We start from the raw sequence: 144,179 nt of genomic DNA on the forward strand, positions 1-144,179 counted from the left end.
CTTCACATGTTTTAATAATGTTTTCATTGTAATACAAATTGTATTCTATTTGACTTCCAAAGTTTTGTGGGATATTCACAACCTGTTCTGTTTCCTGACCACATGATGCACATCTCAATGCGGATTAGTAAAGCAAAAACTAATCTGGATTATGTCATCAGAATCATGAGATTAAGTTATTTTTAATTGGATCACTGCAGCTTCTAGTTCATCACCCTGTTGGCAGTGAACAACCCCAGAAGACAATGTCGCAAATCTCCTCCTGAAATCACTCAGAGACACATTTGGCCACACTAGGGTCACATTTTAATGTCCTGTAAAGATTGTTCATCACTCTTGATTTGAAGCTTTCGTGACTGCAGGAATCCATACTCTTTGGTTCTTTCGGTAAAGTCACGTAGGTAGAAATAAAATAAAACAAATCACGTTTCGATCGCAACACAAGCAATCTTCATCAGGTGGTCTAACAGATGTGTGGAAACCCTCCCCATAGAGGTGGTTCAATCTACGTGACTTTACTGAAAGAGCCAGAGTATTGTTCATCACGTCACTGAAAGTGAAGTGTCCTAGAGATGGGATTTCGTGAAAGAACAAATTAATTGTGTTTTTTTTGTGTGTGCTATCAGTGACCAGACTGAGACCGCCAACTCTCCACACATGAGAACCTGGTTTAATCATGGTTGGCTACCCGGATTTGAACTCGGTTATTCAGAGTAGTGACAGTTCAGTGCTCTGACCCCTGAGCCATCTGGCTAATTCAATACAATTTTAATAATGGTGTCGTGGGCCTTTCACCCGCCCAGGTAACTCAACGTCACCTGAGCTTTCTCTGTCCTAACCGTTAGGCCTGCACCTTTTGTCACCCGTATTTAGAATCCGTTTTGTACGTTGCATAACACCCCAGTGCAAGAAGGTTTATCCATTACTGTCGTCTTGTTTATTTAAAAAAAAAATATGTTCCACTCGGTGACGTTGGCAGAAAACACGGGTTGGATGAAACCCATGTTGCCGTGAAAATGTCTAATGTAAACACTGTCAGATCGAGGGGACATTGCGCACACACGGTCACGTGACGCCACCTGGCAGGCTCAACGTCTCACGCCGCCACATCCCAAGTCCCACGGACAGCGGTTTGAGTAGATGCAGCTGTCCATTGAATAGCAGCTTGGAACTACAAAATGTATAATAGCAAGAAAATTAATTCCCAGCACTTGCATCCTTAAAATTCCTACGAATGTCAAAACGGTATCTGGCATTACAAGGCAAACTCCTATAGCAAACTAATTTTGCACCATCGCTACCCACCCAATGTAATTTGGTGTTATGGCACGTTTGACAAATTTATCATAACAGTTTAGTGTGTGCGTCCAGGCAATAACATTTACGCCATAGTATAAGAGCTTCCAAAAGAGTATGATGGAAAATACCTGAGGCCGATATTTCCAAAGCAGGAATATCATATAAAGCTCTCGGTCACGGGATGGGCATATGTGTGCTAACCATTCGACCATGTTAACCTACATTATGTCAAAACTTTGATATTGATATTGCTCAGCTATATTGGGCCAGTAATGTAGACTGAAACAAACAAAAATACCAAGATATCCTGTGAGCCTACAAAAAGTTCGTGATCACCAATTTAGGTCTATACGGTACATGAGGGTGTAGTGTGGCCAGCACCATGCCTCGTCAGTGCTTACGTTTTACATACCAAATACTCGTCTAAGCCCAATTCAGGGCAAGTTCTGATATTACTCAGCACTAATATTATTCGTGGCCAGGAATTGAACACAGATAACCAGGTTAGTAGTAGTGCATTAACCAATGCGCCACCACTTATTGAAACAAGAACACACAGAATCTAGGATAGATTAAAAATACTCCATCATCATTAATACTGCCCTATAATAATAAAAAAATAGAGAATGACTGCTTCCTCAGAGGTGAGATTATTTTCGTCTATGCTTAAACATATCAGCCAAGTTGACATAAAACACAAGTGTGGTTAGATTGAGGCCGATAGTTACATACAGTGAGGGAAAAAAGTATTTGATCCCCTGCTGATTTTGTACGTTTGCCTACTGACAAAGAAATTATCAGTCTATAAATTTATTGGTAGGTTTATTTGAACAGTGAGAGACAGAATAACAACAAGAAAATCCAGAAAAACGCATGTCAAAAATGTTATAAATTGATTTGCATTTTAATGAGGGAAATAAGTATTTGACCCCTCTGCAAAACATGACTTAGTACTTGGTGGCAAAACCCTTGTTGGCAATCACAGAGGTCAGACGTTTCTTGTAGTTGGCCACCAGGTTTGCACACATCTCAGGAGGGATTTTGTCCCACTCCTCTTTGCAGATCTTCTCCAAGTCATTAATGTTTCGAGGCTGACGTTTGGCAACTCGAACCTTCAGCTCCCTCCACAGATTTTCTACGGGATTAAGGTCTGGAGACTGGCTAGGCCATTCCAGGACCTTAATGTGCTTCTTCTTGAGCCACTCCTTTGTTGCCTTGGCCGTGTGTTTTGGGTCATTGTCATGCTGGAATACCCATCCACGACCCATTTTCAATGCCCTGGCTGAGGGAAGGAGGTTCTCACCCAAGATTTGACGGTACATGGCCCCGTCCATCGTCCCTTTGATGCAGTGAAGTTGTCCTGTCCCCTTAGCAGAAAAACACCCCCAAAGCATAATAATGACGGTGGGGATGGTGTTCTTGGGGTCATAGGCAGCATTCCTCCTCCTCCAAACACGGTGAGTTGAGTTGATGCCAAAGAGCTCCATTTTGGTCTCATCTGACCTCAACACTTTCACCCAGTTGTCCTCTGAATCATTCAGATGTTCATTGGCAAACTTCAGACGGGCATGTATATGTGCTTTCTTGAGCAGGGGGACCTTGCGGGCACTGCAGGATTTCAGTCCTTCACGGCGTAGTGTTACCAATTGTTTTCTTGGTGACTATGGTCCCAGCTGCCTTGAGATCATTGACAAGATCCTCCCGTGTAGTTCTGGGCTGATTCCTCACCGTTCTCATGATCATTACAACTCCACGAGGTGAGATCTTGCATGGAGCCCCAGGCCGAGGGAGATTGACAGTTCTTTTGAGTTTCTTCCATTTGTGAATAATCGCACCAACTGTGGTCACCTTCTCACCAAGGTGCTTGGCAATGGACTTGTAGCCCATTCCAGCCTTGTGTAGGTCTACAATCTTGTCCCTGACATCCTTGGAGAGCTCTTTGGTCTTGGCCATGATGGAGAGTTTGGAATATGATTGATTGCTTCTGTGGACAGGTGTCTTTTATACAGGTAACAAGCGGATATTAGGAGCACTCCCTTTAAGAGCGTGCTCCTAATATCAGCTCGTTACCTGTATAAAAGACACCTGGGAGCCAGAAATCTTTCTGATTGAGAGGTCAAATACTTATTTCCCTCATTAAAATGCAAATCAATTTATAACATTTTTGACATGCGTTTTTCTGGATTTTTTTGTTGTTATTCTGTCTCTCACTGTTCAAATAAACCTACCATTAAAATTATAGACTGATAATTTCTTTGTCAGTGGGCAAACGTACAAAATCAGCAGGGGATCAAATACTTTTTTTCCCTCACTGTAACAGGTTATGTGCCAGAGGCAAGACCTACGTCTCAGAACAGACAAGCCAATGACATTTTGAAATTCCTCAAGCGTCTTTATTTTTTGCTGTAAGGTCATCATCGTCACCACTCTCACCATAACAATTATATCCCATTAATTTCAACGTTTGCTGTAAAGCTGTATTAAAAATATTTCAGCAAGATGCATACTTTGGGGACATCACATGATAACTTATTGTGAAGGTTATTATATCCGTTTTCTTTAGCATTATTAGTTTAAAATAAATGCATTGACAGTATAATAATCACCACTGCTAACAATGCAAATAATTGTGCACATTTTGTATCCTGCATATATAACTCTCTTAATATAGAATATAAGTTTTTCATGTTGCTGAAATGTATTTTTCTGACAATGTACATTTTTTTTCTGCAGTATATTTTGCAATGAGCTCATTTCATTACTTATTTAAACCTCATGACCGCACGTCTTATAATATACTTTTTGAATCGCAAAATACATGTATTTCTGTATGCAGCGCCAAAGGTAACCAGAAGATTTCACCGTTTTCCTCATAAAATAAACACTTTACACGAAAGAAAAGTATACATCTTTGGAAAGAAATTTTATTCAAAGGAAAACTGCACAAAAAAACAACAAAAACAAGGCCCTATAGTGTGCTGAAATCCTCTAAAACATGCACACGTAAGTAAAAGGTATGTTGTGGTTTATTGTTAACGCCCTTATATATATTTGTTTGCATACAATGTCGGCTTCAGATCTTAAGCAATGGTATGCATTTTCCCCATATATGTCAGCTCAATAAAGCCTGGTACACCATTCAAGTATTAAAATATCATATATCCAAGAAAAGCAACTGCATAGCTTTCACTACCATACATGGCTAAAATACAGTAAATTATAAAAATATTGACAATCAGACATGAGGGTCAATTTTTCTAATTAAAGATATTTTCCTATACAGTAGAATAACAATACAACAGTGATATCATTGCAAGTTAAACAGCATTTCCATACATTTCCATTGTGTGGCATCTCAAAAAAACTCACGCAAACCCTTCTTAAACAGATTATCTGGATAAAACACGAACTTTCCGTATGAGATTCGTTTAATGTTTGTTTTAAATACAAAGTGTCGTAAAGGAAACACAGCATTTCATAAGCCTCACCACGCTGATTTTCACGCATATTTCACTTGTGGTCATGAGCTTCTTTGACATCATCACCGCTCAAAAAACCTGAACATGCATCTTTGGAAGAAAAAAAATCTCCAAATAGTGTTTTTATTTTCAAGACAATATTTGTATTGAATGATTGTAATTTTAATATGTACTCCATAACATGTTCGTCATCACTGCTGCTACTCACTCTCGCCTTGATCTCCGAGGTGTATGTTGCTCTTGTGCCTCAATAGTCAACTAGTGACAAAATTAGTTGTGAAAGCTCATATTAATAATGATGACAGATGCGCAAGATGTTTCAGGCAAGTCAACAACTCACGAGGTGCGGAGACAAGTTCAGGGCTGCTCGAAAGCCTCACCAAACAGATAGAGGCCTTTAGTTCCACATCGAGGGGACGAAAGCAGAGAACCGACCTGAGGCTGTAACAGTTTGAGACCGTGGTGTCCAAATCTGATTTTGAGTGACGCAGCGTAGGGTTCTCCCATGAGCTTCAGTGCAAGGCGAGAGTAGTGAGGCGAGGTATTGTGGGGGACCGGTGGTGAAGGTGCGATGACAAAGGCAGGCGATTTTAGAATTTGTCCTGGCTGGCGAAAGGGAGCCAGTGAAGAGTACGGAGGGTGGTGGCTGCGGTGTTGGGCACGGAAGTGAATAGGTGAAGCTGATCTCAGTTGTCTATGCTTCTTCAGCACGAAGAACCCCAGTGTTGAGTGCTAATTTCAAGTCAAGAGAAACTCACCAAGACCTTAGCAGTTACAGTATCTGATTTTAAAAAAATCTATTTTGAGTGTAAAAAAGAAACGGCCTGTGGGAGATTAGGATCCCAGATCACTGGAAGTGGCACGTACCCTAATCACCACACCACTGCCTCCTCCAATGTCACTATAAGCTCATGCTGTGTGTCTATGATGTTTTAAATGTATATCTTTACATTAAAGAATTCTGCTATCTTTAAACGACTTACAACTGAAGTCATATGAGGTACAGCTGTTAAACCTTTCCCAGGCCTACATAATGTCATCTCTATTTCAATCCGATACGTACATACACTTAGCAAGCTTTTTTACATATTGGCTAAATAGATAGAGGGCACTTTGTGTTCCATTATAAAGAAATGTATTTGCAGATAAATGCTTTAGGAAACGGCCAATTATACCATTATGGCAATTTTATTAACTTTCACCACAATAACCATTAAAGCATATCATATTTGGCAAAGCTCTCATACTTCTCATGTTTCCATTTTGTTTTCATGAAGATCGCACATGTAGATTGACAGGCAAAGCCGGAACATTCACAGCTGAACAATAACACCACAGGGTGTCTGCCACCAAAAATAGAGAACTTTGCATTATTGCCTCTGAAACAATCAAAATAGTGTGTCGACTCTGCACCATGGGATAAGCAAAATGGCATTCACTGCGCTGCTTGTTGTAAATATTATTTACACAAACACATTGGGACAACATTAACTTATTTCGTTGATTATTTTTCCTGAAATTAAGGCCAGTGTTGAGATTGTACTGGTGAAAAACAATTGAATCTTCATATTCAAAAACGTACTTTAAATAAAAAGTTGGGAAGGGAGAATATTATAATTAAGATGAATATGTAATTTAAATAAAATTGGGGTAAAGGAGAACATTAAAATAACAAACAAAAATGTACGGCAAAAGCATGTGTGGTATTCGCCACCGATTGAACCGACGCCATGCACACGTTACGCGCAGGAATGCCAACCAGGATTAATAACGCGTTGGTATCTCTGTGTGACCTATGTATATTTACTGCTGCAAATGTAGCAGCACCAGCATGCATTTGATCCTTCTGGGGCTGTCTACAATGTACCATGAAATGTCTGCCATATGCATTAGTTCTGTCGCTTTACTTTGAGGATTTGCATCCCCCACTTCACAAATACTCAGTTTGACTTGTCGCCTAGAATCAGTTTCACAAACGTAGCAACATCTGTATCCTTGGCGTTGTGTATTCCAAAAAAAGTGTTGTCCTGCAAAAGAAAAAAATCAAAAGGACAGTTACAAATATGCTGAATATTTGCATACGTCATAACTGATGTCCATATAACATATTGCTGGGTGGAGCAGTGGAAATGGTTTGGTGCATTGCAGGATGATCCCCGCAATTGGTAAGTGGTGACATCTGCAGTGGTGCTGGGCCTCTCTCTCTCTTCACCAACCCACACCGACCTAGCTGGGTTGTATGGCCAAACAGTCCTCATGACCACCACGATGTGGGGGATACCTTCATCCAGCAGTAGATTGAATAGAGGCTGTAACTCTTTTAGCATAACCCATTTCTACCACATCACTAGTTTTGGCCATGATGACATCTCGATCTTGATTCTAACACAAGACGAACTTGAACCATTTTGAAAATGTAATGACGGATAATGGCACGTCATTGCCTTACAGTTGTCTTCATGGTACAGTGAGGGAAAAAAGTATTTAAACCCCTGCTGATTTTGTACGTTTGCCCACTGACAAAGAAATTATCAGTCTATAATTTTAATGGTAGGTTTAATTGAACAGTGAAAGACAGAATAAGAATAACAACAACAAAAATCCAGAAGAACACATATCAAAAATGTGATAAATTGATTTGCATTTTAATGAGGGAAATAAGTATTTGACCCCCTCTCACTCAGAAAGATTTCTGGCTCCCAGGTGACTTTTATACAGGTAACGAGCTGAGATTAGGAGCACACTCTTAAAGGGAGTGCTTCTAATCTCAGCTTGTTACCTGTATAAAAGACACCTGTCCACAGAAGAACTCAATCAATCAGATTCCAAACTCTCCACCATGGCCTAGACCAAAGAGCTCTCCAAGGATGTCAGGGACAAGATTGTAGACCTACACAAGGCTGGAATGGGCTACAAGACCATTGCCAAGCGGCTTGTTGAGAAGGTGACAACAGTTGGTGCGATTATTCGCAAATGGAAGAAACACAAAAGAACTGTCATTCTCCCTCGGCCTGGGGCTCCATGCAAGATCTCACCTCGTGGAGTTGCAGTGATCATGAGAACGGTGAGGAATCAGCCCAGAACTACACGGGAGGATCTTGTCAATGATCTCAAGGCAGCTGGGACCATAGTCACCATGAAAACAATTGGTAACACACTACGCCGTGAAGGACTGAAATCCTGCAGCGCCCGCAAGGTCCCCCTGCTCAAGAAAGCACATATACATGCCCGTCTGAAGTTTGCCAATGAACATCTGAATGATTCAGAGGACAACTGGGTGAAAGTGTTGTGGTCAGATGAGACCAAAATGGAGCTCTTTGGCATCAACTCAACTCGCCGTGTTTGGAGGAGGAGGAATGCTGCCTATGACCCCAAGAACACCATCCCCACCGTCAAACATGGAGGTGGAAACATTATGCTTTGGGGGTGTTTTTCTGCTAAGGGGACAGGACAACTTCACCGCATCAAAGGGACGATGGACAGGGCCATGTACCGTCAAATCTTGGGTGAGAACCTCCTTCCCTCAGCCAGGGCATAAAAAATTGGGTCGTGGATGGGTATTCCAGCATGACAATGACCCAAAACACACGGCCAAGGCAACAAAGGAGTGGCTCAAGAAGAAGCACATTAAGCTCCTGGAGTGGCCTAGCCAGTCTCCAGACCTTAATCCCATAGAAAATCTGTGGAGGGAGCTGAAGGTTCGAGTTGCCAAACGTCAGCCTCGAAACCTTAATGACTTGGAGAAGATCTGCAAAGAGGAGTGGGACAAAATCCCTCCTGAGATGTGTGCAAACCTGGTGGCCAACTACAAGAAACGTCTGACCTCTGTGATTTGATTACCAAGAAGGGTTTTGCCACCAAGAACTAAGTCATGTTTTGCAGAGGGGTCAAATACTTATTTCTCTCATTAAAATTTATAACATTTTTAACATGCGTTTTTCTGGATTGTTTTTGTTGTTATTCTGTCTCTCACTGTTCAAATAAACCTACCATTAGCATTATAGACTGATCATTTATTTGTCAGTGGGCAAACGTACAAAATCAGCAGGGGATCAAATACTTTTTTTCCCTCACTGTAAGCTGTGCATTAATGCATTTTCACACATCCCACACGTCCCTTTTAACGTATGTTACCTACGATTTTTTTTAAAGCACATGCATTTATTCATAAGTCTAAACTCATTTATTTGCCTTATTCAACTGCCAACTTTCCAAAGCCAAATGTCCTCTGTAACCGTTGTTTTTCCCATCTTCGCATTTGGCTTGAGCAAAAGCTGAGGATGCGAGTATTTGGTAGCAATAGGCCACCCACAGCACGAATATACTCACGTGCACACAACCAGAACCACCATTTTTGGGTGTTTAAGGCAGCAGTGGAGTCGTATCTTTTGTCCGTGGGAATAAGCGCTATGACATTCTCTCACTCATTCGTATACTTGCCCAGTTTTAATTTTGGATAAATCTCAAGCTGTCACCACTCACTGTGTACATCTCGTAGCGTATTTGTTTACTTGCTCTTCATTCACACACAACTTTTTCGAAAGGGATAAAAAAGAATTTGCATTTATTTACTTCTTATTTGGTTTAGTGATTGTAAGCGCTTCTCATGACAGAGTTTGGAAGCAACTCCAGCCTGTGCTTGTCTTTTTGTGGTGAATGATCCTACAATCATACCGATGAAAAAGTGGCTAAAATATCAGAATTCATCCCAACACTCGGCTGCGAGCAGCAAATTACAGGTGTGTGTCGCTGTGCCCAATGAGAATATTGACCTTTGTGCCCCTTCAAGCAAGCTAACATCATCCATCCCCCTTGCATTGCTCTGCCTTGCAGAGAAGTTACGTTAACCATCATCAGACCCGACTGCTCCCAAACCCCTGGAATACTGATGGTGCTTATTTCATGTTGAGATGACCTGGAACAAGAGCTCAGTGGCTACACAAGCCAATTATAAGACCGTGATAACAGACTAAAGCTTAGGGTGTCGGGTTGCTATCTCTGAGCTACAAAAAAAACAAGGATATATCTTTGGCAGAATGATATCTCACTATAGGAAGAGGGGATAACTACATGTAAATGTGTTGCCTTGAGTGGTGTATTATTAATAGGCAACCGACAAAAACGGGGACTTTTAATGTTACAGGAAGATGTACAGATTTCCCAGAACAGCAGCTATCTCAAAAAAATAGGACAACCCTTATTGGCAACCCCAAAAGGGTGGGCGAGAGACTTGGAAACCCCTCTCCAGCATAACCATATTGCAACACACCAATGTCTTGTTCTGTGCCTGTGCATTGACGCCCCCTTCTGTGCAATAATATAATGCACTAGCTCCCCCCACCCCCGTGGCTATTTTCTGTTATGCCGCAGAGTCAATACATGTCGTAGGTTTGATTTGGAGGTTGAGCTGTATACGCGACTGTCCACCCGATTTTTGGCCCCCATCGCCTAATTAAAGCCCATTCGTGCCGGTGCCCTTGCTGTTGTAGAAATGTCTCACTTTGAATTAAATGAAAGGATGGTGTGTCCCCGCAATTTGTTCTTGTGAGAAACACACACAGTGTTTAAGTCTCTTATTTGTTTAGATTCAAAATAGGCTGACGTAACATTTAGTAGAATATAGGTTGCTATTATTTTACTCGGATGGAGATGGTCAATGTTGCAAGGGAGACTGGGTAAAATATGTCCCATGTAAAACTTGTGATGCCACCAAATATCTACAATGCAGAGCTATAACTGTTACCCATTCTTGACTTAAAGCTTTTGTGACTGCAGTAATTCATTTTCTTAGGGTCTTTCGGTAAAGTCACGTAGATAGGTTCAAATAAAATAACAAAAACTACGACGTTTCGATCGCAACACAAGCGGCAGCAGATGGGTACAAATTTAGCAATCATTGGAAGGACGTTATCAACCAGTTTAAATCCTACCTGGCTGTGATGTTCCCATCCTGCCACCTTCCCATGTTAGTTGTTATTTTCGGCTCTCCGATTTTACATTAACAGGTTAAATTTCTCACACCAAAACAGCCACCTTCGCACGCTGACCTCAACGTGCGTTGGCTCTGTAATCTTACATTAACATGTTAATCTCTTACATTAACATGCTAATCTCTCACATTAACATGCTAATCTCTCACATTAACATGCTAATCTCTCACATTACCATAGCCACCTCAGCGCGCTCGCCGTGGAGGCCGCTCACTGATCTTACATTAACATGGAATTTGTTACCTGGCAGCCCTTTCATTGGTGGAAACCTACCACCTTCGTGGTTGCTGCCCATCACTTACATTAACATCAGCAGCCCCGCCCATGCTGCTAACATTTGGGCTACGCCCATTTTAAACCTTTATAAACAATTTGCCTTTAGAAACTAACCCCCTTTTCCTGATGATGACCACTTGTGTTGCCATCAAAACGTGACTTTACCGAAAGACCCTAAAAATATGTAACCCATTCCTCCTAAACCCAGGATTTTCTTCAGCCATTAAAAAAACAAGACTTTTCGAAGCTAAAATCAATAATAATGTATGAGTAATACAAAATAAAATGCATTTTTTTTACTTATAAAGCAACTACGTACAATTGTATCTCAATAAGCTGTAAAAAAAGTGAGACATACGCCACAGGGGGTAAAAAAGGAGATACACATTTTTTTTTTAAATACACAGTTGGTCATCAGCAGAAGAAGATCTTAAGGCTGGACGTGAACAGAGGCAGAGAGTCAACAATGCAGTTGCCATTATTAGAATCACACGAAATATGGTTGTTGTTGTTTATTTAAATGGTTGTAACGAAATGCATCCTTCTTACCATTAGCTCGGCGTATGTTGGTCTCTCATTGGGATTCTTTTTTAGGCTGGGGAAAAAATTAACCATATTAATTGAAATGTCATGCTGCAGTTATGTAATAGAAATTCTCAATTCCAGTTGAGGATACATTCAATAATCTTTTCTGACCAATGTCAGACAAACTTGCTACATCTTTTATAAGCAGAGTAAAGAGGAGACAGGAAAGAAATACAATTTAACTTGGAATTAATTGGCAATTAAATGTAATTGTTTTTTTTATAATAACTAAATCATCGGCATGGGGAAAACCTTCATCCAGTTTTGGATTCATGGCTGTAAATTACTCTCGTATTATTTAAATAATCATAATTGTATTACATTCCGGTTAAAACATCACGATAACACATAGAACAGGCTCGGAACATAATGGAACGTGATGTTACTTGTTGACATACTGATAAATAGTTTCATTATTTACAGGTGAAATTGAATTACAAGATGCCTTTGTTCAATTTGTATACACAATTAACATTCTCTTAAAATGTTTACCTTCTTTCACACTGTACGTATCCGACCATGCTAATCGGAGGTGAAATAGATGTGACTTTTAATTAGAGAATTAATTATACTGGCTTCTGACATTCCTGTCAATTTAGAAATGTTAAAGTGTTGCTATTCTCACCTACCATTTTTTGGTATTATTATTACTGTTACAAGGTTAAAGTGGCATTTATTGACCAGTATTATTATTACTGTTACAAGGTTAAAGTGGCATTTATAGACCAGTATTATTATTACTGTTACAAGGTTAAAGTGGCATTTATAGACCAGTATTATAATTACTGTTACAAGATTAAAGTGGCATTGATAGACCAGTATTATTATTACTGTTACAAGGTTAAAGTGGCATTTATAGACCAGTATTATTATTACTGTTACAAGGTTAAAGTTGCATTTATGGACCAGTAAAAATAGTCATAAGAGAGGCACTTTGCCACTACAATATTTTGCTGGGTTTTTTTCATGGATTTTCTGTTTGCACAGTCACATAGTCACTTTAAGATGTTTTCTTGTTCGTGTTTTTGTTTTTTTGTTTGTTGTGGTTGCACCCGATTCAAGATCCGAATGGCTCACAGGGCTATATCAAAATAAATGAACTGAACTGAACAATATTATCTACGAATATAAAATTTAATGGTCAAATGCGGATTTGTGGTATGAGTGTAAAAAGGCCACTTTTGAAACTATTATACATTTTCAGAAAAACGAATGGCTACGTGGTGCCCATGACTTGTGCTTGAAGTTTATAGCCATATCGGTTTGAAAGTGAAAGCATGATTGTTTAAGTGGACGGAGCAATACTCCCAAGGTACCTAGCTTTGAAAAAAGAATACGTTTAAACATTTGACCAGTTTGTCGGTCACAATGATGAAATACACAGTCCATGCATCCCTTAACTGCCCGTGGTAAGCACTATTTGCATGTGCCCCTCTGTCTACGAGTCCAGGGAGCCTCCTACCAGAGTGTGCTGAAGTCCACAAATTCCGGAGAGAAGTTCTCCGGCGGCAGCTGTGGTGAGGGCTCTTCCACGACCTGCTTGAGCTGCTGGAAGGGCGTCCCCCACGACTCGTACGGGAACTTGAGGATGGCGAGTTCAATCTGCAAATGGACGGCATTACGCAATCGTCACTCGAACTGCAGACGAGGTGCTACACCCCACCAGCCAAGTCGAAGACAAATTGCCAGAATAAGTCTTAACAGACTTTTTTGGGCAAGTGCTGTTAACAAGCACGTATGAAGGCCGCCACAGTACACCAGGTGGTGGATGGCCAGCACCACGCCCCGAATACCTTCTTATTCCCAGTGGCAATGTTTACCCACCACACCAAGTACTCGTTTGAGGCTGAGTCGACCTAGGGGAGGCCCAGGACCAGTTTAAATATTCGTCACCGATGTTAGTTGTGAGCGGGAATCAAACTCTGATTACCGGGTTCGTAGTGCAGTGCACTAACCGCTACACTACCGCTCCCCACAACACACATCACACACACATATACGCCGTGCGCCAAACAATATCACCTTACTCATATAAATATGAATTATTTTTTTTATTAAAAACCACTTAGATTTACAACATCACAAGATATATTTATTTAAATGCTATTTCATTATAAAACGTAACGTGATCAAGTCGCAGGCTGTTACATGGAGCTCTTGTCAAATGCTAAATAAAAGGGTTCTAATCTTACGATGCCCGAAGCCAAAAGAAAAGTGAAAGTGTAAATTTTATTTACACGTTTTAATTATAATTAGTCACTATAGAATATAGTTGAGAATGCTATTAATTACAATTTAGGTATAATGAGGTCAGTTTCTTAAAGTTCATCAATCCACTGCTGGACGCAGGGGTTTCCTCTGCCATGTCAGTCATTGGTATTGTTTGACCATACTTCACCAAGATGGTCAGTGCAGAATGATACAGGTATTACAAACCATGGTTGAGAATCAAATTCGGATTAACAGGTTAATGACCACCGTGCTACAACTCTACCTTGATCAGTTTAGGTCAGTGGTTCTTAACCTGGGGTGCACGCACCCCCTGGAGTTGCGAGATGCCCTTTCTGGGGGTGCTCGACATGGCCAGATTATATTTAGAAGGTAAATAATCGAAACACAAATTAATAACGGGCACGTAGGTACAATTGAGAACCAAAGGTACAATTGAGAACCAAAGGAGTTCAAGGCTGCAGTAAAGGTTAAGAACCACCACTTGTGTAGGTGCACATTAAATTTGCTAAACTTACACAAGACGCTATATGTGGCAAATAAAGCAGAGCAATGTAAAGGTAAATTTCCGCACAAAACAGTGTTTTGTGCGGATAACAGCAGAAGGAAATGTGCTACGGCAGCATTGCAGCAGTGTGTGTCTATCACAAGACCCTTACCATGGTAATGCCCAAACTCCAAATGTCAGACTTGACATTGTAACCCTTCTGATTGATCTCCGGGTTTATTCTCTCTGGCTGTAAAAGTGAAAGAGGGTGGGCGCACATGGGATAGGTATTAGTCATTTCTTTTCTCACGGTTCCTGAACTCCCATGACCAAGTCAACTAGTTCATGTATTTAATGAGAAATAGGCAAACAATAAATGACAAAGTGCCATAATAAGGTAGGGGTGCAGCTCTGCAAATGCTTACTCACGCCACTGCTGGCAAAAGGACCTCCTCTAGAGAGGGCTCTAGAGGGCCCCTCTAGAGGGCATTTGGCCTACTCTTCTACACTGGCCAAACATTCTAAACGTGGTAGTACAGTACATGCTTTAGTCCGCCACAGACAGCTTGCTGATTGACTAACTATTGTGTAGCGCTGGGAGATTGAGCCACGACATCTGGATTTCAAATTCAGCTTGCAAATCTTTGCACCATGGCAACATTCCAGTGTCATAATGGGGAGGTAAAAATGCTAAATTATCATGTTAGGTTGTTAAAACTTGCGCCTGTACAAAACTGAGCCTCATTGCGAAAAATATGGAGAATCTACGCATTCATCTGTTTTATACTATTGGTATACAGTTGTAGGCTTTGACAATTACAGGCTCTACCCAGCTTTAGCATCACACTCCATGGGAGGTGATTGTCGTATTCACTGATGACAGAGATTACATATATATGTGTTCAGTGTAAAGCATTTTGGAAAGTTAGGCTGACCACGTTCTATATACATATGGGCTGTAATATGTAAGGGCCTAGATTATATATAAAATGTTATTTTTTTCATTTCCTATTTATAAGAAAAGACTTGACTACGTTTATTCTAAAATCTTACTTTTTATCCCTTCTGGAGTATAAACAGAATTGACATTATTATCATTGCACACTAGATATATCAATTATATATTTACAGCCATTTTTAGACAATCCACTGCTGAATGAGGGCCTCTACACACCATGTAGGTCATGGGGATTTATTTGACAATACTTGACCATACTGGTCAGTGCGTGTTCATTAAGGCAGAGAGCACTGATGTGTGAGCATAGAATTACAGGACACCAATGGCATTTGCTGTACTACCCTCTGCTGCCTTCAGAGGAGCCACACCATAAGTCATGGGCCGTAATATTCAAATTAATCGGAACACCTACGGCCATATATGGTTTGCAGCCTGCATCCAGGGTTTTGGCGACAGAGTCGACCAAATATCCACTGATGCCAAAATCGCACATCTTGACGTGTCCTTGTGTGTTGATCAGAACATTGGATGGCTTGACATCTGTATGGGAGCGAGCAGAGAAAAGGAAAAACAATTAAAATTTTAGCTTTCCTTCAAAATAAAAAAAACATGAACATTGTTATACCATTTTAAGTTTTATGGGAGTATAACACTAGCACGGAAATAATACACATTTTATATTTTTTTTAAAGAATAGCTGGAATAAATATCTGATTGTATATATTTTTATATTCTTGGTTCTTTCGGTAAAGTCACGTAGAAGGGAAACAATTAAATAATAAAAAATATAAAACAATAACATTCTCACGTTTCGACTGCAACACAAGCAATCATCATCAGGTGTGAAAAACAGCAATAAAATTTGAAAAAAGGGGCTATATATGTATATATTTTGATATATTTTAATAATGTTGTTATATATACATATTTTTTCTAAGGGTTTGGATTTTTTAAAATAAATCAATGGATAAATAAAACCACATGTTCTGTTGGGTATGTCAAAAGATTATTTTTGATATTAAAAATTCCAATCTTGTAGATAGAAAGTTGTAGTTAAACTTTGACAAGATATTAATCTGTCTGCTTGTTTCTGCCATAAATGACATACCGTATTGTGGAATTACCACAATCATGAAAATGGGAACTATCTCACAATCAAAACAATGCTTTTCAACTTTTCATGAGGTACATATTAACGCCCAGGCTCATGGGCGATCACCACGAAAAAAACGTGTTTTTTAGGCTACTGGGCTACACTGTCAGCAGAGGGCGGCGCAGCAATCCATTGTCCCGTGCTGGCTGCTTTCAGCAACCGGCACTGACCAGCGTTAATGAAATATGAAATAACCCTGACAACACGCACGGCGCAGTGAAGCCCTCATTCGGCAGTTGATTGCATAAAGGCATGTATGTGTACTTTATAATTTCATGGTAATTTCCACTGTGTTGTTGGCTGTGAGTGAAAAAGTAAATAATGAAAACTGATTTGTACTGTTCCCCCGTCCAATGACATTGCACCCACACAAGCCTCTTGAGTATCCAGGTGCCATTAAAACGTTCAGCTGCCAGATATTATCATGGACATGTGCCATTTGGGGAGAGTGGTGGCACAGTGGTAAGGACACACCACCTACGAACCCGATGACGTGAGTTCGATTGCCGGCGACTGTCAACATCAAGTGTCAAGTGATAGCTGAACCAGATCTAAGCCTTCTCCATCACCAACCCATAATAAACAAAATGATAAAGTATGGCCGAATAACCCCCATGATCGACACGGTGTAGGAAGGTATTAGCATACGTGTACATTTTTATTATTAGAAAATTATCACAAGTTGTGAGGTTTCAAAATTGACCAATTACTTGTCATGCACACGAGGGAAAACGAGTGATAATTTTATTCAATTTATAGCATCAATTCCCATTGGTATGGAATAAAATTATCCTTACAACTTCCTCTTTTTTCTTTATTACCTGACACCATCATCCTGCATACTGTACGTACTTTTAACTGTGAAATAATTAGCACGTTTTAAAATTACTTTGACAACGTTTTAAGTTACTATTTTTAAAATGATCAAATACAATAGTGATAATTTACAAGTCTAAAGTAGCTTAAATCCCCCCCCCCCCCACCCTCTCTCCACCGAGCAGTATCAGAATCTGTATTGATACTAGAGGACTCTGATGAGCTATAAAGCTCTTTTTCACATATTTCCAGTCGGAGCGGGTTAAGAACGTTACAACAATACAAACACGAAAGCAGTGCAAAGTATAGGAAAGGTAAACAAATCACTTAAAATATACAAATTAAACTCAATTATTTATATCTTACCAGTTAAAGCCCATTGAGGTATTAACTTATTTTTCATAAGCGACTTGGCCACAATTGATAGTGTAAATGCGTACACCAAAGTTTTATCTACAATATTTAATCTTCTTGGTTCTTTCGGTAAAGTCACGTAGAAGGGAAATAATAAAATAATAAAACATAATTAAATAAAATTCTCACGACGTTTCAGCCACAACACAAGTAGTCTTCCTCAGGTGAAGAAACAGAACTGTCAGAAAGACAGCACTCCAATGAACACTAAGCTTGGCAGTGTATTTGAAGCTGGGTGGGAGGAGCAGAGCGCCTTGACAAAGGAGTTTACATATCAACAGAAGAATTTAGCATTGAAGTAGCTGTGTTAATGTGAGAGATTAGAAGGATGTTAAAGTCAGAAATTAGCATGTAACTGGGAGATTAGCATGACGTTAGTGTGAGGGATTAGCATGTAACTGGTCACGGAAGTAGCTATGTTAAAGTCAGAGTTTACATATCAACAGAGGCATTTAGTATATTCATGCTAAAGAACTGCAACTACCCAACTATCATACAATAAACCGATGTGAAAGAACTAAATACAAACTACATCAATATAATCAATGTACTCATATTCTCCAATAAGCTGAGCTATTAACATAAAGTAACTGGGTATACACTACACTTTATAATGAATACCATATAGTAAACTGATAAAAAACTAAAATATAAACTACATCATTATTATCAATAAACTCAATATACTCTCCAATCAGCTGAACTACTAACAATGTCATTATACATTACAATTCTATGTCGAAAAAAGTGGCGGTTGCTTTTTTCTTTTTTCCTCAACGTTAGCACCACGGAAAGCGACGAGCTTTGTTCAGATGGACGAGTCCATCTATGCTCGGAACGGAGGAGAGGGGAGAGAGAGAAACAGCCACGATGCGCTGCTCTGTCCTGTGTTGCCTTACAACTATGCTATAAACTAGACTACTATACATTACAACCATTATACAATATGCTATAAACCATACCATTGACCGTCGTGTGAAAGGTGTTAAGAGGCAGTGCCAGCGAATGGACTGCGGTCTGAAAGTCACCGTAAAATACAATCAATCAAGAACCGAAATGGTTTAGCACGTCTTTCCAATGATTACTAAGCCAGAATCCATCTTCTCGGTTGAAATTGTCTCTATGTTTGTATATGTGGATGGCCTCATGAACGAATCTCTCATGGTAGCCGGGTGGCTTGCAGAGAACCTCTGTCTTGGAGAAGTCAATGTCATGTGAGCCCACTGAATTATAACAGTGATCTGCCACGGCTGAGGTGTTCATCCTACCATGTTTCAAGTCTGCTTTATGTTCACGGATGCGGTCCGAGATATGTCGTTTGGTTTCTCCAATGTAACTGCTACCAGTTACTTTATGTTAATAGCTCAGCTGATTGGAGAGTATATTGCGTTTATTGATAATATTGATGTATATTCTTGGTTCTTTCGGTAAAGTCACGTAAAAGGGAAACAATAAAATAAATAAAAATATAACGCAATAAAAGAATATAAAACAATTATATTGTTTTATATTTTTATTATTTTATTGTTTCCCTTCTACGTGACTTTACCGAAAGAACCAAGAATATGAATCCCTGCAGTCACGAAAGCTTTAAATAAAAAAATATATTGATGTAGTTTATATTTTAGTTTTTATCAGTTTACTATCTGGTATTCATTATATAGTGTAGTGTATACCCAGTTAATTTATGTTAATAGCTCAGCTTATTGGAGAATATATTGAGTACATTGATTATATTGATGTAGTTTATATTCAGTTTTTTCACATCGGTTTATTGTATGATAGTTGGGTAGTTGCAGTTCTTTAGCATGAATATACTAAATGCCTCTGTTGACATGTAAACTCTGACTTTAACATAGCTACTTCCGTGACCAGTTACATGCTAATCCCTTACACTAACATTATGCTAATCTCCCAGTTACATGCTAATTTCTGACTTTAACATCCTGCTAATCCAACACATTAACACAGCTACTTCAATGCTAAATTCTCCTGTTGATATGTAAACTCCTTCGTCTGCTCCTCCCACCCAGCTTAAAAGCCGCTGCCAAGCTCAGCAGTGTTCACTGAAGCGCTGTCGGCCCCGAGAGTTCTGTTCCTTCACCTGAAGAAGACTGCTTGTGTTGTGGCCGAAACGTCGTGAGAATTTTATGTTTTATTTTTATTATTTTATTATTTCCCTTCTACGTGACTTTACCGAAAGAACCAAGAAGATGAATCCCTGCAGTCACTAAAGCTTTAAATCGAAAAATATTTTATCTACAAGATTGTACACCAACTTAGCAGGTTGCATGGAGTGGGGTCAAGTTTGGTTACTCCCATTTCTTCCATGATGACTGTCTAATGCTAATGTGGAAGAGTAGGCCAAATACCACCTAAAGGGGATCTCTAGAGCTCCCTCTAATCAAGGCCCTTCAGCCAGCAGTGGCATATACAAGACATTGCAGGTTTGCACTTTTGCAGGAACCTAAACCAACGTTTGGAAACTTTTAATACCTCCCAATGGACTTTGGATTGAGCTAAAAGGAGAGCTATAAAGTGTGTTATGGTGCACGTCTGTATCCTCCTTACCTCTGTGAATCACAGATAGTTTACTGTGCAAATGTTCCAAAGCTTTCACAATCTGAAAAAGGTCGCTGATATTAGATTTTAGACATCAACACGATCAAATCTGTGCAACGAAATTAATACATCCACTTTCCGTGTGTTGTGGTCGTGTTCAGTTATATTTTAAAGAGTGCTTGAAAATAATACAAAATAACTCTTGGTTATAAATCACATTCTCCTCAGGAGAGGGCGCACCAGTCTATGTTAACCCTTTTTAGTATGGCAGACAATACAAGGTGATCCGTTTATAGACACCCCACTGATGTCGAATTGCCCCCTTATTTCTCAACAGGCGAATTAAGTTGTGAAAGCTATGTTGGACAAAGTGTATCACGAGAGTGTTATAAGATACAATACGCCTATTGAGATTGGGTGGGATACATGTAGTGGCTTTGAATTGAAATGTTGTTTTTGCTGCAATGTCGACCTGTTATTTTAGAGAGGGTATCTGTATATGGATCACAATAACGCATCATTGCCAAATAATGTTTGATTTTGATAGAGTAACAAAGAAACAGTGTAATTTTATAGAAATGCAATAAACATCATTACGTCTGCAATAATAAACATGGACCTTTACGTAAAAAATACCAACACAGTAGTTCAGACTTTTTAAAAACTGTATCATAAGGCCACTAGGCTCCGCTACGATGTGAAGAGATGCCGGGATGTGCTTACAGCGACGGAAATCTTTCCGAGGATGTCCTCAGGGATGGTGAGGCCCTTCTCGATGACCTTCTTGTAGAACTTGTCCAGGGACGTGTCCATCAGTTCCATGCATATCCACACATCGCCCTGGCAAGGGCATGCAAAAAAAAAACACAACGAATCGATCTCTTAAATTTCTAAAATAAATGCCGTACTCGGCGTTCATCCACATCTAGAGGTATAATCATTCGTGTCGTCACTTAACAAACTGCAAAATTCCCACATTTCATTTTGTGCAGCTGGTGCCTACTTACATCTTTTATATGGAACGTAAAGTTTTACAGTCATGGAGATGCAAAAACAGTGATAAGAGATACTGTATTTTTACAGTTTTTTTAATTTTGAGACAAAGTGGTGTTAAAATATTCAGCTTTGCAGTGTGAACAACATGTTTTTTTTTCTCAGCATCCAGCACAAAGCTTTCGTGTGATCAGGTAGAGTGGTGGGAAAAATATCACTGGAGGCTTTTTAATGACTGCCTAATGGATGCCGTATGCAAGAACCACAAACAGATGCTAAACTTGACTGAAACGATATGGCCATTTAATTGTAGGAATCGATTTGCAATTACAATAGGGAAAATAGGCGATGGGGAAATGTGTGGAGGCAAACCCAGGTTCTAGGCAGATAACTATTCACCCTCCATGTGCTTCCATCAATCGCCATCATTCGAGTTCGCATCACGATTGTACTCGATAAACTTTTTCAATCTCATTTTTACTATCTGGTTCATATTCATTATCATTCTTTCTATCTCTTTGGTACAGTTTTGTTCGATCCATTACCATAAATGCACCGTACCACGATCATACAACTGGAATAACATTTCCATAAATCATAATAGATGTGTAGTGGCCTTATTGACGTCGGAGACCGTTCACTTGAGGCAACACGTATTTATTACAGACGCTTCAATTACAGTGGCGAATTTGATACTTGAAGAGGTCACGGCCTCTTCACCCGTACTCTACAGAGGGGACGTTTCCCGAGCCTTAGCCCACGCTAGCTCCCTGGTTCCCTCTATCCTGGTCCTCTCTCAGGAGGCTATCTGACCTGGCCCAGCTTCAGCGCAGGTCCCGATCACCAGCCACACGAGTCCGGCCCTCAGAAGGACATCGGGCCTCGGGGCTCTGGTGTCGCACCCCCTGGCTTGATTTGCCCGGCCCTCAAAAGGACAGCGGGTCAAAGGAAGTTCCAGGGTCTAGCTAGTCGATCTTCTTTCTTCACTGCCTCTTCATCTTGCTTGAGTCGAACTGCCCCTCAGCTCTCCGGGTCCCACCTTTTATACTGTCCCTCTCTGAGGGGTGGGGCTGGGAGGGGTCACAGCGTCCCCCACAGCCCCCCAGGGTGGTGGCCGTAGCGGACGTGGTTGTGACCACCGTTATACAACCGCGTGTCACCCTCCCGTAACACCTCTACAGATGCACAGATGCATAATTTGATGCAATGTCCCCAAGCATGAAATTTGACTGCTGAATCGGTACATTGTTACACGCCGTTCAGATACCAATGGTTCATATTTTAAATGACCAAGAGACGGTGCAAATTATCTTCTTAAACAATTTTGGATTTTCTTTGGGGAAAAACATTAAATTAAGGCCTACCCACTCATGGCAGACGTCTTATTAAGATCCGGAGCAAACTAGCAGCAAGGAGATACAACTGTGTCCAGACATCGTTTTCGACGAATGTACACGCACAGCCAGTGTTCATCAATCCACTGTTAGACAAAGGAAACCACAAACCTTGCAGACCATGAGGGATAGTTGACCATATTTCATCATGCTGGTCAGTGCGGGTTGAAGGTGGGATTGGGGGGGATGCAGAACAATGGATTTTTCTGCACTGCCCTCTACTGAGCACAACACCTATACTACCACCTGTTGTTTGTTTTGCGCATGGTTGTCACCCAGTCAAGCACTATCCAGGCTCAACTCTGCTTATCTTTCGACATCTGAGGAGAACGGGTGCATCCCGGGTGACTTGGTCAGAGGCTCTTGGCTAATACACCAACATAAGATGCAAAGCAGCTCAGCGTTTCTAAGGGCTTTGTAGCTCACCTCACGGAAGAGGGCTCCGTAAAAGGTGACCGTGTAAGGACAGTCGACAGTGCGCATCGAGATGTCCAGGTCCATCAGAAGCCTCTTCTGCTCCTGGCTGTTTACTGTAGCTCGGATCCGCTAAAAAAAGATATTTGGGCAATTGCACTCAATTACATGAAACACATCTGCCTTTATCTGTACAGGAAGTGATGAACGTGAGACTAGTACATATTATAACACTCGTCATTTATCACTCTCTGTTGTGTTTTCAGGTAGTGTCGTGCGTTATTCGGCATGGTGTCCAATGTTTCGCTGCATGTGATGGGAGTTTCTTCAGGGACTGAAACTTCAGGAAATTCGAAATCTTCAAAAATGCAGTTCCTAAAGAAACTCCCAGCACGTAGAGTGAAATGACAACCATGCCCAAAAACACGCGGCTCATCTCGAATAGTAATCGGAGAGTTATACAGCAACAACAATAACACGCGCCATTCACCACGAAGTGGCGGTGATGTCACCATAGCGCCTGTGCCAGGCCAGGTGCACTTTGAGGCCACATGAAATGTCAAAGGCTCGCTGACAGGTCACAGGACAGACCCAGGTGCCATGTGTTGACTGACTGAGATTACTGGCAGATGCACCAGCTGTGCCCCCTACTGTGCCAAGTGAGTTATACAGCACAACCTCAAACACCTATGTTGTAGTAACAGTAGAGGAAATTATGCATCTTTCACACTGGATATGCCTATGGGCATATGCAACTAGATAAGCATATTCTGCAGCATCAGTAAGCATGTGTTGCTACATTCAACATTCCTCATGTATCATTTCATATAAATGAATGCCCTTTTTATATTTGGCCAAAGTAGAAGCCATCCGATTCGGACCATGATACTCAAGAAGTGTGAACACATGGACATTGACGAGGAAAATGGAACTAAAGCAGAAAAGTGTGCAGAGAAACATGGAGAAGTACATGGTTGGGATTACACTGAGACAGATTGCAACGCGTGCAAGTTAGAGATAACATTGGCCATTACAAAAAAGTGGGCTCGGGCACGATACGTCACTGGAAGGGATGATGGCCGGGTGCCAAGATGACGACTGGTACCCAATGGAAGGAGCACCGCCAAAAGTTCGACCATTGTGGTGGTGGAGCAACGAAATCAGCTCGTGTGCGGGTACTCGATGGATTGCTTCATCACGTGACCGTGAGAGATGGGGAGACCGGCTTGGGGAGTCTTCAATCCAGCAGTGGATAATAATGCCATTTTAGATAGCGTCATTCATGCAATTGCATCCCACAACACTGCACATTAATTAGCCAGTCCCTTACGCAGACAATAGAAAAACAAAACCCGCTACATAGCAAATAAAAAAAAAGATGAATGCAGAAATAACGAGAGCAAAAGAATAATGTATGATGATGATTATTGTGAAGTCTTACACACTGGGCTTTTAACTGTGAATGAAGCCACAGCAGAAGATGCACTGCAAATAACAGTCAACGGAGAGACGAGCGATGGTGGCCTCACCTTGACGGCCATGATGGTGCCACTGGGCGTGTGTCGCACCCTCTCGACCACGCCATACGCGCCGCGGCCCAGCTCGCATATCGATTCCAGGTCATCGGCTTTCACCTCAAAGTTCTACGGGGTTCAAAATAGTAAAGGGGAACAGAGGAAATGTACAGCTGCATGAACGTGTGTTGAACTTCTATCGCACCATACGTAGCCAACCGTGCTAATCGGAGGTGCGCAGTCGGTGCTAAGCATCAGCACTAATGAGTCACACAGCCATGCATCGATTAATCGATTTTAAATCCACTCTGACACGATACATGCATTGTATTGAGCACGTGTTAATTAATTACAAAAACTCAACGGATGTATGAAGAAAACAGGAATATATTTTTTTTTAAATGGTAAGGTGGTGAGAAGCAACTTATTCTAGAATGGAATTATGACCCTGAATCGTGACAAATAAAACTACTAGGATTATTACATCCCTAACACTCACCTACAACTCAAATGGTTGCAGTAAAGATGCCTGCCAACAATCGGTAGGTCACGAGTTCAAATCCTTATCAACGGTTGAGTCGGCATATAATAAATGATCTTGTCTTTTTGAATTGACCTGTTAATGTGGTATTTCCACTGTTGGTTCAGAACCACCAGCAGACACGTTTTAAGCATTGGAGCACTTTGACTTTGTACGTGTTCCATCACAACACACGCAACACAAAATGGACAACGCTGGTAGACATTGGACCTCTATGCTGGTGGTGGGCGGTCTCAGTAAAGCAAAGTCTAAACCAGGAACACTGGCACCGTGGAACAGAGACGTGGGTGGGTTCGTTGATAAAGCAAGACTTCCAGCCATTAAACATATGAAGAAACTCAAATGCAAGCGGTAATATTTTATAGTTAGAATTATTTCGTCCATATTCTGCTCTTAATCAAATGGTGTCATGATCATTCAATGGCCTATAAAAAAAATATACACGTTACTTTCATCTCAAGCGTACGTACGCTCTTTGACGATAAAGATTCAAATGTTTGAAGTTCATTCAGTGTGTCCACCCTTGGATCTATGAATATTGTGATTTAAACACTTTAAAACATCCTCTTCAAGCAAGCCGCTGATCATCGCGACGAGGCAAGCCGCTGATCACATCGACGCAAGCCGCTGACATCTAAGAAGAGCTTTCAATAGCCAGTACACCACCATCAAAGATCAAACCTCACTATTTTGCATCCACACGATACGCGTCGATGATAAAGCGCTCGTCGCACACGCAGGGAGAGACAGGAGGCGCCACATTCTCTTTGGAAGGTCGCCGTGAAATGTCGCCTGACAGGTGCACACATCATCACCGACGCCGAACGGTGATATTTTAATCGGCGACGTTTTGCCTATGCCCCGGTGTAGTTTATCTGGGTGAACTTGTACTACATGCCGAATTCCCTCACTTGTAGCACTCGCATTCATAGCTAAACGCGTACATGTTTCATTTGGACAAGCAGAAAATGCGTAGCTGAATGTTATTTCAAGACTCTGTGCAATTGCAGGCACCAGAGAGTTTATTATGCCCTCTGGGTTTAAAGACACAAATTATCGTGATCAGGACCGTTGCACGCAGAGTTAGGATCTTTTTTTAAGCTAGCACAGGGACAACGCTCCGTGGAAGTTATGTTTCACTTTCACAGCGAACATGTTAGCATGAGGATAATGGATCGTCTTAGCAATAAGCAATTACAATACAACTGGTTTCAGGTCATCGTTCCAATGCGTGAAAGTATGTTTTGGCACTGTGCATTAGCCGTGCTCAATAATTGACGTTCTAGTGTCAGCAATGTGCTATCCCTTTCCATTGGTGCAACATCTAGATTTGGCTTCATTGCAATGTGTGAACGTTTACATTTAGCTTTTTGTATTTTGGTAATACCTGTAAAAATAAAAAGGTTATCCTTGTGCATTCACCAGTGTAAGGGAGAGGAGCAGTGGTACTATGATCATTGCCCTATAAACAAGGCGACTCCTGTTGGATTCCCGACCGCGGCTGTTAACATCAGTTGGCGAGAGATATATCTGAACCGGCCCCTCCCCCCACCTTCACAAAACCGCACTGATCAGCATGGTGAAGTATGGTTAGGCAACCCCCAAGACCTACACGTACGCTTTGTGGAGGCCTTCATCAATCAGTAAATTGACAAAGCGTGGTAAATTATTATACATCAGTATACCAATTACCTGCATAAGATAATGCAGGTCCCCGTTGCATATAATTTAAGCACATCTGTTGTGCGATGCTGTCCTTGTGGCCACATGGCAAATAAACAGCACACAGAGGCTTGTGTTGAACAGCCCGGGTGCTTCGTCCACACCTATACACACGTGCTATGCATGTGCACGCATGTGTGCATACACGCATACCTGCTTGAACATGTCTTAAGGATTCTAGTTGCAACTGCAAAAGTGCACGCACAACGAGGAAGCCATTGTCTCCTGGGTGTGTGCCATATCCTTGTTTTAAGTTTGCTCTCAACTGTACACAATGGTGAAAATTCATGATCTGCAATGTTATACTGCATGTGTAAAATATTTTCTACAACGAGTGGAGGATTTCTTTAGTAATGGGTGATTTATGATGCAGTAATATCACACGTTGTCAGTCGACTCCTGGATGAAGGCCTCCCCCCTTAGCTGTGTCAGTTGTGGGGATTTGACCATACTTCACCATGCTGGTCAGTGCGGGTTGGTGAAGGGGGGAGGTGGTGGGCAGAGGGGGGTTGCAAGTCCGGTTCTAATATCACTCGCCACTGACTGGGAATTGAACTCAGGTTGTCATGTCATCACACATCGTGTTAACCTCTGTGCCACCATTCCTACCAATGTATGACACATTGTAGTAGGTATCTAAAGATCACTATCATTTTCCAGCAGTTGGAACCAGAGCTTATCCTGCATCCACGTGGTTGAATGTTTGCATAATGGTCACAATTACAATATACCACTCTTGCACTATGTGTAACAATTTGTATTTGTGCAGAAACGTGTATTAATTATTTTGATTATACAGGGACACTTTTGGTGTTGGTGCATTTATATTTGTGAAGTTAATCACTTCAAACATGTGCACATAAAACTTATATAATGTGCACGGTACGTATTAGGATTCCTCAATATTACTCAATACTCAAAGTGTGCATTTACCAGAAAAAATAAGTTGAGATAATTTTCAGGAAAGCCACGAATTTAATCTGGAAGGCTTGACATTTGCAAAGAGTTACTCAGAGGCATTGGATAAAGCTGAGTAATGCTGCATGTGTTGTGACTTGTGGAAAACATGGTTTATATTTAGTTCTCCCCCACCACTGGCTTGCCACACAGGCATCACTCCCCCAACTCCCACCCTCTTCCTTAACTCCCACCAATCAAGCTCCAAGTACAGCCCTTAAAACAAATGTTAGCTTTGCAAGATATCCAGGCAGTTTTTCTAAGTTTGGCTTGCAATGGCACTTGCCAGGAAACACCCATGCTTGCAGAGCCGATAACACTGCACACATGGGCACTGGGCTGGTCCATTTCACACTTTCTCTTTTAAAATACCTGAGGGTTAAAACAAATGACTGAAAAAATAAACTCGAGCTCAATTACAACCTGGTCCATTTGCCGTTCCACCAGACCTCTAACCTCAACACTGTTTATGCTGAGTGTGTGCCGCCCCAAAATCACCAGTGCCAATGATGAACGTTGAAAGGTTGGAATTTTTGCGTGAAAACAAAAATGGGGACTACGGCTGAATTGACCGTTTAGAAAATGAGCCGGAGAAGGCAGGAATCGGGTGAGGAGAGAAAAGGGGAGGCTGGGAGTCGGGTGACAGAGGGTGGTGGTCTAGAGAGCTTGGTGAGGTGGGGTTGGTTGGTGCTGCAATTACAGCCGGTGTTCAGTACATAGAGGCGAGTAGTGTTTGTGTTGCGTACAAGTTACGAGTGCGTGCATGCATTGCACGCAAGTGCTGAAATAGGATACATAAGCCGTGGCTTTAAAACTGGTATAAAAAACAGAGACCTGTAAGCACTGCCTCTTCCATGCATGTGCCTGGTAATAGACTTGGGGCTTTTTTTTGTTTGCAGAATTCTTTTATGTTTTCATGCCCCAGAAAGGCATATGGGACCAATTAAAATATATTGCCTTTCAATACTATGAGTACCACACATTAAGTACAAAATATATACAAACCGAATGTGTTGTGAATGCACACGGCTAATAACCCTGCACCAATGTAATACACACCCAACATATATGATCACACGACCATCGGTGGTGTATAGCTCCCCATCGGCTAAAGTTACCAACAATAACACTTCATGTTAACAACTATCACATTGCCATTGCATGGTAAAAAAGAAAACAAACAAAAGTGCTTAGACAAATATAAATTATGAAGTGGTGAAAGCGGGCATATAAAACCGTTGACTTGAACAATTTGGACTTAAATTAAAGGCCGTTGCAAAAACATTACAAAAAACATTCACGCACATGCCCCACCTGCAAATTTGCAAGCCACAACACAAAACAGCAGTCCACTAGTGCTCTCCAGCCACGCGAAAACGCACAATCAATGCGTCAACAGCTGTGCCATCCAAAAAAAAACCCACTCCACGTACAAATGTTTAAGCTCGGACTGGAAACGCAGGTTTCCTGGACGGGGAAGTTGGGGTTGAATGGAATCCAACATTTTTTGCAATAACATTGCTATGCCTACTGGCTCTGCTATCGCTGCTGAGACAGGGAGGCAGCGGTGGGGGAGGGAGGACATGGCACAAACACTTTCATGAGGCTCAGTGAAATCACTGCACAGGATGTTATTGATACTTCAAGAAATATAACTGCCCAGGTATTTACAGGTACTGCTGTGTACGATTGTGTGAATGTGAATCTCTAAGGACGTTTGATTTATTGGAATTCCAGCAATAACACGTGTAACATATACACATGTTTTACTGCTTTCTAGTTTACACATAAAAAGCCAATGTCCTTTCATTAAATTACAAAAATGTGCCTATATTGATAAAAGGACATTGTTTGACGGTGGTAGTAGCATGCAATATCCAGGGTTTGGCTGTTTTTGTAGATGTGACGGTAATAAATATTTGGTGGAAACTCAAGCTGTGTTGTATGTAGGGCGCTGTCGGCAAGGGTTGGTGCGTACCTTGTCATCAATAGTTATACACGCCTTTGAGTCAAGATCTCTGGGTGGCCTGAAAAACAGAGATAAGAACGTGTGACCTTTAGCATAAATGCAAAATGCGGTCACAGTAAACATATGTACATGTGTTAGCTTGTAAGTTGCATTTTATTATATTAAACCAAGCAACATTGAAATAACTAAATAATATTAACTATCAGTGTTATTGCAATTATTACAAAAAATGGTGCAAGCTACATGATGCAGATTACTTATATACTGTGCTTTGAAATGCTTATGACAGTGTTAAAAGCGTTACCCCAAAATAGTTTTTAAATTAATTTCAAGTATTGTTTGCATGAGCCAATATTCCTCACTTAATGAAATAGAGTTGACCAGGATTACTAAAACATTTCGCATTACCTTCCATTATGACAAAGTACTGTTAAACTGAATTTGCAATGATCATGCAACCCAGTCTGTTCCCCTATAACGCGTGTAACGTGAATTGGATATAACGCGATAAATGTATTAGAGAACACCTTTTTTATAACGCAGATGCAAATTGGATATAACACGATTGAGTGAACAAAACGATGTCGCGCGACTAGGAATAAGCGGTTGTACAACTGCCTCGGCGTACTATCATACAAGGCGGGATGCTGCTGGATTCTTCCCACGCGCCTCAGTCTTTGTTCAGCCTGCATATGCATCTCATGCGTTATCGCGAAGTCTGCTTTACCCTATATGTATATTATTTATTATAACGCGGTTTTTCCATAACGCGGTGTTCTTCAGGAACTCAGCTACTGCATTATAGAACAGACTGTACGTCTTTTTAAAAAACTTAAATAAATAATATACTATTCATATATTTTAAAAATGGTAGTGTTGAGTGACACAGCACTGCCCACGTTGTTATTTTTTTTCTTTCGAAGAATTAAGTAAATTTACATTACTGCCCTTGCCTAAGCTGGTTTTCCAGCTCTACATTGTCAATACTGTGGATGTTGAGGGCTCTTTCCTTTAGCCTTGGATATGTTATCCGAAGCTGCGCCTTGGGCAAAAAAATACAAAAAAACAACATTGTTTCCCCACTTTAGGATATAACCACTGACCACAGTTACCTTGTAAAAAACACGTATATGGTTTTAAATTATAACATTTCAGTGCTGAACGCTAGGTTTCTCGCCTTTAAACTGCTGATCAGTTCCAAACGTTTCTTGGCAAGTAAAAACATAACAAGTACAACTCTAAGCACAATGTGGCTTGGCTGTTGCACGTTATATGCCTGGCGTGTGTATGATATTAATGAGCTAATCCACACGATGCTTGGGAACCACTGAAACATATGCCGTGAAGCACTTTGCATCATCAAGCACATTTATTCTGTAAATGCTTCTTGCCATTGTATTGCATCAGGCCCCATTGCATTCAGGCTGCGGCTGTCAAGTCTCGCTCTGTCCGTTGCTATGCAGGCAGTAGAAGCACATCAGATAACATTTACTCGTTTGCACAATTGAAAGCATTATTAAGACCTCAAGTTAACACATTTAACTACGCTAATTCTATAACCCATTAGCATTACTCAGTCACTTTCCAATTGCAGTAACGGTTGTGAGCAACATCTATCCCGACTAAGTTGCTCATAAATGAACCATTAAGCCTTTCTATAATGTAATTCAATGTAATTATGACGATGCTGTGTTTCAACACAAGCACTCACTCAAAATCTCTACAAATTTTTATTTTGGAAATGTCTGCCTTGAGTGTTGCCGGGTTGCAATGTTTTGACCAGAGAATCTTGCCTTGAGCACAAACTTGCGTCAATAGCGTGACCTGGGAGTCTATTTATTTTCCCACTTGCAAAGTCACCCGGAAGGAATGTCCCCCCAACTCATTCATGAACACGATTCCCGACACGCAGCTCAGCACAGAAGCCCCTGCTCCCACCCACGTGCGCAAATTGTAAGCGTCTTCAGATTGCAAGCTCTGTAACAACAACTCTGCACATGCAAATCTTCGTAAAAATGTGTTATCCATGGGTCGCGATATAAAGTTTTTTTTAATTTATGCATTATTACTTTATTGCCTGAGAAAAGTCTAATTAGTTTCCCAAAAACAATGGACAGGTGGTTAATACTTGTCTCTTGCTTACAGTTCTGAGCCAGTTGTGAAAATCCATAATTGGTTGCAGTGGCATCACTTCATAATGCAACTACTGTAATTTCCATAAAGTGGTACTTGCTTTTTCAACTTATGTGGGATGAAGGATTTGACGTGAAAATTTAATGGTTGAGGTTTTTTATGTTCGGAAGGGGATATTTTCTAAAAAGGAAAAATAATTTACAGGACCATCCACCGCTGAAGGCCTCCAATTGCCATATCAGCCTTGGTGGTTGTTTAACCATTCTTCATCATTCTGGTAAATTCATGTTGGCAAAATGGTGGAGGAATGGGGTGAAGAAATGGTTCATATCTGACTCGCCATTCATGTTAGCCGTGGCTGGAAATGAAATCCAGGCCACTGGGTTTGCAGTGCAGTGTGCGAACCACTGCACCTTCACTCCACTCGGTTTTTTTTTACCATCCACCAATTACCTTAAAGTCCACATTATACCTATATTGTATAACACCTGTATCATAATCTTCCAGCCGGGTTGGATTTCTTGTTGAGAAAATAGGCCATTTTACTTACCACAAATATCATACTATCAAGATAAAAATATAATTTTCATGACCATCATGCGTATTACACTACACGTGAAAGGTATTCAAATTGCACATGAGAGTCAAGACACCAGAACACAATTACAGTACCTACTATTACAAATAACACATAAGTCTTTAGCAACTACTTGACATGCAATGTTGAACTTCGACAATGTTCTGCATCATTGTGATGATTCCTCTATAGCCACAGTGTTACCTAAACATGAATGATTCCTGCCCACCTTTAACCTTTAATATACCCCAGCAAAGTTACCAATGCATATATAGTGCCGCATTATTCACAATTAACAGCGCATAGCGCATACTGTCATCATGGCAAATGCAAGTGCCCCAAGCCCTCTCTCAAAAATTGAACAATTTTCTTGTTGCACCTCATACGCAGGTGTGTCATATGCACTGTGCATACAAATAATGCAGGTACAGTACATAGGCTAATCACATCTTCCCGCTGAGTAAGCAGCTACACCAGCATAAATGATTGTGCGGAACAATTAATCCATAAACAATCCCCTGTAAACGCTGCACATTTGAACTACGGCTACAGCTATTCCCAAATGCAAACACCCAGAGCAACACCCAAAGAGAACTTGGCCGAAACGTCGTGAGAATTTTATTGTCTTATTTTATTTTACTATTCTCATTCTACGTGACTTTACCGAAAGAACCAAAGAAGATGAATCCTTGCAGTCACGAAAGCTTTAAATCGAAATTTGTCCCAACTGGTTACAGCAGCCGACGAGTAGCTCGTGGCACAGCACCCACTCAGCGTCAGTGTGAGGCCTTTGTGCACCGGTATCCTGGGCAAATGCACCGCCACCTGCTCTGAGTCATATATCACCCTCTTACTTAAAAGGGGCAGCTCTCAACATTAGTGCTGTTAATGAGCTTGCGGCAAATAAACACGGCTCGGCATGACTGCGCCGGCAACTTGGGCTGGGCCACATCAAGCAGGGCCCCCCGGTGCCGTGCCAGGGGGCTGTCGGAGCCCCTCGAGGGGCGCACGGTGCGGCCCAAACGCATTGTCGACACGCAGAGCATTCCGCAGGCGCAGCAGTGTGAACTGGTGCATTTCGGTACTCTTCGGTGAACGGCGCTCAGTCACAGTGTTATCTCCTCATTTGTTATCTGCGAAGGCGACAGTGCGGCGGCTGTGGGTGGCAAGTGATGGCGCCGGCTTGCGGAGGTCATTGTCCGTGCTAGAAAAGAATGCTTTATTCTGTTTTGTTTTAAATTCGCAAAACTTGGATTTTTCTGGAGGTGTGTAAGATCGCCTCAATTTTTTTTTTATTTTAAAGTAACCACTCTGACGATTCTTTTTTAGGTCAAAAGCGTATGTACGTTAATATGACAACAATTTTATAACATGCACCAGTGTGACAGACTTGATACCATTGCACATGGAATTTGCAGGCATGCATGCATAACAAAAACGTAAACCACAAAATAACAGTGCAAACGATCGGCTTTCTCAATTTGCAGAGCCAACAATCATTTTTGCAGACATGCATTACTACTACTACACAAGATTTTGATAAAATATATCATTTGCACGCCTTTGTTGATCCACTGCCAGATGAAGGCCTTCCCACACCACGTTGGTCATGGGAGTAGTTCTTGATTATTATTCACCGTACGAGTTAACTGGTTGGTGAGGGGGCAGGAGAGGGGGTGGAGCGGAGCAGGACCAGTTCAGATATCACTCGCCCGTGGCCGAGAATCAAACTCGGGATGCAAGGTTCATAGCGAAGCACACTGCTCCACCTTGCCATAAAAGATGCATCGCATTGAATGTGTGGCTGGGCTTAATGCCATGGCGGTAGGAAACGAGGCAACAACAGCATTGGCTTATTTGCTTGTAAATTGAGGTTACAGTTGCACGATGAGACACCTCAAAAGTCTTCAGAAGTCAATTTGTTAGGAGACTAACAGAGAGTGCAGCACCACTCGTGGAGATAGCGCGATGGGTTTTGATCAGGGGATGTCAAACTCAATCGGACAGCAGGCCGGTTTGGATTCAAATGCACCTCACGCGGGCCACACAGTTGGACCTATACAAATTTAAAGCACGATAAGACGGTATTAATTTACCGAACATCGGCAGTATGAAACCGGTCGCTAAATTCACGTCAACAACCCACGTAATGTCAAAATAATTTAACCACTCACTGCTGCAGCCGTTTTCTTCCTGATGCCTGACACCTTTGTTTGGACCACTGCATATAAGTTCAGAACAAGTGACTGGGCTGTTGGCTTTCCATTAACCTCCACAATGAAATATTAATTCCTCCACTTGTCTTAAACAACTCTACATTCCATCTCGACGTTCCCTTTATTTAATAACACAATTAGGCTATACGACTCATATCACACTTAAAAAAATTTTTAGCTTTTCCCATGGATTCTAATTTGGAATTTGAACCATAAATTGAAACGGGAGGATTTGCCGCTGGTGTGATCAGGATAGTCGTATCGGTCGGGGGTTGCGTGAATAGAATGAGCGCGAGGAACTTCCACGGATTTCTCGGGTCACACAGAGGTGGTGGTGGGGGGCGGTGGACTTACGCGGATGTCTATCGCCCAGATAAAGTGGCCGTGGGGAGGACGGGGCTCTGTGTGCGGACATTGCAGTGGGTGAACCGGGTGGGGGCGGCGGGCGGGAGAGGAAGGGGTGGGGGTGGATGTCCAGCGAGGGCATCGAAAAGCGCAGAAAAATTGTGGGGTTTTTTTGCAGCAGGGCGCACCAAATGCCCCGTTTCAATATCCGGTTTAAATTCAAGATGAATTTAGGCAGAATATTTAATTTTAAAGATATATTATATATAAATAAATCGTACAAAAAAATGTAGCGGACCGGATGAAGGGGCTTAAGGGGCCGTATGTTGACACCCCCTGGTGTTGATAATTGCCCTTCCATGATTTGGTCAAAATTACAATTGGGGAAAAAGGCCTACGCATTGTATATACAAAGTTTTTGCATTTATTATGTCAGCTATACCTGCCATAGAAAACGAGTAGAACCTGTTTCTGCTCACAGTGAGTGCATCTTTGGAGCCCCTTGAACTAAGCCTAATCTGGGAAATGACGCAGGAGGGTTTGCGTACGAGCAGCACTTCCGCTTGACAGTTATTTTGTGAGAACTGAGAGGAAGGGAACGTAACTGTTTTTCACTCTGCGTTTCTGTTGCCAGCAATGTGAAACAAAAGCTCCTAATTTTCCTGGGTCATCTTTATTACTTCCTGCCAGTAATGTATATTTAGTGTACATTAGTTCCCGCTTTATGTTGGTATATATAGGCAGGTTTGCTTATGAGGCGAGTCTCATGTCTGTCAAAAGGCTAAATTATGACTCATTTTACAGTTACCAGGACCGGTTTCGGCAAGCTTACCTGCTCCACCAGTTCTCATGCGAACACCGCGTCGTAGATATGTCTCACTCGCTGACTGACACTATATTTGGTCAACATAATTCTCATCAGCCATGGTCAACCTACTGCTGAATGAAGGTCTCCCCCAAGCCACCGCCACCTCTCATAATCCTGCACAGTAATAATCTACCTAGCACCCACACACTAATTAATATTATCACTCCATCTCCTTTTGTATTCGTCCACCCATGTGTTCCATTCCTTGGCCGCAACGCTCTTATTACTGTACTGTATTCTTGACCACCGTGCATTACCCCTTCTAGCATATGGATGAGAACACCATGGTGAATCAACGCAAATAATATCAAGGGTACAGAGGTATACATACCACGGTGGCATTAAGCTGCGTATTTTCTCGAATCCGTGTGGTCCTCTTTCCGTCTACTTATTTGTGGACTTTTCAGTATTTCATATTCTTAGCTCTTTCGGTAAAGTCACGTTGAAGGGTGTTATGGTCGAAACGTCGTGAGAATTTGTATTGTTTTATATATTTTATTATTTTATTGTTTCCCTTCAACGTGACTTTACCGAAAGAGCTAAGAATATGAATTACTGCAGTCACGAAAGCTTTAAATCAAAATTTTCAGTATTTGTTCACAATGATCGTTGAATACTAAGCTTATAAGGTAGCAGGTAATACACAACGATTAACACTTTCATCTTTCTACGCATCGGTACAGTGTTACTTGTAATGATCAATTTCATGTTTTTTGTAGCATTGCAAAAACATATTAGCTCATCAAACTTCAAAATTACACCATGGGATCTGGAAAGCCAGTCTGCATGTCTCCATCCTCTATTTGTTGACCATGAATAAAGATTTGTTTAACACGTAGGCTTTCGCGACCAATATCATCCACAAGAGGTTTTTGTGTTAGATCGCGTAAGTATATGTACTAGTGACGAATTGGCATGTTCTGTTTACGTGACAAACCTTACTAGTTGGCTGTGTCGGGTGGTGGCGGGTTTTAACGACACATTTATATATTTACGCGATCTAACCCAAAAACCTCTATTATGCATAAATAAAGATGTTGACATTTCATCGTTATCAACTCTACATTTCCGAAGATAACACGTGGTGCAGGATAAATATGTTCTGTGATTAGGCACAGTTTGCAAATAAAATAACAAAAAATCACGACGTTTCGGCCACAACACAAGTGGCCTTCATCAGGTGAAGGGACTGGACTGCTGTCTTTACTCCAACGCCGAAACGTCGTGATTTTTTGTTATTTTTACCTACGTGACTTTACCGAATAGAACCAAAGAGTATGGACCCTTGCAGTCACGAAAGCTTCAAATCCAGAACAGTTTGAAAACCCTGCAAACTTAACTTTTATCACCACCACAATGTGCTGGACTTAATGAATTACCAAACTCTTTATAACTTGCTCCGTCATTATAATAGATAAATATCAAGTAAAAAAAACATTTTGAGATGTTCCATGGTTTATTGTGCCACTATACAAGTTGTTACTGCACGCATTGAAAAACGCAAGCGCTTTGCCGAATACTGTTAGTGTATATGTACACTTTATATATTTGTATGCCCCTTACCTCATCGTTCCTCTGATTTTTCACCTGCACAAATAATATTCTAGCCTTCGTGTAAACATACCGACATCCGTGCCATAACTTTACTCCATACGTTTAAATTATTAAATACAATTACACAAACTTTATCTTTTGACAGTGTTTCCCAACATGGCAAGATACTTCTGCACATTGAAATTTTGTATGAATGTATGTCGAACTTCTTTCGCACCGTACGTAGCAAACCATGCTAATCAGGGGTGAGACGGATAGCATCATGCGGAAGTGAAATTCAGGGTCTACCCCACCAACACGAGCTATAAGCCATTTGTATTTAACCAGAGGCATTTTGTCTTTATATATATGCTTTGCTCTCTTTTATATTAACAAAGATTTTATCAATACACCACGAATTTCAAATGGCATTTTAGTAAAGTGGAATCATACTATACCACCCACAAACATTTATCACTTTCATATGATTGGTTCTTTCTGTAAAGTCACGAAGAAGGGAAACAATAAAATAATTTTAAAAAACCACAGCAAGAAAATTTTCTTGCTGTGGTTTTCACACCTGATGATGATTGCTTGTGTTGGAGTCGAAACGTCGTGAGAATTTTATTTTATTGTTTCATATTTTTATTATATTATTGTTTCCCTTATACGTGACTTTACCGAAAGAACCAAGAATATGAATCCCTGCAGTCACGAAAGCTTTAAATCAAAATGTATAACTTTCTTCCAGAATGCACATTCAACTTAAATAGATTGGATACAAGCCAAAGTCGTGCACTAGAAAGTTGCATTTATAACTGTTTTCTGGCACGTGGTTATAGTCGAAACGTGGGCTGATTCTTCTTAATAAAGCAATACATCCCTTTTGTAAGTAAATACATATATGGTGAATGATATGCCCGTTATTTTTCAGTTAAATATAATTACACGTAGATATTTATTGGGCCTCTCAGGATTAAGAAAACTTAATCACTGTCATCACTCATAATTATATTACAGTTTTCTCAACCTTTGGCTAAGACAATTATTTTAAATTAACAAATTCATCCCGAATTCACACCATCCTGTCAGTTTTTAGAGACTAAGCAGAAATGTATGTGTGTGGTTTGTCCTTAGATTTAACTATTGCTGTCCTGTCATCTCCTGGCCACCTTGCAGTTCAAACCAATAATAGTTGGTAATCTCAAGAAGAGTGTTACCCCTTCGTATACATGCATTGTTCCCCAGGTACTCCAGAAGAATAGAGACTTTGTTGCATCTTTCATAGGTAAAGAGCATTATATTATTAGTTAATGTTGACAAAGTGCTCAGAAAATGCACAAAAGCTATGACGGAAATGTTTGCAAAAGTGAATTGTGTGAACACTAGTGTTACAAAAAAACGTTAAAAGCTCAATTTCTAGCCAGTTGTCCCATTCCCACGAAGTAACATTGCTAAAATTTATAAAATGTCAGCATTATTTATAGACATGCAACAATTCCCATCGCACGACACCCTTACTTAATGCATCACTCATCGTTACAGGCCTTTATTTGCGAACAATGTTGTGTATGGCACAATTAGATTGGTCAGGATACATCACTCGAAGGGACGATGGCTGATTGACAAGGCTGTGGCCAAACGAGGGAATGCGCCCGAAAGGATGGCCACTGCGGAGATGGAGCAGTGATATCAGCTCATGAGCAGGAGCGAGATGGATTGTGACATTGCGGTATTGTGGGATGGCAATGACTTGGAGAGGCAGTGAATATATCATCAATGATGATCGTGATGATATAAAACCAGTATATTATTTGTTCCCTGGCGCACAACTGTACATTAACGCCTTCCTATAGCCATCTGTTCCTCTGTCTCCCTAGTCCTCGCTGTGATGTACTCATACTCACGTTGGACTCGGGGGAGTTTGCTTGAAAACGTCCTCCGAAATCTTTAATCCGGGTTTTTTCCCCCGGCCTGTAGATAAAAAAAGGCAACACCCATCATTGCTGAACGGTAGTGAATTTAACAAGTGTTTAAGTGCCTCCAAGAATAATACGTACAAGTGGGTTACAGTTTCTGCTGACGTGCATAAAAAGTTATCGTGACGGTCACATGGCCAAAATAATGAACATTTGTCCTTGTTGTTCTTCTCAGAATAAGTTACATTTTTTATGACTGCTGCTGTGCCGTATGGCCCTTCTCATGGGTGTTTTGAGCTGTGCTGTGCACGGTTCAACATGCTGCCCATTGTCTCGCTCCAAGGGCTCAGAGCTTCATCAGAAACTGGAATATTTCTCAAAAAATGAAAGTTTAACAGAATGACCCACTTCCTCAATAAGCACCCAGCACATAGAGCGAAACGTCAGTCGGCATGTCGCACCGCACAAGGTACATACCGGAAACGCATCGGACAGCTATGCGTTCATTTGTTTTGTATTTTTAAGTAAAATTTACAAATTAATTTGATTCACCAAATGTTCCTCATGAAGTTGCATCAGACTTTCCAAAAGGATGAAGTATTTCTGCTTATGAGTCATGTTTGTGAATGAGCATTATCTTTTTTTTATATTGTAAAGTTAAATATTTATGTATGTTGGACCAGTTCTGTATGGGGTTTTTTCAGTGTATAGATTTACACTTTGTAGTGTAAGACCCCCAGCAAGTGGATGCACCTGCCCTGCCTGTCCAGTCAAGTCTCACTTGCAGATTGCATGCAAATTAGTAACAAATGCGAACATTATTACGACCACAAGGAAAATTCAGGCTGAGAAATGTCAGTTCCACTCTGCACAATCCTATTATTCGCCTCGTATGGTTCATTTACTGGTAATTGTAACCCAAAAAGCTACTCGCACCGCCGATTAGCACGGTTAGCTACATACGATGCAAAATAAATTCAACATACATACATATGTATCTGCTGAACCCATTGAGCCTCTAACGTTGAATACACATCCCTTAGAAAAATCTATTCATTTTCTCAACATATCTTTACTGTATACATAAACCATATACTTCACATTACTTGTCAGTCTGAAAAAACGATTTGTACAGTCACTAGGAAGATTACACAATAAAGTTGGGAATTAAATGTACGTATACAAAATAAGGAGTTTAATTTACAAATGGCCATCAATTAGATCCTGAGCTTTCATTCACACACCACATCTTCCAAGTCTATAAACCGCCAACTGCGTAACACTACCCACATACGGCATTTTCTGGCTCCAGCGGCTGCTAACACAGCCATCCATACCTTCATTACCTATCGCCTGGACTACTGTAACTCGCTATTTCTACGATCTCCCAAACTCCCCCGATGTTAAGGTTACAGTTGATTGAGAATGCCGCTGCAAAGGCCTCTCACCCGTACATGAAAACGTGATCACATCGCTCCAGTCCCTTGATTAGCTTCCTGTCAAGTCTCGGATTCACTTTAAGATTGCAGCTATTCTCTTTACGATTCTTCATGGACTTGCTGCTTCCTACCCTACCTCTCTCTCATCTCACTTTTACTCTCCGGAAGGTTGTCTGCTCCAGCAATAAAGGCCTACTTATAAAGCCCACAGTCAATCTTCATTCCATAGGAAATCACTCCGTCTTGGCTTATGAAATTCTCTTCCTCTTGAAATTTGGACAGTTGAGACTTCCCTTTTTCAAGGCAAGACTTAAGCTCCATTGGTTTTCATGTGCATATACATTTTCATATGAAGAGCCTCAAAGATGCAGTTGGATTTCAATGATGTATAAATATAAAATTCTGTTTTGTAAAAAATTCGATTAGATACCGAATTTGTGCTTCATTTTTTACACTTGATTTTGCGATGTAAATCGATGAAGTTAATTAAATACAATTTTGTCGATGTATTTAATTTCATTTGCTACATGTCTATACAAAATATAACAAAAATATATAAAAATATGTAAATTGAAAGTTCCATTCTTGTGCTTATTCTGTTATTAAAGGTTAATTTCAGATACAGCAGTTTTTCATATTAAATTTCCAGGACACATCCCAACCTATGCTGAACTACATTAACATTTCATTTGCCATCATGCAATCATGCTTTCCTGTATGGAATTGATGATCCTGTGTATTAACATCATTGGAACGTCTGTACCCTCTGAATCGGGTCAGCCTATAGTAACATTTTATCCAGGTTAGATATCCGGGTAGTCTCATTTGCAAGGGTGACCTGGAGCATTATTCTGCCATGATGGGGCGATGACTGCTGTGCACAGTATAATTAATCCACCAACTGGAGAAAAAAGAAGACTTTACTTAACATTTTGCCAGTTTTTTTACTTTACGTAGATAATATTAATACGAGCAAACAATTATACCCACTGGAATTTAATTGCAGCGTACAAAAACTGTTATTATTCACAGGCTCGTTAAATAAAACACATGGCTCACTTTTATAACCTTGTTTGTCTGGCACGCGTTACACGTATTATACCTTTGTAGTTACACTGCGACTCCTGTTTCACTTTCTGCTTTATGGATGCTTTAGCATCCATAACTGGAACACACTGCGGAATCCCACAAGTCAAAACTGTGCTGTGTGAATGGCACGTATGGGCCAGCTGCATGGCATCACGAATGAGTTGCAGAATGAGTAATGGTTATACATGAGTACATTACCCTTTTAAATGTGCTATCCCTTGACAATTATAAACGACGCTCAGCCATTCACCCCGCGGTTCAAGATTGTAGCTTATTAGTAGCTGGCTCACATTATTAATTTCCTATCGCAGCTACGTAAAAAGGCTGTGTTGTAACAGAGAGGTATTTTCATAATAACTCAAGTGGTATTACTGTTAATAGCAGCTTCTCGACGAGGTTCAAACAAGCAACCCCATCCGTTTAAGTTGGCAACAGCAAAATGAATGATAATACGTCAAGCGTGTTCTTTCTGACACAGAGGACCATGCAAAACTCACACATACACACACAGCACTGTTTGGTGTGCAGGGCTGATCGATACACTTTGTAATTGTGGTATTGTGGGTACAAATTACACAACCTTTGCGCTAACGTTCTGCTGGTGTTGAAAGCCAATATCCACATTTCCAAGTTAAAAGCCCTTCTATTTAGTTTTAATACCGGCTGCACTTATATTTTTTTTCCTCTCTGACCAGACCATTTGAAATCCATTAGGTTAATGTACAAAAACCAAACATTGCAACATCATCTCTGGCTCCCAGTGCGTTCCCAACCAAATTACACATCTCGGTTCAACGAAGGGCTCGGTTGGCCAGAAGAGTGAAAAGCCCCCTTGATTGGCTCAATGAACTTCGGCATCTATAGCCGAGAGAGAGAGAGAGGGGGGGTGGGGTGGGGTGGGGGGAGAATGCGACCCTCCGGGTCACAGCCACATCCTGTCCCAGACAGGAGACGGTGCAGACGCCAGTGCCCACTGTGAGGCACGGGACAGGTCTGGTGGGTTGGTAGCAGCCAGCTTTGTGTACACACCCGCTGCTGCTGCTGCTGCTGCCGCCGCCGGCCGGCTGACTCCCACGCACCATAGTCAGTGTGTGTGTGTGTGCAGTGTGCACAGTGTGTGTATGTGCAGTGTGCGTGTGCACAGTGTGTGTGTGTGTGTAGTGTGCGTGTGTACAGTGTGTGTAGTGTGTGTGTTCACAGTGTGTGTGTGTGTGTGCACAGTGTGTGTGTATGCAGTGTGTGCATGCAGTGTGTGTGTGTGCAGTGTGCATGTAGTGTGTGCGTGTAGTGTGTGCACAGTGTGTGTGTGCAGTGTGTGCATGCAGTGTGTGTGTATGCAGTGTGCATGTGCACAGTGTGTGTGTGCAGTGTGTGTGTGCAGTGTGTGCATGCAGTGTGTATGCAGTGTGCATGTGCACAGTGTGTGTATGCAATGTGCATGTGCACAGTGTGTGTGTGCAGTGTGTGTGTGCACAGTGTGTGCATGCAGTGTGTGTGTATGCAGTGTGCATGTGCACAGTGTGTGTAGTGTGTGTGTGTGCACAGTGTGTGTGTGCAGTGTGTGCATGCAGTGTGTGTGTATGCAGTGTGCGTGTGCACAGTGTGTGTAGTGTGTGTGTGTAGTGTGTGTGCGCACAGTGTGTGCATGTAGTGTGTGTGTGTACACAGTGTGTGTAGTGTGTGTGTGCATGCAGTGTGTGTATGCAGTGTGCATGTGCAGTGTGTGTAGTGTGTGTGTGTGCACAGTGTGTGTAGTGTGTGTGTGTGCACAGTGTGTGTAGTGTGTATGTGCACAGTGTGTGTGTGCAGTGTGTGTGAACACAGTGTATGTGAACACAGTGTGTGTATGCATGCAGTGTGTGTGAACAGTGTGTGTGTGTGCATGCAGTGTGTGTGAACACAGTGTGTGTGTGTGTGCATGCAATGTGTGTGAAAACAGTGTGTGTGTGTGTACAGTGTGTGTGTGCATGCAGTGTGTGTGAACACAGTGTGTGTGAACACAGTGTGTGTGTGTGTGCATGCAGTGTGTGTGAACACAGTGTGTGTGTGTGTGAACACAATGTGTATGTGTGTGCATGCAGTGTGTGTGAACACAGTGTGTGTGCATGCAGTGTGTGTGTATGTGTGTGCAAGGAGTGTGTGTGTGCATGCAGTGTATGTGTGTGAACACAGTGTGTGTGCATGGAGTGTGTTTGAACACAGTGTGTGTGAACACAGTGGGTGTGTGCATGCAGTGTGTGTGAACACAGTGTGTGTGTGTGCATGCAGTGTGTGTGTGTGAACACAGTGTGTGTGTGTGAACACAGTGTGTGTGTGTGAACACAGTGTGTGTGAACACAGTGGGTGTGTGCATGCAGTGTGTGTGAACACAGTGTGTGAATGTGTGTACAAGCAGTGTGTGTGAACACAGTGTGTGTGCATGCAGTGTGTGTGAACACAGTGTATGTGTATGCATGCAGTGTGTGTGAACACAGTGTGTGTGTGTGTGCAGGCAGTGTGTGTGAACACAGTGTGTGGGTGTGTGTGAACACAGTGTGTGTGTGTGCATGCAGTGTGTGTGAACACTGTGTGTGCATGCAGTGTGTGTGCATGCAGTGTGTGTGAATGTGTGTGCATTTAGTGTGTGTGAACACAGTGTGTTTGTGTGCATGCAGTATGTGTGAACACAGTGTGTGTGTGTGCATGCAGTGTGTGAATGTGTGTGCATGCAGTGTGAATGTGTGTGCATGCAGTGTGAATGTGTGTGCATGCAGTGTGAATGTGTGTGCATGCAGTGTGTGTGAACACAGTGTGTGTGAACACAGTGTGTGTGTGTGTGCATGCAGTGTGTGTGTGTGCATGCAGTGTGTGTGAACACAGTGTGAGTGTGTGTGTGTGCATGCAGTGTGTGTGTGTGTGCATGCAGTGTGTGTGAACACTGTGTGTGAACACAGTGTGTGCATGCAGTGTGTGTGTGCATGCAGTGTGTGTGTGAACACAGTGTGTGTGTGTGCATGCAGTGTGTGCGCATGCAGTGTGTGTGTGTGCATGCAGTGTGTGTGTGTGAACACAGTGTGTGTGTGTGAACACAGTGTGTGTGTGTGCATGCAGTGTGTGTGAATGCGTGTGCATGCAGCGTGTGCATGCAGTGTGTGGGGAGCGGTAGTGGAGCGCTGCGCTACAAACCCGTCGACCCGAGTTTCGACTCCCGCTTTCGGCCAAAAAACCAGTGAAGATTATCTGAACGGGTCCTGGGCCTCCCCTAGGTCGACTCAACCTCAAATGAGTACTGTAACCATCGCCACTGTGGGGGAACAAAGGAAGGGCTGGCGTGGTGCTGCTGTCCACGCACCGCCACGTGTGCCGACTGTCCTTCATAGGTGCTCACAAACAGCGCTTGCCCTCAAAGCCTGTGAAGGTTATACGGGGAACTTTTGTCTTTGCAGTGTGCGTCATAGGCCCTCGCTCATAGCACTTGCTCCTACAGTCTGTGAAGGCTATACAGGGGGTCCGTGTCCTTGTTGTCAGTGTGTATGTGAAGTCTATGCACGGTATGTATATGTCGTGTGTGTGTGTGCGCGCAAGTGCATGCACTGTGCGTGTGTGTGTGTGCACGTGAGTTCGGTCAAGAACAGCCTTTACCCCAACAGTACGCACACGTGCACACACACGTGCACACACACACGTGCACACGTGCACACCAACATACAAGCGTATGCATACGAACAATGAGCCTGCATGTGTGTGCACACGCACGCACGTATGCGTGCACACATTCACACATACGCTTTGCACATCTATGTATCTAAATAGGCTCAGGCCGCACTTCCGTGTGGCCATCCCCACTCCAGGATCCCTCCCCACGCCCCCTCTAAGAACAGACGCTGCATGGAGCAGCGTAGAGGCTCCAATTCAGCTTATTCCTCCCTTTCCTGATCTTTCCTGAGCCTTTGCTCCCATTATTCCCATTACTTTTCCATCATTTTCCTCTTATTCCCCATCCTTTCTCTTCACTATTGACTTCCCCGTTTCCATTGATTTTCATCCTTGGCTATACTTCCCTTCCCCGTGATGTGCCACGGATAACACAAACAAGTTGCAATTGTGTATTCATGTAAAACAAACACACACACACACGAAAACACATGGAAATGCACTCGTAGGCATGCACGTGCAAAACAAAGACCCTGGTTTAGCCGTGTTGGAGCTATTGGAACAAGTGCTGTAAGCATCAGCGTGCGTCTCTCGCATTGAAATACACGCACACACCACGTGAAAACGCATACAGTCGTAGCGTGCATTGCTTGCACAAACACAACAATCCCAAACACTAGACGTGCATTCCCACAGCTGCTGAGGAACGTGTTAGCAAGCACCTATTTTATGTATGTACACACAAACTCTATTGTAATCCCTATCCACGTGCCTGCCTGGCTACACACACACAAATATGTCCATGCACATTCTTCACTCATGCCTACACATCACAAACAGGCTTTCTGGAAAACGAGCAGCCTAAATACAAATTTCAATGTAACTCTCTGTGCAATAGCCTTTGCAACAATAATTGTAACTGTATGGCCACAATCCAGCAAGTTTGTACTCGAAAGATAATTATCTTAGCACACATTGACATTGCACCAACAGAACATGTTAATCATCCCAGCGCTAAGAGCCTTTCATGATGCTCTGCTAATGATGCAAATTAAAACACTGTATAGCCATTTTCCGTCATTATGCAGTCACATTAAGAAAACATTTCGTGTGCTTCTTCATTTTAGCTGCTTCGGTACATTGCATTTGAAGGCATTTAGATTTATGTAACATATTCGTAAATGGCAGCTTAAAAATGCTCTGTGTAATGCTGTGTGTATGCTGTAAGAGATCAGGACAATTTAAAACCACCTTAGCGCTGTATGGCGTGCAATTGGTGGCCTTCCAGTTGCACAATATGCATAATACAAGTTTACTAACTTCAGATTAAACTCTGTTCACGCAAGCAAAAACTGTTTAGAGTAATGTACTTAGAGGGGGGGGGGGGAAATGCCACCAAAAGTGCATGCCTTGAGAAACTACAGGAATGATAATGAAGGTGACACCGTCGTCATCAGCTGCAGCAGCATCAGCCACGATCAAACCACTGCTTGCAGAATGCCTCGCCAAGCCGTTTCATAAGATATTAACGATGCATATCATACCCGGGGCTATGCCAATAATTGAACTTCGCTTATGGGATGTGAGACTTGCAGAGAATTCCTTGCATATGAAACCTCTCACACACACCCAAGACTGAAAAAACCCCAACAAACAAAAACCTATTGTTCCCATTTTGGAAACACCCGTTCATTTATTTTTGTATCGCAACTTTGCAATTTTAATAGCACGATTCTACCACAGCGGGCCACGTACGTTGGATCCGATTAACTTTTCAAGAGGTGTTTTTGTTGTTGTTGTTGTTTCAAAATAACGCCTTCCACCTGGATTCCATACCAAAAAAGTAAGACGCGTTGTTGAACAAAACCAAAAAAAACTTCTGAGAAACTGAAAATTCAGCTGGCGAACAACCTGCAACGTGATCAATACGAGGGCTCCTCTCTCTCTCTGTCTCTCCTGTGATTGCACCCCCCAAATGCCGCCACCACCACCTCCACTCCACAGAACTCGCCGCTTGGCAATGCCCCAGATCTTTGTGCACGCAGTTTCCTCTGCTGCCCAAACTCGACGCCCTTAGGGCCCCCCGTCAGCACGTCGGCGCATGCAACACTCGTGTGTGCATTCCCAACATTATTGTACCTTCGGTCCCCCACCACCCTGCACACACGCACTCCTTCTGTCTCTCGCCGTCCCTGTATGCATTTTTTTTTGCTCTTCATAAGCTGTGCAAACACGGAACTTTTTTTTTGCAAAGCCTCAAACAAAATTTTTCTTAGCCTCTCTACTCTAACCACCGAATCCCACCCCCATCTCTCTCTCCTCCCTCTCTCTCTCTCCCCATGTGACTCCTCTGTGGTTGCGTAACAAAGCTCAAGTTTATACCCTTTAGGAAAATCGGACAAATGCAATTATTACATCTTTAGCATCTTGCGCGCAATGCATCAAAGGCTCGCAAACTTGTTTGTCGTTGGGATTTTTTGTTTGTTGCGGAGGGAGGGGAGGCTGAATTTATTCGAAGATAGCTGTTGTCTGCAAGGCCGACCCGTGCCAGAAATAGTGCTGCGTGGATTTGCATCAGCTGCGCGCAAGCTGCCCACTACCGCCGCCGCTGCATCCCCACCGGCGATGATTATTCCACCTCTCACCATCACGCAGCAGCAACAGCGCTCTCTTGCAAGGGCAACAGCCGTGCAACTCAATGGCCCCAAGCTGTGCAGCAGCAGCTGCAACAGCAACAGCGGCAGCAGCAGCAACAACAACAACAGCGCGTCAATGCACGCAAGTGCAACAACTCCGGGCTTTTTTTTTTGCGCAGCCCAAGTCCTCCGAAAGGGAACGCCATCAACAACCATCATTCGCGTCACCGAAACAGCAACAAAGAAGCCAATGCCTCCAACCGACCCTTGCTTACCTTTGCCCTTGCCTTTGTCCATGCTTAGCAATTTTCAGAATTGCATTTAGCAGAAACGGGAAATGACGTCTCTGCTGCTGCTGCTGTTGCTGCTGCTGCACCCGCGAACGGCCGGCAGCTGTAACTCGAGCAGGGCATTCAGACAGAGATGCAGTCTGTCTGTCCTTCTCTCTCTCTATCCCCTCTCTCTCTCTCCCTCCCCGTTTTACACGCCCTAACCGGCTGCCAGAGCGCACCGGCTTTTGCACAGACCGAAGTGATTCATCAGCAGGGCCGATCCCCAACTGCCCCCCACCACCACCTCCTCCTCCTCTACCCACAAGTCAGAGCCCAGCCCACTTTTATTCATGCGACCTTTCATACCCTGTTACGCTGCGCCCTCTCCATTTGCATGCAAAAGGAGCCCCGTGGCTCAGAGATTATGCAAGCGGCTTGCAAGGGTGGGGCTTTAAAGAAGCCAGTGGCGTCGTGGTGATGATGATGGTGGTGGAAGGGGTTTGTGGTGGTTGTTGATGGTGGTGGTAGTGGTGATGGGTGGGAGCAAGCGTTGGGAGCTCAGGGGGAGGGGAGGAATTGCAGGACTCAGCTTTGCGAAAAGTACGAAGTAACTTTTTTTTTGTTTAAAGGAGAGGCTTGCAATGCAATGCAATTTTCAGACAGCTTCATGCTGTGTTAAACAAGGCGTATAAGCCGAACAAAAATACACACCACTGAAAGTTAGCTAATATAATGTTCTGTAATACTATTTGCATCTGTCATGATAAAATGTGTTGGTTTGTTCTTATATAACCATATTACTGCACAGTCACTGTCAGACTAGTAATGTGGAAATTCAGTTTCCTAACATAAATAGTAAGGGAGGGCGTTATGCAGTGGCTAAATTAATAGTGCAAAACATCTCGTTTAATATTGCTCGTGGTGGGGGACAATGCATTCTAGACAGCTCGTTGGTTTTATACGCAGCTGGCTATTGAAAGGATGATCATGTAACAACAAGGCTTGGCACCTCGCATGGTTTAATGCATCAATACAGTATTGCCAACCATGCTGCGTGTGAAGCATTCTGCAGATACCCAAGGCAGCAAGCACAGTGCGGTGCGCAAAGGGCTCGCTTGAACCCACCACACACATCATCAGTGTTTCCTTCCAAAAGGCCACAACGACGCTGCAGTTTCACAAGAGGTGCATCCACTTCCTTGTTAACGTTTTGCAAGCTGTAACGTTTCGTCACACGGCGGCTGTGACGCGCCAGATGTGCCCGTGCGAACGTCAGCACCAACCACTTTCAACAGTCGAACGAGATGGGACGCATTTTTTTGTTGACACGTTCCTCCAGCATCACAATGCTAAGTGGCGCCCAGGCCACAAATGACATTGGCACCTTTCTCATGCAAAATACGTTTTTTTTAATTGACTTTTGGGCACAATTGCACATGCAAAAATCGTGGTTGGTGTTTGGCCACTGTGGTGTACAGGAATAATTGCCTCTTGAGTAATGTTTGCAGTAAATGAGACAATGCAATGTGCTGAATGATATTTGTTTTTTTGTCTGCAGTGCATTTATTGAAGCTGCCACATGGACCCCCGATTGGTAACGTTACAGTGCACGGATAAACGTTGCGTTAATGTCACGCTAACACCCCTCGCACCAGCAGTAACGTGCAGAGTGCCAATTTCCCTTGCAAATACTGCACGTAGTGTTTAACTGCAAACTATAACAGTTATTGAAAAGCAGTTGGGTATCTTTTTATCAGATTGACTCAGTTCCAAGGCATGGGGCGTGATTTTGAGATAATAAAGCAAGCGGAACCAACCAAACCTTTAGGCGTCGACACACATACACATTTCACTATTTTTTATATTTTAATAGTTGAAGCCTACTGAGCTATATCGCTGTTTTTTTTTTCAGAAGCGGCCTGGCCATAGCTGATAGCTCATCGAAATGGCTTATCATGTGGTAATGTATAGCAGGCAAACATAAACTCATGTGTTCTAAATGTGGGCCTTACCTGGTAAAATAAAAGTTAATAGGTAGGTAATACAGTATCTCTAACAAATCTGCAGTCGCTAACAGTTGGTGAGTTGGCAAATACCTTGAAACTGTGTTCAGTCGTATTACTTTAATTAACAGTGGTTGGCCAATAAGTGGATTTCAAAATAGATTTTGTGGATCTCTGGACAAATGAGAACAAACACTGATGGCAAATAAAAATCCCCGACTATGAATTCATACATTAAAAAAACTTCTACCAATAGATGGCGTTAGCACTGTCTACTGAATAGTATATTCCAGAGTTAACTCCAGTTAATTGTTGGTCAGAACAGTGCTTGGCATATTGGCAACCGCTCGATTAATATTTTAAAGTATTTTTTTTAATAATCTAAAGTACTCTAGTTCACGTTTTATTTGCTTAATTGCTCGCATGTGTAAAACATGTTTTTTATTATTAACTTAAGGCCGCTGCGTTTTTTTTACTACTTATAGTCATGCCAGATTGTGAGCTAATGGCATTGGCATCTAAGTCAGCTTGTGGCAAGCTTCGGAGGCTTCAACGCACAGTCATTCGTGGCCTGCCTCTCCTCAAATATCCTTTGCACATGTCTAATGTGATCTACTGACCAACCGATACAGTTGTAATTTTAGAACCTGAGTTTAAGTTATAAGCATTCGAGCTCTTAATCAGCAGTGCCAACGTGTTCTGCGCACACAAAGTGTCGTGTCCAGGGCACATGAGTGACTGGTATTATGTGCAAGCAGATTGGGCCTGTGTTTTGTAAGAATTTGCTTTGCCTTTCCAGCAATGACAAATGATGTGGTGCTGAAGAAATGAAACAAAATAAAAAAAACTTTAAAGCATTGCTGTAAATATGGCTTTGTTAAAAAGTTTAATACTGTAATCCAGTATTGTACTGTACTGCATAATAAACTGGTCGCAATATATGCACTTTGCAAGAAAGACTACAAAGTACACGATGTGGGTTTTGTCGATTCTATTGATTGTATATCACAGATAAAACAAACATGACAGTGTTTTGTGATGTTTTGTAGGTACTATATACAAGTGTCATATTTGTAAACGGTGTATTTCACAATTCGGTATGAATATATATGGTTTGCCAATACAACATTCTAAAATTAAAAGGAAATAACTGCTGTCGCCTGATGTAGCAAGTTGTAATTACTGGCGATACGTCGTACTCAGATTGTAAATGTTGTGGCTTGGCTCTCCAACACACCGGTGTGTTGTATTAGAGACAATTTTGAATGTTCTGGTTACGTGACAACCCTTCATAGTTTTGGCTGTCGGATGGTGGCGGGTTTTAACGACATATTTACGCGATCTAACCCAAAAAAATACCTCTATTAAGGATGTGCTTTTGAATCATCTTGTTAATACGTGTATGTCTAACCTTGGCAGCACGATCTATCATAGAAGCAATGAGCATTCAAGTTTTCCATTACAATACATATGTCAGGTTAACACAATAAGGATAGCTCTATGACCAGGAGTTTATGACCATTCACATTAATGTATTAAATATTGTAAATGGGTTTTAAATTGTTCACAGTTAATTGTACCCTACGCCAAACTAACCCCAACACGTGCCTGGCTCTACACAAGTCCGGATATGACTGCAGGTGGAGTGTGGGTCATGTGGAATGCACAAATTAAAAAAAAATTCCGAAGACAAGCGTATAATAACACAACCCCTATGCGTTAATGGTATGAACTGCGGCACTTACTGATAGGATTTTCAAGGGCATGTGATTTTTTTCCATATATTCATACCCAGAGTTACACAGTGTTTGATTATTGTAAACCTCCCATTATTACAGGAAATGAACTTTCTACCTAAGTGGTGCAGAGTTAAAATGTAAAATGATTCACCACATGGGGGGGGGGGGGGTGGTGGATTAAGGCACCACAGTGGCGAGATGTTAACTACCTCGTCTGGTATGGAGGACGTCGTGGTGTTCAATCCCAACCCTGACTCCTGTATATTTGGAATTTGCATGTTGTCCCCTTGATCGGTTGGATTTTTCTCCAGGTCTTTTGACTTTTCCCTCCACATTTAGAAACATGCGTTTCGAGTATTTGGCTGCATAAAATGTTCACATCATAAGCCACTTCATTGAGCTATCATTTGTGGCCAGGTCGCTTCTGAAAAAGAGCTGTAAAGCTCAGTGGGCCATACCTGGCAAAATAAAATAAAAGTCCTCACTACAGGGCAGCAATATGTTCCATGCTGCATTAACCACCATAAAGACACTGCAAGGCGGTTACTCTCATATTGTCCATTCATCTTCACCAGATATGATCAATCCACTTTTGGATAAATGCCTCTCCAATCTACCACCATCTTTCACGATCTTGCAATATTCGAATCCATCTAGCACTTTCACACGAGCTGCTTTGATGACTCCCATCTCGCCGGTGTACATCCTCGCAGATGCGTTCGGTCCCCTGGATAGCACTCCGTCATTATTCCTGACGATCTGCTTTCGTCCCTTCTAGCGACGTGTCCTTCCCAAGACCATTTATTTTTCTTCACGGCTTTACTTACATCACAAATCTGTATATATTGTCTCATCCAAATGTTATTTGTGTCTCTCAATGTAATTTAAAGAAAGCATTTATCCATGTTTCTTTATGCACTTGTTTTTGTTCACATTGTGTGTTAATGGATATTAATGTCATCCAATACATGGTTCTTATGTCCCAGTGTGGTATCCAAACCTGTTAGACAAGATAACAACAGGGCTCTCCTATCATTACACTTTAGCTGGAAACTGACAATTCTATTTTTTTAAATGTCTACTGCCAAACAATATAATTATGTCCTAGAGTACTCTTTGTGGCTTTCCTAAGCAGAGTTTGAGTTGCCATCATGTTGGTTGTTTCATATAACATATAGCTGAACATAATATCCGTGTAAAAAGGCAGTGAGAAAATAATTGCTGGAGCTTTATTGAATATCATATTTTGCAATCTTTTGTCAGTCCACTGTTGGATGTAGGCACACACACACACACCGTGTCTATCATGGGGCTAAAATATACTTGTACAATGCTTTCATTCGAACATGTTTCTATGAGGTGCATGCTTGGAACAACATGGAGAGACAGAAGGAAAAATGCAAATAGCTATCAGAAAACAAACGCAAATGAAATACGTGATTTTGACTCGAGAAAATTAACAAGGCATGGGCAATACACATTGCTAAATAGGATCATGGCGGTCCGTGGTCGAGACTGGTGGCAGCATAGCAGCCAAAGCAGGGAACACGGCCAAGTGGATGTCCACGGTGGAGAATAAATGATGAGATCAGCGAATGCGCCAGCGACAAATGGATTGTTTTTTCACAATACCATGAGGGTTGCCGACAACTTTTGGAGGTCTTCACCTGAGAGTGGATATATCATGGTTGTTGATAATTATTATAATTACTTTCTCTGAATCTCTTCATATGCATTACGCTGTAATATGCCTCTCCTTACCTATCCGTATAGGTTATTCTTCGAAACAATTGTCTCAATTGCCATTGAAATAAATGCCGACAAACTGCTCCCTTTAAATAACAATCGGCCATGTAGTTTTTATAGCTTTGTGATTCAACTTGGCAAGCTTTTCTAATTCATACCAGAGACACGATTTATCTTCACAGTGATGTTGCAGCTCTACAATAATTTTATCTCTGCTCGGACACTCAGGAAGCCATGGCCTGTAAAATAAAAACTTCCACCTGGTAATTAATTCGCCAAAAGTGCTAGTTTAAAGAGATATGCTTGGAAATATTTTATAAACATTTATAAAGTAGATTTAACAAGTATTTCCACTTGCTTAATGTGACTAAAACATCTGTGGATTGGAAAACATTAAATAAAGCCACTTTTTTATGTTTTAATCAAATAGAAATAATAAACATGCAGTTTGTTACTGTATAAAGGGCCAGCCACAACATTCAAAGCATGCAAAATATAACAATTGTGCCAATTAATCCCTTTTTTACTGTTCACCTCTACAAGCACATTTGTGATACATTTGTGATTTGTTCATTATATAAAGACGAGGCTTGAACAACATTAATGGCTATCCTTTGGAAAGTCTGGTGACCACCATGGAAATGTGGAATTTCCATCACAAGCTTAGGGCTACCAAATTAAATGAGTCACCAAAGGGCTCGTTTGAGCTGAAAGACATTTTGCCTGAAAAACAATGATATTCGGTAACTTGTTCTTAAAACTTTGACATCCACTGTCTTAAAAATTAAACGGGCAAAATGTGTGTAATCACTCATCAGTCATGATCTATCCACCGCTGAATGAAGGCCTGTCCAAGCAGTTGCTATCCCTCACGGTCACACAATGCAACATGAGCCGATCTCATCACTCCATCTCCTTGGTGGACATCCTATTGGGAATGTACTCTCCTTTGCCTGGCACTCCTTCGCTAGTCTTGACCACCAGGCATCATCCCTTCTGGTGATGTGTCCTGCCCGTGCCTACTCTTCTTTCACTTAGAGTTAATAACCTGAGTTCGATCCTACTGGGCCATAGCAGATCAACAATGCAGCAATTCGAACACAAGTGAGCCTGCTAACAACGCCCGCAGCTCTCTCAGCCTATCCCATCCGGACGTTCGCCAACACACGATGCCATGCTTAAGCTTCCAAAATGAATCCCCACGAGGTTTGCACGTAACAAAACTGGTCACGTCACTACATTTTTACACCCCAGTACCTGTCTCCAAACGAGATATTGTGTTTAAATTGAATGACACACGGTTACCAATACAGGAAGCTATTTATAGTTTGAGTCTTGCAAAATAGACACAGGCATTCAACTTAAGCTGGGAGAACCCGATAAGCTATGGAGCTTCTTTCTCACAGGTGTCCAGCCCAAGCTAGAGTCAGCGACGGCGTCAAGTTGCAAAAATAAAGGATGTGAGTTGCAAAAGATAACTTCATTCAACCTGTGTGCCTTTACGGGCTGATGTCACAACAACTTAAATTATGATTGGTTGATACAGTAATCTTTTTGTACATGTTTTTACAAATATATTATTCTGCTCGTATTGGTCTGTAGTGTGCACCCTGATGTTGACTAAACCGTGTCTAGGATGAGTTTTGAACTTTTTTTTATCAGGAAGGAGTGTGTTTCCTCTTTATTCGTAATCAGGCAACAGCGTATGTGCGGTTTATAAGGATATTTATTCACCTGGATAAGGCAAACCTATTCACCCATACGGTGGCTTGTCAAAGCTGTTCACATGTTCATATGTGCTCATGTAATAGCTTTCTGCAAGGGAACAAAATATGATAAATAAAACGTATTTGTTTTATCTTTACATGCCAAACGGTACAACAGTGTGCTTTCATCACAAAATAACATTTATCCCAATCACATATGTCTGCGCAAAGTGCAGGTATCAGTCAGGAATCCTAGATTTGCATGGAACACACGTTATATGTGCCCAGGTGCTGACTTGCCTTTGCACAATGGCGCTCTGCCCCCAGGATACATTCTGTGAGTTCAAATAGCCGAGAAAGATATCTTACTTGCCTCGCCTAACAATCTTACATGAATGATGCCCCCAGGCTTTATGCTGGTCAGTTGTGCACATACACCTCTCTTCACAAAGGGCATTTGAATCATACGTTCCCAATGATTGTAAAGTGGTTTGAGTTATGTACGCATTTAAATGCTTTATAAGAAGAAATACAACAACAATAATCTACAGCCCTTTGTCAATCCCCTGCTCGATGTAGGCCTTCCCATGCCGTGTGAGTCGTGGGGATTGAGCACACACTGTCCAGTGCCATGTTAACCCAGGTCGCCTTTGCAAAAGAGACAATCGTATCATGTGTCTCGATGGGCCCATATTTCACCTGCTGGTTCAATAAAGGATATTACCAGGTTGGTGAAGAGGAAACCGACAACCGGTTTATGTAACAAATAGGAATCAAATGTTAATATTGTACCTCTGATGTCACTCCATTATAACAAAGGGTATTTTTATTTTACTGAATCATGACAAAACCTGCTGTGTTATGATATATGTGCCTACATATTAATGCAGGCTCTTTCTCATGAAATCAACTCAGGTGATGAGCGCTGTATAATAATTAGCACGGTGTGCTAACCACCGAACTACCTCTCAATTACAAAATATATACGTGCACATTTTTTGTACTGTGTCTTGCATATGTAAAACATTCCTGCGGAGGGGGCTGGTAGGAACGTTGGGTTACTCGGTCAATGGCCAGGGTCAACGGCGGCACCACGTGGTGTATCCCGCAAATATGCCCGACTATGAGGGCAGGCACAAGCCGGCGTGAGTAGGTTAAACGTTGAGTTTTATAAGGGCACCACGGGGTGACCAGCTCCTCCCCACCCAGCCCCACCCCTCCCACCCCCCACCCAGCCCCACCCTCCCCACCCAGCCCCTCCCCACCCAGCCCCTCCCCACCCTCCCCACCCAGCCCCTCCCCACCCTCCCCACCCAGCCCCACCCTCCCCACCCAGCCCCTCCCTACCCTCCCCTCCCCACCCAGCCCCTCCCTCCCCACCCAGCCCCTCCCCACCCAGCCCCACCCCTCCCATTTTTGGATGCAGGACGGACGGACGGACACAATAATCCCCTGTGGGCTGGTGTAACCAGGAGGTTCCTACCAGTAACAGGTCCCTGCAGGGTGGGCTGGTAGGAACATTAGAATTTTGCGCAATTTTATAAGACATATCAAGTCTCTGCGCTGTCTATTGCTGATTTTACACCCAACAACACGAGATTTAACTTCGTTAAAGTATTGAAAGGGGACGGACGGACGGACACATTAATCTATTGCAGGCTGGTACACTGAGTTTACAACTTCGTTCCTACCAGTATAACTTATATATAAAGCTCAACATCATTTTACAAAAATTCCAGTTTAGCAACGAAATAAGTAAGTTATAAATGGCGTACTTTCCATTTAGAAAAAAAATCACTTTAAAATATTTACTCTAGTAATGCATTGATTTATTGAGCACAGTTGAGTGTGTTAAAATCTATTTATACCGTAATTATATTAAGATTTTTTTTAATATACGGCACATAAAGTCATGTAAGGAAAAAAAATCGCCATTGAATTCCTGAACAAATGTAGAAATTGCAGGAGGTAAATGTATGTGCGGGATATGGGCAATGTTGATTAAAATAAATTATACAAGCACTGACTTCGTTCAGATAAATGTACAGTAATACCTCGATATACAAAGTAGATGCATTACTGGAGCTTCGTGCGTATACTGAAACTTCGTATATTGAATAGCTTACAACATTAGTACGATGAGGATGCGTTCCCAGCAATTCGTAACTTAGCATTTAATACTGTAAACGCTTCATAATTTACCATTCGTATTATAAATGAAGACAATTCATATTTAAAGTAATACATTTTATACTGTACAGTATCAAAATAAAAAAAACACTGCTACAAATCATATAAACATATTGTACTGGAAAATGTATTCACACTCGCTAGTGTAGTCTTCGGTGCAGTCATAAGGTTGCATTGCCCACCCAACACCAAAGCTCCGTACATAGTGCGTTGCTGCACACTGGTTGGCTGAGATGATGTGTAATGCTCAAGAAACCTATCCTATTATAATTGTATTCCTATTTATATGCTACAGCACTGTCGATGGATATTTTTTGTACATTTATCCAATCCAGGGTATGTACACATTATTTTACTTTACCTTTTCCCCATTAAAATAATGGTAATAGATCCATAGTTCGGTTTGCCGAAACTTCGTCCATCAAATAATCGCATATCGAGGTATTACCGTACTGTCTACTTTCAAGCAACCATTGGAAATAAGAATAAAAAACAATCTATGAAGTTACGTACACATCTACCCAAAAAGGATCCTTCCAGGAAAGTGAGCGTTTACCACACATTTTACGGGGTACAAAATAGAGTTCCCTACAAACCCCGAGCCCTCAATGTGGTCCTACCCAAGCGATGAATGCATCGGTAACACCCCGACATGGCATAAAAGTTCATCGTCCAGTACGCAGAAACGGGTGAAAGGGTGGTGCTCCACTAAGTTAACTTAGGGAGAACTCCCCTTAACCGCAGCCCTATTACCCGTGACTCCTATTATCCAACGCAGCTGCCGAATCCGCGAAACCTATAATCCGTGATTTTTTTTACCCCAAAGATGAGGATAAATCTTGCGGAAAACAGGACCCGTGACATGGGTTCCCGTATCACCGCAAATAATATTTATTTAATAGTGCATTATTATGGCTGAATGGAAATGCTACACATATGCTGTGCCTTTAGGATTTTTTAAAAATGTTTTCCTTTTTGCTTGTAGTGATTATATACTATACTGCGTATATGATATTGTAATGTTAATTACTCCATTGGGCATAGTTATTTTTTGTAAAAATGTAATTTTGCCATACTTGCTTTATCTGCAACTTCTTTGATCCTCTTGTGAATGATATCGCAAACAATATGATAACATTTTTATTCATGCCATGAGATATAAATTCACCAGTCTGTTACTGTTACCTATGAGAAATCAACTCTTTACAATATTGTACCTCTGAAAATACTACATTGTAACAAATGGGGTTGAAATGTTACCGCATCATGATAAGACTTGCTGTGCTAATACTGTATGTCACATATGAATGCAGGCTCTTTCTTCCTACAGAACTTAATACGAACTGCCAGTCATGATAAAACATAATCGGCAGCTTCAAGGCAAAGATAATACAGATGAGTGTCCATTATATGAAGATGTTACATATAACTAATCTGTTTTATAACATCACCAGACTGTTGGTAAAGTGTTGACAACTCATGAAACAGCAAGGGATGTAAATTTGGTTTTACACTCAAATAACGTAACGATGCTACAGTCACTTGTTCATAAACTTACCTGTGCAAACTGACAAGGCTCAATACATTTTCAATGGATGCATTTTTTGTAGGTTCAATTAATAATGTTCAGTATTTAGGCCGCCTATGAAGGTATAATGAGGATGCAGCATTTCTCGTTGCCGTGATAACATTGAGAACTTGGTTGCACGACAGCACATCATTAGTTGCGTTCGCGAAATTATTTTAAATGCAATCCATTGTGGGGACCACTGTCGTGCAAAGTGTCCTTGTTGTACAATGCCACTGTGCAACAAAGACGCACGGACAGATTCACATCCTTGGAGGAGTTGTACACCCCTAGCTGCCACTGCCATTTGGCTGTCATAAATGTCCACATGATAAGCCACTTAACTGAGCTATAATTTGTGGCCAGGCTGCTTCTGAAAAAAGCTTAGTGGGCCTTACCTCCTAAAATAAATAAAAACAGTTCAGTTTTAGCAGTGGATTAATTATGCATGATAATGGCTAGATACTACATTTATACGAAGAAGAAAAAACACCCCTAATTAATGAGTTAATGAAGCGAGGTACATGTTGTGTATTTAAATACACTGTCATGTATTTTTCTTAATGTCTATAATTGTATGTATGTTGAACTTCTTTCTTATCGTACGTAGCCAACCGTGCTAATTCTAGTTGAAACATATCACGTTTGTTCGGCATTATTTCGTATAAGCGTGTTTTCTAACATTTCACTGTAAGCCTATTACAGCACAGCAGTTTGAGTATGCGAATTTACAAACAAATCCACTAAGATGAAAACAATTACTTTCTCAATGAACTACTATACTGCTATATTCAACAAAAACGTTGCATAATAAAACAACACATATTTGTTTGCAGCTGTTGCCAATTTTAGGTCACTTTTGGAAAATAATTACGTCTGTCATGCATTATGCTCGAATGTGTTGGGCAAAAAACACAACCCTTTTGTTCAAGCCCTGAAAGTCACTGCACGTGCATCGGCTGCCCCGGAACAGAGCAATAAAAATGCATTGTTGGCCTCCAAAAATATGGTTCATTCAGTCATCATCAGCCTTCATTAATCCACTGCTGGATGAAGGGCTCCGCAATCCGTGACACCTGCTCGCGAGCTGTTTGCAGTGCTCCCATCTCTTCGGTCGACGACCTCTTGGACGTGTTCAAGCATTATGCTTGCCCATTTGCCATGAATCCCTTCAAGTGACCTGCTTGAATGATGTAAACAACTTGCGTGTTGTGAGTTATCTCATCCATGAGTCCCTCTTTCCGTCTCAATGCGATTGCGATTATGCATCTCTCTCTATGCTTCTTGTGCATGTTTCCGTTTTTGTTCCATTTTGATTGTTGGAATTTAACATGTTTTAAAGCAAAAGCGTCCATCAGCAATCAATCCCATATGATGGATCACGTGGGTTTGATATGTAACTTACTGTGTTGTTAATTTACAGCCCTTTGTCAACCCACTGCTGAATGATGACCCCTCCTCGTTTGTTGCATGCAGTCTCAGTATTTTCGTTGTTCTACATTGTGTGTGGCACATGCATACACTCCAGTGATTGTAAGGTAAATAAATGTAATACGTCAGCACATACTTTACACGTGAAATGCATTTGGCATTTGCGTAACTCTAAACAAAGAAGGGTAATCTAATTCAATGCATTCACCATTTAATTCCAGAACCTTAAAAACTCATGGACTTGTTGATGTACAAGTCACTTTAATTTAGACAAAATCTCACGTACATATGCAGTCCTGATGTAATAACGTGACACACCTACCTATTTGTAATCTGGCAGTTAATGCCATGCATCTATGAAAGCCACCGCAGCCATATTGGCTCAATCCTACTTCGTTCAAAGATGACACAAGTTGTAAAGTTCTCCAAAAAATAATGTCATTATGTATAAAAAAAAATATGCTTTGTACGTGTACCTGGTAAAAAAAATTACACGCTTTATTTTAACTCACTCTCTGTTGTCGTTGATGTATCCTCAAATGTTGTAACTCAATTTTAAGCCACTTCCCAATGTGGTATCGACTGAAAACTTGGTATGCTTATATCATACTGATGACAATACTATATTATATCATAAACATACAAATATTTTTAAAGATTATTTTGTATATGTTATGTTTCGGCTTGGGTCTAATTGTCCACGGTCAACTGACGTTGGCTGTAAATGACCACGGTCCCCTTACGTTATGGCAAGCTTCGGGGCCACTTCCTAGAGTCGTGGAGTTCTGCCATTACTAGTACGGTACATTTCATTAAAGCGTGTTTTTTTTAAAGTTTTTTTAAAGTATTACTTATTTTATGAACGGTGTCACCAGCCACTGGACTCTCCTGGTATTACCAACTTCAGCAATATTCCCGGAATTATTTTTTGCATTACGTCCTACTCCGTTAAGTCCACAAGTCTATCTTGCTTAATATTGGGGTCTTTATTCAATACCATATTGTTTTCCAACAGGAAATAACAGCCGATTTGAAACGTAAACAAAAACACAGTTTCAGCGTTTCGCAAGATATGCAGAACATCTACGCAGCACAGTATTTGGACTTGGCCACCAGCTTAAACCACCCACTCTTGGCAGAAGTTTTTTTTAATAAACGTAGTTTGGTCAGTTTGTGCACAATTAACTGCCGTGATACATTGTCAAGATTGTTTTATACTGTGCTGCAATGTAGTTTAACAGATGCATAATAACACGTATCATACAGAGTGCCGTGGTGGCAAGATCTGAACTACCTGGCCAAGTTTCCATGTTTCTCTCCCCATAGTCACGTGGATTGTTCTCCGGGTGTTCAGGGTTTACCCTGCACGTGTAGAACCATGCATTTATAGTATTTGCCTGCCATAAATGTCCACATGATAAGCCACTTCATTGAGCTATTATTTGTTGCCAGATTACTTCTGAAAAATAGCTATATAGCTCGGTGGGCCTTACCTGGTAAAATAAAAAATAGTTTAGTGTCTTCAGTGGTAAAGAAAAAACTTCGATTGTTTTGGTCTGGTAGCATGGTAAAAACGTAACAGGTAAACGTTGCATCATTACAATTGCTTGTCTGCCTGCTCACGCCACTGCTGACAGAAGGGCCTATGGGTGGTATTTGGCCTACTCTTCTACACTGACTAGATGTGTTGTAAGAGTCCTGAAAGTGTGGTATGGTAACTAATGATCCTGATTATGAGTAGGGATAAATGGATAGACTCCCTGCTCCCTCTTCTGGCATCTCATTTTCTCATGTTACCTATGCTGCCTCTTCAATCAGATGTAATTTCCATGTACACAGTCAACAAATTATTGCAGGAATTTCCATGCAACAATATGGCATGATATATATGACTTATTTCATATAGCATATAACAATATTAATACATGCAAAAAGTACTATCTGCCATGACACATGGATCGAAATCGTGGCCATTAACGAGATAAGTTCACAATAATTTTACACCGTAGCAAGTGTGGTATAAGTCCCACAATAGATTAAATTGCTGGTGAGTGGTTTATGCGTAGAAACAATTACATCTCATTAATGAACCAAACTAGAACAACAAAATACAAAGAAGCATACATGAGAGAAGCTTGCTTTAAAATATGTTGAGAAAGAATGAGGAACCCATGTATTCGAGAACATGCACAGGTAAATACATCATTAAAACCATTAAGAAAAGTAAACAGGCCTGTGCAGGACACGTCATTGGAAGGGATGAATGTTGATAGTCAATAATAATAATAACAGAGTTACAGCCTAGGATATAATGCATTCCATCGGGACGTCCACCAGGTAGATGGAGCCATGAAATTAGCTCGTGTGCAAATACTAGGTAGAGTATAACATCGTGGGATCGTGAGAGATAGTGGTGGCTTGTGGAGGCCTTCATCCAGCAGTGACAATGAGGATGATGGTAATGGTATAGAACTATAGATGATCTATTCTCACTGGATCCTACGGAAGTTTCTTTGAAATGTTTCAGGACTGAGAAAACTTGTAAATGCCCCCGACCACCAAAACCTTCACCGGAAGAAGCATTCAGTAACCACAGCTATTAATGAATAACGAGCACACCTTGCAAAATACAGTACTGTTATGCATTGTTATGCATTCATACCCGCGCGCACACACACTGTTTATGCAATTTTGGACGAAAGAATTCAAATAAAATGTGCTAATGATGTTTAATTTTTTCAATATTTAGAGCAAAAGTATTCAAAACATTGCTTACATTTCCAAAAGTTTACTATTTCCTCTCTACCTTTTACAAGAAAAACGCATTTTCTTCCATTTAGCGCTCACGTGTTTAAAACTCGGTAGGTTTGTGCAAGTAATTGTACAATCTGAGCAAATTGTTGCCATTCTTTTTAAAAGCACTTTACTCTGGGATGCAAATCAAAGAAAACCACACAAGTGCTAAATATTCACATCACTTTTTGACACCACAAGGCTGCTTTCGCAAAACCACGTCTCACGAATGCATGGTTTCTGCATGAATCAGCAGCGGAATGTTTGGAACTGGCATCTAGAAACACATTGTCATTTAAGTAACTGGCTCAGATTATTCACATTCCACTTTCAGTTTCAATAGCATTCCCACACAAGCGTCCCATGGCTACCGAGTAGGCTACACGATGGCCAGTAGTTATGACTGCTGGTGAACATTTACTAAATTCATGTACTTTACTGCAAATGTCCATCCGTATTGTCCACCAATCCACACATTCTATCTTATGCATGCCCCGTTGTAATCTGACACCGTTGTACTCATAACAAGCGGCTGGAATTTTTTAAAGACAAACTATTAGTCCAGTACATATACAAAATTAAAAAAAAATATTACATGAACAATTCCATCTTGATGGTTTTTGCTCTGCCAAAAAGAACATTTAGGAACACAGTACCAAGTGTGTTAATGATATACCTCCGAGTGTTTGCAAAAATACAGAGGAGGAGGCATATATCAAGACAAGTGGAATGTAATGTCCTCAATAATAGTTTGCAGTTCGTCACAGTGCAATGGTCACAAGTTTGTGCAGATGTCTGCCAGTGCATAAAGGACAGCCAAAACGTTTTGAGAATAACGCTTATTTTGGACACTTTTCAGTGTGCTAATGGATGCTAAGTGACAATTAGAAAATTGTATTACTAATATCCTAATCTCGATTAGCCATCATATACGATACTATACAGAACTTACATAATTTGCTCCAAAATGAAACAGTGTGTGTGTGTAAATTGGTTGCATCTTATCAACACTCAATTATTGTGGTTGCGATTTCAGATTGACCAAAGTGTATGACCACGAGAAGAACAATCAGCTTTTGTAGGTGTGAGATGAAATGTGACATTTTGCAGGGCTGTAGCGGGTGGGGACAACATCCAGCAGCAGAGAGATAATGTCTGACGATGCAATAGTAAATGCAAGCGTGCATCCAAAATGTGTTCTACCATGGCATGCAGTGTACATTCATCTCAATGAACACATAATGGAAATTCTGTACTGTGAATGAATTAGAATGTTGTTTTGATGAGAGCATTTAATCTCCAATTGTCGGGTGCCCAATGTTACTAAAACAAACCTGATTCAAAACCCCTACAAGCATCCACCACTCCGACTAAGTAATAATTTAACAAATATTTAGTTTATTTTCATGATCTCCTTCTACTAACCCCCGCCCACCCTCTTATTTACAAATCTATGGATGCATATGCACTGGGACACTTTGTATATGCCATTGCATTGGTAACGCCGACTCACCAAGCGAGTCGGAGCCTCCGGGCATTACCAACGGCACCATGGGGCTAAATTACTATTCTCTTGCAAGAATGGCTTTCATTACTGATTTTCACAACAACAGTTGACGGGCTTGATTATCGGCTTGGGTGGGGCTTGCCAGCAAGTTGCTCAGCACCCACCCCAACTTATTTAAAAAAATCACCTTAATTTCAGTACTTGGAAGTTGAACCCAAAAGGCATAGTGACCTCAATACCACAGAGTATGCAATCCAAGCTTATAACTGCAGAAATCTGACCTGAATATGACCAATTCAGCACTCACATTTAAGTTAGCTGCGCACAGGTTTGTGTGTGTGTGTGAGAGTGAGTCACTTATAGACGTTAACAAAAGAAATGCCAATTTGGTGAGCAATGTGTTTGCACGCTATGAGCAGAAGTGCCTTGCAATATGCCATCACTTGTGTGAGGCCAGAGCAATTCAGGTACAAACAAGTAAAATGAAACTGCCACACGAGTGAGTCACCATCAGCCAGATCTCTCAAGTCTGAAGCCAGCATGTGGCCCCCTAAGTTAAACAACAGCCACACACACAGCTCCCTTGCCTCCAATCGCTTTGCTTTGTCATTCAAGCACAGAAAACTCTGAAAAAATGATAGCCTATCGCACCAGCATGATACTCCGAAAATAGTCTGGAATAAAGTTACAAAGTACTGTACTGATCTTTTTTGCCTTCTAGTTTTTCTTTTGTAATGGTCAAACACATAACCGAACACTTTTTGTTTTACTAGTGCAGAAATTATTATTGTTAAAGCTTTAATGTTGGGTGAACTCGGTTGACACGTGTCCATAATTGCTTAGGTGTGTTGTTATTAAGAAAATGTCAACTTTGGAGATACGCTATTTACAAATGTTAGATTTAAGTGGTGTCTAAGTAAATGTACTCGTTATATAGGTCGGGATGTCACACGACCCCTCAATCCTGGCACGTGTTTTTGACACGAGTCACGTCGTTGTAGCACTGGCGAAACAGTGGGCACAATTCGACTTCCTCGTGTGCTCTGCCTTCCTCAAAGGCCACATGCTAAGTACCCGCTAATGCACCTCGTGTTCACTGTTAGGCAACATTGGGATTGACACATCCCTTGGAAGATTACTGTAAATGTAGTTCATGTTATGTAAAAGGCATGCTGCTATATTCGAGTGGCTGGGTGTTCATTCAGGACAGACTTTGTGCAACGGCAGAGCTCACGTGAAGTTAGCATAACTTCTTTTTAAACTCACCTCCGACTTCACTTAACAGCCTTATAATGTCAACATACAAAAAGGCTGACGTTTTAGGAAATGACCCATTTTCAGAGGCAGTTTAACAGCCACGTACTGTATTTGTAAAATCACTACAGTATCTTAAAAAAAGTATTTACATATAGTAGGAAAGAAAGGCTTATGTACTAATCACGGATAGGGTTTTGGTTAAGTAGACATCTAAAAATAGTTAAAGATTTAGAGCGAAGTTTATTACAATCGGTAAAGTCCGTGTCCTGCTGCAGCCTATGGCAGGCGTTCTCTTCCAAGTCACTGTTTCTTGACTTGATATGCATAATAAAGATAAGTGATATGAGCAGCAAAACTAATCATTGCCTTCCCACACTTCCACCAACGTCGTCACAAACATCTGCGTTTTTATGAATGTCCACGCTCTTAAGAGGATGCTCATTCATTCACTCATCCGGGATGCTGCTGCGTTTAGCAGGGACAGCCTTGCATCCATTGTACAATGAATCATAATTTTAATTTCTATATCTAAATGTGTCAGTTTAACACGTAGGCTTTCGCGACCAATATTGTTCATAATAAAGGTTTTTGGGTTAGATCGCGTTTATTTATAAATGTGTCGTAACCCTCCACCACCCGATACGGCCAATCAGCAAAAAAAGTGTCACGTTGACAAAAGACAAATAATTCACTACTTTAGCCCACCGGTGTGTTGAAGAGTGAATCCACAACATTTACAGTTTGAGTACGACGTTTCGCTGGAAAATACATCCAGCATCATCGGGCAATTCGCCAAAATGTGTGCCGCACGGAATCTGGAAGCGCGTTCAAATAGGTTTAACTTGCACCAAATGCGCACAAATCTATCAACATAAATACATGACTGCACAAAAGGCGTGCAAATAAATATTGTGCTATAATAACACACATTCAATTATCCGCCTGTTTCCTAATACAGTTGACGAGTAATAGTTCATAGCTCTTTTTTAAAAGTAAGCCTTAAATTTGTTCTCGAATTAAATTACTGGCTGCCCAATCTTAATTCGGTGTTCTACAAATGAACCGCATGATGCTTTGTTTGCACAGTTTTAGTGCAATCGCTTCTGTTCGTTACCACCGTACATTTTATTGTTGCTACTGTATGCACCGTATCCTGTATTATGTTGTGTATTGTAGTTGTGTTGGTTATCATTATGTACATTTCTTTGATATGATTCCGAGCGTATATATCTTAGGATATCCGAATTTGCCTGATTGGAACCAATGTCCTTCCTACCTTTCCAGGATAAAAACATTTTGGGCGTTCTTCTTCTTCTTCTCCTCCTCCTCGGCCGGTCAAAACATAACGAACACTTGCACGCTTACGGCACGGGACACTTGCACGCCAATATAAACAGGGATTATGAGACAATGCGATCTGCGACCGCTCCATGCAGTGTCTTTGCGTGTGCGTGTGTACGCGCACAACAGGGGCTGGAGCGGCAGTGCAGCTGTTACCGCACGGCGCTACAAACCTTGGCCACCTGAGTTCGACTCGAGATGCAGGACGCGACATCAATGGGAATCTGGACGGTGTCAGCAAGTCGTCGCATCAGATCTGAATGGCAACCATCAGCGGAACACCATTCTGCCTCTTCCGCGTATAGATGAGATGCGTTTAGTACATCAGCCCATCGTCTTTCTCGGCCAATTATCATCAAGCAGTACTCCTAGACTGGTTTCGATCTCCTCCTGGGTCCCATCAGCAGAGTCATGGTTATTGATCAAATGTTGCTGGATTTCCATATGCTATTCGGCAAGAGCACTCCATATAACAAATACAGCCATGCTTCTCCACGGCGACGCGGAGTTTTGTGAACGTTTTATACATTGCCTTGCATTCGTCGAATTTTACTTGTTTTCGTCATTGGTACATACCTTCATCAGGTACATTCTGGTCATGGTCAGTTATTTTTCGTACTTTTTTATGCGAACACTTTTTTTTAATTCCCACTCCAGGCCAGCACCAGTGACGATTGTCTGAACCGGTCCTGGGCCTCACCTAGGTCGACTCAGCCACACAATAAGTACCTGGTGCGGTGTGTAAATATCACCACTAGGGAGACAAAGGCATCCATGGCGTCGTGTTGCCACGTGCCGGCCTTCATAAGGTGCTCGCAAACAGCACTTGTCCCAACAGTCTGTTGAGGCTATACGGGGATCTTTGTAATTGCACGCGCAATGCACCCCGCGGATTGTCTGGCTCTCCACGCTCCTCTCTACTCCTCCGTGTTTACCAACTCGCTCCAGTCAAATGCAAATCGCGTGTAGTGCACGACCCGCAGTGTCTGCAACAGTAACCAGACGCAACGACGAACACCGTGTTGTGTGTTCTCCCCTCCTGTATTGGGATTTAATGGTTGTGTGTGTGGGGTGGGGGGGGTAATTATAGTGGATTATGGCAGGCAGGGGTGGTTGTGGAGTCGGTTTGAAAGGGTAGGCGAGTCTGATGATTGTGTATGAAGAACACATTCTCTTGTGATGGTGCACAAGTACAAAAACCGCGTCGTCGGCCTTATGAGTAAATATGCATATAATAGGCGACGGTTCGGGCAACGAACCCCTTCTTCAAAGCACGTGAAGTTACGGCCTTTGCGAGTAAGAGTAATGAAAAAGAGCCATCGTCCGAAAAATCGCCTGTCACATACGTGTCCTTTTAAGGCCACGCAGTCTTAGTGACGAGTGCTGTTGAGTTTTTCGCGCTCTGTTCTAGATCAGCGAATGAGAACGGCGTGGCCAACAAAGCCATCAATTAAAAGGCATCGCTCTGCAGCAGCGGTCGCTGGTTGTTTTTTTGTGTCATTGGTAACAAGAAGAGTTAAGTTGGGGAGCTTCCAGCCGGCGCCACGCATGAGTAGCGACCAACTTTTGCGGGCGTGCTAACGCGCGTCAAGCGCAACTCGTTCGAGCCGTCCCCGCTCATCAATCAACAAACCTCTACGGGATGCCAGCCGCGCGCTGTGTTAGTGTACATTCGTGCGTTGTTTCACACAATGCGCCCTTTGCATTTGTAGCCGAACGGAGAAGATGTGCGTGCGTGCGCGTCTGTACCGTAGTGTTATCGACTAAGAAAGTGGACGATAGCCCGGCAGTGAATTAGGGGGGGGGGGGGTAAGCGTGTCGAGTGCGTTACCTCTGGCTGTCAGCGACATCTTCAGACGGTCACGGGCTCAAGCGGAGTCCGCGTCGTAACTAACACACCACCACCACCCGTGTGGCGCGTCGCTCCCTGCGTTGTCGTCGCTGGCGGTGTTTGTTTATTTGGCTGTTTGGCTCACGGCAACACTCGCCCCGGACTCTTGCCGCTGCTACCGCCGCTTGCTCGGAGTCGGAATGCACCGCCGGCGAGAAATTCCTCGACGTGGACGTGGGGGGACGTGGAGGACGTGGGGGGACGCGTGTGGACACGTGTGGACGTGGGTGGACGTGGGGGGACGCGTGTGGACACGTGTGGACGTGGGGGGACGCGTGTGGACGTGGGGGGACGTGGGGGGACGCGTGTGGACGTGGGTGGACGTGGGGGGACGCGTGTGGACGTGGGGGGACGTGGGGGGACGCGTGCGCGCCTAGTGCGCGCGGAGCCGAGCGGAGCGTTCGACGGCAAAAGAACCCCAAAACCCCCTCGCCCACACGACGAACCTGCTGCAGCGCGCGTCTCGGCGTACAAAAGAGGAGACAAGCCGGGGATGGGAGGGCTCTGTGACCTACACGCGCCGGTGGGTGGTGCGAGGCGAAGGAGGAGGAGGAGGTGGTGGTGTGGGGTGGAGGCTACGGCCGCTGCCAAGGAGTGTCCCGACGATCCCCGCTTCGTGCCGTGCGTTGTGGGGAGCGGTGGTGTAGCGCCACGAAAACCCTGCGACACGAGTTCGAGACCCGCTCAGAACCGGTCCTGGGCATCCCCTAGGTCGACTCAGCCTTCAATGAATACCTGGTGCGGTGTGTAAACGTCGCCAGTAGGGCGACAGTGGCGGGCGGGCGTGATGGTGCTGGCCACCCACCCCGTGTGCCGTGCCGACTTTCGCAATGTGCTCGCTAACAGCACTTGCCCCAACAGTCTGTGAAGGCTACACGGGGGGGGTTCTATCTTTGTCTTTGTGTGTGTCACCCCTCTCTGCGTGCGCGGCTCGAGGCGACGGGGCGCGCCTCCACGCAAACTGAGACGGACACGAGCGAGGTTGGCCACCGAGTGAAGGAGTGGAGTGAGTCGGGGCTTAGCGCCCTTGCACCGCGGACCTGGCGGTGGCCTGGGCGTCCCCTAGGTCGACTCGGCATCAAATGAGCACTTCTGGCGCGGCGTGTAAAAGCATCGCCACTCTTTGGGGAGGCAAAGGTGGCCACACCATCCGCCTCGTGTGCCGTGCCGGCTTTCGTAAGGTGCACGCATGCAGCGCTTGCCCCCAACAGCCCGTCGAGGCTACGCGGGGGATCTTTGTCTTTGTTGCGCGGTGTTGCTGGAGAGCGGAGGAAGAAGGAGGCGGCGCCGGCTGACGCGAGGGGCCAATAGCGTGCGGATCTAGCGCCGCGTGTGGACACGCACGGCGCACGTGGACACAGGTGCACGCACACACGGTGTGGACACCCACGCCGCACGTGGGCACAGGTGCACGCACACACGGTGTGGACACCCACGGCGCACGTGGGCACAGGTGCACGCACACACGGTGTGGACACCCACGGCGCACGTGGGCACAGGTGCACGCACACAAGGTGTGGACACCCACGCCGCACGTGGACACAGGTGCACGCACACAAGGTGTGGACACGCACACAAGTCTGATTATAGGTACAGTGCACGCGCGTGTGAGCACACATAACTGCGAACACAAGCCACGCGTATAAATGCTCGCGTGAATGCGGACACTTGTGAACCGACCATACCTGTAAACCCCTTATCAGTGCCCTATCGTATTGCAGACCAATTCAGGCCTTATTGGTCACCTCGTGCCGTTATAAATGTCAATGTTCATCCTACAAAGTCCCATCACAAAGGAGAAACACAAACGGTTGTACGCCGTATGGACCTGAAAACTCAATTTCCTTGTACAAGAATACGGGTAAACCGTATGGGTTCACAGGTATTGGTACCTAATACCGGTAGGAACCTCCTGGTCACACCAGCAGCCCACAGGGGATTATTGTGTCCGTCTGTCGTGCATCCAAAAATGGGAGGGGTGGGGCTGGGTGGAGAGGGGAGGGTGGGGAGGGGCTGGGTGGGGAGGGAGGGGCTGGGTGGGGAGGGGAAGGGAGGGGCTGGGTGGGGAGGGTGGGGCTGGGTGGGGTGGGGCTGTGATGGGAGTGGCTGGTCACCCCGTGGTGCCCTTATAAAACTCAACGTTTAACCTACTCACGCCGGCTTGTGCCCGCCCTCACAGTCGGGCATATTTGCGGAATCCACCACGTGGTGCCGCCGTTGACCCTGGCCATTGACCGAGCAACCCAACGTTCCTACCAGCCCCCTCCGCAGGAATGTGTTTACTGACGAGGTAGAAAAACTACTCGGAGGAGCCCTCCTCCAGTGCTGTTAGGGAGCACACCTTAAGGTCGACACGTGACTTAAAATATATAAGATTGCGTGTTCGTCCCATTAACTGGGTTCTCATGACAATTGCTGTGTTATAGTTACGAGTGGAATACATTATTTCATGAAACGCAGGTAAAAGTTTAAAAGGAAATAGCGGAACTCCAAACTGCCTGAATAAAAATAGGCCATGAGCATATTGTGATTCCAGATCAATGCCGTCAAGTTGCATTTGTATAACGGTTAAATCAGTGCTATCGATTTCACGAACCCTGTTTACACGAAGAAATAGCATTTATTCGAGAAAACATTGTCGATTGGAATGCAACGATTGTGTGCGTGGCTACGAACACCCACGCAAAACCCTGCTGTAACTTGTACGTGAAGTGCGTTCTTCTGTAACAGGACACAGAGACTCTTGGATGAGAGAGCAAATGCAGTCTCGCTATGCGGGATGCAACTCGGACTGGTCTGTATCAATAATTCGTCACATCACATCTGCATGGCAATTATCATCAGAACTCGATTCCGCCTCTTCACATATAAATGAGATGTTGTTTTAGTCCATCAGCCCATTGTCTTTCTCGGTCAAAAATAATATTAAGCAGTAAACTGAGACCGGTTGTCGTTCCCCTGGGTCTCATCAGCACAGTCAGGGTTCTTCATCAAACGTTGTTGAATTTCCATATGCGATTTGGCAAGAGCACTCCATATAAAGAATACTTCCATGATTATCCACGGTGATACGCAATGCTGAGTTTGTGAACGGTTTCATCCATTGCCTTGCAGTCATCGAATGAAACTTGTTTTTTGTTTACCTCACATACCTACCTTTATCAGGTGCTTTCAGTTACTGATCAGTTATTTTCGTACTTTTGTTTTATGTTATGCTGTCTTGTGTTTTCAAATATTTTTATATAAATATTTAATACATATTTTAATGTTGAAGCAATTTTCAGTTTTAGCTAGACCTATGTCGAGCTAACTTACGATGGTTAATAACGTGTGTAGTTGTTGTTCATAAACTGGCCCCACCACGGTCTCAGGGCAGAGATGGGCAGTGTATAAATTGCATGTACTTTACATTAGCAGTTGGTATCTAAATTATACACCTCCAAGTCATTGGTCATTTGTATCCAAATTATATCGTATCGAAACGAATTTTCTTCACATAACTTGTAATTTGAATATATTTTGCACAACTCTGCCTCAGGGCCACCACAGATATAAGCATTATCCCATTGCTCATTCGTGCATCAGGATATTTTTTTTTATAATGTATTGACAATGAGCTATGTACGACCTATCACTTTTGACCTAGGTCAAAAACAGCAAAATATTTTACTCCATTCGTATAAGGATTTTATGTAAAAAAATTCCTTTACAATTACTTTTAAAATATTTAGATGGGAATTTGTGGAAAAAAAATTGTCTCTGGGCACTGGGAGGGTATTCAACTATGAAATTCCACAGGTATTTTCGAGTACGCTATATCCAGTGTGCACAATGAGATCTACGAACCATTGTGCAAAGCTCACGGATGCCATGTGTGTGTATCTGCAAAACATTTACTGGGTCACGCTTTGTGAAGGGGCCTTTGCTACAGACGTCAAACCGAGCTGTGGTGGAGGTACGCTGTTTAAATAAGAGCCACTAAGAGAAGTGAATTGCCTTGGTTGTGTTGAGTTATAGAGACAGAGTGCTCTACCTTACACCACCCGCACCTGTGCATGTGTGAAATCGCAACCCTATTGTTGGTGCACGGCATGCTTGGCAGGTTGGTGCTTCACAACGCATAGTCCCACGTGCATTTTCACCCCCTCCGTGTCCATTGCTATTGTGACTGACGTGTAATTGTTTAATATCCAGGTGTAAACGTGTTCCTTTTGACCTCTGTAGCAAGTTAGAGATCAACTTCCTTTTGATTCTAGATTTAAAGCTTTCGTGACTGCAAGGATCCATACTCTTTGGTTCTATTCGGTAAAGTCACGTAGGTAAAAAATAAAACAACAAAAATCACGACGTTTCGGCCACGACACAAGTGGCCTTCATCAGGTGAAGGGACCAGACTGTCTCGAGGACAGCGCTGGAGTGAACACAGCCAAGCTCAGACCGCGACCTTTAAGCTGTGTCAGAGGAAACAGAGCACCTTGACAAAGGAATTAGCATAAAATTAGCATTTAATTGGCGGACTTAGCATGATGAACGATGTAGAGGGGATGAACATGTGCAGGTTGGCGAGGGAGGGAGGGGAGGGGGGAGTTTACATATTGATGTTGTGAAAAGGGAATTTAAGCAGCTGCGAAAGTTTGGGATACCACTACTTGAAAAAATATACTGTACCATTGAAAATTAGTTCAATGTTTGGTTTGATTCAGAACATCTTTCCAATGGTTGCTTAATTTGAAACCATCCTCTCGGTTGAAATTGTGTCTGTGTTTGTAAATCTGAATTGCCTCGTGAACAAATCTATGATAAAAACCCGTGGGTTTGCAAATAACCTTGGTATCGGAGAAAATTATATCGTGATCACCCACAGTGTTGTAATAGTGATCAGCTACGGCAGAAGAATTCGTTTTGCCGTGTTTCAAATCTGATTTGTGCTCGCGAATTCGGTCAGAGACATATAGCAGTCACCACAGGTGCAGATCAATGTGTAAACTCCGGGGTACAGTAAGTCAGGAATGACATCCTTCACGGAAGGGATCAGGTCACGGATTTTGTGTACTGTATTGAACCGGACCAGGATCTTGTGTTTGTTTAAAATTTTGGAGATCTTTTTAGTAACGCCTGCTATATATGGTAGTGTAATGGTTTTGATCGGAGTATCAAGTGATTGTTTCTGTATGGAGGGAGAAACAGCTTGGCGGATGGTACGGTCAGAGTATCCATTCCTTTTTAGGGCCAGATGTACATGTTTTAATTCACTGGTCAGGTGGTGTTGGTCCGAAATGCAATGAGCCCTGTGCTATAACGTTTTGATGAGAGAATTATTTTGCGTCGGGTGGTGGTGGGAATCAGTTTCAAGTAGGAATCTGTGTGGGTGGGTTTCCTGTAGACAGAATGTTTGAGAGGAGACCTGATGGCTCAGGCTTTACTAAAAAAGATCTCCAAAATTCTAAACAAACACAAGATCCTGGTCCGGTTAAATACAGTACACAAAATCTGTGACCTGATCCCTTACGTGAAGGATGTCATTCCTGACTTACAGTACCCCGGAGTTTACAAATTGATCTGCACCTGTGGTGACTGCTATATCGGGGAGACGAAACGACATGTCTCTGACCGAATTCGCGAGCACAAATCAGATTTGAAACACGGCAGAACGAATTCTTCTGCCGTAGCTGATCATTGTTACAACACTGTGGGTGATCACGATATTATTTTCTCCGATACCAAGGTTCTTTGCAAACCCACGGGTTTTTATCAGAGATTTGTTCATGAGGCAATTCAGATTTACAAACACAGACACAATTTCAACCGAGAGGATGGTTTCAAATTAAGCAATTAAATTCCCTTTTCACACCATCAATATGTAAACTCCCCCCTCCCCTCCCTCCCTCGCCAACCTGCACATGTTCATCCCCTCTACACCGTTCATCATGCTAAGTCCGCCAATTAAATGCTAATTTTTATGCTAATTCATTTGTCAAGGCGCTCTGTTTCCTCTCACACAGCTTAAAGGTCGCGGTCTGAGCTTGGCTGTGTTCACTCCAGCGCTGTCCTCTAGACAGTCTGGTCCCTTCACCTGATGAAGGCCACTTGTGTTGTGGCCGAAACGTCGTGATTTTTGTTGTTTAATTTTTTACCTACGTGACTTTACCGAATAGAACCAAAGAGTAACTTCCTTTTGCTTCACAAAAATCAGTGAGTACACGGTTGCTACTCGGTTTGTGCATCACATCAACGATGGAAGCTGTCACTGTTGTCATGGAAATTGGATTTTCCACTTGTTTTGTGCAGCATTGGCTAGTTTCAAAGAGGACGTATGTGTGAGCTTGGGCACGTGCTTGAACTGACGTTTCGGGAGCATATCACACCTGCTCTCTTGTCTTTGCACTGGCTATCAGTCAAGTATCGAGTGCATTATATGATCCTGCTCCTGACCTACAAGGCTCTCATGGGTTAGCCACGCAATATTTGCAGGAACTGATCCACATTTATACTCCAATGAGGTCCCTGCGATCTTCGGATTGCCTTATTCTAAGTACTCCTAGACTATGGAATGAACGCTTTTGCTTTGCTAATAAGACAACCAGAGTCATTATAGCTATTTACGTCTGTCTTGAAAACTCACTTCTAGTGCTGGCCGTTTACCCTGGGTCTGTTTTTTTTCCTGCTTTCCATACACGATCTACGTATGAAATGCGCTTGACAAATATAAACTATTATTGCAGATACTCCCTTAGCTGCTATCTTTTATTTTACCTTTTTGCATTGGACATTATGGACACACGTGAAGCTGGAGTTAATTGTCATGAATAGCGTAAAATGGCAATGCAACTATTGTCAAGTGGCTATTAAATTAGCATATTTCAAATGACGCTCAGTTTCACGTTATTATTAAAAACATGTAGTTACAAAATGTAACCATTATGACAGAATTTTCACTTATCTGTCTGTGTTGAACATGTCTTGTTTGCATTACACATAGATTTGTGAAAACCAAATAAAAGTACATAGTGAATGGCAGATTTGGCGTTGTTTTCTTTGAAATGCCGTATCACACTGAAGCTGAAAATTCTGGGAATATACGTTACAGGAAAAAAAGTGTAATTCTCGTGCCGTAACTCAATGTTTGTCTTTGCGTCATTTGGCAGCTTTAAAATAGATTATGTTGACAATGCAAAAATGAACAGTACCGTTTTTTTATCAGCTCATTTGTACTTTTGGTGGTTAATTAAGTGACGTTGGTGAAGACTAACATAGGTCTAGGCATCTAATTCAGATTCATAGACATCTGGAATAGCACATACGTTGATTATGCAATGTATTGATATTTATAAATGGAGCTGGGACAATTAGTTGGTTAAATCACTTCATGGCCTAATATTTGTCATTGACTACTTTTTCGTCGTCAATTATTCGGGCCGATTTAAAATGGTACCTGCCCCCACATCCTGTCTCCTGAAGGCAGGAAACCCCTACAAGCCACGCCCAGCATGACGCAAATGGCGATTCCGATTATATCATTCAGACCTGCCTATATCGCCTTCTATCCTAAGGCATACATGGAGCAGAAGTAGTCAAGTAAACAGATAATCGGTAGAGTTATTGATTACTATACTTAAATATTTGGATAGCCCAGATCTATAGTACTTATCAGCTGCAATAGCTTTATGGGTGGCTGGGTGATCTAGGAGTGTATGTTACTCTGTTCCAAAGTTTGCCAGTTTACAACATTATTTTCCAACCAAAGAAGATTGTTATCAAATGAGTGCAAAACGTCTTTCTGACGCAAAACAAACCAACCATACGATATAAGATTAGGCGTAAATGATGATGACGATATTTCCATATTTCGCAAACACATTACAATTCTTGTAAGTCCCCACCACTGTAACAGTGCCTTAGATGCGATAGCCAAATGCACAGTTGAGCGTACAATTGGGCATTCCTGTGCCACAGTGAACACTCTAGTTACAGTATATACCTCTGTGCCACTGAAGTAGAACAGAACATTTCTAGCGTCCTGAAAATGCGAGTTGCTAGTCAGTGGCATAGCAATATTGGCATGAGTCCTAGTGCAAGACATACGATACGAACGCCTATCCAATTTCCCCTCCCATCTGTAACCTGACACCTGTGCCCCTTTGGCCCATGGGCCTCGGTGCAGCTGCACCGCCTGCACACTCGATAGTAAGATGTAAGGAGTTTATGGAAATCCCAGCACAGAATACCTAAAAACGTGGCCCTGCACAGCTGGATATGCCTCAAAGCCAAGCTGTGCAATCAATTTAATGTTAACACCAGCAGGACCTTGTGCCAACTAATCAGTTGTTTATTTCTCTTCTGGGTTCTTTCGGTAAAGTCACGTAGAAAGGAGATAAAATAATAAAAATAATAATAATAATACTCAAGCGCTGTCTTCCGGACAGTCCTGTTTCTTCACCTGAGGAAGGCTACTTGTGTTGTGGCTGAAACGTCGTGAGAATTTTATTCTGTTATTATTTTTATTCTGTTATTATTTTTATTCTTTTATCTCCATTTTACGTGACTTTACCGAAAGAACCCAGAAGATGCATCCCTGCAGAAGAACACTTGAATGTTAAGTGTTATTCAACAAAAGCACACCAATAAAGTTATAACATTAATCTATTCACGTGTTAAGTTGACCCAGAATATACAATGTGTAGCACATGTATTAATATTAATCTCCATCACCAAAATGTCAACAACAAACTAAATATTGCGACACAACGAATGGTGGTCTTTGTTATTTCGGTTACATTGGTTTCTTGTTCATTTTCTAAACATAATATACTATGGGTACACACATACATTAACAGAGTATAGTAACTAATCAGTTGTTTATATATATACATTAACAGAGTAGTGTCAAGAGTGCCACAAACTAAAGCTTATTTGGGATCCTTATGGTTCAAGGCTAATGCCCTGAGCTCATAGACCCGGACTGATGTATTATTAGGATCATAAAGGTTTAGTGTTATTGCCCAAGGCTCACACAGACCGTTTAAAAAGTGGCTATGCTGTAAAAAAAACACTTAGGTTATGAAGTCATGAATAATATTTTTTGGCTAAGTTTCCAATCTCCTTCACCTGTAAAAAAAAAAGGCTTGCACCAAATGCTTGTAAGCAGATGTGAATACATTTATAATGCTCAACCAAAATATTTGTAAATGTCTGAAGTCCAGGTTCTTGGCAAACTAATGCAACATTCCCACCCCTCCCCCAGCCATTAAGATGAGCCAAGAATATCTGTGTGTAACGCGCGTGACGTCACTCCACATGCCGCACCCCCCCCCCCATCATTAATATTCATGAGCGGGTGGATATTTACACTCGCGCAGAGTGGAGGTCGAGCGGAATTTTCTTCGTAAATTCGCTTTAAGTTTGACATTTATTTATTGACAGTGAATCTAATAAATAATTATACGCAGCAACAAAGTGGATTTGGTGCCTTTATTTATTTCTTAAGCTCTTGAGACAAAAAGTAAGTCTAATTTATGCTTCTACGTTATGGTAAAATAGACATTTCTCGGTGATTTTCCAGATATTGTATCGAATTCACATTTATTTCAACCCCAGCAACCGAAAACAGAAGAGAATAAAGTGTCAGAGCAGTGAATTTGAACAAATTGGTAAATTATATACGGTGCTACAGTGGCATGAAGTGAGGTGTTTTATGACATAGTTTTGTGCAAGAATCACTGCCATTAATACAGTGCTACAGTGAAATGCAGTGAAGTGTTTGATGACTTCGTTTTGTGCAAGATTCACTGCCATAAAAATTTACGCAAGATACAATAACACTCTGCTCAAATTGTTCGTAAATATTACAGCTTCCGTCCTAGGACGGGCAAACAAACTAGTACAGTATGAACAATTTTGTCGCTATTCCATTTTTAAGAATGTTTCGGTGAATACTGTGGTATGACCTCCATTGCCTGCATGGGTGACGTGAACCTATTAGATATAACATATGCAAAAACAGTGATCCTTTTGATGTACGTGCTTTGAGCTGAATAATTGATACTGATGAAAAACCAGCACGTATTTCCAACCCTGCAACTCATGAGCTGCCACGTTAAATATATATATTTTTTTATTTACGTTGCATTTGCTGGCCATTTTGTGCCTCAGCCAGAATGCTACTAATCGAAGGAAGTCTCGTGTTCAACTTTGATTAATTGCTTGAAAGTGGTGTGGCTTGAAACTTGTTGATCTTACAATACCAATCACTCACTCAGCCAGTATGAAACCTTAATATCAAGGTATACTGTATTGAGATAAGTGTGGGGTGGAGTAGTAGCGTATCGGTTAGTGCACCATGCTAAGTCACAGTTCAGTGGTGATATCCGAATTGTTCATGTCTGCCTCCCCCTCCTGCCACCAGCTTCACCAACCCGCACTAAACAAACATGGTGAAGTATGGTCAAACAACACCCCATCACGGTGGGGGTATGCTTTCATCCAGCAGTGGATTGGCAAGCCGATATGAAATCAAGTATGTACCGTAGGTAATGTGTTGAGACAATGCCCTCACTTGATTTAACGGGATTGCGTACTTAAGATCATTTGTACTCTCAAGCTATGCTATATTAAACTGTCAAACAGAAGTAGTTTGGCAGATACTGAAGTTTGATGAATTTTGTTGAATCATACTGTGAGAAAAATCTTTAAAGCCAAGAGATGGAACACTTGTGCAATACTCAGCCGCACTCATGCCTTCGCCTACCTGACAGCCGAGCTAATCCCCTGCACACGTGTGAAGAAGGGAAGCCTGTGAACAAACACGACTTCCCATTCACACCCCCAGTGCAGACCCAGGGCTTAAGGACGTGACTTTATTAATTAATTTATAACTCCAGATAAAATACAAATGCTTATGCCATCCCGCACTGACCAGTCTGAAGTATAGTGAAATAGAATAACCCCCTTCGCAAACCCCGCACGGTGTGGGGATGTTGTCAACCAGCAGTGGATTGACAAAAAAAGGTGAGTGGATTGACAAGAGGTCAACTACTGATTGACGTTCACAGCTCAGTGTCTGGCCCAAGACATCACGACACCACAAGTTTCGACCTCCTCTCAAAAATCCTCTCCACTCCGCTTCAAAGGGAATGAGTCTCGTTCTAGGTTACGCTATAGGAAAGTGCAACGAATCCATGGAACATATTAGACTTTGACATTGTAAATAATAAATAAAAAGTCCATTCTACGTGTTAGTGATTTTTTTTATTTTAGGAAGGAAATGGCAGGAAATGAGTTTTCAAATTGATATATTTTTTCTGGGGGAAGACCCCCAGACCCCCTGGAAGATTTGGTCCGCTCCAATGTTGACTCCATGGCTACGACCTTGCTGTGATGTACACTAATGGATAATGATGTAGGCCAATTCCATGGAGATTAAAGCTTACAGGACGCGACCTGGGCTTGCTGTCTTCACTCCAACGCTGTCCTCTGGACAGTCCAGTCCCTTCACCTGATGAAGGCCACTTGTGTTGTGGCCGAAACGTCGTGATTTTTTGTCATTTTATTTTTACCTACGTGACTTTACCGAATAGAACCAAAGAGTACTTGTAATATCATTTGAAAGAGTACGCTTCTTTACATATGTAAAGCTTTCGTGACTGCAGGTATTCATATTCTTGGTTCTTTCGGTAAAGTCACGTAGAAGGGAAACAAGAATATATATGTAAAGGTCTTAAATTCCAAAGAAAATAATTATCTGATCATAAATCACAAAAGAGGGTATTTTTTAATCAGAGGTTATCAAATACCACTATGCAAATGTTGATGTTTTTTTTCGATATGCATATATTCGATCAATTAAGTTTTGGTATAATAAACTTTTGCTTTCTTTAACATTATTTTATACAGCTAAAAATAAAGGAAAATAACAAATAAATACATTGAAATAAATAATACAATCATGTTTTTCACGGTTCTTTTATTTATCGATTTTAATACTGGGCAGTATAAAATATAACGTTCAATATAGAATGTCTTTGTTTACAATATGAATGGTAAGTTATACCGTGTTTATCGTATGACATGGTAAGTTACAAAAGCTGGGAATGCATCCTCATAGTACTGTTATAAGTTATTCAATATACGAAGTTTCAATATACAAACGAAGCTCCAGGAACGCATCTACTTCGTATATCGAGGTATTACAGTATGCAACTTTGCATTTCATGATCTCAGAGTGATGTGTTTACACAGCCTCTATGTAAAATTTAAGCATGTGGTGCTGGCATTTGGGAATGCTCAATGCTGGCCTTTAAAATGTGGAGGGCACATTTTTAAATGTAATTAAAGTTTCGAGGAGCATTCATCAGATAAGAACATGACTTTCCTTTCAAAATGCAATTTAATGAATAAATATATTGGCTTTGTCACTCTTGTCTATAATTACGTCCGTTTGCTAACGGTTTGTTCACGTTAAATGTAGAGTAACAAAAACTAATATGCAAACACGATGGATGTGGTACTGCATGTCTGTAGCAATTTGAAGGAAAAGTTGGTTGTGTAAGACCATGTAGATTTATGAAACTCTGAAACCCACTAACTTACTTCACTCCAGCGCTGTCCTACCAGACAGTCTCGTCCCTTCACCTGATGAAGGCCGCTTGTGTTGTGGCCGAAACGTCGTGAGAATATTATTGTGTTATTTTATTTTATCAATTTATTATTTAATTCTCATTCTACGTGACTTTACCGAAAGAACAAAAGAAGATGTGTGTACAGTTGAGTGCTGTGTTCTCGTATACATTTGGGTTTTTTCTCGGTACAGTATAAATAGAGCATTTCATTACACACAATCCCATGATGGAATTGGCTAAATACCCCACTTCACGGCCCAACTAACATTGTTGTGAGACCTAGCAACATTATTATGATTGAAAAATACGTTTAACAATTTACCATTTGAACTCGCTGGCGAGAATGAAATGGACCACTGCATGAGTTAAATGCAGCTTTTCACATGCGGTATATTAATATTCTCACTGCGCATGGGTTTAAATACATTATCTTGCACTGGCATCCTCTGAGAGTTTTGTTAAACAATGGACAGCGTATCTGTCGATGTTATCTTTTCCTTTTAAGATTTGAAAGTTTTTGGGGGTTGTTCAAAGCTCTCTTTGTTCCAATGTAATAAAAAAAACTACCAGCTAGAACAACTCAGGTCACATATACTGTATTCTACGTTTTTTTCTTGCCACAAAACTTTAAATCATTGACGTTATCAAGCGAGCCTTTCCGATTATGAGCATTTTTGAGTGACTCATATGTCTTTCAAGTGGTTACATTTTTGGGGAAATATTTGTAAGGTTGCCGCTATCGTTTTCATGACAAATGATGTATGAGGTGAGTTTCAAAGATTGAAGCCCTGATTATTGCTGTGCTCTTAGCCGTGCGAAAATTAACGGGGGGAAAAAACAACCAAATGATCTTCGTGAGTCATCTGCATTATTTTTCATATTTATTCATTTTTTTTATTTATCTTCCATCGTCACGACCAGGCTGACGTATTACCTAGGCTACATGGGCCCACCCTGTGGAATTTGCAGGTGTGGAGACAGTCCCAATCTATTTCGGTGGCCATCACCAACCATGATCAGCTTCCACGAATTTCGCTCCATGACTCGGTCTGCAATGCTGCGTCGTCTCAACACCGTGTTCACCCACCGCACTGCAAATCACAGCAACTCGCCAACGGATTCACTCGCTCACTCCATTGCAAGGTAACATCACTCAGCCACTTACACACACACACTCAGTCACAACGCTTCACTTTTTGCATCTTCACTCGCACGTGCCCACTTTGGAACTCCCTCCCATCACCTTCCCCTTCACCCCTTCCCCACCCTCCCCAAGTTCCTCTTAACCGTGCCCAATTCACAGAAACGTATTATGAACCCATGCCATTTAAACGTTCAATAGGGCTGTTTGTTGCTGGCCGCTTGGTGCTTTGGTCCTGTGCTCGTCAATCCCGATTGTATGCAAAACCTGACCGCCGGTCCTGCCTTACCCCCCCAAACGCCTGCTCCACCATAGCCACCTCCAACAACCCACGCTCAGCACACGAACGAACAGCGCCCGCTCAATGGAACCGATCCCCGTGCCGACTCCACGGTGGCTAGGAAATGTTCACCACCTCGCCTGGTACACACACGAGGTCGTGGGCTCGACCACGACCCTGACCGCCTGCTTTACATTTTTTGGAAGTCTGCCGGTGTCTCTCTCCGCCGTGGTCGCGTGTGGGCGGGGGGGGGTGGTTTCCTCCTCCGGGTTTTCCCCTCCACGTTCAGGAATCAAAAACATCGTGCGTTTAGGGGCCGTCCATAAATGACGTCACGCGATTGTGGACGATTGTTGACGTCATTTATGGAAGGCCCCTTAGGAGTATTTGGCTGCTATAAAAAAATGTCGACATGATCAGTCATTTGTGGCAGTGTAGCTTCTGAAAAAGAGCTATATAGCTCGGTGAGCCTTAGATGGTATGAAAAAATATAATAGTTTATACATTAAAAAACACACTCGGAGCGCGACGTTGGATAACCCGTGCGGTTAAGTCTCCTGAATCGAATCCGATGCATATCGATCAAAAAAAACACGCGACATCGACGAATATTTATCGTACTATCTATCGATTCGTTTGCGACCAACTCAAAATCCCGGCATCGATTCCGTGGGATATGAACTCGCCTCTCAACAATTCCAAAAACCCCCCAGGGCGGCGGTGACGTCATCCCCTTCGGATTTTACGAGAGGGGTGCGATGACGTCGTGTCACTCTATCTGGTGACGTCACGAGAAGCATGGCGGCGCCCGTTGAGAGCGTGGAGGCGGTGGCGAGCGAGGAGGAGGTGGAGGAGGTGGAGGAGGAGGCAGTAGCCGAGCAGGCGAAGACCTTCAAGGAGCTGGCGAGTGGCCTCTTATCCTCACTTTGTCGCTGTGGGGTTTTTGTTGTTGTTGTTCAAGGCGCCCATTCGGGTCTCGTGCCTGGGCGGTGTGTGCGCGGCATGGTCGGTGATCGCGTTGCGCGCCGCTGCATTTATTGCTGTGTAACGCTCTGCTGTTAGCGGCCGTCCCCGTGGCAGAGTTTGAGTGAGGTTCTGGCTGTTTAAGAAGGCGTTATTGTTGGTGGTTTGCGCGATTGTTGAGTGTAGGTCCGTTGCTTTCGCTGTGGTATCGCATCTTGGCGGCCTAGGCCTAGGCTGCGAGGTGGCCACGAGATGGCAGTACTGTACAGTACAGTAATTGGATGCTATTCCATCAGAATCTTTATTTGTAGGTGTGGAAATGTGTTGAACTTCTTTCGCACTCTACGTGGCCAACTGTGCTAATCGGAGATGCTGGAGGACAAACTAAACACAAAGCAGTTATAAGCAAAGTAGTTTTCCATTTAGAATTCGGAATGAAGAGCGTTCCAGACGGCTGAAGAAGAAACCCGAGAAATCCGATGAGCTCTTTTTCACAGGTGTCCACTCGGGACGGGTCAGAAAGTTACAACAAACAATACAAACAGCAATACATCTCTTTGGTAATCTACTCCTAGATGAATGCATTACTTCACCGCTTTGATCAGTGCGGGGTGATGACAGCCTGAGATAAAGCATTTATTGCAATAAGGTACACATCACCCACACCATAAAATACCAGTGTTAAACTCGTACACGTTAATTGTAAGCAAACATCAATACAACTGTAGTGGATTCGAATTAGGTGCACACACAACTTCTTGGGAGGCAACACTTATTTATTTATGAACAAAACAGTTAACTCTTACATTACACATAGGGTGGTGACCACCGACCTACTCTAGCTAACACACACTTCTCAGATACTCTAGGGAGGTACAGCCTCCTGGCTTGGCGAGACTTACACGTCTACCGCTATCCTAGAGTCCTCCGGCTGGGACCTACACACAGGTCTCTTCTTGGCGTCTTCACGATGCATCTTCATTCTTGATACGGGCAGCCTCGAACCTCGTGAGGAGGCTGCTTATATGGGCCTCGGCGTGCCCGGGCCCCGCCCCGGCCACGCCTCCCTTCGAGAACCCTCTCGAAGCCCCCCCCCCTGCTGTCCACGTGCCCCCCGAGGTGCCCCCTAGGCCCCCGGCCCCCACTGGGGTCCAGTCACGTGTCCAGCCGGGGTCACAGAGACTGCCACGTTCTCACACCACCCTCTTGGCCTCCCGAGTCCAGAACCGGCCCTGACGTCATTCCCGCCTCCGTGTGTGTGTAGACCCGCGTGGTCGTGACGCTCCCCCGCATATTGATGTCACACGCGTGCGTGTGTACACAGTAGTGATGCTACCATCAATACACAACTAATGGACTAAATCGGCTAATTTTGTATCATCTTGAATGGTTTTGTAATACCGTATATTTATAATAATGACATCAAATGTATGCAACTCAACAATATTCTGAAAGTGTGAGAAATACTGCAAAGATAATAAAACAGTCGGGTTGTTTCCCTAGGGCGTCACGGAGGTGTTGTGCGAGGCGTGCGAGCAGTTAGGATGGAAGCAGCCCACGAAGATTCAAGTGGAAGCCATTCCCGTGGCCCTCCAGGGTAGGGCATCTCGCTAGTTTTGAAGTTTGGGAATTATTCATTTTGTGTTATTAAACGGTGCATAACACGCGCCCGACACTTTTAGTTGGCAACTTTTTTATGCTGCAATAAAAAAAGCGTAACTGCATGTATAGTTTCCTTTGCTGGCTCTACAACCAGGTAAATAATTGTCCAAATGTATGCTTAAATAGTGTTTTAAATGTGGTGCAGCGGATAAGTGGTTTGGTCAGTTGCGAAAAGCGAGGCTTTCATAATGTACTGTACTGGTTTATTCTGCACTGCAAATGTAAAAAGTATGGTCATAGTGACCTTTGAATTTTCAACTTCTCATGAATCTTTGAACATATTTTCGATGCAGCGGTGTGCACTGTGTCACTTATTTCAGGGAAAGACATAATCGGTCTTGCGGAGACAGGCTCTGGGAAGACGGGGGCCTTCGCGCTGCCTATTCTACAGGCCTTGCTGGACGCACCACAAAGGCTGTTCGCGCTCGTCCTCACACCCACGCGAGAACTTGCCTTCCAAATTTCTGAGCAGTTTGAGGCCCTGGGCTCCTCCATCGGCATAAAATCAGGTTGGTAACTTTATAAACAGAAACTCAATAATACCTTGATATTTATCAACTGTTGGCAAACACCAATATGCTGTGGTTGTTTATATGTGTGTATATATATGAGTTAAATAATGTTTATTTTAAGTAAAGGTAAAATTACTCGAACTTATAATGGTGGCATATTCCACCAAATGATAATATCTGTATCTCACCAATGCATGTTTTTTTTCACAGCTGTGGTGGTTGGAGGTATTGATATGATGTCACAGTCCCTAGCCCTGGCCAAGAAACCTCATGTAATTATCGGTAAGTGTTTAATACTGTGCTATTTAAAGCTTTGTCGTATTGATTAAAAAATTAAGCAACACGTCATTGTTCACATATGGTTCATATGAAGATTTATCAACTAGTTCTTTTAATTGCCATATATGTGTTCTACGTGGACATTTTTTCCTATAATTTGTTGCTTATTTGAGTTGCATTTAAGCCATGGTAACTATATTACTCTGTGTGAAAAATGCGAAAAATCCCTTGTTGATACCTTGTAAAGAGCTTTTAGATGAAAATTATCATGACGTGCTAAGTGACATTTAATTGAATGTATGTCAAACAGCTCTAATGCAATATTTGGTATACCTGATAATACACCAAATCTCCCATTGACAAAATTAATGCGAAATAAGTCAACTTGTCCCGGTAATATTTAAATGTTGACAGATTGACTCGTGCTTTCCAGCAACTCCTGGGCGGTTGGTGGACCACCTGGAAAATACCAAGGGCTTCAACATCCGTGCCCTTAAATACTTGGTTATGGACGAGGCTGATCGCATCCTTAATATGGATTTTGAGACTGAGGTTGGTTTGTTGTTTTCCACAATTTTTACTTCTTTGTTTCATGTCAGAAGCCACAGATCAATCATTGCCTTTTTGGTTCTACTTTAATATCAAATTTCTAGAACTACTGACGAGGAGGAGGCTCAGCAGCCCAGGTATAGTCCTGGGACCATTAATTCCCTCACTTCATGAGCCACATGGCTTTCGTGGGTTCAGCCACTCCCAACTTCATTCCACTTGTCTCTTCTCACTCCCTAGCTTTCATGGCCAGGATAAATCATTAAAAATAAACTTGCTTTAAACAATGTTTCATGCGAGAGTGGGTACAATTATATTATCCCGAGCAAATATATTTTAAACTAAGAGAGGGAAGTAATGGGCCACTCGGTCTCGCTTCTGCACTGTGTGGTCACAATTGGTTTCGAGGGTGGCCTGGGTGAAAGCTTGGAGCTTGCTTTTCAAAGAGAGCCACACGGTTCACTTGAAGAGCCTGCTTTTGTTGCCAGGCTAGCCTGATGAGGCTGCCAGGGGGAACCTGTGCCAAGCCTGCAAACAAAAAACAATAAGTGAGCTTCCTCGCTGTCTTTAAATAATAGCCAAACAGTGATTTCAGATATAGTTTGGTAATTTCCATTTAAATCATGACGCAAAATAAATATAGAGCTGTTAATAATGATCTGAAATGTTGTGTTGTGTTTTGCATTTACATATTACCCCTGGGTGTATTTCGCCTTGGTGAACGACTGCACAGTCAATACTTATGATTCACTTATATCTTTCATTCCATAGGTAGACAAAATTTTGAAGGTGATTCCAAAGGAGAGAAAAACATACCTGTTTTCAGCGACAATGACTAAAAAAGTAAGTAATTATCAGTACATGCAACATATGCCTTCAGATTATAACAAAACTATATAAATGTATGTTTTTTCAAATATTAAATCTGTCTTTACTTACGTGTTTGTCCCTGGTCTCTAGGTTCAGAAGCTGCAGCGGGCAGCACTGAAAGAGCCAGTGAAGTGTTCTGTCTCTACAAAATACCAGACTGTGGAAAAGTTACAGCAATACTACGTCTTCATTCCAGCCAAATTTAAGGTACATTTCAATTGCAGGCAGACCTCTGAATGCAGGGGTTACGCTCCTGGAAAATTCTGTGTTGGGCAAAATCGCATTCGGCAAATAATAGACCTCATGAAAAAAAACAGGGTTGCGTTCCTGGGTCCAAATTTATCACCCCCTTCCTCTTTGTTTACTTAATTATACATGATTTCCACCCTTGTCATTGTACTAAAGGATGTTGAGTAACTATCCATTTCTTGTGTGTGTGCTTTTTAGTTTTTCAAGATCACCTCAACATTAATTCCCCGTCTCCATTACTGTTGCAGCACAGCAGCACTCACCCCGACACTGAATTCCCAGCCTGACACTCGCTCCTGAGACCGTCACTTGAACGTTATTCATTTACAATCTAGGCATCCGTATGACTAATGTCCTCCGACTGGACGGCTAGATGCATGCGGCAATGTATGAACATTTGCATTTCGCCGTTTTGTATGTTGAGTGTTACATCATCACATGAAAAAAAACACAAAAAAATGCTAAATACATAATTCTCACAGTCAGTTAATTCTCACCTTACGATGGATGCAAGCACTCTCGCGGCACTACTTTTTGACGCGGATATGAGATTCTTAGCAACGTCAAACCATGCATAGCCCAAACATTGCCCCGTGTTCTGGAAAACAGACCTCCATTAGGTAAACCGTGTAAAGCCAAAATACGCAATCGATGAAGCTGCCATGGGCAAGGTTTTCCTGCATTTCATATATTTACAGTGACTAACATCATTATGCATGTTGGGTGGACATTTGCTTGGAAGTGTAAAAAGCGTCTGCCAACAGGAAGTTTTTAAGCCTATTTGATACTTTTAACACTCATTTGTGAAACACCATGCTTAACATGACAGGCTCGAGTGCACCAGGTGTTGTGATCCAGTATGTGAAAATAGTGTAATTGTGTTGAACAAGACTCGGTGTTCATACCAGATTTATTTTATCATCACAGTAAGCCACCGGCTAACTAGACCAATATATGGGGTGGGGAAAATATACAATTCTGCAATCTAAAAATGTACCCTGCATGTAGACAATTTCAAATGCCCATGAGGCCAGCACTTTTTTTTTATCAGGTACGCATGCATACACAGGTCTTATAATGAGAATAATGACCAATTATATTCAGTGTAATGTGATGTACAGTTGTGTAATCTTAAGTAGTAAACTTTAAGGTTAGTTTTAATTTAGTTTTCTTTGTAACTTTTTAAGTGTTACACAGTGACACTAACCTCGGTGATTAATTAGTTTTGCCAAGGGCATGAACACAGCTGCGTTGTATCAGTGATGAGTACAGAACTCAACATTATACAATAGTGTGTCTATTGTATTTATCTAGTTTGACTAAAAACATTTCATTTTCAATGTAATGCAAGATTTGTTTTCTTTCATTTAAATGTGAAGGAGGCTCACGGCTATGTTATTTTTATATTAATGTGTGAACACATCCAGAAAATCCATTTAGCCAGACCAGACCTCCCCCTGCCCCCTCCTCTGTTCTCTGTTAGTCCATTGAGCCGGGAGCTTACTGTATATTCCATTGTTGGAGGACGTCTTTTCAATTCTTGAACGCTACAATGTCAGGCTGAATTTGAATTAACTGTTACATATGCATATTGGTATGTCTGATGCAATTAAATTAGCAATATCAAATTCCCTTTCTGCAATAGAAATACATGTTTAGTGTTTATCATGCTGAGCATTGATACTGACCTGAAACCAGTGTGACATTTGTATGAAGGTAATGCTGTGTGTTTTAATGAATGCTGTAACCCCGCATATTACTTTGCAGGATTCTTACCTGGTCTACATCCTCAATGAGCTGGCGGGAAACTCGTTCATCATCTTCTGCAGCACGTGTAACAACACTCAGCGCATAGCTCTGCTCCTGCGAAACCTGGGCTTCACAGCCATCCCACTGCACGGGCAGATGAGCCAGGTATGAGATTTTACTCTTCCCACGGCAGAGGTTCTGCTGCATATTGCAGACTACCTAGATTGGGTTACTCCTGGCTGTTGCATTAACCAATTTTGACAAATGTACATCACCACTGGAAGATGTTATTCTGTTTTAGTATATGGCACAGAATTTGTTAAAATGTAAAAAAATACTTGCATATCATTTGCGTTTAAAAATGTCACTTATTAATGTAGATATTTTTTACGTGCACCTGAACAGGCTCTTACCTATGTCAAAAATGGAAATGTTTACATTTTAAACTATTGCTGAAAGAAAATCTGTAATATAATGCAGGGGTGGCCGAACCATGCAGCAAATAGTTGTTTCACTTTTCAATATTATTTTACTTGAAACAGGAAATATCTGTGGTAGCTGCCTGGGCCACTCGCTTCTAACAGCCGAGCCAGACATAAACACTCCCAGGCAATTTCTGAACTCCGTAGCCAACCAGCATGAGCAAACTGGCTACGTGACCACCCCATATGATCGTCCCACACGTCTTATATGAAGATTTTGTTATCCAGCTGGCAGAGTCAGGAAGTTGGGCCAGCCCTTGTATAATCTATCCAAAGTACCAACCCACACGCACAAGACGTTTTCTATTTGAGATCATTGTTTGTTCAGTGAAATGCTATTGGTACCTTGATTGATGAAGATTTTTTTCAGCATTTTCAAAGTAAATATCAAGCTTTGTACCACTTCCCAGGCTACCTATTATTCTGTAGTGACAGGCCCATACAAGTGCTGACTGTGTGTTTTGTAAAGGGAGCCTCGTTTTTTTTTTACAAGCAGTATTTGCTCTGCTAAAAAAAAAATTCCCAGTGCATGTATTTTTAGGATAATTTTGATTAACATATTTATAGACGTAAATATACAAAGTATAACATTGCAGTAATATACGATATTAGGTAAACATTTGCTGGTTGGCTGGCTTGAGGCCTGGCTGGCTGGCACGTGGGTGGGGAAGATCGCATGAGCGGTGACCACGTCAAACGCATCCCACGGCGTTGAGGCGTCACGCTGACGCAACGCTTCCCTCGCGCTAACCTTGACCTCAGCCGTGTATCCCGCACAAATGCATGGGATACCTTACCATACTATATGGGAAAAAAAGCCTGGGGAGATTGGTGGCTGGCAGGAAGACAGGACAGAGGGACAGACATTTCCATCAGACTTATTGATGTCGCTTTTAGCATTATATCCTAAACTCTGGCATTCAATAACTTTTTTTCAAGACGGGTGGGTTGCTCGTGATACATTTAAATTGTTCTCTTTACAATTGGTCTTACAATTGATTTTATTTTAATATACATTATGTTCAATGCATTTGTAGTGGAACAGTAATGCAGATGTCAAATGTTTGATTTGTATTCATTATACCTTCACGATTTCACATTAACTTGCTTCTTGTAAAAAACAAATCTTACCAGGTATCTGTTTTGACTTTAACTGAAGGAATGATTGAATGGATATGTGTTTAGAACAAGCGCTTGGGCTCCCTCAACAAATTCAAGGGCAAGGCTCGCTCTATTCTTTTAGCGACGGACGTTGCGAGCCGAGGGCTGGACATCCCGCATGTGGACGTTGTCATTAACTTTGACATTCCCACTCACTCCAAGGTGGGGTCCCACCTGCGCACACCGCTCACCCCTTCACCATTTTAAGCGCCAAGCCGTAAGCCTGCATGGGAATTCAGTTCAACTCCACCACTTGCCTTGGTCCCTTCTCAGTTTTCAACAAAATGCCACAGAGTGTTTTGGCAGATGTTATCACTACCAGATAATATTTCTTCCTGGGCTTTCTTACTGTCAAAGCAAGGGTGTTTTCAACATGCACTTCCAAAGTAGACTAAATACATGTAGCCATTGCACGTTGATGTTAATTCCTATACATTGGTCTCCCAAGTGTAGAGTACGACAAATATTTTTATGACAAATATTTTCCATTGACACCTACATATAGAACACACTGTTGTGCACAGTAAAGTTACAAGAATTCTGCTAATTAGAAATGGCATAACGTGGTTGTTTTTGCATTTCGGAAAGAAACCATTGTGCTGTTACGTTAGTTGAAGGAGCTAAGGAAATTCCATCAGACATTGTATGTATGTTGAACTTGTTCCATACCTCACGTAGCCAACCGTGCTAATCAGAGGTGCGGAAAATATTGATGTCTTTTTTAACGTTATATCCTAATCTGTGGCATTGGACACCTGTGTTTTCTCTTAGGACTACATTCACAGGGTGGGTCGAACAGCAAGGGCAGGCCGGTCTGGAAAATCCATCACATTCGTGTCACAGTAAGTTGCTGCTACCAAGAATCAAAAGCCTTTTTCAGTGTTCAACAATTGAGAGTAAGTGTTTGTGAACCTTGACGCAGCTGCAGTGCAAAATGCATTTTGGCAGAGTGCCAATGCCACTTCTGTCTGGTTTTTTGTGCAGATAAAATAGTAAGACTTGTACCAAGAGACTTTTAAATGCCTATAACTGCACGCCTGTTTGTATGTAATTGTTTGATATGAGCTGTAGAATAAAATGTTAGATTTCATAAGTTAGGAAGTTTTGGTTGCTAAAATGTGCTTTTTTATGGCTTCTTCTTTGTGTTGCTGGTAGTTGAGGTGTTTAAATTAACGGTTTTTAAATGTTCACCTGAAACATAATTTGTCAAGAGGCCTGAGCAGGAATAATTATAACTTTACTAATAAAGTTGTAGGCATAGACAAGGATGTGCAATCAATACTAACGAGTGCAACATGTTAGGATAGAACATTTCGTCATTATGAACTTAAATTATCCCATCGAACATGCTCCATGGCCGCTTCAAAGCTTCCAAAATTGCCGCTATACAGAATGAGGCAGTTACAACTTTCTACAGTAGATGGCACTTGGAACCTGAACATGTCGTGACTTATTCGAAAAGCTTCAAATATGGGTTTGGCATATCCTAGTTATACATTTATTAGTATCCTCTGGTCACTTTGCAATGTTAATTGCACTTTTTTCTTCTTCTGGTGATGCATTTGTCGTTTGGTGAAGGTACGATGTGGAGCTGTTTCAGCGTATCGAGCATCTCATTGGAAAGAAGCTTCCCGCCTTCCCCACCAACGAGGAGGAGGTGATGATGCTGACAGAGCGGGTGTCCGAAGCCCAGAGATTTGCTCGTATGGTACGTCGTGTACTGCCTTGTGTGTTTTTTATCGCAAAAACATATTGGCGTTTGTACAATTGTGTTGTTGAAAACTGCTCATTGTTAAAAGACATTCAATGTTGAAGCGATGGTTGCATTTTTTTGTCAAGTGTTGAAGGCCTCTGTTAAGTGATATCCAAAATGGTTTGTGTTTAGACAGTTTTGGTCAGTGTTAAATCTACCCAGTACGTTTATAATATGGTTATTATGATTAGTTATATATCAAGAATGGTAACCATAGCTATCTATCCAACGTTATGACTTGCTGTGTCCTGTGACACTGCCATATACTTAAATGAACACATGATACAGGCTTTTGTCGTTGTTAAAATGTCATTAAAATAGGCCCAGTTAATGATATGGTCATTTGCTTTCAGTGATATTTGTAGAGATGTGGTTTATACACTCTAATTTAATTTCTAGCAATTGTGCAACATGGTAAACATCAGTCGGCCTTTAGTGCATTTGATCAAAATGCTATTGTTGTTAGTTTATTGTTTTCACGTGCCTTATTGTAACCTAAAACATTTTCAGTTTTGTCAACTTTTGTTTAGGACTGAAGGACATTGGGTTTTTTTCTCAGGTATGCTACTCTTATGTAAGAGTCAGCACTTTGGACTTGATTTCCACAGGTCACCAGTTCAATCTGATGTGTCTGTATAAACAATGGGCAAGATTCTGGAATCCTACGTATCCGTCCACCCAGTCGTGTAAAAAGGATACACCACAGTTAGTTGATTGACAGATGGTGATTTTCAGCGTGGGTACACCCCCCTCTTTCAAAACATCTGGCCCAGCATGAAAGCCTAGGTCAAATAGGTCAAAGGATAAGTCACATACCCTCTAGATGGCCTCTGCAGGAACTGCCTTTAGTTCTGTAGTGAGCAAGCAATTACAGGCATGCACCTTTACCATTTGTTTCCTTTTGCAGGAAATGAAGGAAACAGATGGGAAAAAGAAGAGACCAAGGGAACAGGTTTTGGATGATGCGGAGGATGCCTCCGGTGTCCGCAAGCACGTTAAAGGGGGAAAAAGAAGGAAATAGAAACGTGCACTAAAAAGACTCTTTACTCTTCAGGGTCACAAGTAAATTATGGAGGAGTCCCCAAGTCGATAGCATAACTCCCCAAACTCATTACGGCAGTCAAGTTGAGGTGTTCATCCTTCTTTAATTAAACATTGAGTGCACACAACTGCGTCGAACCTGGCAGCATTAGTGAACAGACGGCTTACGGGCCCCAGTGCGCTCATCTTTTGAGAGCTGTCGTGCCCACACATCCACATCTTTTGCCGAGTCGTGATGGGTTTGATTTCATTATTCTCGAGCTAACTTGGAGCATTGCTTTATCATTTTACTTGTCTATGGATCAAGTTTCCATCTTTATGTGAGAATGTAATGGGGATATGTTTGCATATAAAGAGTGATACACTTGATAATGGTCCTGACATGAGCGGCTTATTTGGTTTCAGTGGTCATTTGTCAAGTGAAATTCCTGTTGTGCTACATCACATTTTAATTACCAGCCTCGCTTCATTCCTGTGAATTGCTTTTTCCCGTTGCTGTTGCAGATTACTTATTAACTGTAGTAAATTTATATATATCTCAACTTTTTCAGTACTGTACGTGTAAAATATCGCAGTTACTGTTTAACCAGGTAATTTGTATTATTACGCCTTGCAGTCCACACCACAGTTGTAGTTGTCAGCAGTTGATGTCACCTACTTGTAGTGTGAACTGACAAATGTGTTGTGTACCAAAAAATATACACCTCGGCACATTCATAAATAAAACTCTTCAAATATGAAATACATTTGTAAAAAAATATCATGTAAAATATATATTTAACAGGGAATGTTTTGGGGCAATGGCCCTGAACGTGCTATGAAGAAGGGCCGTTCCCCAAGACGTCGCCTATTGTATTTCCTTTTCAGGCAGTACTATATTGATGAATTTGTTGAGTGTTTAGGTTTTTTGTGCTTGTGTACAACTGCCAAACGCGGTTTCTCCAAATAGTTTGTTTACCAAAACTATACACTATAACGGAGACCAAACGGTGAATTTACCTCCCTGTGTATATTACAAGGATGGAGCGACGTGTATATTAATTTTTAAGGTTAATTGTTTTAATGCTAACATGATCATTGTTGAAACAATATATGAAATATGCTTTTTAGTCACTGTAAATATAAAATAAAACATGCAGTTTCAAAGTTGTTTTTTCCTTAGAGCACAATGAATGAAATTGCCTCCAAACCATTTAAGTTATATCAGTATGTGGAGTGTATTGGTAAAATGTGATTTGACACTGGTGTGTCACTTGCTGAACCATGCAGGGAGAAACCAATTTGAATGAGCAGTGTCCTAACGAACATACATTAAACTTTGTCCCAGTGATATAATAAACTGCAGATGCTTTTGTATAACATGATGCCCATAGAGTACATTTTTTTTAATGTTGGAAAATTGTGTGGTTTATGTTTTCAATGTTTTTGAAAAAGTTCAATCTCAAAAAAATTTGTGTAAAGAGTACAGTGTCTGCCAGTATCTACGTGGGATAAGCCAAGGTCCAAGGCCAGACTATCTTTTTGTTCAAAGCAACAATTGTCGCTCCTTTTCATAAGCAGTTGGTCGTCGGGAGGCAGACATGCCTTGTTCTGACGCAAATGGTTGGGTTATGCTTGGACGGCCCCAAAGAAAGGTAAAAAGTATTACGTCCCTTTTGTTAAGCCGCTACTGGATGAGGCCCATTTGTGGCGGTTATTTTACCATATTTTGCGATGGTGCTCGGTGCGAGTTAATGAAGGGCGTGGAGCAGGTGTTGGCACATACGACAGTATATCAATGGGTGTTGCGTCATTGCCGTTTTGTGCTCGCCATGCAGCCCCGTGACACCGTGTTTGTGCATTGTGATCACCCATCCAAACATTTGGCTCAAGCCTGCTTCGCTTCTGAGATCTAATGAAATTGTGAATATTCTGCATGATTTTGGTTGTGGACAAGTAATGTTATTCACAAGTACTGCGCAGGTCGTGTTATGCGCCACAAAGGAGTGGACTTGCAGCCAAAAAATATTTGTACAATAGATCATTTTTAAATCATGGTTGTCCACAAGGCCAAAACGCTGAAAAGGTCAGCAACAAACAGCACACTTGAAGGTAAAATATATTACAGTTTATGCGTTTCTCGGGGTTCTCAACCAAGGAGACGAGAGGTCGGTCAAATATTAAAATGTCCCTTGGTGACTGCAAACGCCGGGAGGGCTGTGATGATGTATGCAGTAGGCTGTGGATGCATTGTCATAAGCTGTCCTACGCATGGCAGTTTAACACCGGTCATCAAAGTAATATGTTAGATTTATGTGAAAAATATTGGGGTGTAGCGTATATGCAACACATTGGTGTTCTTTCGCGTTTGTGTTTATGCATGGGCTTGTTTATAGCAAGGCGTGTTTGTTACCAAAACTCAAACCACCCAAACCCAGTCAGTTGTTGGTAGTCCTTGCTGAACATTTTTGTCATGCGTCACCCTGCCAGTGACGTTTTGAGACAAATAAACTATTGAGATGGGCCTATTGAGATGTGAAAGATGTTCTGGGACTTTAATTGTTTATTGACACTGTTTTCTGCTTTAATGGAAAACTTGCAAAATACGTATGAGCAAAACAATGTAGTGCGTTACAATATCGCTTATCGGACTCGCTGAGAATTGGAGTAGAGTCGGCGGATATCTGAAACGGTTGGATTTGTGAACGTCTATAGAAAGAAGTGTTCCCAAGCACTAATACATACTGCCCTGGGTGTGTGTGGATAATCGTCAAGACAGTCGGATATTTGACGTACAGTACTTTGTGCTAAAGTTTAATGTAAATGGCAGTAAGAATACAAGATGCTTCGCCATGTTTGCTTTGTTGGGTATCTTTCGATGTTTATTTTAAAAAGCGACGTATTGACCTTAGTGATGGTGTCTGGAGGTCCCAGCTGTGCTTTTGTCAGTATACTGTAGTTTTACGGGTCTGTTTAGCGTGACCTAATTTTGACAAAATCAGACAGCACTAAATGAACGTTTTACCGTGCTGTAATTCTCAGTGATGATAACCCGTATAGGCAGTAAATTGTTATTGAAATTTAACAGGAAGATGCACCGTGGGGGGAGTGGTGATGCCATGGGCTTTTAGTGCACTGCACATTGAACCCCCTCGATCCGAGTTTCATTCCTGGTCATGAATAATAATGCCAGTGGCGAGTGATATCTGAACTAGTCCTGGGATCTCCTGCTACCTTACGCACTGACCATGGTTTTTATTATTATTATTACACGCTTTCTATTAACTCACTGTTGTTGTTTCCTCAAAGCTTGTAACTCATTTTTAACCCACTTCTCAATTTGGTATCGACTGCAAACTTGGTATACGTATGTCATACTGATGACAATACTATATTCTATCATAAAATATATATATATATTACATTATTTTGTATATGTTATGTTTCGGCTTGGGTCTAATTGTCCACGCACAACTGACGTTGGCTGTAATTGTCCACGGTTCCTTACGTTATGGCAAGCTTCGGGGCCACTTCCTGGAGTCGTGGAGCTCTTCCATTACTAGTACGGTACATTTCATTAAAGCGTGTTTTTAAAAAAGTTTTTTTTTTAATATTACTTATTGTTTTATGGAAATGCGAAAGCGCTGTGCTGCCAGCCAGCCCACTTCCCCCCCCCCCCCTCCCCAAAAAATCTCATCCCAACGGGACATGATGAATGTGTCTAGCCTTGGTCAAAATCACGCGAACTGGAGCCATCGGCAAAATTAAAAAAATATATATAATGCGGAAAGTGTATTTTCTTCAAAGTTGGAACTGCAAATTGCCAAACCATTAACTTTACACGAACTTTTAGATTAATAGTGTTGGAAGTACAACATCCTTTACCAGTCATACGTCCACACCGGTAGTCGGTGTTGTTGAGAGTGTGTGTGTGTCATCGAACAGCCCTCTTGACAATCCACTGCCTCACGGCATGCGGGTCGCAGGGGTTATTTTAGCCTACGCCACCACGATGGTGAGTGCGGGTTGATGTCACTGGCGAGTATAGATGTGGAAGCGTTGGTGTGGGTACAACAACTGATTGTATCATCTGCCGAGCCCCGTGACGCACACACGCAATGTAGTGGTTCTCAACCGGGGGGTTCGTGATTTATTTAAAATGCGTGAAATGATTTCATACATGAGAGCCAATGGTGAATAATGACGTATGAATCTGCCAATATAAAATAACTACGATAACATTTAAATACATATGGTAACCTAGAACGATACAAACGTCATTTCTAAACTCATTGATCGTAAACAAAGTGGGTTTCCATGAGTAACCAGCGAGCGCGAACAAAATTACGCCGTGCATTGCAGAGCGTCCGTTGAATTTTTATTTTTTATCTGCTCACAGTTACCAGATAGGGTACCTAACAAAATTGGCAATTGGTTAAAATATTGATGTTCGTTCATACATTTATTTCTCAGAACCATGTTGGGCCAGGCAAGGGTCTAACTCGGCTGAAACAAAATTCAACAAGGGCCAAAAAATGTTGAGAACCACTGACGTGTAACGTATCTTGGGCACCGTCTCACATCTGTAGACTTCTTGATTTGAAGCTTTCGTGACTGCAGGAATCCATACTCTTTGGTTCTTTCGGTAAAGTCACGTAGGTAGAAATACAATAAAACATCACGTTTCGATCGCAACACAAGCGGTCGTCATCAGGCTCATTTTATTTCTAACTACGTGACTTTACCGAAAGAACCAAAGAGTGTTGACTTATTTTCAAACACTTACTCAACGTTACGTTTGGGCGCCGCGGTGGCGAGATGTTAACTCTCTCGCCTGGTATGCAGGAGGTCGTCGGTTCGATCCCGACCCTGACGCCTGCTGCTGTATATTTGGAGTTTGCGGTGTCTCTCTCCTGCGTGGTCGCGTGGAATTCTATTCGGGTCCGGATTTTCCCTCCACATTTAGATTATTTGGCTGCTATAATTATACACATTATGAGTCACTTCGTTTAGCAATCATTTGTGGCCAGGTCGCTTCTGCAAAATAGCTGTATAGCTCTGGGCCTTACCTGGAAAATTAAAAAAAACTAAAGTTTTAGTTTAGTAATTGTCGTAAACATACAATGTCATACAAAATAAGCACCAAGCGTTTAGTCACAACGTATGCAAATATGTATTTTTATGCAAATCCATAATAGCGGTTTTTTGGGTTAGATCCCGTAAATATTTAAATGTGTCCATGTGTCCATAAATAAATGTGTCCATACTCTTAGTTTTTTTCGGTAAAGTCACGTAGGTATAAAATAAAATTAATCGCGACGTTTCGGGCGCAACACAAGCGTCCATCATCAGGTGGGAGCGCATGGTCTGCTGCTGAGGCAGACTGTTTTAAAAAGGTTTGCAATGGGTGTAGCTCAAGGGTTATAAATATATGTGTGTCGTTAAAACCCGCCACCACCCGACACGGCCAACTAGTAAGGGTTGTCACTTAAACAGAACATGCCAATTCGTCACTAGTACAGCACGCCGGTGTAGGTTGGAGAGCCAAGCCACAACATTTACACTCTTGAGTACGACGTTTCGCCAGTAATTACAGCTAGCTTCATGGCATGTTCCGTTTACGCGACAACCCTGACTAGTTGGCTGTGTTGTGTGGTGGCGGGTTTTAACGACACATTTATATATTTACGCGATCTAACTCAAACAAAAAAACCCTCTTCTGGAAGCTATAGGTCGCGAACGACGTGCGCATTAAACTGTTGCGCAAATGCAACCTCGGCTCTAATGAACTCTTTGACATTACGCACTCGTCCCCGGAAGATCGCAAGTTCGTCTCGTCGGCAACATGGACGCAGCGAGCCCCTTGGCGCAACCTCGAGGCCGCTCTCGTCTCCGCTTTGCCCGTGCGCGTCACGATTCGTCATTGGAATGCCGCTCCCTTGAGCCACACCTGGGTTGGAGCACCCCGCCCGCAACCGATTGGGCCGGGGAAGTTTTTGACTTACAACTTTCGTGACTGCAGGAATCCATAATTCTTTGGTTCTTTCGGTGAAGTCACGTTGATAGAAAAAAATAAAAAAATAAACTACGACGTTTCGATCACAACACAAGCGATCGTCATAAGGATCGAAACGTAGTTTTTTTTTATTTACTTTTTAAAATTTTCTATCTACGTGGCTTTACCGAAAGAACCAAAGAATATGGGTGGGGAGCACAAACTCCCGCTTGACGACATTGGGGGTGGGGGAAGCCAAAATGCGACCTGTCGACTTTCATTTCGTACGCACCGCGGGCCACGCTGTGGCTCCCGCTTTGAAACAAACCCGCAAATGAGATTTGCCGTCGCTGCAAGGGTCTAAGCCGCACTGACTACTGGCTCCTCGGAGGGGAGTATTTTTGACCTGGCAAAACAATGTTTTTTTAAATTAGTAATGCCCAGTCACTTTTGTCGCTGCAAGGGCCTCTTTTTATTATTACTCGGTTGACGTGCACGTACTGTGACGTTACCTGTTATTGGGTAACGACGGGGTGTGTATGTGTGTGTTAATGTTTAGCCCTCCAAAGGTGATTAAAAGTCCTACTCGGACCCTCGGTAAGGAAAAGGTTTCCCATGCTTGGTCTTGGGGAATGTTTCAAAGCGGCTATAAATTATCCAACCACTTAATTATGACTTCAAATGCAGAATGACAGTCTCCACGATCACAATAGCCCCAGGCAAAACGCATGTCCGTTGATGATCCTGAGCCAGTGGTTTAAATTCCACATTCCAACAGCTGTCGTTCTATCCATAAAATGAACATGACTCTGTCTCTTCAGAGACTTCTAGAAAATGTTATCCAACGGCATAAAAAAGTATGCAAATGACCAGTTTCGACCTTCTAGGTCTCATCAGCAGAGACAGACTTGCTCAATCGACACTGTTGTATTGACATGTTATTGACATGACCATTCCATGTAAACAATGGGACCCTGTTCATAGCAATAAAACATCGTACAAGGACAACCAAAGTTAACTTGCAACTTATTTTGACTCACGAGGTGCCGCGCGGTGCCAAGATGTTATCTCCCTCGCCCGGTATACAGAAAGTCGTGTGTTTGATCCTAACCCTGACGCCTCTGTTTTTGGAGTTTGCGTGTTCTCCGTGCTGCGTGGATTTTTCTTCGGGTCCGCCGGTTTTTCTCTCCACATTTAGAAATATGCATTTCGAGCATTTGGCTGCTATACATTTACACATGATAAGCCACTTCGTTGAGTTATCATCTATGGCCAGGACGCATCTGAAAAAGAGCTATATAGCGCATTGGGCCTTACCTGGTAAAAACACTTTTTATCGATCTGGATTTGCACTCGTATACTTTACTTTGAGTTGAGCAATCAAACACGACCCGGCTAGAGTGGTCAAGAGGCTAGGATATGGCAGTACCGAGATTGATTCTTAAATCCATCTTTGTGGAGCTTTGAATGTGAGACCTTCACATGAATGGCGGGTTTTCTGCAGACGGTGATTTCTTCCCCTAAATGAAAGCCAAGTACTCAATAATGAAATTAACCAAACATCGTTATCTAAGTCCTTCCTTAAAAGTTTTGAGATTCAGTGAGATTTTCGTGAGTAAGTGGAATGGGGTTATCCTTTAATCACTACTTATTACATTTGTAATGATGTGTAATGTATTCGTGTGTGTGTTGACAATTCGTTACCTCCGCTACATTTGGTGATCAAACATCGTGAGGAAAGTACTCAAGCCGGGACCGCATTACGTCACACGTGTCTGCTTAACCCGCGAGCTTCATTTAGTTGCCTGATATTTGGCAGTTTGACGTCTGCGAGTTAATCATCGTTTGTACTATTTTTATCCAATACTTTGGTAATAGCTGGAGTTAGTCACCAAGTTGTATGACTGACACGGCGTAGGGGAGGCTTGCGACGAGAAGTGAATGTCAACGGCTGTGAGCTAACAAGGTTGGCTTAAATATTCTTCAAGCAAATGTTTTAGTCGAACGTTAAGTTAACGCGACATTAGAACTGTAAAGAGCTGTGGACTCGTTATACAGACACCTCTATGGCTGTTCGTGCGGATGCGTGTGTGTGTGGTTTACAGCAGCCTGTGTTTACTCAGGTCTCTGCTGTAAATTACACGCTGTTTACAAGGCATAGCGCTACCATTGACCATAAAAAACATCCCATATTGAGAGGCGTTGACAGTACCTAAAACAAACTAGGGCCCGCCTATTTTTTTTAGTCATTCGCGTTCCTATATTTAACTTCTCGATGGGTCTTGGCCTGAGGTTTACGAGCTTTATACATCTGGCATATAAACTACCTGAGCAAGTATACTCGTAACTGGTTAAAACAACGGTGAGTTAAATTAAATGTCACACTTGGGTATTTGAATATCGTGCCCTTTAAAAACTTCAGGTTGACAGTTATAATATACCTAGCAATTAAGTAAATCATGACCCCACCCACCTGCATTTTTGGAGGACCCATTTTCGAACGATTATAGTTTTAAACAGAGCATGTACTCTGTGCAGACTTTCATATTTTAAGCTCATCTAGAACATATATTTACAATGTGTATCACTGACGACGGGCTATATATTTAATGTATAACATTGTCATGCGTCCAGGATTGACAGACGTTGGTACGGGCAGTACCTGTAAGAGGGGGTTGAGAGCAACGACAAGGCATATAAAGAGCCAGTCATTTTCTCATGATCTGTAGATCCAGTAATAAAACGAATCTGGCAGCGGTTAAACCAAGTAAGCCCCCTTAAATACGGTGCCATGAACTTGCAAGCTGCTGTCCATATGTCAGTGTAAGCGTTCTGGCGGGCTTGTGGGGTTATTTCAACTCCGCACTTATATAACGTGTCAACGTAAGCTTAATATCAAGCGGTTGCAAAGACTTGATTATGTTTTTTGCAACTGGGTTAGTGCCAAAGGTAATGACGATTGTGATGGACTTGACTGCAGATTTCACCTTCACGCCATGTGCCGTTTTAGTTTTTTTTATTTGTTACTGCGAGTATATGGGGTGTTCATACAATACATATGGGACCTGTGTACACTTGAACCCATGTATGTCGCGTTCCTGTAAGTCAGCACGTTTGAGGGAGGCAATGTTGCTAGGATGGCAAAGCCATGATTTTTTAAAGTAACTCCCCAACTGCTGGGCTAGAAGGTGGCCAGGAGATGGCAGCACAGCAAATAATTAGTGACCTGTCTGTGCGGTGTTTTAGTGATCTCGCCTCGTATGTGTTGGGGGGTTTTGTTCCAAATTAGAGACCCTCACTAAAATAATAATAAACATTTCCACGTCCCAATGGAGGACCATCAATAAACATTTACACTAAGTGAACATTTTCTGGATAAATTACGCTCAATATTTCTATGACATCGATTGTTCGTGATCTTAGGGAATCACTGAATAAAAATAAGTTGTAGCCAACGAAGGGGAACGCATCCGAGAGGGCGTTCACCGAGGAGATGGAGATGCGCTTGTGTGCAGGTGCTTAGGGTGGATTTTTAATTGCAAGAACGCTAGAGATGATAGTGGCCTGGGGAGGTCTTCATCCAGCAGTGGATTGATCACGCCTGATGACGATGACAAATCATTGATCGGCGTTCTGCGGTTCCGCAGCAGTTATCGCATTGTCCGTAGGTTCGATTCCCGACCACGGTTAGCGTCAGTGGCGAGTGGCACATCTGAACCGGCCCCACGCCTCTCGCTCACCCTACCCGCGCTGACCAGCATCGTGTAGTATGATCAAACAACCACCCGTGACGGACACGGTGCGAGAGGCCTTCATTCAGCAGCAGGTTGACATTATTAATGTAAATCAGAAGTCCGGTGCGTTTCTGTATGAAAAACAATTCTCGTTGCCAACATCACGTTTCACTCGTGACTGCACACGACTGTTCATTCAGGAATAGTTCTACGTGAATGTTTCAAGCATATGTTAATGTAGCTTGTGTTTGTTTACAACCGTGCAACTCTGGGAAAAAAATATTGATTCGGACGAGATGTGAGCGCTTTAGCTACTCAAAGGGAGCTCAGACTCGTATGGCTGTATTTCAGCTGGTAAGGCCCATTGAGCATAACAACTCTTTTTTACAAAACCAGCTTGCTATGCCCATACAAAGATCTCCCAGCGTCGCACACCCGACCCACACTGATAAAGCTCTCGTGATATTTTTTGTTTGTTTTCACAACACGAATTCCATGATCGTATGATTGATACAGCGTATAAATGTGTGGATAGCTATACAACTGTATTATACTACAAACGCTGTTTGTTGACAAACAATATTAGATATGGTGTATGGACCAATACAGTGCTACATCATTTTCTCTACGACTTTAACATCACTGAATGTGTTACAATATCGTCAAATCTCAAAAGCTACGTAGGTTGGAGCTTCGTATTTGAATGGGTGACCACCGGTGCTTGCCAGATGTTGTAGGCGTGGATCTGCAAGGTGTGACCAGAAGATGTCAGTGTTGACTGTTAGCCCCTCAAATGCGTGGTGGGTTCCGTGTACTCGAGTTGGTAATTGCCAAACATCCAAATCCAGGACCTGACTGAAAAGAGCGTTGGGACTGCGTTACTTTCCTGGATAAATAATTAGCTTTATTTAGTTTATGCTGTTAAAATTTTCAATTGCAACTGTAACCTTTGTATGTACAGTACATATAATGTGTTTTAACTTCACACTATTTTAAACGGGTTGTTATGGTCCTATGCTTTTGAGCGATTCGATTCGCAGTCCAAATGTTGTGAGTTAACAACTTTGTGGAGATTCACTTGTGTTGTGGATTAATTGGCTCCCGCCCTCGGACCTTGAAATAGACACCACTGAATCATGATGCCCCAAAGTCTGTAGAAACAGAAACATTGTATCCCATATCGGGTAGAGACGGTCACCCAATCAGCCGATCCAAACTGATTGCAACAAAGGACTGGAACCGATTTTCATTGAATCACAACAGATACTGAAATCACAGCTGATGGGACATCCACGTTTAATATAATCGTTTATTTGAAGAAGTCATGCATAAAATAATAGTGTAATTCAAATCTTAGAACAAAATACATATGTAGCGTTATTCTAAACGCTTTTAGTTGATTAGTGCAAATAATTTTTTTCCCATGTTACACTTGCTTCTGCGGCCATGTGGAACGCTCTTCCTTCCGATATTAACAAGCCACAGGACCTATATACACTTCTAAATCTAGATTTAAAACTAATTTCTTGAGAACACCTCCGATTAGCACGGTTGGCTACGTACGGTGCGAAAGAAATTCAACATACATATCCATCCACCAATGTGCTTTTTATAGTCATGTAACAACACGTCGGTTCATCTCTGAAAATCGATTATGACGCTGGACATACGTGCGACGCATAGTGTGTGCGATAATCTCTTGTAACGATTTCCGTGAACGGACTGCGCTTTCAAGTTCGACTCCCGGCCACGGGTCATGGCCCCTCCCCCGTTTACCGACCCGCACTGACCATCGTGGTGAAGTATGGTCAAAAAAACCGGCAACATTGACACGGCGTGGGGAGGCCTTCATCCAACAGTGGATGGACAAACAGCTGTAAACTTATTGTGAAACGTTCCGCCAATGTCACATGTACGATAATGAAGCGGACAACCCCTTACAAATGATAGCGAACATTTTGAAACAATACATATCAGACATTTAGGGGACAGAAAATATTATCCCTTTTTTTAATTCTAACTACAGGACCCTAACTAATTAATCCTTCATCAAATCGCCGGGACAGCCCCCGGGGAGGGGGGGGGGCGGGTGGATGGCCGGACCTGGGTATCCGGGGTAAGGGTCGGGTGAATATTTTGAAGCTTTACCGTTCGTAAGTTGCAACACATTTTCGTGTCAGTCCGTCATCATTGCATTCTGCCAATAGGGCATTCATGGCGTGTGTCGCACGCACAACGCAAGAGAGCGAGAGACACCCCCCCCACGCGGTGCCGGTGGCGTCACTCGCCATGTGAAACAGAAGCGGAGGGGGTGGCCTGGCCAATGGGCTGAGCCAGATCGGGGTAACACCTGCGGCTATAATAAGGGAGGGATAGGCAGCTCCAACGCACGTTCCAGGTCGTGCAGAGAGAGAGCGAGTGAGCGAGCGAGGTTACAGCAAGCCAACGAGTTGTCCGTCCGCGTGAGACGAGCGGCAGACAGTGACGTGTCGTGTGTTGAGCGGTGGTGCGCGCGGTTCCCGTCCGAACAAAAGAGCGAGAAGAGGTTACTGGCTCCGGCGCAAATTATCCTCCTCCTCTTCCTCCTCCTCACTCGTTGCCATCGCCTTTTGTTTATAAAATCACCGAAACAACCCACGCGCCGGCGCTGAAGCGACTCGTGCAAACTGCGCCTGCTCGGAGTGAGCCTCTTGGGCGCACGAAGAAGGAGGAGGAGAAGGAGTTAGGGGTGGTGGTGCAGTGAAGAAGAAGGAGGAGAAGGAGTTAGGGGTGGTGGTGGTGCAGTGAAGAAGGAGGAGGAGAAGGAGTTAGGGGTGGTGGTGGTGGTGCAGTGACAGTGAATTCGCTCAGCCAGGGAACAACTGCGCTCGTGTGATTCCCGGAGCGCAACGATCACTACGGGGACGGGGAGAGGGCGCAGAGTTTGACGAGCACCATCGGTAAGTCACCTCTACTACACGCTGTGTCTGACCGCCGTGCGTGCGTGTCCCCGTGCGTGTCCCCGTGCGTGTCCTCGTGTGTGTGTGTCCCCGTGTGTGTCCCCGTGCGTGTCCCCGTGCGTGTGTGTGTGTCCCCGTGTGTGTCCCCGTGCGTGTCCCCGTGTGTGTGTGTCCCCGTGTGTGTGTCCCCGTGTGTGTGTGTGTGTCCCCGTGTGTGTGTCCCCGTGTGTGTGTGTGTCCTCGTGCGTGTCCCCGTGTGTGTGTGTGTCCTCGTGCGTGTCCCCGTGCGTGTCCCCGTGCGTGTCCCCGTGTGTGTCCTCGTGTGTCCCCGTGTGTGTCCTCGTGCGTGTCCCCGTGCGTGTCCGTGTGTGTGTGTCCTCGTGTGTGTCCCCGTGTGTGTCCTCGTGCGTGTCCCCGTGTGTGTCCCCGTGTGTCCCCGTGTGTGTCCCCGTGTGTGTCCTCGTGTGTGTCCCCTTGCGTGGTGCACGTCTGCGGAGCGGCCCAGTGTATCGCGGTGTGCAGCGCGCTGCGCCTTGCGCTGCACACCCGGCCACCCGAGTTCGATTCCCGCTCACGGGCAGTAGAAGATTATCTGGACCGGTTCTGGGTCTCTGCCTTCTTGAGTCGACACGGACTCAAATGAGTTACCTCGTGCGGTGTGTAAACGTCACCGCTGGGGGAGACAAAGGCGGTCGGGCGTGGTTGCTGGCCACCCACCCCCTCGTGTGCCGTGCCGGCCTTCATAGGTGCTCGCTAACAGCACTTATCCGAACAGTTTGCTAAAGCTACACGGGGAATCGTTGCCTACTCGATAACAGCATTTGCCACAACATTGTACACGGCTATACGGAGGATCTTACGTTTCTCCTTTGTGGGTTGTGGTGAAGATAACGTGTTTGTTGTTGTTGTCGTTGGGGTACGATGACGCTGTGATTAGCGCACTACGATACGAACCCGAATGCCCACGACGTTCCATGCTCAACCACGGCTGACATCGATGCTAATCGATAATATCAGAACGGGTGCTGCCCTTGCCGCCTGCACCCGCTAGACTCGATCGGTGGGCTTAGCCTCATGCGAGTGCCTGATGCGGTGCGTGAACGTCAGTAGTTGGGAGACAAGGGCCAGCGGGCCTCATGTTGGCCACACAATCTCCGCTGTCCACCGTGCTGGCCTTATTAGTTGTTCGTTGAGCGCACTTGCCCCAACAGTCTACTGAAAAGGCGATCTGTACACTGGGCATCTGTTCGATTGTGGGCTGTGTGGTGTGTGTGTGTGTACAGCCCTTGCGCGCTGGTGGATGTATGATCCGCTTGAGTTTATGTATGAATATTTGTGGGGGGGTGGGGGGTTTCTATTTGCTCTGATTGTGAGTGGTAAGATCTGGGAAAGGTCAACTACTGACCTGTAGATAAACGGATTCGACGCAGCAAGCCGCGCGAACGCTCACTGCATCGAGCGCTTTCAGATGCGCTTCCGCGACCGTCTGGAACGCTCTTCCGATATTTGGAAGCCACTGAAGCTGTGCACTTTTTAATCGAGATTGAAAACTCATTCTTGGGAACTGCTTTTTGCGTTTTAGTTTGTTGTCCTTCCTCCGCACCTCTGATTAGCACGGTTGGTAACATGCGGTGCGAAAGAAGTTCAGCATACACACAGTACGTAGGTTCAGGCACAACAGCGAGCATTTGAGAATTCGGTGTAATTGGCAAACGTGATTAACATAGAGACGACCTTCATTCCAAACCGGGTGAGAAACAAGACCGAGGACCTCTCTGTCTAGAGACACATATTAGACAACTTTGTTTTTAAGTCGGAGAGACCTTCTGTAATCGAGGTCTCCCTTGATAAAGACTCGTTTCCTGACGGCGTTTACTACATTGTCACCTCGGGGTGCGGCAGTCGATCAGGTTGAGTCCTAATATTTGATTTGTTTCGCGTGGCCACACCCAGGCTATAATATGACGTCTCCTCTTGCCTTATCACATTATTACATAGGTTTTTTGTGCTTTTACACTGTTGTTGAAAACATATCTTATGATGGTTGTCAAGGGGGCCCCAACTCGTACCGTTGGCCAGTTACGCGACTGTCAGCTGATTTCAAGGCTTCAACAAGAGTACTCTACCGTAGTTACATACTCAGGAGGATATTGAATTGTTTCTGTTGTTCGAGCCATATGTTCACTTTCAGATGGCACGTTACCTTGCATTCGATTTAGTTGTGGTGCTGTGATTAGTGCATTGCGGCAAAAAAAAAACATCCTAACCCAGTTTAATTCCCGGCCACGGTGAACGTACATCGCGAGTGGTATTTTGGGAGCCCCCCTTCGCCAACCCACATTGACCAGCGTGGTCAAGTATGGTCAAACAACTCTCATGATAATCGACACGGAATGGAGAGAGACCTTTAGTGGATATACAGTTATGTTTAATTTGGAAACCTTTAAAACGTGCGTGAGAACCATGGGAGGTAGTAGAAATGGATTACTGTGGATGCTGTCAGGCTCTGAAGCAAGAGGACACTGCCAAATGATCCCTGCCGAGTAGTGAGGATTGCACGTAGTATGTAGTGTGTGTGCTTGGGCAACACAGTGGAGTATTGCTGGAATCCAATTATTATTTTTCTTAAGCCTTCAAAATTTTTGGGCTTTTTTTGACGAACGTGCCCGGTTTTGATTATCGTCCAGTGCACAATGCTCAGGAGACCCTGAGCAGGCCAGGCAGTGATAATAATTATGGATTGGAAAAAAAGAATGCACTGTAACTACCGTGCTGTACATGTTTAAACATGTGCTGACGTTTCAAGCATATGTAGCACGTGCTGAATTTAACAGAATAAAGTCTCTAGTAATAATTGTACACCCTTTTTATAAATCCACTGCTAAATGGGGAACTCCTCGTGCTCGTCCTCTGTTTGACCATACGTCATCACGATGGTCAGTGAGGGTTTATTATGGCAATAGGGGGAGGGGGGGGCTAGGTCAAGTTCAGATTGTACCCACCACTGATTTTTCTCGTGGCTGATAAGCAAACTCAGTTTGTCAAGTACTTACCATCGAGTACTCCCTCCAAATGCACAATAATGGCATGGGCTGTACACTGTAAAGTTTTGAAACCCAACCTATGACCAAAGTACCCTGGATGTGCCAAATCCCTTCTACCTCTAAAGCCAAGCAGAATTGAGCCTGGTTAGTACTTGAATGTTGACTCTTTGGAAATATCTAGTTTTGAAGGCTTGGGCTTCAAGGTGGCTTGAACGTGGCAGTACAGCAGTGGATTAAAACCACCTTTGTGGAGCTTTTGAGCGTTATCCCTTCAGGCATGACGTAAAAACACGAATTTAATGGATTGGCCAAACATCCCAATTCAGGCTCGATGGTGAGAAATAAACTACCTCGCCTGTTATACAGGAGGTCGTGGGTTCCATACTGACCCTGACGCATGTATACTTTGCGTTTTAATGTTCTCGTGATCGCGTGGATTTTTCTCTTGAGTCCTTCGGTTTTTCCCTCCACATTTATATTATTTAGCTGCTCGAAATTTCAATGATAGGCCACTAAATTGAGCTATCATTTGTGGCCAGGTCGCTTCTGAAAAACAGCTATTTAGCTCAGTGGGCCTTAACTGGTAAAATACAAATAGTTTTAGTTTAGTTTAAGGTATTGTGAGCAGTGGGGAATCTTGTTGCAGCTGGCATACGACTTGATCAAATTCTATGTCGCTTCATGGCCTTGTCAACTTGGCATCATCTTCATCAATAGCTACTATCGCCATTTACCATAGCCATTAATCATCATTCAACACCATTACATTTCACGTCCTTCTGACAGTATCATCGCGCTGATTTCACTTATGCGTCATAGTGCACAAATAATCATCATAATTCTTACGAATGCGTGTTGTGCTTAATCTGCTGTCCCATTTGTGTGTTGCAGCAGCCCGGTAAAATGGCCGGACTCGGGCACGCCATGCCAGCGGTCGTCGGGCTGCTTCTGTGCACGCTGGCGGAGCAGTGCGGCGCGCAGGTCGTGGGCTGCGGCAGCGACGTCCAGTGGCCCTTCACGAGGCTGTGCGACCGGACTCTCGCGTGGGGCATTGTTCTGGAGTCGATCGCCGCCGCCGGGATCGTCATCTGCTTCATCCTGGCGTTTGTGCTGCTCGGCAGTATCCCCTTCATCAAGCAGAGCGGGAAGAAGGACTTCGTCCCTGTGCAGGTGCTCCTCACGGTGGCCACGATGGGGCTGTATGGCCTCACGTTTGCGTTCATCGTCATGAATACGCCGCAGACCTGCCCGACGCGACGCTTTCTCTTCGGCGTGCTCTTCGCCATCTGCTTCTCTTGCCTCATCACGCACGCGTACGCGCTTATCAGCCTCAACCGTGGCGCAGAAGGGCATTCCCCCTGGAAGCTGCTGGGAATCGTGGCGCTCCTGTCCCTCGTGCAGGTCATCATCAACGTGGAGTGGCTCATCACGACCATGGTGAGGCCCTTCCAGCAGCCGTGCCTCTATATGCCAATGGACTTTGTCATGGCCCTCATCTACGTGATGGTGCTAATTTTCGTCGGCTTCGTCATGTCCATCTTGGTGGTTGCCGGAAAAAATCGCAACTGGAGGAAGCACGGGGTTTTCATGCTGATCACCCTGATATTCTCCGTCTCCATCTGGATCGTTTGGATCGTCATTTATGTGCGTGGCATCGATGACCTGGAACGTCGGGGCTACTGGGATGACCCCGTGCTGGGCATTGCCCTGCTGTCCAATGCCACTGCTTTCCTGTTCTTCTACATCATCCCCGAAGTAAGCCAGCTCAACAAGGCGACAAGCCACGGGGACATGGAGAACCACTTCCTCGCTGCGCGCCCTGCGCAGAACCCGCCTGCCACCCTGCCAAAGCCGTATGTCGTCGAGAATAGAGCATTTGCCTTGGATGAGCCCAACTCCGGTACGTGCCTTGCATGCGAATAACTTTCCCTTTGTCTTAACACTGTCCTTGACCAAATCTGCCAAACGGGGATTGGATTGTACACATGTTTCAGTTAAGTCACGGTTAATTGTGAATTTTTCTCGGCGAGTGTTTTTTTCTGTGATATGACGCTTGTGAACATTTTTTCGTGTCGCTATTAAATAATGAAAAGAGAATGAATATGCAACTTCAAAGGCATTGTAAAGATTACATGTCAATATTTGACTTATAACTCGATTGGGAAAAACAATTGCTTAAGCTGTAGCTTAATGGGACCTAATGTCTTACGGATTTGCCATGAATTTATTTTTCAGGATACAAGTCTGATTCACCACTGAACGGTCATCATTCCAACCCAGTGTACCAGCCAACACCAATGAGTTTAATGATGAATGGCAGAAATGTAAGTTAATGTGTTTTTATTTGCTTCATGGTGCTGTCTGCATATAGAATGAAGGGTGTACATCATCATGCTGATTGTGTATAATTAAACATTATTTACAGCCCTTTGTCAATCCACTGCTGGATGAAGGCCTTGCCGCACTGTGTCGGTCATGAGAGTTTTTTGACCATACTGACCACACTGATGAGTGTGGGTTGGTGAGACAGTGGGCCCAGAACTGAATCGGATATCACTTGCTCTGGCCAGGATCAAACTCACCAGGCGACTGGGTTCAGAGGGTAGAGCCCAAACTGCTGTGCCAATGCTGATTTTACTGCTCAAGAATTATAAATGTGACAACATTAAATATTCCAGTCATGCTACTAAAAAAAAAAATGTTATGCTTTTGAAAAAAAATGATTCATTATCTGCTTGATGAGGGCTTCCCTGTGCCATGTCAGTCTTAAGGGTTGTTTGGTCATACTTCCCCATCGCTAAAATATAACTCGCCACTGATACCCTAGCCAGTCGTTGGCTGAAATCAACGTCATCGCCAGGTTCATAGGACAGGGCATTTACTACTGTGTTCCCATGCCACCCTATATTGAATTACAGTATTGCAAATATTCCAGATGAAGTTTCTCAAATTAAATGTGCGACCGGTAATCGTTACATGTTGGGAGGTGGCACACTAGTTGTATTATTGTTTAGTTTTGCACTGTACTTCTATCATGTACGTGCGATGTTACAGACGACAGATTGCAGAAAATGATTCGCGTAATGATTGACGTGTGCAGCGGCAGCCTTTTATTAAAAGGGAGTCGTTTGTTGGCTACTCGGGTCACGGTTCTGACGTCTGTTGTTTTGCCGCATTGCGTGTTGCCCTTTCTCGCAGGATCACATGATTCCACGGGCGACCTACAACAAGGACGCGCACAATGCCCCCACGGTACGTATAGAGGACACCGACCGAGTGCCGCCTCGCAAGGCCTTTCTTCACGCCAACAACCAAGGCCTGAACCACTTTCACAGTGGGGAAGACTGGCGTACACCACTGTAGTAGACATTTGTTGCTGTAAGCCCACCCGCTTTTAAACAGTGCAACAATTTCGAATGTGCAGTAGCTTCTTGAAGTGAAATAGAGAGTAACTCGTTTTCAAATGAAAGATTTAAACACCAGTAATTTATGCCTATTAAAGTATTCTTGTTTCATAGGTCCCAACTGCTGGCTGGTAAAGGTGCAGCAGGTGACCTGATGTGGAGGGGCTTGTGTCGTACGGAGCAATGCCTGTGTACTGCTGGTTAGTGGCCACTTCCCAGCAATTTGGACTTAATGTCTCCCATCAAGCACCGGAAACGATTCTTTATTTGTGTGTTTTTACCAATAGTGCTTTATGTTAAGAAAGGTTTTGGCTAAGAAAGACTTTACATTTTAGTACGTGCTGTGGATTGATGTCCATGAGCGTAATACTTGCACAAATGTACGTTATTATTTGTTGCTTGAAAAAAAAATAAGTGGTGTATATTCACGCATTTGAAACCTTTGAAGGTTTGGTGTATGTAAAATAGTAGCAACTGTTTGGAAAGAATGGCCAAAGACGTGAACAAAATGTCAAACTGAGATACGTTGGTGTGTGTAAAACATGCTTTGTGTGTGAGTGTATATATGTGTGCACATAAACATGTGAAACATGTGAAACATGTTTATATGTAAAGAGTGTAGGCACATTTATGTATATGTATTTAATGTAGTAAATTGTGTGTAAATACTAATAATGCTGGTAAACCAAGCTCATACAGTGCGACCAAAGGTAAAGTTTATTTTTCATTTGGTCACCGGTTGAAGCTACTTGTCCAGTTCCCTACAGATGAATGGCAAATCAACACCCATAGTAAATTCATAATGGAAGGCATTTCTTAGAAATAAACACGCATATATGCCATGCCCAAATTATTCAGAATATGTTGAATGGTGTGACATTTTTATGCTATGACAAAAACCCAGAGCACAGGAGGGCTTCATTATCTGAATAAACATTTTCCTTTTGGTTATCCTGTAGCTTGGACTTTTGTATTCTTCACAAGTACAGATGCACATAATGTTTGCTATCTTTTCACAGCTTTTGTATGTCTTGGCAAGTATTTATGCTGTAGTATGCCTTTGTATGATAAAAAAATACATTGTCATGTATAGAGTGACTCTGACAGGCGCAGAATTACACTGCACGCTGTTGTGCATGTTTTATTTATACGTTGTTGTCTAAAATAAAGATATCACAACAAAACGCCCGTGTGTGTTTGTGTTTTATGTTGGTGTGCCAGCATGGGGTGCGTGATCGTGGGGTGCGTGATCGTGGGGTGCGTGATCGTGGGGTGCGTGATCGTGGGGTGCGTGATCGTGGGGTGCGTGATCGTGGGGTGCGTGATCGTGGGGTGCGTGATCGTGGGGTGCGTGATCGTGGGGTGCGTGATCGTGGGGTTGTGTGATCGTGGAGTGTGTGATCGTGGGGTGTGTGATCGGGCACTTTACCCTGTGAACTCAATTTATTTTCCTTTCATGCACATCATCCATCAACTCTTTCTTTTTGAGCCCACACATATTTGTATTCATCGCTGTTTACATTAGCAAGATTGTATTGGGGTTTCATTTGACTTGCTCAGAATGTCGCTATTATATATTACAGTACTTGCTCGTCGAATATTGCTTCAACAAATATGCAAATATTGTTGGTGAGAATTTGTTAATTATATGGGATATTAAAGTCACATACAAGCTCACTGAAAAGAAAATAGTAATCAAAAGGATGCAGCTGGAAATACATATATTTGCCAACTGTTGAAGGTGTATCTTGATCACCTTTTGAAATAAGATGGCAAGTGAGAGCAAGATGGAGTGTGTTTTATTTATTTATTAATGAAACTGAATCGGTGACTGAAAAGCGACGTACTAATGTGCCGCGTATTGCCTGGCATATGCAGTGGAAACATCAGCACGGGCTTAGACAATGGAGTAAAAGCTGCAAAGCGAAAAGAGTTACAGGTGGGGAAATGCGTGGAGAGAAAGAAAAACATGAACCAAAAAACAAATGGCAATTCGAGACATTGACTGTTAAGAAAAGTGTGCTTGGATGTAATGCATACCTACAAGGGATGAGTGTCAGTGAATAAGACTTGTGAAGGAATGGCAGCCAAAGGAGTGAATAGAGACAAATCATACCCCACTTTATCATTAACAAGACTCCCCGGGGCAAGTGCTTTTGACAAGCACCTTTAAAGGTCGGTCGGCATGGCACACAAGGGGGCAAGAATTGAACTTGGGAGTGCCAGGTTCGTAGGTGCGCCGCACTACCGGTAGGAATGATGACTGGAGGTGGAGTTATCGGATCTGCTCATGTGCAGAAGCAAGATCGATTTTGGCACGCCACAAAACGTCGGGGAGGCCTGGGAAGGCTTTCGTACAGCAGTGGATAGATCACTGATATCTGTCTACACTTCTTAAGTGTTGTGCAACAGATGCCATTGAATGTGCGTAGTTGGTAAGATTAAATTATCGTTTCCATGTCATGGTATTAGTGCAACTCCATTGACAGTAGCAGTATGTTGAAATTTACTAAGCTAATCCCATGTGATGAATGCCATAAGAATATTAAATCATTAGTCGTGGGTAACACGCCACTAACATTGAATAGGTGTTTTATTCTGGCACACAGCTAGGGTTCTTACTGAGTAATGTTTTTTTTTAATGGGAAACAGTAAAAGCTGTTAAGCTATTTTTTGTTGTAAATTTTAATGACTCGTACTACGGTGTCATTACAAGATGAATTGCGTTAATTATGTTTTTCTAATAAAATATTAAATGCGTATTTTATGCTTGGTAAATGTTTTTACTTGTATACCACTCTATCAACCATCGTTAATAACAACAAGGTGTGATTATGTATATACTATATTCTTGGTTCTTTCGGTAAAGTCAGGTAGAAGGGAAACAATAAAATAATAAAAATATTCTGAACCAATATTATTTTATTGTTTTCCTTCTACATGACTTTACCGAAAGAACCAAGAATATGAATCCCTGCAGTCACGAAAGCTTTAAATTAAAAAAAATATGTATATACTGTATCTATTGTCATTAATTTTTCATGTATGCATGCCAGTACCCTGATATACTGTATGTACATGCATACTATACAATTATGATATTGAATATTGTCCTTTTACTAAATTGGGATTTATGCAAATAAATACTGTAAATAAACTGCATAAAATGCTATATTGTGGTGTACTGCATAAGAGTTGAAGTTTCTGGCAAGGCATGCTATGCAGTGGTGAGATAGTGGTTTGGGCATGCACGGGAGTGCTGAAAATGTGATTTTCTGATTCTAAACCATTGATGTTAATGTGATTGTGCTGGGTGTAATACAATCACTGCCACTGTAGCTCAGTGCGTGATGGGAGAAAATATATAACTTTGTGCAACTGGGTTTAATATTTTTGAACACTATCAAATTTAATATAAATCTTGCCAGCTTCACAAAGACTTATTCTTGTGAGTGTAACTAGAGCTTTCAGTATTTGCTAAGATTGGCAGGTAGTTGCATGCCAAAGGAATGTCCAGACAAGCTTAGTGAATAATTTTTGCTGCTGGCCCAAGTCTCCTGTTGCGGCAGAGGTGTTTTTTTTTTTACATCCGTGCACAGAAGCATGAAGTATACATTTTTTATTGACTTCTGTAATATTAATACAAATGTTGCTTGGCATTATTTTTGTTCAATTAAACACTATTCCATTTCTCGCTAAGCCTTGACGCATAATCGCTTGGCATAGTGAGAAACAAAAAAAAGGTGAAGGTGCAGCACTGCAATTTCTCGCTCACGCCACTGCTGGCAGAAGGCCCTCCGCTAGAGGGAGCCCTAGAGAGCTCCTCTAGAGGGCACTTAATCTACTCTTCCACGCTGTTCATCATGTTTGGAAAACGTGGGAGTACCCATATTTTACCCCAATGACACGTGACCTGCCGATGGCATACGTTTGGTGTACACATTTACACTGCGGGTGCGTACCGATACATCCTATTTTTTTGTATTTTATTATTACACGCTTTTTATTTAACTCACTCCGTATGTTGTCGTATTCTCAAAAAATCTTGTAACTCAATTTGTTCCCACTTCCCAATGTGCTATCGACGGCAAAACTTGGTATACTTATGTCATACTGATGACAACACTATATTCTAACGTAAAAATCGAAAACATTTGTTTAAACATTTTACACGCTTTTTTATTGTGTTATTTTATTATTTTATTCTCATTCTACGTGACTTTACCGAAAGAACGAAAGAAGATCACTCTGTCTGTTGTCGTTGTTTCCTCAAATCTTGTAACTCAATTTCAACCGTCTTCCCAATGTCATATCGACTGCAAACTTGGTATAGGTATGTCATACTGATGACAATACTATATTCTATCATTAAAAATTAATATTTTTAAACAATTATTTTTTTACGGGTCTAATTGTTCACGCTCAACTCACGTTGGCTGTAAATGACCACGGCCACTTAACGTTGTGGCAAGCCTCGGGGCCACTTCCTGGAGTCGTGGAGTTCTGCCATTACTCGTACGGTACATTTCATTAAAGCGTGTTTAAAAAAAAAAAATATTTTTTAATATTACTTAGTAAGTAAAATTTACAGTATTTGGAGGGTCCAGTATGAAACGCTTGAATACGTACCTGATTTGCACGTGCGTGAGTAATGGTTTGTTTGTGGTTGCACATAACTCGATGTATGTTTGAATATAATTGCTTAAGTTACACCACCGTCATTGTCATTGGCCGGTGCTGTAACCGGATCTGAACCTAACACAAGTCAGAACATAACCATGAATGGTATTCACCAGTTGTAATAGAGCCAACACGGCTCTTAAAAAAAAAAACAACTGAGACTATAGAAGCAACATTGGTAAATAATACTGTCTCGTTATTTACGGAAACATTGTTCTTTTACCAGGTAAGGCCCACTGAGCTAATCAGCTCTTTTTCAGAAGCAACCTGGCCACAGATCATAACTCAACGAAATGGCTTATCATGTGGAAATGTTTTGCAACCGAATACTCTAAACGCATCTTTCTAAATGTGGAGAGAAAACCGGACACGGAGAAAAATACACGCGACCACAGGGAGAACAATGCAAACTCAAAATATACAGGCGTCAGGATGAAACCCCCACGACTCCCTGTATACCAGGCAAGGTAGATAACATCTCTCCACCGCAGCACCACACGATTAACATTCTCCACTATGAACATTCTGAAATGTAACAATGGTGCTCAGGATAGTTGTATACCTTTGCCAACTTTTCTATCAGTTTTAGCATCACCCTCTCCTGAAGTGGCAGTGCTTAGTCAACTGATGATGATCATATACATTTAAATACAAAGCATGACACTTGAAGGGATTTAGAACCTTGGGATGACACTGCCCAATGAGTAAAACTCAGCAACTTCCGGACCATAATGTTTGGGTACCCCTAATACAACAGTTTGGTTTTAAGATAGTTATATGCAAATACCAAAGTATCTTTGTGCCAAATTGGAGCTTTCTTAACCCGACCGAAAAATCATTAGAATGGACATCAGTTAAGTCAGAATTATCTTTATGCACAGTATAGAACACTTGTCCATGGAGAGACTAACCTTCCACCATGGGAATGTGGAATTTACTCAACTGGCTTTTGCATAACCTTACAGCCGTGGAAGGTCACCCCGGTGCTAATTCGAGGGTGGAGACACTTGATTGGTTAATGTAAATAATATGTAAATCACGACGCAAACCACCATGGTGCAATATCATCCAATAACCCCCCATGACCCACACGGCATTTGTGAGACCCTCATGCAGCAGGGGGTTGATAAAACGGGCTGTCCACACGGAATCAGGTATTTGGTGAAATGCTTCTCCCAGGTCCCCGTGCCACTTACCCATTTAGTAGCTGCTCTTTGGACCAATGTTAACAGTTGTGACCGTTGGCCATTTCCAAATTGAAATATTTCTTCACTGCTCGACTTCGTCACATGCTAAAGACCACGAACTCCTTATTGTGTGTATGTAGAACTTCTTTCGCACCGTACGTAGCCAAGCGTGGTTAATCGATACAAGCAATTCCATTGCCATCACTTTAACAGAGGAGAACTGGAATTATCTTAAGCGCTGTGTCGGAGAGTCTTAACCTTCAACAGCATTAAAGTACAGTACTATAGAGTGTGGATTTAACACTGCAAAGGTCGCATCGGGGGTCTAATAAAGCCGCTTGTCAAGTGCAACTTGGCTTTTCATGGGGGAATTGTGAGGCCTTTATGCCGATTGTATTCCACATGCAGCATTTAATGAACGTAAAACTTTCCCACCGTTTTGCTTAACCTTACAGCGATATTATGAAACGCAGTTGCAGGTTCTCGTAGAGTCGTGAGCGAGAATGTTCCGCCAGGTAATGCTGCTTTAATAAGATGATGATGAACATGGTGCGCATTTCACTCTGTGGCCAAGCTACGCTCACTCTGGGTACTCAGGTGAGTTAAACAGACTGTGACTGAAAATATGAAGCCGCATGGTTCTCTGTTTGCACTTCCCTTTTCATATGTTTTGTTTGTGATTGCCGCACGTGCTATTTGAGAGTGGGTTGGCAGCGATAGCAGAATGAAGGAATGGTCTATTGTCAGTGTGAAAGGGTCTATTGTCACAGCTCTAATATGGACAAAATTTCGTCTCTTTTTGAAGTGGGTGGTGTAATAGTAAGGATGTGCGCATTATTCACACAGTATGGTGATATGGGACATACAAGGAATAATTGGAACAATCTTGGTCACACTCATGTCTTTTTCTGTCTAGATATCAACTTTTATCTGTATTGTGCCTCTTATTTGTTTCTGGCCTTTTAAGCAATTTTCTGCTTGTTGAATTTCTCGTCATTTATATAAAGTGTTAGAATTGTATTACAGGCCTAGTCGTCTGTTTTGTTTATGATTGTCACACATGCTCTTTGGAGTCTTGGTTGGCAGAAATGAGGGAAGGAAGGGGTATATTATCACAGTGTGGAGAGATCTATGATCACAGCATGGCCCATTTTCACGGCATTGAACACTGAGTGCTGCTTGACAAATTTTGGACAATTATTACCGTACACCTAATAATTATTACGTCCCTAATTTTACGGTTTGATTTATACTTTGGTCACCCCTAGATCTTGCTGTCTCTTGGTTGCCAATTTAATGCTGGTTTTGTAATTATGTTATATTCTCTTCCGCTGTCGTGATGTGCAAGGCTCAGGGTTGGTTGTCTCCAATTGTGAGTGTTGCGATTTACGTCTCAGTTTACTCGACAAATCAGTGTCCACGACAACAAAAGAAACTGTCACGATATTTAATTAACAATGACAAATTTGTACAACTCTGTGTCATTCTGAAACTCTTTCCATCACTCCCATCACAGCCTCCCATCCTGGTGTTGCAAACCCCATCTTGCCAGTGTTCTCGCCCGCCTCTCCACGTGCTCTCCCCAGTTCTGTCACCCTCACAGGCACTAACCGGTCTCCCTCCGGCTCTGCCCCGCTCCAGCACGAAAACGAGTCCTTTTGATGCTTTTTTGTTGACTTCCTTGTCCTTCTCTCGCACCTCCGATTAACACGGTGGGCTTTGTATGGTGCGAAGTTCAACATACAACATGTATACAACTGCTTCTCCTAATTAAATTAACCATTCCTGAGTTAAAAACCAATTAATCAGATGTTTAATTTATATAAATCAACCATTGTCTCCTTGATGGTTTTGTTTACTTGACTACTTACAGTCTCATGTAGGTCTTTGTGATTACTCCAAGAATCTTGAGTAACACCAAGGTGTTTGGAGCCAGCTCAAAGGTTGTCAACCATACTGCTGAGCCAAATTTACATTTATCTGCATCTTTAAGTGCGTGTGTTTATATTTCTGAACAATTAATATTAGTAAATGAATCCACTATGGTACTTTGAAAACAGAGTATGACACATTACGTTTAGGATTTTTTTAAAGTTTCTAAATGTAATGTCTCACATACTTGGGTTTCCCCCAACATGCATTTATGGCCACCGTACAGGGCATTGTCTCCAGACCCATGGTTAAGGTAGCATGGTGTTCATGCCCATTACCAAAACTAGCTGGGAAAGCAAGTCTGAGGTGGGAATACATTTTGTTTTGATAGCACCCAGAAGCACACGGATTTAGCTACTTTTATTATAGGTAGTTCTGGTGTATTCACTAATGTCATTGCTCAAGGCCTAAACGTTAATACCAATGTTTTCCTTTGCAAAAGAGCCAATGTTTAATGTGTTTTAATGGTGTATTTAATCTCTTGGTTAAGTAGAGGATATAGACAGTATTTCCCGCAGAAGAGCGGGTGGATCACGGGACTATTGCATGGAGATACTTTCTTTTAAAATGTTAAGAGAACTGGCAGATGTCAGATAATGTGACCAGGTTGATGTACCGAATGAGATGTATTCATCCAGACAATGTGTTATTGCTTCAATTTATCATGTTAATTCACATATTTTGCGATTTGTAAAGTCTTACTGCATCCAGGAATGGGGATGAATGACTGTGCACTGTCACTAAACATATGTTGTCTTTCTAACAACGACTATATGTCAGTTTAATGGTTCAGGCAAACTTAGGCATTGAAAACAACAAATTGGTCACATTATTGCTCTCAGAGTCGACAACATACGAAACTTAATTTGTCAATCTGTGAATCAGTCTGTCAGTTCCAGCACTTACGTGAATATTTTTCATCATAGAGAGTTGAGTAATGATTCTTTCCGACTGGAAAAAGACAGAGAGCTGTGGTGTTGTCGATGAGCTATGTTTGACATATAACCTTTGCATTGGGTAAAAGATTTTCAGAAATTCAATTCTATGACTCTTTTTTATACTTTTACATTTTCAGTAAAGATTTGGGAATAGTTCGTGAAGTTGAGAAGAATCTGATTAACATGCAAGGTACGAATATAACCTTGGGCTCTCAACCGTGAAATGCAATGGCCAATTTCTCGTCGTTTGAACAAAACTCAATCCAATCATCCACTTATAAAACGTTATAAACAACAATTATTTCATGACAAACAAAAAATGCATGGACATTATTCTTTTATGTTTATAAGTGGAAATATAATGTTTGAATCCTTAACTTTAGAATGTACCAATTGGTCTCTTATTCTTGGTTCTTTCGGTAAAGTCACATAGAAGGGAAACAATAAAATAATAAAAACATAAAACAATACAATTCTCACGACGTTTCGACTGCAACACAAGCAATCATCATCAGGTGTGAAAACCACAGCAAGAAAATTTGAAAGAAAAAATACCACCACTTTTTTCAAATTTTCTTGTTGTGGTTTTCACACCTGATGATGATTGCTTGTGTTGCAGTCGAAACATCGTGATAATTTTTTTGTTTTATATTTTTATTATTTTATCGTTTCCCTTCTACGTGACTTATCGAAAGAACCAAGAATATGAATCCCTGCAGTCACGAAAGCTTTAAATCAAAATTGCTATCTTGTTTTGCATTTTGATTTATTGTCTCTCCCAGTTGTGTTTTTTTTACTTATACGTTCCATAGGGCAGTCGTATGTTATTCAGACAGATACTTTATCTTTTCAAGGCCTCCATGTAAAATATATGACAGGCCTGCGGTACGTACAGCTTGCCCCGATGAAATGCAGTCGTCCTTCCATTGAACAAGCCTGGCAAACTGCATTGTGACACGCACAGATGTTCAGCAGTCGTTTAAGTGTGGAAGCCAGGGCAGACCTTTATTTCTTTAATGCTTTTCTCACCTCTGCTTTCCTTCTGGATCCTGCATAAAACACAGTGGCATCTGGTTCGTGTTCTGAAACAGACCATGGAAAAAGATCAAAGTATAAACTAAAAACCAAAGTTATTTGCATATTTCTGTGTGTGTGTGCATGTGAATGTATGTTTGCATGTAGCGTACGTACATGTGTATGTGTAAATTGAGCGTAGAATTTGATAAGACCAAATACAGCACGGTACATGCTAACTCTTTGAAATGGTAGTGTCCAATTAAATGCTATCTCCTACTATACTATACATTGATATTTAACGATTACAATCTATAACCATTTGTCAATCCTTTGGTGGATGAAGGTCTCTCCGTGCAGTGCGCGTCATGGGTTTTGTTTTGATTTTTTAGATTCTTCACGTTGGTCAGCGTGAAAGCCATGAAGTCTTGCTACAGTTCTGGTGTTAACCGTGGCTGGGACTCAAACTCAGGTATCAGGGGAATCATAGTGGATTGACTCACCACTTCACCACTGCTCTATAGAGGATGCTGACAATAGCCGCACAAAAAATTATGCCTCAAGAAGGTCAGTGTTTTATTTTGACAGCGAAATTTTAAAACGACATTTGCATCAGTGTAGAGATAATGACATAGTGTTGAGCCCCAAGCTATCCCACAATAGAGCAGCACATGCTCCATATGGCTGGTGTGCCTGCTCACGTATACATTAGTATGATTAGTGGTGCCGCCCCGTTCTTTGTTACTGGCCTCAGCAGGAGGTGAGTGCAGTTTAAGCTCCTCTGCTGTAGCATTTGGGCTCACAGCTACACTCTACGGTGACGACAAAAAAATGCAGGGGATTGAATTGGCAGTGGTTGCACAAGCACAATTCAAAATAAAATTTGCCACGTTTGTCACGAACATTGTCACGTAAAATAGCATAATAAGGTAATGTTTCCAGCATAAAACAAATGTTTATGGCAATGGTACCTGAGAGAAGATGAGCCAATGGCCAATATGTTAGCCAATAATATACTGTTCTGTTATAAGCCTGTGCGAATTGTGAAAGCAGTACCGCAGCCCTTAGCACATTGAACCCATCCACTTGAGGTCGATTCCAGGACACGGTTGCCATGAATGGTCGAGTGCTATCGAAACTGGTCCTGGACTCATGCTTCACTAACCCGCACTGGCCAGCGAGATTAAGAAAGGGAAAGCAATCCCCAAGGCCAACGTGACATGAGGCCTTCATCCAGCAGTGGATTGGCAAAGGGTTGCAGAGGTATAGCAAGTAAGATAATATTCTTAGTTCTTTCGGTAAAGTCACGTTGAAGGGAAACAACAAAATAATAAAATATATATAAAACAATAAAAATTCTCACGACGTTTCGACCATAACACAAACGGTCGTCTTCAGGTGTGTCGGTTTGCATAAATTTATTTATTTGTAAACGGTGTATTTATTTATTTTAAAAAAACGTTAGCGCCACGCGCAGCGATTTGACAGTTTATTTAGACGGACTAGTCCATCTATGTTCTGAAAAGAGAATTTTTATTGTTTTATATATTTTATTATTTTGTTGTTTCCCTTCAACGTGACTTTACCGAAAGAACTAAGAATATGAATTACTGCAGTCACGAAAGCTTTAAATCAAAGTAAGATAATGACAAACTTACGTGTTGAGTGGTGCAGGAATATTCTCAGTGCTGTTTATTGTATACTCTCCATTCCATTTATTGTTGGCAAAATGTTTGTGCCAACATAACAGAGTTAATCAGGAAAAATAATGGGGTAAGAGTGGACAATGTCTTCACCTGTAAACTCTGCATGTCACTCATTCGTTCATGTTACCACATTTATACAGCACAAGATGCCATAAAACCTTCATCCCAAAACTCGGCCAACTACACGATGAGAAATTCTCATCATTTTTTATGGTCTTTCTTCATGAAGAGTTACCATTTATTATTGGAGGCATCAGTAAGATATGTGTGTGACCTATTTAGCTGTTCTGTTTAAATAGCTGGACTTGGGAGGGTATTGAAATAATTGGTTCAATGAAATACTATGTACAGTAATATTTCATACGTCACATTAATGAGGGATACTGCTCTCGTGTCATGGTTAGAACCCTGCCGTGGTAGCTCAAACAATGGGAACATTTATTTAGTAACCAGCAGCATAATTTGCACACCACAGCTAGTCGATCAGCAGGTTATACATCTAGTAATGTGAAGTGTGGGTACTCCTATTTCTTCTAAGGGATCTGGTCAGCGTAGAAGAGCAGGCCTATTACCCTTCAGGGGCGGGGATCTCCAGTGCTCCCTCTCGTTGAGGCATTTCCGCCAGCATTGCTGTGGGCAGGCAATTGCAGGGCCGCGCCTTCGCCGCTTCTTTGCGTTCGTGCACATCACGAAGGGCGAATCGTCCGAACGCAATCAAACCCTCATACAATTTGTGCGCACTGGAGGCTGCGTGGAGCGGGCATCACACGACCGCTGCTCTTGTGGTTCCCACATGGGCGGCGGACCACAGCCACGGCTAATTAAAGCGCTCCAGAAGAAACCTCTGAAGCCGGCCTAAAATAATACTGACGAGCTTCTTTTGATGCCAAAGGCAGCGCAGCCGCAGCTTAACCCGAAGGTGTGACACGGCTTACGCCTGCCCAGTCGGGGAATAACATTTCTCACGGAAATATATTGCCGGGACGCTGGTAGACTGTAGAAGACGATGACCCTTGGCCACGACTATGGCGAGGTGGTATACTGGACGTGGTGTGCCACAGACCTGGCTGCAAGTAATCCCTGCCCACAGCCATAACCAGTTTTCCTTTTCAAGCACACACTTACAACATCTCGCCACCGCTGCAATGTCACCGTGACAAGAAAATCATTCTGGTCATAGTTGTACAGTATATCTGTTGTTTTCTTCAACATCAACATTGCCAGTGTGTCTATTTTGTATTATTACACTTATTGAACATGTACGAACGACAAATGGACATGTTCAAATACGTACTGTATTACATCTTTCGACAATGTATCAGAACCTTGTACACTAATATAAACGCGATTACTGATCACTGTCACATTGCATATGTGTAGACCATTTTACCGTGTTGACTGGGGCGCAAATGCCTTAAGCACAGAGGTGAAAACTAAATATTATTACGGTGTTTAATATCACTGCACAAACACGAATGGCGTGATCGCAACATTCAAGATGATACTGAATACGCTGTATTCATCTGCAGGGGGTAGACCTATCAAGGCAGGACTGGGCATTGTATTTCATTTCACATTATAACAATGTGCTACAGAAATGTAATGGAGCAGGACTACTCAGACGGCTAGGTAATAATATTGATATGAGTACAGTTGACTTGAAAATGTAATTTTTTCAAATTGTCAGCCATACTTCCCCCAATGTAAACATCAGACTACTCAAATTATGAATATGGCATTTATGTCATACACTACTACAAGTAAAACATGCGACTTCTGCAGTAATTGTAACACTTTAAAACATGCGATGTTCTGTAATACCCATTTAAGTATTGGCTGGTGATCCCAACTATTCCTTTAACATACCAAATGTATACATTATCAAACTCATATTGTGAACATGATAATGTATGTTCATGTAATAGACTGCTATACATTTATAATGATTAGTAAACATACAATATTACAGCATATGCATAGCAATTTTAAATAAAATATTGTCTAAGCCGGTGAGGAGTGGGAGGCTAACCCCTTTATTTTCCATTCGTCTGGGTGCCCTCCATGGAGCCCCAATAAGGAATTGAGGCAAGAAGAGGTGCCTGCTTGACCCAAGTATACAAAAACTAAAAGTGCAGCCCAACAATTTCTTTGCTCAGAACCACTGCTGGAGAAAGGGCCTCCACTAAAAGGGCGCTCTACATAACCCTTCTCTGGAGGGTATTTTTGGCCTCATCTTCCATGCTGGCCAGATTTCTTCAAAGGAAGAGCCTTTTTCGAAATAAAGTACTGTAGAAAAACGATTTAAAGGGATAACAAAAAACTCGGGTAGATGTGTGAGTTAATATTACTGTATGAACATATCTTAGCAGACAACAGCTTAAAAAGTCAGCCGTTTTGGAGCGTGTAGCCATGACGACCATATGGCCCCATCCGGGCTATGGTAGCAAATGTTGTGCGTGCATAAAGTGCTAATTTCAAAGACTTGTTTGAATAAATGTGTTTCAGATGTAATTGTGAATTTTTACTTCCCCTACACTATCATTGTTGATACAGTGGAAAAGAAATTACAGTCGAGAAGGGCACGTGGCAGCCGTTAATCTTCTCTGACCTGCACAGATCAGGGGTTAATTTGCGGTGAGTAATTGCAATTGGTATTGATACATTATACAAGTTGGACATTCGCGCAAGATATAACGTGAGGTTAGCCACTGCGATAAAAAAAAAACACATCAAGGGTGATAATGGACATTTAAAGTCATGATTTTTCCCTTGGCCTTCCAATAAATGCAATTAGTTAGCCATGTCAATATTTTAGTTCATATCAAAAAGTAAATTGTAATTTAACATTCTTTTTATAGGAGTAGACACTAGATCTAGAGCCGACGTGCACCCGATTAGCTTATCAAAGGTTCAAGGATCAAGGTGTGAAAGTTCACAGCGTCATAGATGTAGGGCATCGGACCTTTTACATTACACAAGAGGAAACTGTCAACATCTAATAATAGTGTTGAGCTCGGTACACTAGTCGTAAAACTTTATAACCACGAGGAGTGCATTGATGCATCTTCAAGTATTGTTAAACAAAAATGTACAGTAGATTTTGAAAATAAAAGTATGCCATTGCTCATGTAAGCATGAAGACAACCACATTTACTTCCCACAAAGTGTGTCCAATACATTTTATTGACCCAAGAAATATTATGGATCGAATCGACTAATTATTGGGATTTGAACCTGTGACCTTCGGATTGCCAGTGGAGTGTTCTGCCACAGATTAACAAAGAACAATGATTGAAAAATTCAAAAGCAAACGGGTTGTTTTTTTTCCTGGTCAAATATATAAAAAAAACATTAACAATTCGTGACGAAATGGATAAGGTACGTACAATTTTCATCTTGTGAAAAGCTTCCTGGGAGCACAGAACTCCACAGTAGTTTCTTTAACAAGCAATGTATAAGTAACAGTATGTCGACATGCAGTTCTTTGTCTAAAAAAATAAATCCCGGTAACATGCACATGTGTGACTTGACCTCAGAAGGGACCTGTTGGGGCATCTGCTCGGCCTGAATTATTCATGCGTCACACTCGAGTGGCCCCTCCGTGCCTCGCTGGGCTTTATATAACAACCCACTGATGGAAGCCGTTTGTTGCCCCAGGTTGTTAATCGAGTGAGAAAGAGAGGGAGAGAGAGAAACAGTGGGAGAGGCTCGGGGAAGAGAGCAAGGGAGAAGGAGTGGGACACGTGGGAGATGGGGGGGAGAGAAGAGAAGGGGATAAGGACAAAAACAGCAGGGAGTTAATCGAATAAGCAGAGGGAAAGATATGGAGGGCTCAGCACCTTACCTTGCAGTAAAGGCGTGAGTGGCAACCATTGGAGAGAAAGGACTTGGTAATTGCCCACACAGCTGGCTAACTCTATGCTTACACAGATGGCTGGCAAAAGCGGCCTTTTTTTCTTGGGCGGGGGGTGGTTTGTACTGGTGTCCTTGCATCAAATTACCAAAAAATATATATTCCGGATCCACAACATCTGCTAAAGCTTTTTTTTCTTAGCAGAAAGATAGATATCAAGTTCTGGCAGTGGAATATTCAGGGACAGAGTTATCTTATTCACTGGGGCCACTATCCATTATGTATAGAGTTTTCATGTCGTTTCATAGGAGGAAAGCTGAGTTAGTTCGTAGTGTTTTATTAATCTCACTTAACCTATATTGTGGGATGTTAATAGTGTATGTTCATTGCTATTGTAAAATGATAATGCTTTTTAAATTTTGACTTGAAACTTTCGTGACTGCAGGAATTCATATTCTTGGTTCTTTCGGTAAAATCACGTAGATATCTAACGCAAAGATAACTCGTCCGTGTAATTTGATGTTCCTGTTTCATCAGATGCACCAGAGAAAGCAGAAGTGCTTTGTTCACATCTTTTCAGATAAAATGTTAAAAACTTTTTTTCATATTAGATGCAGAATTGGTTTGTAAAAAAAGCAAGTGTGTCCAATTTGGTTGTTGTAATATTATTGATTGTTATCCAGTTGTAAAATAACAATGACATTTTTAACAAAATTATTTTGTCCTTTAAGTGATGAAAACAAGAAAGCAGATTTACCAACTCGGATGTTTAGAACATGTCTGATCAATAATACTGGTAGGAACGAAGTTGTAAACTGAGTGTACCAGCCTGCAATAGATTAATGTGTCCGTCCGTCCCCTTTCAACACTTTAACGAAGTGAAATCTCGTGCTGTTGGGTGTAAAATCAGCAATAGACAGCGCAGAGACTTGTCCTACCAGCCCACCCTGCAGGGACCTGTTTTACATTCAAACTAGCAGACAGGATTGTGACCACGCCAAAGCAATAAAACATGTATTTAGCATACTGTATTTCTAACATTAAATCAAAGTTTCAAAGAGGATTATTCGTATAAAAGCATGTTAGACTGATTTGAGCATTTCTGCCAGTTAAATCATGCAGTTGAAGAGTGCTAAGAACACTTGTCTATGAACCCAGTGATGAGGAATATGTTGATGATTTTCATATTCATAAAAAGTCAAGCCAGAATTGTGCGTCTGAATGGAATTGATTATGATCGAATGCTGGTATAATGACAGTCACATCAGCTTTTTAAAGTTTTATCCAGTCTACTTTTTTTTAGATACAGAATTATAACAAGCTGCTTGCATGTTATACTTAGGTTAGGTGCAAACCAATGACACCACAATAGATAAACCACTAATTAGAGATAAACTTTGAAAGTCATAAGGCATTGAACTAGGTTTACATATTTTCATTTCAACGACCTTTGAAGTTGAAAAAAGTCTACGAAATATGATCAGTGCTGACCATGAGGAAAGGATATTCTGCACCACTAAGCACAGAAAAGTGCATCCGTACATTATTGCACATTTATATTTGCAATTTTATTATGAGACATAATTTCAAGATTAGATTTGTTATGCTAATACGTACATGTCAAAGCATGTGGGTTTTTTTTGCTGCCTTACTGCCTAGCATGTTAATATCTAATCAACAATAACCACGGAGTGTGTTTTGATGCCTTTTCAATTGCGCTATTGTCCGACACTCGCTTTATGATGCTAATTCCCTCATCTGCATTTGCATGAGACATGAATGAGAATGTAAAGGGAAGCGGCATGTGTGCGTGGTTGATAGCAGGCACAGGAAGGCAGTCCCACAAGAGTGGCACAGACTACTTACTAATCCATTTCTCTCGCCGTCAGACATGACACCTGGGAACAGCTGAAAAAAAAAAGCTTTTTGGTAGCAGCTTCTTAAGACTTGGATAAAGCCCTGTGTAAATGATTAAACAGGGTTTAATCTTGGGTGTACTCTGAGCTTTGGCATATTTACATTGGTTGGATGAAAGGTGAAATGAATACCTTAGATGTGCCAGGGTTGTACCTGAATAAAACGTGATTAATGGTCAGTGTCTCTGCAGGTCATTTCTGTAAGCAATACTGGTTTTTAACTTGCCTGCGTTGCCTTCAACTGAGAAAACATGCTACAGAAGCCCTTTTCGGCGAACAACTAATTCATTTAGCTGATGTTCGTAAATTATATGTTAAGGTTATTTAAAATTGTTCACCCCGCGTGTAATTGGCCAGTCTTGTATGCAAAGCAGCAGTTACTGTGATTTCTACTACCTCTCACTTCTTCATTTCCTCACCCTGTACTTCCTTGTTAAGCCCAACATCCACTGCAACATTTTCATCTCTGTGACTGCCATAGCTTGGTCCTCCCTCTTTCTTGTGCCCCAGCACTCGACCCCATACAACAGCACCGGCCTCACCACCGTCATGTACTATACACTACACTATACACTACACTATACACTACACTATACACTACACTATACACTACACTATACACTACTATACACTACACTATACACTACACTATACACTACACTATACACTACTATACACTACACTATACACTACACTATACACTACTATACACTACACTATACACTACTATACACTACACTATACACTACTATACACTACACTATACACTACTATACAAACTGGGACCCTCTTGTTGCACACCACACCACACCAGTCATCTCTCGCCATTTCAGCCATATAGCCCTTGTTCTTCTAATTTCTCCTTCTCGTGATCCATCAGCACCACATCGTTGCACCCAGGTACTTAAACTCGTTCATCTTCATTAACAGGTTCACTTCCAATTTGCAATCCTCCGGCATTATTTTCACTGAAATTTGCCACCATTTACTCCGTCTTTGTCCGACTAATCCTCAACACAATTCCTTCAATCTTTTGCACCCAGATCTTCAAATCATCTTCCACTACCCCTGTGTTTTCACCAAATAGCAAAATATCGTCTGATTTCCTCTCCTTTTATTATACCGAACTCAAAATAAATATTTTCATCATTGTGGAGAATATAAGCACAGACATGAATATGCAAGCAATGCACTTACTTCACGTGCTGTATTTGACCCTCCACATAAAATAAAATAAAAGTTGTATACATCTATCAGCCACACGGCCTTCTGAGAGTGCATAATTTAAGCAGCATTGATTGAATTGTGATTTAAAGCATTGATTGGCTCATTTGAACCAGATGGTAATATATATTACGTGGAGTGAGGCATATTTTCTGCAAATGTATCTGTTTATTATGTCTGTGGCCCGTGGCTGTCTACATGTTAGTCAGTACGGGAGTTAATATAAAAACAAAGTTTGATTACCCCAGAGCAACACAACAGTTCTCATTACTTGCCTGAATTTGCTGAGTTTTCCATTGTAGCTTGCAGCCTCCTTGGGGCAATGCTGGATTGTTCAAGGGCAATCCGATTTCGTTAAACATGGCGGAGTAATTTCAATAATTGAAATAAAGTAACGTGAATTATTGATTGGAATTTAATTATGCAAACCTGTGGCGAGTGAAAATATCCACGGTGGCAGTTTAGTATGCAGGAAGACAACAATGATGATGATGTTATTTTTCCACAAGTTCACACCTCGCTGCAGCCTCGTTAAACAAATACAATGTGGATAACATGGGGACAATGTTATAATTTATTTATAACTTATTTTAACTTTTAGTTTGTTGTCCTTCCCCCGCGCCTCCGATGAGGACGGTTGGCTACGTATGCTGCGAAATAAATTCAACATACATAAATCTGAACAACGGATTACCATTGTTCACGAATGCGTTTCTTTTATCAGTGCATTTTTTTTTCCACTGGGAATTGAGAATGACTGTGAATGTGACTTCGTTTGAAATGACATATATAACGCACACAAAAATGGGGGTGGAGTGGTGGCAGGGTGGTTAGCACACTGCTCTACAGAAAACCTGCAACCTGGGTTCAATTCCCTGCCAAGGCTAAAGACAGTGGCGAGTGATACATAAACTTCTCCTAAGCTCTCCTTAACCAACCCACGCTGTTCAGCGTGGTGAAATATGGTCAAGCAATTGTCATTAAGGTCATGCAGTGGAAAGACCTTCATCCAACATCCACTGGACAAAGGTCCGTAAAAAAAAGCAAAACATGCATTGTAAGGCGATAAATGATCAACGCATTAAAGGTATGTATATTTTCCATTCAACTATAAACAGTTTCGACCTTTATAATTGTCTACGAATTTAGAATTGTCTATTACTGTTCTCATGGGCACCCGAGGTTTCAGTAACTAAGTGAATTCGGTAATCCTTTGCACACATTGGTAAACGTGGTCAAGCTGGACAATAATCCTGAATACTCATGCTGAGATCCACTGCCTTCAATAGGAATTTGCAAAAGCCATGGAAAGAAACCTCTAGCCAGAGTACGGAAAATCCTGAAGCAAAGCAATCACCAAAACGATTATGTTTTTTCCCTCCCCTCTAAGTTAATGATTACATAATTTTATGATACCATTGTACTGAGCGGTACATACAAAATGACTGGTTAATGAATGGGGCGCCTAATTAATGATTAATTTTGAGCTTCCCGTTGAATAACAAGTGTAATCATTTTTGTGAAGCCATAATCCGTTGTAGTGTCTCACATTGCACACACCCTCAAATGTGTGTTTTCCTTTAATAAATGTATTCCAACTATATTCCTTCCATCACTAAGCTTTTCATTTGTGTGCAATAGCAAGTCAATATAAATAGTGCTCTCCACTCAAATTTGGCAGCAATGAAAAGGTAAAGTGATTTTCTGTATTCAATTTGCAGCCCTGAGCTAGTGATATAAATTCCACATTCCTATGGCGGGACTTGATTGTCATAGGACAACCACTTAATTTCCCCCAGCCTAAAGTGGTACTCCTTTTATCGACCCAAGAGGGATGATGGGTTGAGTCAACTCCCAAATGTATCAGAAGAGTTATATTTAAGGGTGAAAAACATATTTGGGCTGTAATTTCATGGCTGTGCTGAGCTGCCCAGGTCTATTTTAAAGAGCCAGTGTACCTTTTTTCTAAAGCTTTTCTACACAGAAGAAGTTGTTGTGTTCGAAACTACACCAACACGTGATTCCTTGTTTCTCTTCAGGCCCTCCTTGATTTTTTTACTTTCTCTTTTCCAAGAAATGAAAGAGCGGCAACATGTAGCTTGTGTTACGCGTTCCCACGTTTAACGCAAAAAGGGCATTGGAAACAGAAGTCTGCTCAATCATACGGACCTCTATTGTTGCCCAAGGAGAGATGAGTAAATGCAGTGTCCTGTTAATTAAGTATCAGTTGTGTCTTTATATGGTTTTGGTCATCATGTGTTCAGGTGGGCAGGAGGTCGTGGGTTCGACCTCGACCCTGACGGCTGAATATTTTGAGTTTGCATGTTCTCCCCATGGTCGTATGGATTTTTCTTCGGGACCTCCGGGTTTTCACTCCACATTCATTTCCGCATGATAAGCCACTTCGTTGAGCTATCATTTATAATCCAGGTAGATTCTGAAAAAAGAGAGCAATATATCTCATTAGGTTGTACCTGGTATTTTCATACAATAATAACATTAATGTGCAATGCAAGCTCTTACACGTATATTTGAAGGGATGCTCCAATAAATAAGTCCTCATTGCCAGTATAGATTATTTACTCGTGTAAATACACCAACATGGCTAATACGTATCGTTTTTGTATTGAACACCCACCATGGTTACAGACAATCTGTTATAACTATTTAGATAACGATTACATGTTACTCCCAAAGTCACGATTCAGGTTAATGTAAATGTAATTGATGCTGCGTGAAATCTACAATTTTTCCATGTGTAATCCAGTATATCTCAAGCCTGTTCTGGTAACCCCACATTGGCCCATGATCAAATCACCTTCAGCTGAGTCAAATTAGTACTTGCAAAGAAAGCTGCGTGTACATACCCAGGCGTTTGTAGACTTGGGCTCTGAGGAGACCATAGATAACAATGCACCATTTGTATTTCTGAATCTGAGTGGAGCTTTTGAGTATTAAGCCCTTGTGTATGTAGGTTTTCTCTGTGTTCTCCGGTTACCTCCCAAGTGAATCCAAACACTCGTCAAAGGAATTGGCCAAACAGCTAAATTCAGGACCATCCTGAAAAAAAAGAGTCTTGTATATCATTGAGCCTTTCCTGGGTAAATAAAGGGCATTGTTATTATTCAATTACAGCTGTTAAGTGGTGAACCTTGTACATTATTAAACGACTGATAGGGACATTTAATTTTTGGCACTGATCACAAGTGGCTCCACAGTAAGTCTCTTCAGCCGATATTTTATTGTAATTGCAACGTGTAATATTTACAGCACATGAACTCACATCATCTTGCCATTCATGCAACGATATTTTCAGCCATTTAAAGGAGATCATGGGTCTCTCACGTGAAGACGGTTCAACTATGTTGTGATAGAAGCAATACTGATGTTAATATAACTCCTTTACCACAGTTAAGCAATGTTTTTGTAACAGAAAAAAAACTCCGTTAATTCTTAACCCGAGTCATGCAATAATGGTAAATTGCAGAGTTGTCTGAATATGGGTATATACGTGTTTTTTAAAGTTTATTTTGAGTGTCAAAAGAACACTTTACGAGTGAGAACACTGTAACAAAATTCCCTTCCACGATCGTCAATATTTTTTCATAATTCATGGCCAAAGCAGTCCATGAGCAGGACAAAATGTAAAACACTTCCCAAAATAATAAGTTGAAGTACTAAAATTACTCCTACTGACAAATCGTCAAATAGATGGCAATCGTATCTTTATTAATACCTTTAATCAGGCAACTTTGGCAGGTACACGATTGTCATGGATTATATCTCCAGTCTCACAATGCACACATGGTGGTTACACGTGGCAATTTTACGCCTGCATGAAAGACATTCGTGGCAGATTCACAACACAGCTGCTCTATTTCAGCGAGCACAATGGGCCCGCCGCAGCGTCTGTGCTGGCCACCTGACAACCGATAATGCGTGTAACCATATTCGTGCAATGACGGGCAAACACGAGAACAAGAGGAACGTCCATTGTGGACGGCCATTGTCTTTACATGTGTAGGAAAACATTCGTTTGAAAACCGAGTCGAGCCTCGAAGCTTTATTGCTCAAACCATGTTGATGTCATGTTAGGTCTTATTGTGGGGGTCTAAGCATGTTTTCGGAAACACCGTAAGGCCAGTACAATAGCTGCAATTTTAGACATTCTAGTTTTATAAGTAGTTTTAGGAGCAACCTCAGAGAGATCATCAAGGATGGAGGTGATTCAAATCCACATCACCTTTTTGTTATCTTAACACGTAGGCTTTCGCGACCAATATCATTCATAATATAAGTGTTTTTTTTCTCCAGAAATCTGGCTGTCGCCTGATGAAGCTAGTTGTAATTACTGGCGAAAGGTCGCACTCAGATTGTAAATGTTGTGGACTTGCTCTCCAACACACCAGCGTGCTGGACGAGCAACGAATTGGCATGTTCTGTTTACGTGATAAATCTTACTAATTGGCTGTGTCAGGTGGTGGCGGGTCTAACGATATATTTATATTTACGCGATCTAATCTAAAAAAAACCTATATTATGGACCTTTCTGTTAATAAATCAAAAACTAAGACACATTTAAAACCATTTACAAAGCCGTCTTAGGTTCTTACAAATCTCATGTTATTGCATTTTGTTCTGTATCTTAAATAACACTGCACAACACTACATATGTCCCATTTATTGTTAAATTTAAAATCACAGTTCCTATGATTACTGTTGTTACATTGTTTTTATAGCTTTATTTTGGTGATTCGAAAACATGGTTAATCTAAATTGTCTTATGGTTGTTGTTGTTGTTGGCTCGCACCACATTGTGATTTTTGCACACAGCGTTTTAGTAAGTTTTTTTGTGTGTGTGGAATATTTGCTGGTTCCAGGATGTTTCTGTTACGCGTTGTCGCTTTAAGATGTTCTGTGTTCAAATTTTTTTTGTTGCGGTTGCACCCGACTTAAGAGCCGCATGGCTCACAGGGCTATACCTAATAAATTAAACTTGAAACTTGAATTTATGAGGTTGCATACTTATTGAAAGCGTCTGTTTAAATCTGCCAAAATACCTGTCCAAGTGAATATTCAGATATTTCCGAGAGCATTGATACACTGGCAATATGCAGGATATTCGTGTCTCCATTAAATTACAGTTACTATGACCAGTAAAATAATTCCAGCAATAAACACAAGCTGCTTGCCAAGTTTTATTGTGCGGGCACTTGATTCACGAGACTGTTTTTTAAACCGGTAAACATCTAGTGGCCTATCAGGAAAACATTTAAATAAAATAAGCTCAGGACAGCACCGCTATTTTTGGGTTGGTGTGCGATGTGCGGTGGCAGTGTTTGGAAGACTGAGGTTGAGCACTGAATTCAACCCCGGTCAAACCACGAGTTGAGCCAGATCTCGAGACTGAACTAAATACATATTTATCCCCACACTCAAAAGTCTTGCAAAGGTGGGCTTGAGTCTTATCTTCCCAAACATGAATACATGCAGTGACTGAATTGTAATTTCGGCTTGATCAACAGTTGGAAGGCTCCCGCTAAATGTCGGAATGTAGACATCAGATGTGGACTGCAAGCAGGCCTTTCATGGGTTGGCTGTGGTGAAATAGCCACAGAGCATCTCGCCATCACTGCGTGTTTGTAGAGCGAGATTCTCTGTGTGTGCTCAAGCTATGCAACATTCCGGAGGTACCTTTTTGCAATTCTACGCTGCGCCGTTTCAACCAGGTAAGAGTGCATGATGATTCAATGAATGGTCGTGGTTCAATCGTACATTTTTTAATAGAAGAAATACTTTGCATCACTATATCGTGGTGACTGTAGCAGCCTTTAAGCATATGGAGGGGCCATGTGAACCAATTGCACCTTAAAACATTGAACATACATCAACTCTCACAAACGCAATTCACTGAGCTTAACAATGAATAGGGTGGCAATGAATCGATGCGGCATTACATCCGGAGTCGGTTGCCGCTTTTAAAGTGCCTTGGGAACCTCATTCCTGTGGAGTTAGTTTAGCAAATACTTGCTGGGCTTTGCCATTTAGAGTCGATGTGAGTGTGTAACAGCTCTTTTGTCAATCCACTGCTGGATGAGCTCCACCCCATGCCGTGCAGGTCATGGGGATTATATGACTGTCCTTCACTCTACTGCCGTATGAGTCAGTGCAGGTTCGTGAAAATGGGGAGCACAGACATGGCAGCATAAAGGTAAAGTAGAATGCAATATTTTGCTGTACCACCCTCTACTGTCCAACGCATAGCCCCACAGCCTGCAGGATCAGTGATGCATAGCAGCACTAACCAGGTTTATGCCTGCTTCGCTTCTGAGATTTAATAAGATTGGGTGCATTCCAAGTGAATTGGTTATTAGCAGAGTCGAATACTGAAGCTGTACATTTTAATTACGCATTTTCTGAACATGCATGCACGATTTCGTGCAGTATGCAGACATGCAAATGTAGACTGTGCTGCCATGTCACTACAGATTTAAGTTTACTTTGAAGTTTTATAGTGATCATTAAACAATGCATTCTGAAATCATAGAATGTGCAAAAATTAATTGCGCAAATGCATGGGCAAATTAACCCACTGACACAAATATGATGGAAGCAATGAATGAATTTATATAGGAGACAAGGTGTTGTGATTGTGCAATCATTATACGAACACTCGCAAAATAAACCACTTGAAAGTGCTTCACGTTCAAATAATTTACTGTCAAACTGCACTACTAGCCCATTGAAGCATACTTAAACCAATATTGTATAATATGTAAGAGTAAAGTATACGTGGCATATTTCATTTTTAAAAAAATCACCATTGCTCGCCATCGTGTACCCACTGCTGGATGAAGGCCTCCCCACAATCTCGCCATCCCTTCACGGACTTAGCGTGCCACAATCCGTCTCACTCCTCACACGAGCAGACCTCATTACTCCACCTGCACAGTGGTCACTGGGACGTGCCCGCTCCTTTGGCTGCCATTCCGTGACCAGTCTCGTCCATCTCTTCGACCAATGCGTCATGCTGCACCCATCTTCATTTCCTTAACAGTCAATATCTCACATCTCTGCTTTGCATTTGTCCCCTGATGCATGTGTTCGTCATTCAGTCAGTGTAAGTCCAAGCTTGTATCTCTCACGTGGACTTTGCAGATCTTTTAGTCCTGTTGTATTATGAAACATTGACAAAGAAAAACATTAAAAATGAAGAAAGAACACAATTACTCTTTGGTTCTCTCGGTAAAGCCACGTAGGTTCGATCGCAACACAAGCAATCGTCATCAGGTGAGACAACTACAGCAAGAAAAAAGTAGCAGGTTTTTTTTGCCTGATGACGATTGCTTGTGTTGCGATCGAAACGTCGTGATTTGTTTTATTGTATTTCTACCTACGTGACTTTACCGAAAGAACCAAAGAGTATGGATTCCTGCAGTCACGAAAGCTTCAAATCAAGAAAGAAAAAAACGCAGTTAATTATTTGAACGTTGTCAATTAAAAACATTTTTTCTTTGCCCCCTAAATTCAGCTGTCGGCACTGTAGTTGTAGCAGAATTTTTAATTGAAATTCTCAGTAAACCAAAAAAAACAGCCGTGCCAAGAAAGCTGCAAGCTTAATTAAAATCTGATAACCTTACGTAGATCTCTCTTTGCTGGCTCTGTGGCCCAATATATGAAATATCCACAGGGAGCTGTGTGTTCTTAACATCATAAGCCACCGGTCACATCGCATGCAATCGATCATGTGTGATCAACCAAGTCACGTGTGAATGCTTTCAAGCAGGGTGCTGAGGAAAATGTTGGTGAAATTACTTGAATGCAACATAGGGGAAGAGGAGAGTAAGAGCTGTAAATGTCACGGTTGTCACTGTATTGCGGTGAGGCTTCACGAAATGTTTAAGTTCACTTTAAAACAGCACAACGTATAGCTAAATGTATGGGCACGTGGCCTCCAAATAGACAGAAGCATGTCTATGTATTGCTTGTCTTGTGCCGTTATTAACTGCTGAATTGCAATGGCAAGTGCGTGAAACAATTTTGGCCCTGATGATAGTTTGAATTAGTTACGGGAAGCTTGGTAATTTGAGTATGCAGAACCATACCCATGATACGAATGTGATGTGAGCTAGGATAGAGTTTGGAGTTAAATGTGCCTCTGTAATGGGTTTTCATGGGGATTAATCACACGAAAGTGTCTTGGTGTGAGACGGCGTTGCACAAACCGTGTGAGCGTGCGTGGAGCGAATGTATAATTCATTTCGGCTTCGAAATGCATTAGTTCAACCTCCCTCGGAGTTCTGACTCGGGCATGTAAACACAACGTAGACCATCCAGCCACGATCCAGTTTAGCTTAGGAAATGTGCGTTAAGTTGCCAAGATAACCGCCAACGTTGCCCTTTCATGGCCCAACTATGAGTACAGTAATCGTGTGTTCGCAAGGTGACTTCGCTTAGGCTGTGTGTAAGTGGCACATGTGTAGCTTCAAGCGCCATTAAGTCGGAGTGTGTGATACGCCTACTTTAAGTGCTTTCATGTGCTTCAGATGGTATACCCAGAGCATGTAGGTGAAGCCAAGAAATGGCTTGACTGCCCCAACACATTGTTGGCCGGAGTACAAAAGTAATAGAGTAACACTTATTTGTGGGCCCTTGACAAATGCCTGATGATAGCCAAATCATTGACCATCTTTGCGTGTTTTAGGATACATATAATTCCGAAATGTATTGTCTCCAAATCCTTTTGCAGAGACTATACATTTATTTTAATGTAGGCAATTATTTGCAGGAAAACCTATTTTTAGCGCACATACCTGTACCTGACACTCATTGTTGTGCTCAGTTGAACAACAGTCTTGGGAATTACTCATTTTAAGTGGTGTTACCAGGCGTGGCTCACTCCTTTAGTTTTGTGTGCACTCGAATTGTGAAAAAATCCCTCACGTAAATGAATTGTGCAAGACTTTCCAGGAAGAACCGGATTTTAAGTTCTTCCATCCTCCCCACCCCTAACACCCTCTCTCTCTCTGAGCCATGTTTATGCTGTCTCTGTTCCTGTTATTTTTGGGTTGCTGTGGGCTTTTTTTTTGCTTTGCTTTATCTTCATCACCCAAACAGGACCCTCCCTTAAAACAGATGTTTCTGTTTGTTTGGCTTTACCAGTTAAATTATTTTTACGGTTAAACTATTACCTTTATTTTTATATTTGCTTTGTCGGATGACTGTATTATCTACGGGGGGGTGGGGGGGGGGATCCTTTTTGCCAGTATTAAGCGTAAAGCCTTTTTTATCGACTGTATTCCTGTATGTGTTTACTGTGTAGTTGTGGCGCAGTGATTTGTGCACTGCGCTATGAACGAGGAGGTGACCCTGAGTTCGATCCCCAGTCATGGCACACATTAGGGGTGAGTGATATCTGCACCGGTCCTAGGTTCCCCTTCACCAATCAGCATTGGCCAGTGTAGTAAAGTATGGTCAAACAACCCAAATGACCAACATTGCGATGGGAAGTCATTCATATAGCTGTGGAATTGATGTGAAAATATTTTTTTCGAAGTATTGGAAGCTCTGACTGCCCCTGATCACCTACTAAATTAACATTTTCACATTATTTTAGTGGTGATGAAATAGAATATGCTTTAAATTGCACTTCAGTAGGAGTCATGTGAGAACGCCGTTAGACTTATAATTACCCAATTTATGCTCCGACTTTTTTTCACATCTAGGGAAACTGTATGTGCAAAAACGTAATGCGTTTACAGTTTTTGCACTTTCTAAAATAAGCTAAGCCTGAGCTGCAAAATCCGCTTGTGATATAATCACTCGATTCTGTTCACATAGTAGGTTAAATATATGATTGTTAGAAAATGAAAATGCTGCCTCAATCTTGTGCCCTCACCAGCTATAGCCAATACCGATCATTATTGATTAACAGTTGTGCATGCAACTCGCTCTAATTAAATCTTGACTTGAAGTTTTCGTGACTGCAGGAATTCATATTCTTTGGGTCTTTCGGTAAAGTCACGTAGATGCTAACCCCCCTCTTCCTAATGACGAACGCTTGTGTTGCGATCGAAACGTCGTAGTTTTTTGTTTGTTATTTTTTGTTATTTTCTTTGAACCTATCTACGTGACTTTACTGAAAGACTCAAAGAATACTCGCTCTAATTGTTTCATGCTCAAGTCATTTCTATTCAGTGTAATTGTGAACATGATGTCGACTGCTAGTGGCATACACGGCACTTTCCGATATACATACTCGTGAATATTTAATTATGAATATATTCACCTTGGCAGGGTGGGGAAGCCATGGTGCAGTGATTAGCACACTGCGTGCTGTGAACCTGCCTAGCTGAGTTCAGTTCCCTGCTAAGTCAGCTGTGCGTGATATCTGAACTGATACTGAGCTATATAACCTCTTACCACAGCATCTCTCCCACTTCAGCTAAACATTTTCTTGCTGTAGTTTTCACACCTGATGGCGATTGCTTGTGTTGCAATCGAGACGTCGTGATTTAATTTATTTTATATTTTCTACCTACGTGACTTTACCGAAAGAACCAAAGAGTATTGATCCCTGCAGTCACGAAAACTTCAACTCTAGAATGGTACTGACCTCTCCTTCACCAACCATTCACACTCTCCAGCGTGATGAAGTATGGTCAAGGAATTATCGTTAAGGACATGTCGCATGACAAAGGACTGTTAAAAAAAAAGAGAAAAACATGCATTCTAAGGCGATAAATGATCAACTCATTAAAGATACGTATAGTCTCCATTCAACTGTGAGTTATATTTAACACGTAGGCTTTCGCGACCAATATTATTCATAATAAACGTTTTTGGGTTAGATCGCGTTATTTATAAATGTGTCGTAACCCTCCACCACCCGACACGGCCAATCAGCAAAAAAAGTGTCACGTTGACAAAAGACTACTTTAGCCCACCGGTGTGTTGAAGAGTGAATCCACAACATTTACAGTTTTTTGAGTACGACGTTTCGCTGGTAATTGTATCCAGAATCATCGAGAAATTCGCAAACTTTTTTGCTGATTGGTCGTGTCGGGTGGTGGAGGGTTACGACACATTTATAAATAACGCGATCTAACCCAAAAACGTTTATTATGTGAGTTATATCTTAGCCTATCCTGGGTGTGCCTTGCTTTACTAACCTGCACTTACCGGTGTGGTCATGACTGATATAGGTTGTGGGAAGGCCTTCATCCAGCAGTAAATTAACAAAGACAAAGATCATTGTTATATTTAACCACCTACAAAAGCTATTTATTAACTTATATCAAATGTGAGCAAAGAGCTTCGGGGGTGCACGGTAACCTTGGGCAACATGTATATCTGCTTAAGAGAAGATGCCATATTTAATTTGTAAGGAAATAAAGCTGTGCTGAGCTGGAATAAATGAAAACATCACGAGTGATTCCTCCAGCAGTCCTGCCGAAGTATGTTTCAGCAGCGCTCATACGTTGCCCACGAGGCGATACTCCGGTGACTTCCATTTGAATACATTTACATTAATCATAGTGTCTCTTCATTTGCAGGAGTATTCATATACGATAATGAATGTGTGTCTGTCTGTGCGTCTCCGTGTCTGCGTTTTGTCTCTCTCTCTCAAATTTAGTTCTACCTGATGACGGTTGATTGTGTTGCAATCGAAACGTCGTACTCTATTACTTAATTTATTTTCTTTCTACGTGACTTTACCGAAAGAACCAGATAGCATTTAACAAGA

At 42.1% G+C, this 144,179-nt stretch overlaps 3 protein-coding genes across 6 annotated transcripts; 2 read left to right on the plus strand and 1 right to left on the minus strand.

The window, feature by feature from the left end:
- Nucleotides 1-4,196: 4,196 nt before the first annotated feature.
- Nucleotides 4,197-69,825, minus strand: LOC116954104 (dual specificity mitogen-activated protein kinase kinase 6-like). Of its 2 annotated transcripts, none has more exons than XM_032974554.2 (12): nucleotides 69,524-69,825; nucleotides 39,332-39,398; nucleotides 29,762-29,810; nucleotides 24,579-24,692; nucleotides 23,062-23,181; nucleotides 20,972-21,088; nucleotides 20,258-20,309; nucleotides 15,716-15,843; nucleotides 14,518-14,595; nucleotides 13,092-13,231; nucleotides 11,594-11,639; nucleotides 4,197-6,805 (listed from the first exon to the last, which is right to left on the minus strand). In XM_032974554.2, exons 1-12 carry the CDS (start codon nucleotides 69,540-69,542, stop codon nucleotides 6,719-6,721), a joined length of 1,017 nt encoding a protein of 338 aa, XP_032830445.1. In that variant the 5' UTR covers nucleotides 69,543-69,825; the 3' UTR covers nucleotides 4,197-6,718. The 2 variants fall into 2 exon arrangements, with proteins under 2 accessions (XP_032830445.1, XP_032830436.1); XM_032974545.2 differs by lacking the exon at nucleotides 69,524-69,825 and adding an exon at nucleotides 48,416-48,573.
- A 14,514-nt stretch (nucleotides 69,826-84,339) lies between these two features.
- Nucleotides 84,340-97,722, plus strand: DDX47 (DEAD-box helicase 47). The gene is made up of 12 exons (XM_032974567.2): nucleotides 84,340-84,521; nucleotides 86,085-86,178; nucleotides 86,564-86,752; nucleotides 86,966-87,037; nucleotides 87,468-87,586; nucleotides 88,355-88,426; nucleotides 88,544-88,660; nucleotides 90,470-90,616; nucleotides 92,119-92,256; nucleotides 92,866-92,936; nucleotides 93,673-93,802; nucleotides 94,755-97,722. Exons 1-12 carry the CDS (start codon nucleotides 84,417-84,419, stop codon nucleotides 94,866-94,868), a joined length of 1,368 nt encoding a protein of 455 aa, XP_032830458.2. The 5' UTR covers nucleotides 84,340-84,416; the 3' UTR covers nucleotides 94,869-97,722.
- Nucleotides 97,723-106,860: 9,138 nt separating this feature from the next.
- On the plus strand, nucleotides 106,861-115,167 carry LOC116954120 (G-protein coupled receptor family C group 5 member C-like). 3 transcript variants are annotated; one of them, XM_032974599.2, is made up of 5 exons: nucleotides 106,862-107,535; nucleotides 111,471-112,479; nucleotides 112,815-112,903; nucleotides 113,778-113,831; nucleotides 114,098-115,167. In XM_032974599.2, exons 2-5 carry the CDS (start codon nucleotides 111,483-111,485, stop codon nucleotides 114,116-114,118), a joined length of 1,161 nt encoding a protein of 386 aa, XP_032830490.1. In that variant the 5' UTR covers nucleotides 106,862-107,535; nucleotides 111,471-111,482; the 3' UTR covers nucleotides 114,119-115,167. The 3 variants fall into 3 exon arrangements, with proteins under 3 accessions (XP_032830480.2, XP_032830490.1, XP_032830472.2); XM_032974589.2 differs by having other exon boundaries at nucleotides 106,861-107,535; nucleotides 111,474-112,479; nucleotides 113,778-115,167; XM_032974581.2 differs by having other exon boundaries at nucleotides 106,863-107,535; nucleotides 113,778-115,167.
- Nucleotides 115,168-144,179: the final 29,012 nt, after the last annotated feature.

Source organism: Petromyzon marinus, chromosome 3 (assembly GCF_048934315.1).
Source record: "Petromyzon marinus isolate PM22_M1 ecotype Great Lakes invasive population chromosome 3, UKy_Petmar_22M1.pri1.0, whole genome shotgun sequence".
NCBI lineage: Eukaryota > Metazoa > Chordata > Hyperoartia > Petromyzontiformes > Petromyzontidae > Petromyzon > Petromyzon marinus.

What these genes read in the sequence shown, in the direction of transcription:
- LOC116954120 (XM_032974589.2), top strand. Translation starts at nt 111,483, where the DNA reads ATGGCCGGACTCGGGCACGCCATGCCAGCGGTCGTCGGGCTGCTTCTG. An exon ending in CTTGGATGAGCCCAACTCCG is followed by an intron (nt 112,480 to 112,814) that starts GTACGTGCCTTG and finishes TTTATTTTTCAG; the next exon opens with GATACAAGTCTGATTCACCA. An exon ending in TAATGATGAATGGCAGAAAT is followed by an intron (nt 112,904 to 113,777) that starts GTAAGTTAATGT and finishes CCTTTCTCGCAG; the next exon opens with GATCACATGATTCCACGGGC.
- DDX47 (XM_032974567.2), top strand. Translation starts at nt 84,417, where the DNA reads ATGGCGGCGCCCGTTGAGAGCGTGGAGGCGGTGGCGAGCGAGGAGGAG. An exon ending in CGAAGACCTTCAAGGAGCTG is followed by an intron (nt 84,522 to 86,084) that starts GCGAGTGGCCTC and finishes TTGTTTCCCTAG; the next exon opens with GGCGTCACGGAGGTGTTGTG. An exon ending in TCCATCACATTCGTGTCACA is followed by an intron (nt 92,937 to 93,672) that starts GTAAGTTGCTGC and finishes CGTTTGGTGAAG; the next exon opens with GTACGATGTGGAGCTGTTTC.
- LOC116954104 (XM_032974545.2), bottom strand. Translation starts at nt 48,437, where the DNA reads ATGGACAAAGGCAAGGGCAAAG. An exon ending in GTATAACTATTGATGACAAG is followed by an intron (nt 24,693 to 29,761) that starts GTACGCACCAAC and finishes TGAACCCCGTAG; the next exon opens with AACTTTGAGGTGAAAGCCGA. An exon ending in TCGGAAAGATTTCCGTCGCT is followed by an intron (nt 20,310 to 20,971) that starts GTAAGCACATCC and finishes GACCTTTTTCAG; the next exon opens with ATTGTGAAAGCTTTGGAACA.